The 142,269-nt window shown below is 47.6% G+C and overlaps 2 protein-coding genes and 1 long non-coding RNA gene across 6 annotated transcripts; 2 read left to right on the top strand and 1 right to left on the bottom strand.

Moving 5' to 3' along the window:
* Positions 1-9,758: 9,758 nt before the first annotated feature.
* Positions 9,759-15,550, bottom strand: LOC129784223 (uncharacterized). Its single transcript, XR_008746685.1, has 4 exons — positions 15,460-15,550; positions 11,756-11,993; positions 10,770-10,914; positions 9,759-9,794 (listed from the first exon to the last, which is right to left on the bottom strand). It is a non-coding gene; the product is annotated as an uncharacterized LOC129784223 (long non-coding RNA).
* Positions 15,551-54,966: 39,416 nt separating this feature from the next.
* LOC129784010 (heat shock factor protein 5-like) lies at positions 54,967-57,005 on the top strand. The gene is made up of 3 exons (XM_055798663.1): positions 54,967-55,100; positions 55,471-56,096; positions 56,896-57,005. The coding sequence occupies exons 1-3, from the start codon at positions 54,967-54,969 to the stop codon at positions 57,003-57,005; spliced, it is 870 nt and encodes a 289-aa protein (XP_055654638.1).
* A 1,334-nt stretch (positions 57,006-58,339) lies between these two features.
* Positions 58,340-81,930, top strand: LOC129784177 (heat shock factor protein 5-like). Of its 4 annotated transcripts, none has more exons than XM_055800359.1 (6): positions 58,896-59,215; positions 62,458-62,555; positions 67,569-68,086; positions 72,800-72,959; positions 78,868-79,045; positions 79,796-81,930. In XM_055800359.1, exons 3-6 carry the CDS (start codon positions 67,829-67,831, stop codon positions 79,809-79,811), a joined length of 612 nt encoding a protein of 203 aa, XP_055656334.1. In that variant the 5' UTR covers positions 58,896-59,215; positions 62,458-62,555; positions 67,569-67,828; the 3' UTR covers positions 79,812-81,930. The 4 variants fall into 4 exon arrangements, with proteins under 4 accessions (XP_055656333.1, XP_055656334.1, XP_055656335.1 ...); XM_055800360.1 differs by having other exon boundaries at positions 62,458-62,614; XM_055800361.1 differs by lacking the exon at positions 62,458-62,555.
* The last annotated feature ends 60,339 nt before the right edge of the window (positions 81,931-142,269 follow it).

The raw sequence follows: 142,269 nt of genomic DNA, 5'->3' as shown, positions 1-142,269 counted from the left end.
AGAGGCCCAAGGCGTGGGCTCTGCTTGGCATGGAGAAGAAGGAGCACAGGGGCTCTCCAGCTCTGCCTGCCGGCATGGGCCTTGCCCGCACACGTCTTTCTCCCAGGATGGACCACGCACAGGCAACCACTGGCGGAACGTGCTCAGCTTTTATTGCTCTCAGAATGTGCCCAGGGTGGAGCAGAGTCTGGCACCACAATGTCCTCATGGCAGCTGAACGTGTTGGGCGCCGTCCATGCACCCATGCCTCGCGTGCCTCCCTGTGCCACACCCTCTGGGTACCGCACAGGATCAGGGCCAGCTGCCATCTCTGGGGACCCCTCTGCCAGCACGGCGCTGCTGCTCTTGCTGTGGCCTGATGCAAGTAGGGCAGAAAGCCTTGCGCAGAGCCCTGAGTGCCCTGCGGAGGAGGGAGGGCCGTCGCCGTCGAGCTGGGGCATGCGGGAGGGCAGCCATGCCTGTGGAAGGAAGACAAGTGTAGGCAGGGGGCTGGGCAGGTACCGGGCAAGATCCTGCCTGCTCCCCGCCACCGAGAGCTTTCCCCAGGGAGTGGTGGCCAGGGAACGGCCAGCCCCCATGCACGCAGTCCTTCTGCTTTGGCCTAGCCCCCATGCACGCAGTCCTTCTGCTTTGCCTGGGTGCACATTGCCGGGACGGCTGGGCTAAGCCTTCCCTTGCCGGGCCAGCGCTACACTCGGGGATGTACCTGGCTCATCCTCGGGCTCATCCCTAGGCTTGGAGCAGGGCCACGTGTTATCGCTCTGCTCAGGGGCTGGCTGCCCCTCCTGGAAACCACCACGGGGGTCCTGGAACAGCTCCAGGCATGAGGGGTGGGCCATAAGGCTGTGGATGGCGATGCCTTCCCCTTGGCACAGCTCTTTGCCACTGTCGTCGTCTTCCCGCTTGTCCTCCTCTATGGCTGAGTGCCCTGGCTGCTCCTATAAAAACATTAACAGCCAAAGGAGATCCAAGCATCCGTTATTGGCTACCGGGGGAAACACAGGGGCTTAGGGACATGCTTTAGTGGTAGACTACGCAGTGCCGTGTGTCAGGTTGGTTAGGTTTATGGTCCCTGCAGCCAGAGGAGGGCTGTGCGTCACCTCTGTGCTGGGAGGCCACTTGCATGGGGAGAAGAAGAGCACAGGCAGGAGATGGAGGGGATGTCAGCGGGCTGACACGGACAGCACCAGCCATCTCCCTGCCGCACACACCCTGGACACTATACGTGCCTACAGGACCTTGTGATGGTCCGTGCCGGACACGCACTCCAGGCTCACCTGGTGCCAAGACTCTGCAGACAAGGTAGAATCCATGTAACCTCTTGTATCTTCCCCTGCTCGGTCAAGGTGGGGTATGGCAGCATCATCCAGAGAGATCAGAAACAGCAATGAAGCCAGATCTTCCTCGTGCGCTGCCGGGGAGAAAATGGCTGTGCTGGCCTCTCCTAGATGCTCTCCAGACATGGCAGAAGCCATGTGTTCCCCATCCTCACATTCCCCTTGCACGAGAGAGGCTGTGCTGGGCTCTCCTTGATGCTCTCCAGACATGGCAGAAGCCATGTGTTCCCCATCCTCACATTCCTCTTGCACTAGAGTGGCTGAGTTGGGCTCTCTCTGATGCTCTCCAGGCAAGGAAGACTCACTGTCCTGAGATGCTGCAGGTGTTGTTGCTGCAGTCACCACATGCATGGTTTGTGCTGGGTCCCGCTGTTCTACCAGCTGCCTGTTGGGTCCCTGAATCGCAGTCACAGCCTTGTGCAGGATCTCACTCACGTCCCACTGGTCTGTGTCCTGCAGAGGTGCGGCGCAGGCTGCGGGGCTGTGTGGAGCAGCCGCCTGGCTCTCTGCCTGGGCTGCTGTGGGCTGCTCACTGAGGAGAGGAGATTCCTGTGCCTTTGCCACCTCTTTTCCTATGAGAGTTAGAGGTGCACAGTGCTCCTCTTCCTCAGGAGCGGTTGCCAGGGAAACAGCTGCTGGCTCAGCATCCATGGGTTCCTCTGGGACAGGGGACATGCTCTGCAGGTCTCTAGCTGTGTCTCCTGCTGCCCCTCTGCCTACACTGCTCAGCCAGCAGGGTCCATCCTGGGGAACAGCCACCACGAGGGTCCTGGAAGAACTCCAGGAATGAGGGGTTGACCCAGATGGTGTGGTAGATGATGTTCTTATCTTGGGACAGCTCTTTATCATCGTCATCTTCCCAATTGTCCTCCTCAGACATGAACCCTGGCGCATCCTATAAAAACATTAACAGCCAAAGGAGATCTAAGTATCTGTTATTGGGTACCGGGGAAAGACAGGGGCTTAGGGACATGCTTTAGTGGTAGACTACGCAGTGCCGTGTGTCAGGTTGGTTAGGTTTATGGTCCCTGCAGCCAGAGGAGGGCTGTGCGTCACCTCTGTGCTGGGAGGCCACTTGCATGGGGAGAGCAAGAGCACAGGCAGGGGATGGAGGGGATGTCAGCGGGCTGACACGGACAGCACCAGCCATCTCCCTGCTGCACATGGCCTGGACACTGCACCTGCCGGCAGTAGCTCGTGGTGCTCAGTGCTGGTCACGTGCCCCTGGCTCACCTGGTGCCAAGAGTCCCAGGACAAGGGAGACCCCGTGGCATCTGTTTCATCTTCTACTGCACGGTCAAGGTGGGGTGCGGCAGCATCATCCAGAGAGATCTGAGGCAGCAATGAAGCCAGATCTTCCTCGTGCGCTGCTGGGGAGAAAATGGCTGTGCTGGCCTCTCCTTGATGCTCTCCAGACATGGCAGAAGCCATGTGTTCCCCATCCTCACATTCCTCTTGCACGAGAGAGGCTGTGCTGGGCTCTCCTGGAGGCTTTCCAGGCAAGGAAGACTCGCTGTCCTGAGTTGCTGAAGGTGGTCTTGGTGCCATCACCACATGCACGTTTTGTGCTGGGTCCCAGTGTTCTGCCAGTTGCTGACCGAGTCCCTGGATCGCTGCCACAGCCTCGTTCAGGACCCCACTCATTTTACACTGGTCTGTGTCCTGCAGAGCCATGTTGTAGGCTGCGGGGCTGTGTGGGGCAGCCGCCTGGCTCTCTGCCTGGGCTGCTGTGGGCTGCTCACTGAGGAGAGGAGATTCCTGTGCCTTTGCCACCTCTTTTCCTATGCGAGTTAGATGCGCGCAGTGCCCCTCTTCCTCAGAAGGTGTGGCCAGGGCAGCAGCTGCTGGCTCAACTTCCACGGGTTCCCCTTGCATAGCTGAAATGCTCTGTAGGTTGCCAGCTGCGTCTGCTGCTGCCCCTCTGCCTACACTGCTCAGCCAGCAGGGCCCATCCTGGGGACCAGCCTCTTCTTGGGGCAGCTCATTGTCTCTGTCTTCTCCCCAGTCTTTTTCCTTTGGCAGGGACCCTGGGCTGTTCCGTGGCCTTGCTGCCCTTGCCCAGTTCTTCTTGGGGACACGAGCCGCTGCGCTTGCATGACTGCCTGTCCTGCTGTGCTGGGCTTTCTGATCCTCCGTCTTCACTGACGGCATGGCCACATGCTCCTGAAGAGCCTTGTGGTGCTCCGGCAGCGATTTGCCTTTGCACTTGTTTTTGGTGAGCGTCACCTGTGTTTTGAGATCGCGCTCTTCCACTTGCCCCTGCTGCCCTGAAGCCACATCCCTCCTGCCCAGGGAAGCTGGCACAGAAACCCTGCCAGCAGCACCAGTGCTTTTACGTGCATGAGGATCAGGCACGTGCTGACCTGCAGGGGCCTTGCCACTGTGGGCCACCCGGGCCTCCTCTGATTTTGCCATCTTCGCCGCACCCAGCCTGTGTTCCCAGTGCCACTGTGCCGCTGTCTGCTGGCTGGGTCGGTGGCTCCCAGTGAAAACCTTGTCCGGGTCCGTACTCAAAAGGTACCTCTTTGTCTCCTTCCCAGCTGTGGCATTGGCTGCAGGGCTGTGTGGGGCATGCCTCCTGCTCTGCACACTGGTGGCTTTCCCCTGCTCACCAGGGATGCCCCGAGTAGATGGGACAAGCTGTCGGTGTCTGCTGGTTGCAGTGCTGCTGGCCTTTCCCCTGCCCTGGGCAGAAGCTGCAGAGGCTGCTGCTGGCAGAGGCGGGAGCTTGCAGCAAGTGCTGGCAGCTCCTGGTGCCCGAGCTGCGTGCACCTTCTGTGGTGCTGCTGCCTGCCTTGCTGGCAGACGGGCTGTCTCCTCCCGCCTCACCCTGATGGAGGGCATTGCCACCCTGCACGCTGGGCTGTCCGTCTGCAAGAGAAGGCGAGGAGAGAGGCTGCATGACTGTGGCCCTTCGCCCGTGCCCCCGTGTCCCAGCTGGAAAAGCCCCTGTGCCGGCTCCCCTGCCAGCCCCCAGGGCAGCACGCGGCGCCACAGGGAGTTGCCGCTCGGCTCCCAGAGCTGGCTGGGGAGCGCACTGCTCCGGCCATGGCCCACAGTGACTCCTGGGAGCATCCCCAGCATGCCCGGGCAGCCTGCAGGCACGGTTAGGTGGGCTCAGCTTGCTATGTGACCGGGCCCTCCCGTCCCCTCCTGCAGCTCCCGCCTGCCTGTCGGCAGCTCCTGGACTCGGGAAGACGTTTGTCCCGGGCTCCCTCGGGCTCCCTACCTGTGCGCGTCGGCTCCCAGCGGCCTGCGAGCTCTGTGGGCAGGGGAGCGGTGGCAGCTTGTTCCTATGGGGTGACGAAGCCTGTCCCTGGCTGTCCTGCGGCGCTGCCAGCGGCCGCCTGTGGCCCATCTGCGGGCAGGAGGAGGAGAAGTCAAGGAAGGGAGGCGGCTGCCTTGGCACAGCGGCCCCCACAGTGGCGGCAAGCCCGGCCCTGGCACTAAGGCAGCTCCGCGTGGCCCCGTCCCACCACCGGCCTCCTCGTCCTGCCCCGTCCCTCAGCTGGTGCCGGGTCTGCAGGCCTTGCAGCCTGCTGTTGGGCCGGGGGTGGGCGTTTGCCTCCTCATGCGTGGGAATCTTCGGCAGCGCCTGCCGACGACCGGCCATGGTCACCCAGGGGAGATGCTGCCTCCTGAGGGAGTGGCTCTCCTGGGAGTGGGCACCCCAGGGCTCTGGCTCCTTAAATACCCGCGGGGTCACCGTGGGGACCCGCATCACAATGACCTCTGGGCACGGTGCGCCGCCTGCATCACAAAGCCCTGGCGATGCTGTGGAGCCTGGCGGGGACTGGCTGTGCCCGGCTGTGCCCGGCGTGGGGCAGCCCCTGCTTGCCCCTCACAGAGGCCCCAGCAGGCCCGAGCCCGCACCTCCCACATCCCCCCGGTGCCAGCAGCCTCTGCAGAGCTCAGTCCTGTGTGCGTGCAGCAGCTCTGGGTGCCACCGCCCGGGGCCTTGTCCCCAGGCATGGCTCCCACGCAGGGCGCCCAGGCCTGGGGACGCTCCGGTGCCCACCTACAGAACGCAGGGGAGGCCTGCAGGCCCGTGCCCAGAGGCCACTGGCCACGCCGAGCTGCTCCCGGCAGTCGCCATGGGCCGCGGGGTGACCAGCCCTCTCCCCAGCCGGCTCTGGGAGGCCCCTCCCAGGCTGCTCTTCTTCAGTGCCTTTCCTCCAGAGATGGAGCGTGCACGGGCTCACACCCACAGCCAGGACGAGGGAGCAGGGCTGCCTCCCTGGGGCTGACGCTCTGTGCTCCCTTTCCAGCTGGAATGAAAAGAAAAGCTGCCTTTGTTCCCAGTTACAACACAGAGAAACACCTGTGTCTCATGCACATGCCTGCACCTTCTCTGACAGAAAATGGCTTTGGGGCACAATGGAAACTGCTGGGGAGAACAAAAAAACCCATTAAAATAAACGCTGCTCAGCTGATGTTGGAGACCTTGATATTAGGCACCCAGACTTGTTCTCCTCCCTGCAGTTGTCACTCCTGGACCAGGAATTGCTTGCTAGTGGGTGAATCTGACAGCAGCAGCTCCCAGGCAGAGCTGGGAGCAGCCCCTGGAGACACCTTTAGGCTTTACAGCAGTGTTTGCTGCCCCAGCACGGGTCCCCTGCCCCCTGCAGAGACCAGGCGGGAGGCTGGAGGGAAGAGTCCCACCAACAGCTTTGGCCTCCAGGCTGGAGAACCCTGTCCCAGGCTCAGGCACCGCTGCCTCCGGGCTCCCCTACCCCATCCTGGGGCAATAAGGCAACTCTCTTCCTTCTACAGAACAACACTCAAAGCTTAAGGGGAGGAGGAAATGCCTATTTCCTCCCTAATGCAGGTTTCCCCCAGGCCTAGAGGTTGCTGCTGTCTTCTGCTCGGCTGGGAGAGGGGTTGGAGCCTTTCTCCACCTCTCCTTGACTGCCTTTCTCCTGGGCTGGGCTGGAGGGTGGGGAGTCCAAGTGCCTCCAGTGCCGAGTGCCTGCCAAGGAGCAGACGCTCTCAGCAAAGCAGACGGCAACCACAGGTGCTGTTTCCCAGAGGACCTCTTGAAAGGAGCCTGCAGCAGGACCTGGCAGCCGGGAGACCCAGCACTGCGTGCCTCTTATCACGGCCGATTTTGTCGCTTGCATCCTGCTGCCACTCTCTCCCTCACGAGCCTGAGCAGGCAAACCCCTGCCCTGCAGCCGGATGTCTGTCCTGCTCCCCCGCTCTGGAGACCTGCCGCCCTGGGTGCCCCGAAGGAGAGGGTCGCTGCTGCTCTCAGCGGTGTCAATCGCTGCCCGTACCTGGGGTTGCTGTCGGTCCTTCCCCGCAGACCAGGCTCCCCACGCCGCCCACTCTGCCTTTGCTTGCTCGAGCTGCTCTTGCCACTTGGGCCTCACTTGCTCCCACTCTGCAGGCAGCTGCCAGACCTCCTGGAGGGGATGGCAAGGCAGCAGAAGGCAGGATTAGTCTCAGCGCCTGGAACGGGTGTCCTTCGGGTCTGACCCGTGTTGCCGCCCCTTGCCTCAGCTGGTCGGTTGGCAGGGCTTTGCCCCTAACACATCGGGGGCTCTGGGGTCATTCTAGGCTCCTGGCAAACACAGCTGCGACCAAAGCCCTCCACTGTGAACAGCCGAGAAAGGACTTGGGCATCTCCCATAGCCCCTGGGCCAGGAGAAAGTGTTTTGTGACAATGCAGGGGGCAAGGAAGATCTGAAGGAGGTGACAGACAGCTGACAAGGAGCGCACGTCCAGGGGTCCTTTCAGGCTGGCTCTCTGCACAAAGAGGCTTCTGCCGAGTCCCCAGCAGCACGGTAGCTACAGCAAGGCACACACCTGCAGCGCTTTCTGGCAGTCGTCTGAGGATGGGAGTGTAGAGGTGGGTTTGGCTGGAGAAGCCGGCTCCTGCCTGCCTGCCTCCTTCATCCTGGGGGAGCTGCCTGGACGTGGGGGGAGCGCACTGCAAAGAGGCACCGGGAGCAGTCGGCATGAGCACGGGGCAGTTTGCTCTCCCACTTTCGCCTGGCACCAAAGCTCCCCAGGCTGGCAGAAGCAGCACGCGAGGTGGGGCCATCTCTGCTGGCAGCGGGGAGCCTTTCCTGAGCCCCCTCAGATGGACGGGGGAGGACTGCACCTCAGCTCTTGCGTGAGGGAACCACAGGGACGTGGGGTGCACTCAGCATCCACCACCTTCCCCAGGGAGGGGCCCACAACAGGGGAAACAAGCACATAAGAGCCATGCGGCACGTGTCAGGGACCTTGCCGCGTCCCTGCAGCCGGAGTGTCCGGAGGGGATGTCTCTCCTCCATGGGTGCAGGATCCCTTTCATCCCTTCCCACCAGGGTCTCACCTCTCAGAAGTCTTCTTGCCCAAGTCTTTCTGCCTTGTGCCTGGCCCCTGACTTGGCAGTGCAGCAAGGGAAAGCTTCCTCCGTCTCTGCAGCAGCTTGCCAGGATGGCGCCTCTGCACCTGGCAAAGGAGGAAACTCAGCAGAGCAGCCCCCTGGGGAGTGCCTTTTGACGGAGCTGTGGTCACCCAGCGCGGGGCAGGGCCTCAGCTGGGCAGCAGAGACCTGTTCCCATACCTTGTCTGAGCCTGGACTTTGCTGCAGCCTTCTTGGCCCAGGCGGACAAAGCCTTGGCCACTGCTCTGCTGACCACCGTAAAGCGAAACCTGGGCAGTAAATGATGACACAGGCTTGAAGAAGGGTGACCCCTACCCTCTTGCAGCTTCCCAGCACTAATCCTCACGACTCTCGTGTGAGGCACGGCACCTCTCTTCCTTGTGGCCATGCAGCCATGCATGGGTTTTATTAGCAATCTCCCCCCAACACCGGGCGGCGTAGCTTAAAGCCCTCCCTGTGTGCAGATGGCTCTCTCTGACGGGAGTGACAGGCAGGCTGGGCATGAGAAACGCAGTGACGCTGCCCGGCCACTCCAGGAGAACACACGTGTAACCCCAACTCATCGTAAGTTAACCAGAAACCAGCCCCTTCAGGTCAGGCCCCCTCCCAGACTCAACGTGCAACGCCGAGCCCCGGCAAGGCGCACTCCTGATCAGGAGCTGGGAATCCGCCCGCTCGGTCAGTCGAGGGCTGCAGAGGAAACGCACTCACCTGGGGAAGGCGTGGGCAGGAGCAGCCTGCATCCCCCGAGTGCTGGTTGCTCCAGCGGAGACGGCTGCACCGGGCATCCTCAGCCTCTGTAAAGTGACACAGAGCTGCTAGAAGGTTTCCGAGGCACTTTGCTCTTGGCTCCCAAAGGAAGCAGACCTGTCTCCTGCTCCAAAAGGAAGCCACTTTTCCAAACCCCTCCTCCAAATATTCCGCCGTGAACATGAGCCCTTGCTCTGCTCTGGAGAAGCTGCACTCCGTGTCCCAGCTGGAAAAGCCCCTGTGCCGGCTCCCCTGCCAGCCCCCAGGGCAGCACTCGGCCCCACAGGGAGTTGCCGCTCGGCTCCCAGAGCTGGCTGGGGAGCGCACTGCTCCGGCCATGGACCATCCTGTGTTTTAACCATCATTATTTCAAAAACACCAGCCGCCTTCTTAGGGTCGTCTCGGTAATTTCCTGCGGTTGCTTTTGCAATTCTTCAACTCTGTTATTGAAAACGGGACCGTCACCGTAATGGGTCCTTCATTTCCCACAGCCTGGCGCAGGGGAGCCTGTATCACTTCCCCTGGTTTGGCCCGCTCCCACCCTGCGGCTGGGCTAAAACCTTCTGCCCCACTAAATCGCTCTCCCTCTTCACAGCCACTTTCCCTGTGTGAAATGTGTTCATTTGATTCGTGTCGATATAGAACAATGCTAGGACCGCAGGATGAAATGTAACCTTCTCTCTTACATACCCTTGTATAACCACACGCTTAAGAAAAACAGAGTGATCAATGTCTATAGTTCCTGTATCTTGCAAAGAACATCTGGCTACATACCTCATTTCTGTATCTTAAAAAGGACATCTGGTTACACACCCTGATATGCAGGCTGAGCTGCTAACAGCAGAGTGTTAAGTAAGAGAAGTTTACAGGGCGCATGCGTAAAATCTAGGGTCATCCTAAGGGTGAGCCGAGGAAGACTGCTGACTTCATCCACCGACCGCCAGACAGGGGTTAAGAAGACCCTCGGAGATAGAAAGAGCATGCGCCACGAAGTACACGCCTGTTCCAAGGACCCATTTACATAAACCGACCCTTTCTTAGAAATAGCTAGGAATATGTCTTAGTTTAGGAAACATAAACCAAAAATAAACTTTGTACAGCGCGCGTCTTGGTGGAGCGGAGGCTCCCGACGCACCCAGCGCTGTTTGCTTGCCTCTATTTGCTTAATAAATTGCAAACTTTGATTGCAATCCTATTTTGGGACTAAGTTCTTTATCACAACAACATAAACACAGTTCCCATTTAAGTGATTAAAAACTGATAGAAACCGTTTATCAAGAAACCAGTTTTACAGTACCTTGTTCTTTTCACTCCCGGTTGTTGCTGCAGGTCTAGAAAACAGAAATATATTTCAGTACTGAAATGCTTACATTGATTATGAATAACACTACAGTTGCTTTGAAAACTTCACTGCAGAAATGAATTAAACTAAAATCTAGTATAACAACTTTGTTAGATGTAGTTGAAGACTGAAACAGTTACTGTCTACCATTATGTCTATTGGAAGGCTATTTCTCCTGCAAGATATTAAGCAAGTAGTTGAAATAACTATTCTCTCAGCTTCACACAAAGTGACAGAAATCTTACAGCTACAGACATGTAGCTATACGGTTACGTGCATTCCCTGTTTAATACCAGGGGTTTAGCTCTCTTCAGTACTGAGAATCCTTCTCCTACAGGTCAAAGAACTGTAATTTTGGATTCTCTGGTGTCCTGCGTCTGGCTGGGATGCAGTTTATTTTCTTCACAGCAGCCCACACAGCGCTGTGTGTTAGATTTCTGACCAAAACAGCGGTGATAACACACCAGATTTTTAGCTAGTGCTGAACAGTGTCAACAACTTCTCTTTCTCACTTTGCCACAACCCACACAGGTAAGTTCAGGGTGGGCAAGAAGTCAGGAGGGTACGCAGCTGCAAGAGAAAAGGTGGAGCGGGGAGCAGGGCAAAAAATCCTGAGATACCTGCAGTGAAAGAGGAATTTTGCTTTTCTGTAAGTCTCTCCTCGCCCTTTTTAAACACATGTAATACTTCTACGCCTGTGCACACACTCATGTAATTAATCAGAATTTGTGCACGTGACCTCGTTGTTGACTCGGCCAGCATGTTCAAGGCACTCTAAACAAAAAAGAAATGTGTGTCAACACAAAGCGCATCAGGTAGTGTGGTCACGCGAAAGAGTAAGAATCTTCATATGCATCAGATTTGCCAAAAAACCCCAAATACAACAAAAACCCCAAACTTGCCTCCAGCTCTCAGGTCAGTTTTTATCAGTAAGTTTTATTTTCAACATTCCTTATATGCATACCTTCCTTCATCCTGAGACGTTTCACTGGAAGTGCTATCGTCCGGTACTTGACCATGATTGCCACTGGAAGAGCTCATCTGCTGATGAGCCTTCTGCTTTGAAGGCTGTCTTTTACTTTCCTTTGCACCTTTGGCATTCAGGGCAACTTTAGTGCATTACACGGAAAGAAAGAAAAAAATCACCGAGTGAGTAGGTTTGCAAAAAGTATTTCTGTGAAACAGACATACTTAAGATGATGTCCAGAAACAACTGAGACGACAAATATCTATGATAAAACCACAGACTTGACTGCAAAGATCATGGAAGATACCCAAGTGCTTAAAAAACCTGCCCCTAGGAGTGAGGGGGACACATGGAATCTGAGCTAGATCCAGGTTAAGCTGGACTATATCCAAATAGCCACGGTACAGAAAGCATCTAGAGCAGAGATTCCTTGAAGGACAGACAGGAAAAAACTCCTGCTTAGGTTTACATAAAAATATGTGTGCCTGCTTTAGACTTTTGAGACCGGTTCGGTAATATCATCTTCTCCTGACAAAGGGCATATTAACTTAATGAAAACACCAACTGCACGGAGATCACTAAAATCACCTAGAAAAGGGAGTAGTAGCAAACCCCAATTTCCTACTTTTCTTTTCTAGGTGGCCGTTTCCTACAAAAGTAACTGCTTTTTCCAGTCTGCTTTTCTTTCTGGTTTTGAAGATGCATTTTGCCTCAGTATTAACATGTAAATCACAGGAATTTGGGTGGGGTTTGTTTTCTTTTTTTGTCCACTTTTCTTTTTTTAGAGCAGGCAATAAAATTGAACCTCCATCGTGAGCTTCGTGTTTTCTAAAAAGAAATTTTCTTCGCTTTTTGAGAAGCAGTGGACTACTCACTAGGGCTTTCACCCCTGGGGAAACTACTTCAACTACTACAGTATTAGAAAACCTAAGACACTTACATAGCACTACAAATAAGAATTAGAGATTATTTCCTTAGCTTACCCTTTCATTGGCATTTTAATCAATTTTGAGCTCTCCCCAGATGAAAAACTCTTTTTGTTTTTTTCTTCTATAGTGTTTTCATTCTCCATTTTCAAACAGGCGTTCTTCCTTAGAGTAATCTTTTGCTTCATTTGCCAATTAGTCATGTTGCCTGGTGGTGTATTTAATTTATCCAGACATTCCTGTTTTGCCACCGCCTGTGCTCTTGAACATCTTTCTTTGCTTTTTTCTTCTCAACCTATAAAAACAAAGTTAAGCTTCGTGTATTTCTTAGTATTTCTAGAAGACAGAAACACCACATCCAAGATGGATTGATTCAGGGTTTACCTTTGAAATAATACAAAATGAAATCTTTTTTTTAATCCATAGAGAAGCATTTTCACAAAATTACACCACAAAGTGTATTATGTCATTGAGAGTTCTTCAAATTCACTCATCATGAAAGACATAACAAAAATACAGCCCTTAGAAAGAAAACAATAGTGTATCTTAAAACATGAACAACAAAAAAGTGAAAGCATTACAGATGGACAGTTAGAAGGACTGCAGCGTTAGTTGTAACACCACCAGAAAAAAATCAAGTGGAACTGTGCTGGGCTACTGCTCCCTGAACAAGGGGAGGAAAGAAAAAAAAGATCCCAAACCCACAAACACAAATGGTTTCACAGGAAAGAGGAATTTTCACAAAAGACAATGAAGACACACCATGCAGATATCACAGCACATGAATTAATAGTCAAGACCCTGTTCAGAAGCTATTTTCATTCTTTGATTCAGAATCAGAACCGACATATTTATATGGATTTCTGTTTATGGCAATGAAGTGATAACTACTTGCACTGGAACCGAGTGCCACCTGCTGTTAAACTGGAACAATAATGCATTCCGTTTTCCAAAAATGGGGAAAAAGACAACTCTCCACTGCCCTCTTTATTCACCAGTCACCTATTTCCATTAGAACACAACCCAATTTGTAGGAAGCATCTTCCCTTCGTGACAAATAGCTGAAGTGAACAGGACCATTGATCCGGAGCGAGATTAAAGAATAAAGGAGTAGCAGGTGAACTACCTCTTTTGGCAGCTGTACCTTCTCTTTCTCCAAAGCCAGGACTACTATTTGCAGCATTCCTACCTTACCCTTAAATCTTCCCGTATCTTGTTTTAGTTCTTCATCAAGATTCCTTTTCAGCATGGCACATGATTGCTGAGCATTTGCAAAAAGACTTTCCATTTCTGTTTCTCCTATTTTGTTGTCGATAAAGCAGTCCCTGGGAAAATCGTCACTAAATCCAGAGTCTTTTCCAGGTTCCCTCTCTGTTACAAAAAGTGCATTTTCATCACGTGTAGAAACTGGTCTTATTTTAGGAATCATATTAGAAACGTCATCCAAAAGACTTGGGTTTTAAGCTGTATCTCAGGAAGTATTCACAACCTCCCACTGCATTTCTGCTACTTCCATCTTCATTCTCTTCCATTTCCATAAGAGGCTTTTTTTTTCTCTCTCTCCATTTGCTAGAGGCACCTTTGTATCATTGATATTATTTGTGCAATCTTCTTCATCCGTACTCCAGGTATCTTCCGTGTTTGCATTTCAGTTATCTTGATCAGAAAGGACACCAAGACTCGGATTACAGTTTCCATTTTGGGTACTTTCCCACCTAGCATAAGTTTAATATCTCCAAATTCACCTTTACTTTCTAAGTTGTTACTTGACTCTGTTGCATGAGATGAAACAACATGAGAACTCTTCAATTCATCGCTGAAGCCATCTTCTGACACTTCTTCCACAGGGGAAGCAGTTTTCCCAGCTTCATTAATTTCACCAAACAGCTGCTTTAGTTCTGCTGTAACATTTTGAAAACTTGTTTTCAACTCCCTTTTCTCATTTTCAACCCACATTCTTGCATACCTTTCTTCCCAAGGTTTTGAACGTAACTGCTTGTCAGCACTGTGCAATTCCTCATTTTCCGATGTAAAATTGCTGCCTTATCAGTGGGATTTTCATGTGCTGTTTTTTTCTATCAAGTTGGTAGTTTCTAAAATATATTTATCCTTAAGTAAACAGCTACAGACAGAAAGATTATCAAGAAAAAACAATACAGTTAATCTATGCAATTCCTGTTGCAAACTCATCCTATAATAGAAATAAGGCATTTTGAAAGCCATTTTTATAATAAAAATCAAGGGATACTAAATGAAAGGTTCACTGCGTCACCATCTTCTTAACAAGAGAAGGACTCGGAAACAACAGTTTCTTGGGTTAGATTTGCCTAGGCATTAGGGTTGCTTTTACCTTCTCGCCTGCTCGCTTTCTGTAACTGCCAGCATTTGTCACAGAGCATGTTTATTTTTCACGCTTTATTGCTTTAATACCATTTTTCATTAAGACTGCCAACATTTTTCTCACCCACCCTCCTCCCTCCATCGCGCTCTACTGTCTGGCATTTTACAGTCCCCGGCCGTCTAAGCTAACCCAAGGGGAATGAACGTGACAAGCTTTTTACCGTTCACCACACAGAGAACTGGCTAAGGGAGGATTATTTCTTCACCCAAGCTTCAGAAATAATAAATTCCATTCCAAGGTGCAAAGGAAAGGATTTATTAGGGAAACCTGCCTGCTCCTGCCCTCACCCCAGGAATCAGGAACCCAAGCTTGCAGGAAAACCGCACCATGCCTTAACCCTACCCAGCCCCCTCAAGCCCCTGTCCCCACGCTGTTTCTCAACAGCTCCGACTGCTTCTGCCCCGTGTCACAGTCCTGCCCACACGCTCCCTCCCCACATGCCTCCTCGGCTCGTGGTGCCTTCTGAACAGGGCCTGCAGCCCTGGTGTCCCAGCAGGCTGAGACCCTCACGCTCCTCGCGCTCCCCTCTTGTCAGCCAGGCCCTGTTCTCCCGCGGCAAAGACCCCTCTGCTCACAAGAGGGAAGGAGCACCTCAGCCAGACACCACCTGTCTCACCCTCCCCCTTCCCAAGCTCACTGGCCAACTACTACCACCTTGCAACAGGCTTAATAAGTCCTGCGCTTTGCCTGCTAGAATTAGGCACGTCCCTCTCTCGTGATGCCCGGTGGGGTGGAAATCATTTGCTACGCTGTCCCTTCGGGTGTTCCAGAGGACGCCAGACCCCTCTGTGCAGCCCTGCCCCGCACGCCCGCCACAAGCAGGACACCTGCCTTATTCCCCTCTAGGATACCCTCTGAGAAAACCCTTTTCAAACACTTCACGTGGCCAAACAAGAGCGTATTTTGCAGAGGCCGGGGCAGCATCAGAAAGGTCACCACATTTCAAGGCGTTCTCTTTGATCTTTGTCTTACAAAGAGGAAGACCGGCATGTTTAATCAATCAGATCAGCGTATTATAGACAAATCTCCCTCTTCACTTGAACGTGCGTTTTGCACAGGCAAAAAAACCCGCATTTGCCCGCACTGTTTCTCAGCAGTGCACAAGAGGAAAAACACCGCTCAAAATTTAAGCAAACCAACTGAAAACAAATCAGTGTAACAGCAAGCATCTGGCATAGTGACAAGGATTTTACCCCACCGTAAGAAGACTGTATCCAACTTTACTTCAGACTGGGATACAGCCTTCACCTACAGGACTCTCCCTTCAGCATTATTCACTGACTGGTAAGTTTTCTTTACCTTAGTGTATAGTACAACTTACTGAATCAGGCTGTAATCCAAAATACTTGGGTTTACACACCCACACCCCATAATATTCAATGGCATCCTTCACGTCTTCTTTCTCAGCTGATGATGACGTATGAAAGGTAGATCCCGAGTTCTCACGTGCAGTGAAAAACCACACATTTTTATAACCAGCATGACTTAATACTACTTATTTACACCTAGAGTGCATCTTGAATCATCCTACTTGTGACAAAAATCTTAACAAAATAAAACATCCCCTCAAATTTGTGCACTCCCAGAGAGAAAATTATCATAATACAGACTGAAGATGCATCTGTGTGAAATCCTTTCTTCCAGGGCATTATACCTTTTAACGTATACGGGAAATTGGCTGAAAATCACTATATATGGTCACAAATAGGCCATTCCTGTTTCTTAAACATGCACAACCTCTCTCTCTCTCATACGTAGATATACACCTCTGTACCTCTGACACACAGTGCGCCACACAGTATTCCTCCAGCAATTTCCGTTTCCCTGTGTGTTGTGCACAGAAAATCACGAACAACAAAGTCACAGGCTTGAAATCTTCAAGACCCCAGCTTTATTCCTTGCACGACACAAATGTGTCTCTAGACATGGATCTAGACAGAGTATTTCAGTCAAACTGCTGCCCTGACAATAGATGCCTGAGCAGAAGACCCACTGATGTTGCTGGAAAACTGAATTGTACTTCCAGACATTGCGGTACGGATCCTGTAGAAAAGAAAAAAAAAAATCACTACGAAAAGTTATATAAATGTATTACTGACATGGAACAAGACAAACAGAGCGCAAGTGCTATCGGCTGCTCTCCAGAAGAGTTACACCCTGGGTTTCTTCTCCCTTCTCTATCGGTATTTCAGCTGCTGCTCACAGACTGGAGTGACGCTGACATAACATGGCACATCCCAGGGTGACAGCGGGTGGGTTACATGAGAGCAGCTGCCATTGCTTCCCCGCTCCCCCAGCACCCAGCGGTTTTTACAGCGCGCAACAGACGAGCAAAACCCGTTTCAGGCCGGGCTGGGAAGGCGAGGGGCAGGGAGAGGTCACTCACGGACTGACACAAACGCCCACACAGCCCCAGCCCAGCCTTCCCGGCCCTGGCACTTTGCGTTCAGGGGGGCAACTCTCACGGGAACCGGGGGGCTGGTGTCACGTGGCCTCACACAGGGACCATCTGCTTCTGACATGACAAACGGGCTCTTCCCCGTCAGGCTCTCCTCTCCCTCCTGACCCTTGCCCACAGGTTCACAGACAAACCACAGCCGCCCCACTCGGGCTAAGGATCCTCTCACTAGGAAGCACACCCGGGAGGAGGTGGCACACGGGCTTGGGCTCCCAGGCTCCCAGGAGCACAGGTAATGCAGATTGTAAACTTGACATCTGGTCGTCTTCAGCTCACCTAGGTTTTTGTGCATCTTCATACCTCCTCCCAACTCACTTCACACGCCATTTGTCTGACAGCAGAGGAGCAGGTAATCCTGACACTTAATTTCCACCAGTTCAAAGGGAAACAGCTGGTGCTGAAACCCCTTTTATTCCAGGAGTCCTAGCGCTGCAGCTGAAAAGTGCTTATAGGTATAATTTATAATGATGGGTGTCTTGAACATAGAATGATTGCTTGCCACGTTTTTCTAGCCTCGGTATCTCTGGCAAAACACATGTGCAAATCTTACTGCATAAAGTACCAAGTCCCTCAGCATTTCTAGAGGCCACATTCCTCCTCAGGGCGGGGAAGGGAGAATCACTTCCCTATTTCCCTGCCTGCTGGTTTCAGATGAGGTGCGACACTTCACAGCAGTGCTGGGGTAAAGCTGGACGGCGTTATGCAAACCTAAATATTCTGCTTGGCTCCAGAAGGCTGCGGGTCTCCCCAGGCTCTTTTACACACGCTCCATCGCTGCTATTGCTTCAGCAGCGGTTTTACCTACCAACAGAGACTTCCTTAAAAACGTGTTCTGACTATCCTGAACAGTGGATTGTATCTCACAGTTTCATTGATTTGCACAGCAGAATCCTGCAGTTTCCGTTGAAGCTAACAAAGACCGTGTGCTTTCAAAACCAAGCACATCCAGCGCCTCCATCATAACTCTGAATTAGAGCTATTGCCTAAACAACTACATGCTGCACACGCTGCCCGTGCCAGCCCTGGCTAGCCCAGCCCTGTTTTACCGATTCATCCAGGCACTTCCATCAGTGCCTCTGACTTGGTGCATTTACACATGAGAAACCAGGCATTTCTGACCAACACCCATGCACTGGTTATTTTTAAATTAATGACACATTACTAATAGTCAAAATCACTTGCGCCGCAGATTTTCCCTGAATTTCTTCACAGCATCACCTATGATTGCTGTTGTCAAATACATGACTGCTGCTTTCTTTACCTGCACAAAGCTTGGCACAACACGTACAATACTGCACAACATACAGCTCCATCTGACAGTCAGACCAGAATGACCTTCCTGCAGTGCAGGCGGGCTGCATATCTCCAGTAGCACCCACAGCCCCAGCCTGCACTGCTTTAGAGACAGCAAAGATCCGCGCTGACGAGAAACGCTCTCACGCACATGGCATTTCACCTTGTCCACGGATTTCAAACACGGGTTGCTTTGCAAAATTTAATTTTATGGTTTCGTTCCAAGGCAAAACAGACTGTCCAACAACTTTTGACTTACACTAAAAACCATAAATATCCACCTTCCATATGAACGGATACATGAAGGATATGTACTGCTGATGAATTTTTTCGCATGTTGCTGGGAAGCAATACCTGCACGTGTTCATCTTTTTGTCCATCTCTGCTGGGATTCCTTCTAGCTGGGTACGTTGCATCTCAGGGTTGTATGGAGGGGATTACCTCCAAGCAGCGGGACAGATCACCAGCCACCCCTGTCGCTCCTAAACTGCCTCTGCTGAGCATCTCAGTGCCTCCCACAGTGGTGGCTTGCTCAAGAAGAGGTGGCCTGTGATGGCTCCTCTCCAGTACACATGCCCACAGGACCACCGAGCAAAGGACTATCCCACACCATCCTCCCCCTCTCTGAGAAAGAAAGCACGTACGCATCTATGGCTAATCTCCCTTCTGAAGCAGTACAGCTCAGCTGAGACCTCAGACTGCTTTTCTGCAGCACCTGGGATTCTTACCAAAACTGTCTCCGTGGACTCTACCCGGACTCAGTTTTGTGCAGAGGTATTTACTGCCGCATGCGCAACAGCAACGGCAAGGGCAGGCAGCGCAGCGATCTCCTGTTACCGAACGTGCTGCTCTGGGACTCCCAAACAGGGGGTCAGTTAGATCCCTGGCAAAGTTCTCCAGCAAAGCCACCCGTGATTTGTACCCACCTCAGCTGTACAAACACGGTGTAAACAGACGCAGAGCGGCTCTTTACCTCCAGCACTGTATGTCCCTTTCCTTCCCATGTCACCAGCACCTGCAAAAGCGCTCACGGAAATGAGCAAACGCCACCCGCCAGAAAGAGGCAGGGCTTTCAAAGGGAAGGAGGGTATTCAATGGAAGCTGCAGATGTGCCCTGCCTGGAGAAGGTATCACTGGCAACCCCTCCTCTGTGAGAGCTGGGGAGATGCAGAGGGGGAGGAAGGCAGGCGTCCGGGAGTAACTAGAAGCCCTGGTTTGCTATTGCTGCAGTAGCCCTGGCTGGGGGGACAATAGAGCTCTCCATGAAATGACGATCAACCAAACCATTTCAGAGGGGCACAGCAGGGAGCACTAGCTGCTGGGTGTCAGCAAAGGGCTGTGCTCAGCTTCTCTGCGGCAGGTTGCCATAGGCAAGGTGAACACGAAGCACAGGGAGGATCTGCAGTTCTACCTGCCTTGCAGGGGCTTGGCCTGAGCTCCCCCTTTGCAAACCAAGTCACCCTCCCACCACACGGCACAATCTCTGCTTCATGTATGTCCCAGCAACTGGGGTACCCCATGCAGAGAAATCTGAGAGGTCCCCCCTGGTCACAGCTCTAGTCATCACTGGTTCCAACAACTTCTGGTGCTCAGGGTGTCCCCTGCGCCAGGGGTCCTCCCTCCAGGCGCCCCTCCTCCTCTCCATTTGCCCCGGAGTAGACGAACTCAACATCACACCCATTCTGGGGAGATTTAAGCCCCAAAGAGCTCAGAACTGCCTGAAGCCAGCACAAAAGCCTATCTTCTTGAGAGAGAGAGTTGCAATGTCCTTACACCCTCCCTGTCCTTCCCGTCTAGATCAGAAACCAAACAGGGGAAGCGGTGCATGCAGATACACCGAGAATACTGAATGGGACACACTGGCTCCTCTTCCAACTCCTTTATTGTCTCAAAGGTGTTTTCATTCTGTTGGAGGAAAAAGAGAGAAATATGTAGAGTCCCCAGGTTTATCCCTGGTAAGCACTTTCACATGTTCATTTAGTAAAGCAGATTAGATTGATTCTTCAGAGATTTTTTTTTTTGGGGGGGGGGGGGGAGGGGGGACTATAATGAACTCATTCAGATTTTAAATCAGGCTTAGGAGCCACGACTCACTGGCTATGAATACATGTACACACATGCGTGCACAGGACAGCACAGAATACTCTATTTACTCATATGGGTCTGAAAAGACATTTTTTTTTCTATCATTTTTTGTTCTGTGCATCATTTACGGCTGGACTGCATGGACAAGGTGGTTTTCTTAATTCTGTGAAAACACTTGCATCTATTGATGCCTGCACCTCTAAACATAGTGACATGGTCATACAGCCAAATCTGCAAAGCGGATTACTGTTCTTACACCATTCTGGGCATAGCAGACACACCCACAGAAACACCCCTAACGGCCTAATGGTCATGCCTATTTACACATTTATTTCTGCTATTTTATCGTCTGTAAAGAACAAGTGCTCCTTTCCTCGACCTGTCTCAGAAGAAACCTGAATACTTAAGGAATTAAAACAGGTAAGTCGGCCAAAGGAAAATTTAAACATACTTACTTTAACAATGCCAAGGTGTTATTACTAAAATGCAAGCACTTTGACAGTAGGTATCTTACCAGTGCTGTGCAAAGCGACACAGAAAAGCCTCAAGAAAAATCTACTAGAGTTTGCATCAATCCACTAAATCCCAGCACAATGGTTCAAGGGTAAGGGCACTTTAAAACAGAATGTGTCCTGAATCCTGTTAGCAAGAAGACAGAGAACATATCCTGCTGGGAAGATCATTCATGATTAGGAAAACTTGATCAGGCTACTATAAATTTGTCCCAGGTTAGAAAAGGCCAAGAATCTTTCAAAGGACGCTACAAAAAAATAACATTTAAGACAAAAGGCAAGTGGAGTAGCAAATGGAATTAAAAGGAGTCCTCGAAAGTAAGTCTTTCCGTAATAAGCAAGGCTAATAACAAGCTAGGGCATAGAAAAGATTAGTTCAGCAGCAGGATGCACAGCAGATAGGAGAGCAAATTAGTTCTGTCTTACCAAAATGTAAATGGGGGGGGGGAAATTCAGAACTTAAAGTGTTTCTCTTTATTTTTCCTGCATCTAATTTTTAACTGTTAAGAGAAATAACACAAGAGCTTTATTTTTGCTAATGCCAGGCAACCGGAATCTGGAATTTAAATTAATCCTTTACACACTGCCATTTGGGGATCATTTCTACCAGATCCAACAAGGATACAAGGGATAGGACAAGAGGAAATGGCCCCAAGTTGCCCCAGGGGAGGTTTTCAGTGGACATTAGGAAAAAATTCTTCACTGAAAGGGTTGTCAAGGACTGGAACCAGCTGCCTAGGGAAGTTTCAGGGTGGCCTCACCATCCCTGGAGGCACTTCAAAGATATGTGGTGCTCAGGGACACAGTTTAGTGGTGGGCTTGGCAGTGTTGGGTTAACGGTTGGACTCAATGATCTTAAAGGGCTTTTCCAACCTAAATGATTCTATGATTCTATGCTGTTCAAAATGACCTACCGCCTTCCTTCAAAAAAGAGGGGGTATACTGCTGTTCCAATTGTACTGGTTATCGGGTAATCCAGCCTCGTAGCACTCTTTAAATTAAAGTTTACAAGCACCAAGATATCCCCCAGTGTCTGCACTTTAGCTAGTTTGATACTAAGCTATACATTTTTCTTAACGTGATGAGCAGCATATCTCAAGCTATGTTTGAACATATTCTTAGGTGAATATGTTCACCTAAGACCAGACGGGGGGCGAGCCCCGGGAAGGGACGCTGTCGCACCGGGACGTCGCGCAGCCCCTCTGAGCGCCGAGGCCGGCCGGGGCTGGCAGCGACCGTCTCCTCGGGACCTGATGCTGCCGTCCAACGGCCGGATCCCATCGCCCGCCGTGCAACGGATCGAGCACCCGCACGGCCGAGGGACCAGGTACGCGTCTCTGCGGGGACGGGAGCTGGGGGGCAAACCCACAAAGCTAGCACAGCTCTTTGCAACAGGAAGATGCTTTATACACCTGGAAAAACCGTTTACGATGACCTTTAGTCACACTTGATCCTCACTGGGTCTTAGGAGCCTCGTCCCCATTTAAAGGCACAGCGGTCTTTACTTTCACTCAAGTGTTCATGCACAGTTCAAGTAATTTCTGTTTGGTCCCATTAACCAACTGGTTCTCCCTGAGCTTACCTTATGCCCCAGCTTGACCCATGGCGTCTGTTCCCTCTCCCGAGGCCGTGTGCTGCCAAGCGCCTGCAACACGCTCTGTCCTCCGGACCCTCTGCTGTGCTTCGCTGCAGGCCCTCACATCTTTCCTCTACGCTGCCACTTAAGGCGCAGAGCTGCCTTCTGCTGACCACCTACGTGCAAGCCGTCGGTCCGCAACGCTTCCCGGGGCGCCGGGGGCTGCCTGCGGCGCGGCGCGGTGCGGGGCCGGGGGCGGCTCTGCGGGGGCTGCCGGCGGCTGAGGCGGAGCCGCGAGTGCGGAGCCGCGGCGCAGCCCCCGGGTTCGCCCCCTGCGCAGGGCTGCCCGCTCCCTTCCCTGCGCGCTCCCCGGCGCTCGCCGCCTCGCTCCGGCCTCTCCCGGAGAAGGGGTCCGCTCTCCGGCTGGCAAACGGCTCCCCCGAGCCGGGCACGGCCAGCGCCGCCGTCGCAGGAGCGTGTCGGGCCGAGGGGCGGCGGCGAAACGTCTCGAACCTCGGCAGCGACAGCCCCGACCGCGCGGAGACCCGGCAGCGAGCCCGGGCCCCCCGCGGGAGGCGGCTCCGGCTGACCGGCACCTTCACGCCGCACTCGCGGCCTCTGCCGCGGTCGTGCCCGTCCTCCGCAGCCGCTCGGGGGGCGCCCGTCACCCGCAGCTCCCCCGGCTCGCCCGCGCCGCTCCCGCAGCCGGCCCCGGGCAGGGCGGGGGGGGACGGCGGAGCCCTCCCCGGCTGCCGTGCGGGCTCTGCGGCCCGGGCACAGCGGCCCCGCCGGCGCACCCCGCAGCGAGCGCACCGCGGCGCCGGGGGGCGGCGACCGGGCTCCAGCCGCCGGCTGTCCCCGACGGAGGGGCGGGCGGGGTCGCTCCAGCCCGCGGCACCGCCTGCCGGACCGCCCGCCGGCCGGGAGGGGTGTCCCCCCGCCCCGGGTGGCCCCCCGCCCCCGAGCCGCCCCCCTCTCGCAGCCCGGGCTGCTGCCGAGCTCCGCTGCCGAGAGCCCGAGCGAGATCGCTGCCCCCCGGGCCCCGGTGCCCACCCGGCGCTGGAAAAGCGCAGCCCCCTGCGGCGTGCTTACAGGCACCAGGGGCTGGGGGCTGCCTCTGCCTGCCTGTGCGGGTGTGTACACCGCATAACCCAGCGCTGACCCTACCTGCATGCACACGTGTGTGTGGCGGGCATGCCCGCTCGGCACGCGTGTGCCCACTGGAACACACTTCCTTGGCCGGAGCCGGGGGGGGGCTGCAGCAGCCTCCCCTCTCTCCTGGGCTGGTACCTCTGGCACGACAGATTTCCCTCCAACAACGAACATTAAAGGTAATGCTGCGGAGAGGCAAAACAGTTCGCTGACTTACACCCAAGCTGGTATTTCTCCTGCAAATGCCTACTCTGTTTAAATCATGATTTCCTTACATCATACCTCAAAAGCATCATTTTCCTGGAGCCAAATCACGACCAAACACACGCAAAAACTACGCTGACCTTAACGCCGAGCGGCTCTGCCTTCCGGCAGGCAAGCTGTAGCGCTCAGGGCCGTGCCCCCCCGACCCGAGACAGTGCGGTGCCCCCCGAAAGCCGGGCTGCAGGCAGGAGCCGCCCCGGGGCCAGCAGCCGTCGGCAGGCGGGCAGGAGCCTCCCTGCCTGCAGAGAAGGGCTGGGGCTCGGCCCGCTCAGCGCCTCGGGGGGCAGCCAGGGCAGGGGGAGCTGAGCCCCACCGGCGTGGGAATACGGAGCCTGCTGGCAAGGGCCTGCTAGCTGCTGAAAGAAAACAGGCTGCTGAAGGGGTAAGGCTCAAGGACACCAGGGTACAATCACTGTGGTAGGGGGAGATCCCGACCTCCTACTCAAATGGCCCCCCCGAAGAGAGTGAGTCCCCCCGCTCGGGGAGCACGGGGAGTAAATTTAAAATGAACTCTACCTTTAAACTGAAGCGAGAATGCAACTAACCGATAATTAGCTCCTAGGTGTAGACTTTGGGCAGAACTAACCAACTTCACTGTGTAAATATGTATCGTGAGTAAAACTACGTGTGCAAGCCAGGAGGAGCGACCCCCCTTGCACCCGGCACCGCAATAAACACACCCGCTTTATAACTTACCCCGAGTTACGGAGTTTAATTCCACACGTCAGACGGAATAAGCAGCCTTTTTACTAAGCAGTTGGCTCTTCACCTACCATTTCCCCAGCCACTCTCTCACCTGAATGCGCTCAAACATCGACCTGCAGTAAAACTCTCCTGCAGAGCCTCTGTGCCTGCTCTGCAGCCTCAGGATTTCAGGCAGGGAGAGCAGTTTGCTGCCGCTCCTCTCCTGCCCCTCCAGATGCCTTTGCTCCTGCTGCTCACTGCCTGCTGCCCGGGGGGGATGGGGGCGGTGGGGGGGTGGTGGTGATGGCTCACTCCCACCCATTGCCCTGCAGGACAGAGACATCCACCGCATTACAGACAGGGTCGGCCCGGCAAGTCTCTCCCTCCTCTGTGTATTGCTTTCCTGATCCTGCTTCCCACCTCAGCCGTATGGCCACGAGGCACCAGCCTGGAGCAGGGGTACCCAGCCAGGCCTGGGGGAAGGGGTGCATCTCAGAGGCAGAGGGGCTCTAATTGCCCCGTTTGCAGTGAGGAAATAGCTTGTGCAAGTGAGTCCACATCACAGAGCAAAATCCTGCCACAGGACCTGGGCTACCCAGGAGCACACAGCTAAAATGTACGGAGAGTGGGATACTGCACTGCCTGGTCCTACTCCCACCTCACACAGTGCCCGCCTCAGGAGCCCTCAGTGGGGAATTCCCCTGTTTTCTCGCAATACCCGGTATCCCCATCATCACCTCCACTCCAGCCAGTTCACACCCCCATGCCCCTTCGATGGGTGTGCAATTGCATCCGCAGCCCAGCAGCAGCACAGTGAAGCGGTGCAGTACCCAGGTGGGTGGATGCCCCCTCCGTGGGGCAGATCTGTCACACAGCTACAGCACGAGGTAGAGCACAGCACTCCCACTGTGCCCGGTGAACAGGCATGTCAGTACTCATTTCTGAATTTGCTGATCTTTTTAATGCATTCTGTAGCCCAAGGCCTTATTTATCACCCATGCTATCCTCTGCACTGACAGCAGTGCTGATCTTCCTCGCAGGCTGTTGTTTTCTCATCTCACCCCTGACATCAGAGTGCATCAGAAGTAACAATTTTTTTCCTCTGTGGCCTCTTAATGTGAGGGCAGTTCCCTGGCATCCCTGTCTAACAGCTAGGCACTGAGGCACAGGGCAATTACAAACATTCCTTAGATCCTGGGCCAGGTGAGCCGTGGGTTTTGCTGGCAGACCCGAAGTGCACAGTCCAGTGAGTATCTGGCTCTGCAGCCACAGCAGCAGAGCGCTGAGCACCAAGAGGTGCTGTGCCAGTGGAAAATGAGGGACACACCCTGGCACGGCGGTGGAGAGACTGGATGAAATGATCTTCCTGTAGGCCCTGTGTAGCCTCCGCCAATAACATTACCCAGAGTGATTTAAAGAGTCAGTCACCAATATTCGAGTGAGCGGAGGAGGTTATCTTTATTCACCAGCGCTGGGTGCATGGGGGATCGCTCCACCAAAGTCATGCACACCGAGGGGATTTTTCAGTCCCCTCTTTATACAAGCAACTCAGACCTATTCATTAACTTTCCAGGAAATCGTTTACATATTCATTACAATGCCAGGAACTCATTTACACATCTCACTAAACTAGTGACCATGATTTAAGTCCTTGTCTTTGCCACCTTTCATAAACAACAGGAACTTAGGACCAGATAGCCTTTTTAAAGATGACAAATCCAAGGACTTTGCAATTAGTACATCCGTCATGTTAGCAATAAGGGTCCTTGCATGTTTCCCAGCTTTTAGATAAACATAAGTACATCATCCTATAGATAAGTGGTGCATCATTCATCATTCAGCACTTCGTTGTCAATGCAGTTTCATCTGCGCATCCCGTAACAAGTCTGTGTCGTGGTAAAACACACAGATTTACATTGGTTGTAGAACTACTACACAGTGCGTTTTATTTCAGTTTTTATGCCAATATCCCCCACAGCCCTGCTGACCAAGGGATATTGTTTTACCTGAACTAGGCAGGCCTCCTGCTTATCATTTTTACTGTAACAGGTAAAGCATTTTTTGCCTTACCTGGAATTTACTCCCAGATATACCTGGTTAAAGATTTCTTTTACTTCAGGGATATCCTCTTTTCCACTTTTCTGTTGAATTAAAGATAAGCTCAAGATTTCAATTAATTGATTATTTTTAAATTTTGGGTTCATTTCTCCTTCTTTAAACATCTAGATGTTCTAATAAATCTCATCCCAACAAAGATTTTGGTGAATTTGGCATTCTTATTTGTTTTCTTAATTTGTACTTTAAAGGTTTCAGGATGTTTTCCTGGTGGCCAGCAGCTCCCACAACTGTAACAAATTCTGTTCACTGAAGTTTAACACCAGGTAAGTTGGTTTTGTATTCACTAAAAATTCCACCTCATTTTTCCTAGTCCCTAGTTCACCAGAACCCCTTGTTGGTTCTTTAGCTTAGGGCAATCTCGCTTCCAGTGTCCACTTTCCCTACAATATGCACAGTGATCCGATCCCATAGGAGAGGGATTCACTTTTCACTTCTGCCTGACATTCCTCCTGTCTCTGCCTCGTCTCCTCTACCAGTTCAGCACGACCCAGCTCTTCTCTTACCTTCTGTACAGGTTCCCTGTTCCTTCTATCAACTTTTCTACATCACAATTACCTAATAACAATCAACTCGAACCTTTATCTAGTCCTATTAGATCATCCTGATAAGTCTTTCACAACCAACTTTCAAACATCTAAATTTCCCCATCAAAGACTCACCTTTATTCTCCTCAGACCCACCGCCTGCCCTAGAGGGGCCGTTACCGGTCCCGTTGTACTGCAAATGCTGCAGCAATCGGGGTGACATTGTCAGGTCCTTCTGCTCAATCGTCAGCAACAGCAACCCCCTCCTCCTCACCATCAGAAGGATTGGGGGCAGGAGATGCTCTTCCTGCTCTGCAGGTTACACAGGCCTGCCTCTGCAACAGCACTTCTGTTTTAACTCTTTCTTACCCTGAATGCAAATCTGCTCCTTGTTGCTCTGTGTTCTTACATATCACGCCTTCGCAGGCAAACAGCAAACACCCTGCCATGCGTCCAGCATGCACCTTCGAGGGGGTATGGGGGTTTGTACAAACTCACCCCAATACTTTAACACTTTCACAGGGTCTTTGACTCTCCACACCCCGCTTTAGGTCTTACATACGTTAGTGCAAGTTTTTATCTTACAACGTGCTTCATTCTGGTTGCTCCACAGAAGGAACCACAACCTCAGCTCTTCTCTCTCTTCCCACCCCCCCCCACCCCCAAAAAAAAAAAATTCAACAAAAATATCTTTCTAGTTTAGGTCTCAGTTTTTCCCTTATCCTTTTCTAGAGCCATAATCAAAGATCAGGTGGTGTTAATTCCACTTTTGTTCTCTATGAAGAAACAGCATAAGGTGTAAAATTGTGTTGTAATATAAGACTTCCTTCGAGTGGCCATCTTTCACCATCACCTAATGTATACAAAGGCCACCAATTCTGACAATATTTTAAATATGTCTTTTTGTTCAAATTTCCACTGGGAATTCTGCCAAATTCTTTCCAATGCTTCAAAATACATCCCAGGGGTGTTTTGGTATTTATTTCTTGGCTCGGTCTGCCCCCCATCGTCCTAATAAGTCTGGCATTTTTCTACAATGTGTTAGTTATTACTGGAGGTACCATACTTATCTCAGAACACACACCACAGTTCCAGACCTCTATTTAGCCTTATTTCTTGGTCTCATAATTTTTCTTCTTATTATTATTATTGGGGTTTTTTTGCGAGGAGATAATATATCTTAGACACTTGCAACCTTTTGCTCGAGTATACAGACAGCACCTACGACACTAAGGGCAGAGGCTAGTTCGTGCTTTTTCCAATGATGTTAGTTCTAATGTTTTGTCCACAGTCTCCCGCTATAATGTCTAATTATGCATTCCAACACTTCATAAACTGATTTTGCAATCGCTCCGTCCGTCTCTGGCCGGCCCCTCGCGGGGAACACAGACACACAGATTGGGACTCCCCACTCGCTTCGCAGTGACACCGCGTCTCTCACACACGTCACACTCTCTGGGCAGCCCTCAGTCACACAGGCAGTATGTTACACGGTACCGTGCACTTACATACAACTCTAGGAATGCTGACAGTTCACATTATCACACAAAGTACGCATTTCAATGAACAATTGCCAAAAAACAGATTCTCATTTTTTTCTGGCCTTAAGCAGAGTGTTAAGTTTTCAGCTATTTGCCTAGAATTACCAGAATTTTTTTTTTTTCAACATACATTTCATAACTCCAATTTTGAACATGTAACAAGACAATACATAGAACAAACAAGACACAGAGCGCTATTTCAGTTGTTATATTCTAGGAATTCCTCAAATCTTAAGACAACCTAAAGGAAGTTTTTAGCTTCCCAAATCTTAAGATAATCAAATAGGGCTATTACCCTTTTCAGAAGGCGTCCCTTCTTCTCAACCCTGCAAGACGGCGCCCTGTCTTTTGTCTTATGGGGTAAAAACAAATCTTAAGACAATCAAATATTCAAAACAAAGAATAAATATAAATACCTTTTATGTTGTGCAGAAGTCCTTGTCCACCTGTGTGAGAAGCCGAGAGGCAGGGGAGTCTTGCCGACAGAAGATGCAGTCGGGGGCCCTGAGGGTCCCCAGGCCCCTGGATTCCAGCACTGGTGGAGAGCTCTCCTGGCTGGCTCGCCAAATCGATGCCAAAACAGCACAGAGTAACTGCTCAGAGACAAATTTTGTCTTTAAGCAGCAACTCCCACCATATACTCACTAATTCTTTACACTATATGCGCTTTAAAACATATAGAGGTTTACACTCACCCCTCGGATGTTCAAGACAATAACCACATGTCAACATTCATAATATACCTAATACAGAAATGTTCTCACATTTCCAGCATAAAATGAGTATAACAATTATTATTAGTAACCCTATAATTATTAATCCTATATACACAGATTGACTTCAAATCATCAAACGTGTCAGTCTTCCAACCAAAACAGAAACAGAGTTCCAATATTACCTTAATACCGGAACAAATACCAGAACAGAATCAGAGTTCCGATATTACCTTAATACCGGAATGAATACCAGAACAGAATCAGATGTATACCTGCGGTGCTAGCTACCCGGCATACGCCATCCTGCATAAGCATACAATGATCTTATGTCTTACGGACAGCTTTACAGATGGACCAGTCCCAGAACAGAAATATCCAAAACAGTACTGTTCAAAATATAATATTAATATAATATTTACAATTAATATAATATTTGAATAAAGATAGTACCTTTGCTCCGCAAGATGGAGTCCTTGTCTGCTCCTGCAGTGATCCAGATGAGACGAGGAGCCCCTCCGGGAAAATCCCCGGGGGTACCCTAGGGAGTCCCCGCTCACTCTCAATGGGTCCCGCAGCCGAGCAGAGGAGGTCCCATCTGGGTCGCCAAATTGATTTAAAGAATCAGACACCAATATTTAAGTGAGTGGAGGAGGTTATCTTTATTCACCAGCGCTGGGTGCATGGGGGATCACTCCACCAAAGTCATGCACACCGAGGGGATTTTTCAGTCCCCTCTTTATACAAGCAACTCAGACCTATTCATTAACTTTCCAGGAAATCGTTTACATATTCATTACAATGCCAGGAACTCATTTACACATCTCACTAAACTAGTGACCATGATTTAAGTCCTTGTCTTTGCCACCTTTCATAAACAACAGGAACTTAGGACCAGATAGCCTTTTTAAAGATGACAAATCCAAGGACTTTGCAATTAGTACATCCGTCATGTTAGCAATAAGGGTCCTTGCATGTTTCCCAGCTTTTAGATAAACATAAGTACATCATCCTATAGATAAGCAGTACATCATTCATCATTCAAGAGCATGAGGAGGGGAAAGATATTCAGCTGCTTTAAGGTTTCTATTCTACAGCACCTTATCTTCTCTCTGCCTGTCATCTAGCACCCACAGCAAATAAGCAGGGCACCCGCAGAAGGCACCTTCCTTCAGTTTACAAACCCTGACCCACTCCTTGGGCAGTTCGAGCATGAATCAGTGTCCCTGAGTCCCAGAGCAGCTGCATTATAGAGCCTTCACTGCAATGCTTGCAAGGAAAGGAGCACCCCTCAATTCCTACTGCACTGTTTTACCATAACTAGTTGTCCCCAGCACCAAATCTTGTGCGTTTCTACTTGAAACGCAGTTTAGAAAGCCCTAAATGATGACAAAGTTTCTTTCTAATTTTTTGCTCCCAAGTAAACAAAGTGTTTTGTTTGTCTTGCAATAAAATGTTTTTGATTCATATCCCAAAACTGTCAGGGCTTGGTGAATCCAAAATGGATTTCTTCCAGGATACAGAATGAAAAGATTGAGTTGTTCTCACTGCTCTGGTCTCCAGGAGGAGCAAAGAAAAGACCGAACTTGCTCCATACAGGAAATCTGGCCCAGCTGTAATAATGATGAGGGAGAAGTGGAGCGGCACTTTCCTAACAGCTATTCTTGGGCTAAATTCTAATATATTTTGCAAATGCTGGGAAAGTAGTACCCCTGAAAGCCAGAAGGTCAGTCTTTCTGATGAGTGCTGGCTTCTTACCACTGTGCCACCACCAGGCACAAACAATACATATATTTCTCCTAAACTAACTCTCAGAGGCAGCTGTGGAAATAAACCATTGTCAGCCCAGCCTGAGATGAGCACTTGAAATGTTATCCCAAATTACTGTTTCGGAGGCAATGGTGGGAAGCACCAAGTGACTTGGAACTAGTGCAACCAGTTCTGCCTCTTACACAAGAGGTCATTAGCATTTGAACAAGGTAGTGACATGACACTTCACAGGCAGAAACCTTGCTTTGAAGAATACACAAAAGCACACACATATCTCAGTTATTTGAATGGGGGAAAAGGTTTCTCTTGTCCATCCCAGATTTTCCAGGACACCGCTATGTGTGTTTACTTGTCTGGAAGATGTGCCTTGTATACCCACCCAAAAGTAACTCACACTCTGGTGTGGAGACAAACACACACACGGGTTACCGGTGACAGGTCTTTCCCAGTGTTGGTAGACACAAACTGTTGGGATGCTGTCAGGTACTGCAGTGCTGTCCCTGCTTGCCGCAACTGAGAGACGGGACGCAGCTTGATGCAAGCAAACATCACTTTAATTAGCCGAATATCATGATTATATACACACAAGCAATTGTTACATCTAATTCTGATCGGTTCAAAAACTTGCTTATTCAATAACTATGTGGCAACTCCTGCGAGGATCTCACACTAGCTATTTAGCAATTCAGCAATAAAGACAACAATGTCTGCAGCTCTTGCACCACGTCTTTGAGCAAGCTGACAAACTGACCGCCTTATTCCTTGTATAGTCTCAACTTGATGATTAGTCCCTGTTTCTATACCCTTCAGAAATTTCTCATGTCCCTTTCACCAGGGCTTGTGACCCACAAGCTCGAGCACATTCCTTTCAACTAACTGATTGTTACTTGTGGTACTGCTTCCCAGGCCCCCTCCTGCACCTGCTCTCGTCCAGCACATCTGTGTGGTTCCTCCATTCCCAGCTGATCTGCTCGCGCCCACATGCCAGGACCTGTCCAGAGCAGTTTTTCCCCTGTGATGGAAAGTGCAACACAAGGCTGTGCCGCAAGTCTGGAAACCCCTCCGTGCCCCAGCAGAGTACGGGACAGACTACCACAGCACAGCGCCTTCCCTTACCTCCTCCCACCCTTGGGGTCTGCAGCTCAGAAACGATTCCTTCCCCTCACGTGCCCTGCAGCTCTGGAGTCCTCATTTGAAATTTCAGGGGCAGAACTTATGAGCGGGGCTCCAACAGTCCAGCTGCTTGGGCATGCTGGACTGGCAGAAAGGCATCAGTCCAGTTTCCAGGGCCTTGGTGCAGTTTGGTGCCTCACAGCACAAGGGTTGTATTGGCATGATGAACATCCGACGTTAGGGGCAAACTCCATCTGCTCCTCTTCAGGAGAAGTTTAAAGTGGTTCCCAAAGTCAATAGGAGTCACGTGTGCATATCTGAGGGTCTTCACTAATCCATCTGCTAATAAAATAATAATTAAAAGCCATGCTGTCCACATGCACTGCAATCATTACTTCTCATAATTAGCTAAACGTGTAAGTCAGAACCACTGCTTCAATTTTTTTTTTGTCCACTGCCTCAGCCATCGCTTGCTTTGACTGCCTAGGCTCTTCACCAAGGCAGAAAATTGGTTTAGCTGCATTTAATGGGTCTGTGCTAAGTACCACTACATGCTGTGAACTCCTTGATGCCTATTTAATGACTCTTGCCTATTACAACTGAGAAAAAGAGATGATTTCAGGATGATGTTCAGCAGTGGTCTGGAACAGCAATTGAACAAATCCAACGAAACCCAAAGAAAATGGTCATGCCGCCTTAAGGTTGCTACAGCAGGTGCTTACAATTAGAAAGCACTCAAAGAAACCCTGGGTGTGGGCCAACACTGTTTACTACGTATTGACATGCTCTTTCTTCAGCTAAACACGTCTGTTGGACCACTTGCATTGGTGTTTCCCCAGCTTTGGAGAGAGAACAGAAACGGTGTGAGCAAGACAAGAGAGCCACGGGCACAGGGAGGCTCCCACCTGTGTGCAAAACACTGGCCCTTGGGCTGCTTTTAAGACTCATCCCAGTCCTCACTGCCTGGAGCACATTTTCCAACAGAATTCTACTCCAGTTCAGATAAAAGCCTATGTTTTGGGCATTATTTTGATGTGGTGTAAGGAGAGAGAGACACACAGAGTAAAATTAGGCTATGGCTGGTTATCAGCCCAAGGAGGCTCCCTAGCACCAAAGTAGGGTTGGGTCCTCTGCTAAGCAGAGCAGAACTGCCAGTTGGACAACTCAAGCTCAAACTTCTCTGGAATAAGGCCCCACCTTTTTCCTGCATGAGTATTATTCCCTTGCCAAACTGCAGTTCTACTCAGACCTCAACATTCTGCCTGCAGGCTTCTCGGGAACAAACATAAGTATTATTTTTATAATGGGGAATGTTTCTTTTTTCATGCTGCCCTAACTCAAAGTCAGCCAATGCAATTTTGCTCAAGCTTTCAAACAATAATGCCATCTCAGAAAATGTCTATAGATTGTATTTTTGAATGACTCCAAAACTTGGAAGCCTGTGTCTATGTTGCAGGAGAACAGACTGCCCAGTTATACGATTGCTTGAATACTCCCAGATCATCCCATCACATGTAGGCTCTCAACTTCAGCATTGAATTTAAAAGTGCAGCAGCTTTAGGCATCCCTGGAGGCCACAGTACAGGCAAGTACCTCAAGCAGAAATTCAGATCTTTGGTGCTGAAAATGGTCTCCTGGAAGTGCTCACCTGCCTCCATTCCCTAAAAATGGAGCCTAAAGCAACCATACTCCTAATGTAGGTACCACACCTAAGTGACTAATGGGCAACTGTTGGGCTCACACTGACTGTGCAGCTCACCACCTGGGGAAGCCGGGGGTCTCTTTGCCTGGGAGGGGTCCGTGTTACATGGCTCCCAGCAGCGAGCGGCAAGATACAGGTGTCTGGCACTGCACTGGATGATGATGTGCACATATATATCTCCAGGGCGACCAGGCAAGCCCAGAAGAAACTGACGCTCAGGCTGAACACAGGTAAACGAGCCCAGCCGTGGATCTGGAAAAAATCTACACCTAATCCTGCCCAAGCCTGAAGGTGCTTAAATTCCAGAAGTATATTCTTTTTCACCTGCAAGAGCCCCAGGCATTCAGAGGAGTGTCACTGCAAACCCCCAGCCGGCCTGGTGGTGCAGGGGAGCTGGAAACACGAGCCCGGCAGGACTTGGAGAGGACTCTGTTAAATAAAGTTCCCTGAGGTGTTCAGTTCAGTAGGCATTCTCAGGACAGATCTAACATGCGCCAACTGGATAAGAGTCATCTGAAAGCTCAGCTGCAGCAGCCGTTCTCACTGAAAACGTATCCAGAGGAGACACAGGAGGTATGCCCAAGCTTCCAGAATTCCTTCAGCAAGTTGTGAATGAGGCATGAGATGAAAAATCTCTCCCCAGTGGACAACACACAGACAAAGCTCAGCATACACTGCCCTTCCCTTTTTTGTTTCCCTCTGCTTTAATCAAGGACACTCCGCAGTCAGCTCGAATGAAACAAAAAAAAACCAAAAGGAAAAAAAAAGCCCTTTACAAATGCCCATCAAGCCCAAAAGTGTCAAGACTATAGAAAAATGGATGGGGAAAACCCCTTGAGAAGGTATTTAAAATACTCAGTACGTATTAAAAATTTCCCTTTTTTTAAGTTCACTGAAGCTCCCCCTAGCAAGATCAGCTCCTGCTTAGGGAAAAGTGTGAACTGTGGTTATTTGTTCAAAGGTAACCTTTCCCACTAATATAAAAAAAAATAACTGAACCAAGTATTTCAGAAGTTGTAAAGACTGTTTGAATCTGTGCTTTGGGTTTTGTTGGTTTCTTTCATCCTAGTTAACACTGAAAGTTTACTCTTACCTCTTCCAGAAGTAGCCAAACAGGCAATCAGGGATATTCTCCAGACCTTGGGTCCTACTGCTGGTGACGGTCTGCCTGTTTTACAAAGTACTTGGAACACCAGGTTAACCCAGGACGGTACAAAATACATGGGCATCAGGTGAACCAGGTCTGGACCTCAGAGCCCAGCCAGATTTCCCAGATCAGTAAATGGCTTTTGAAACAAGCACTACCTACAAGTCCTTCAGGGTTGTCTTAAAATTTGCTCATTTTGTCTCAGGTTTAGTGAATAAATAAGCTTCTCTAATTAGTGGCAACATTTCCTTTAACGTTCTCTATACCTGCTGAATGTAATCTAAATGCTGAGATAATGTTATTCTAACGTCTTCAGGAACTGGCACCTCTGTAACAGGGACACTGACTGATCTGTGGTGAACAGCAGGAGTAGGTAATCACTGTGAGAAAGCAAATCTCTTCCTTCATCCAACACCTTTGGTTGACTAAATGCATGGATTGTTTTTGCATTTGGTCACAAGTATCAAGATCTCAGCTATACTTTCCATTCCAGCTGTAGCAGTCAGGGACTTGTACTTCTAAGTTTGTGCATCTGCTTTACTCCTAAAAACATCCTGAAACCCCTCCATGAGAAATACTTCAGTCACAATTCTTCCTCTTCCAAGTTCCTGAACCTTGATTTTCAAATACATGGCATCAAATTACGATTCCCTCATCATAATAACTGTTGCAAAGAAATTACATGCTTTTCTCCCAAGAGCAAAGTTTCAACAACTGTGGAATAAATCTGGGCAAGTGGCTGGTGTAAAGGCAAAGTATCTTTCCAATGGTAGAAAATACTCATCACACCTACCTGCCTGAAAAAGTGCTGTGTTGTTATAGCAAAGGCATCAAAGCCACAGCTGGCCCTTTTAAGGTCACCTTGAATATTGCTTAATTGCTGGGACTGCTCATCACACTCTTCCTTCAGTCTCTGAATGAACTGCTTTTCAGCATCTCGACTCTCTCCCGGTTTGGGGGAGAATCCCCTCTTTGGGGTGGTTGGCCTTTGCTTGGGATGTCCTACAAAGGAGAGAAGAAAAGACCATCAGGGTCCCTTTATATGTATGGATATGACCTTCCTGTGTTTCTAAGGCCCTTGGGACTCAGCCCTATAAAAGAAAAAAAGGTCTGTAGCATTCACACAGATCTGTAATGACTTTCAAAAAAAGCAAGAGCACAGCGCAATATGTTTCTGTAGGGGCCAAAGCTCAAACCTTTGTAACAGTCATCTCACCGCAGGCTCTGAGCCTGAAGGTCTGCTATGAGCCGGGGAGAGCTCTCCTAAGAACGTCTTACTGAGAACTGAGGTTGTTAGAGGAAGGTTCCCTCTCACCTATGTTAGACATCGACAGCAACAGAGGTCTGCATCTTGATGCGTGATGCTGGACTCCCTTGGATAACAGTGAGAGAAATGGGCACGTCCGGACTGAGATTCAGCTTATCCTGTTGTGGATGTGGGAAACAGTAGGATGATGTCTACACTCTACACATGATTTCTTTGGCCACCTCAACCCCAAGTCTGGTGACTTGACAGAGGTCCCAGATGGCCTTTGTAGATTTCCTTTTGCCTCCAAATAGGGCAATGTGGGACTGGAGTTGTCCTTCCCTGAATGCAAACACAGCATGGGTTGCTTGCTATTGGGATTCGCGACTTCTTTTTCTCAGCAATACTGCAGTCTACCTTGCCAGTCCCCCTTGCTCTGCCCTTTGTAACACTTCTAAAGTTGCAGCACAAAACAGATCTGTACAGAAATGCCACCAGGTGCCACACGGTGCTGACTGTTACACCACTGACCCTGCATGGCTGCTCTCTCTGCACCGTTGGTCACAGCAGCAGCGCTGTACGGTTTGCCCGCAGAAATGGGCCCCGACCGACTCTGGCTCCTCTGACGTGCTCCAGGTTGGCTTGAAGCAAGTCTGATCCTGTATAAAGATGTGGAACCACTGGTGTAGCTTGTGTTCAGGATATCAGCTCAAACACGGTGTCATATTCACGTGAATGGCTCAGGAACTAAAGCTCGCTCATGATAAGCCACTTCGGGGAAGTGAGGCTTTTATCCTAATTTAAGTTCATATCCTGCCTGGGTCAGCTACTCCTTTCTCTGGAGATACTCGGGAGGATGAAGCAAGAAAGGGCAGTGTTCTGGTAGTGCCAGGTTGCTCAAGCCACTGCTTGGACCATCTGTTTTGTCTTTATCTTCTCAGCTTCCTGAGAACTCTCTGCAAACATCACGCTGGGGCAACACCTTTGATTTAATGATTCTTGTTGCTACCCTTGTGTCTCCTCAGTTGTTGCTTTCTAGCTCATTCCTGAATACTGGCCAGGAATTCCTGGTTCACTTCTTGAGCTCCTCCCACTAGTATCAAGCTTTTAGCCGAGGAGCTCGAGTCAGTAAGAAAGAGGCAGAAAACAGCCAGACACCTTGTTTCCATGCGTTACTAGAAATGGAGGACATTGGTCTGGATGGATGAAAAACGAACACTGCTGTGCTGGCAGCAAGGGTTGGGTACGGAAGAATCTGGGAAAAAAGAAAAGGAAGAAAAAAAAAAGAGTATCTTGTGGTCTTACAGTCTTGTAGCACGCAGTTCCTGCAAAACAACACAGGAACAATGTCTCCAACTAGTTGTCAGTAATGAAGGTAACAGGGGACAGTCTTCCACTGTGGATGCTACCTACCCCTTTCCCAAAACCCAGAAGAATCTTTCCACAGAGATGCATCTAATGGTATGAGCTAGAACCAATTTACGAAGCCGAGCATTGTTCCAGAGGTAATTTTGTTAGATGTGCTTTAGATATTTTAGATTTTTAAGACGGTGGCCTGGGTGTGCAAACAGACCCTTAGGGCAATTTTACAACATCAGGCAGGGAAGCAGCATAGCTTTTCCAGAACAATACACCAGGAGCATATTCCTACTTTTTTAGATCCCTGACTTGCGTGGAGCCACTGGGAGCATGTCTTCCAATTTGCTGGACTGTGTCCTGGCTCCAGGCTAAGCTTACAGGGAACTAGCTCCAGAGATGCTCCCTCATGACCCCAAGTATCTCGTGCTGCAACCGCAGAGAGCCACGAGTGCAAAACAGCCTTTGACACAATTTGTGCCCATGACTGGCATTTGTAAGGAGGAATACCAGGTTTCCCAACATGTCAAAACTAACTTTACGATGTTGCAAGTCCTAAATACTACAATACCGGATGAGAGAGAGAGAGGACTTTCTGTCATTAAGAGAGTTCAACCAGCACAGCCATTGCCCTCTATCCATTTTCATGTCAGTTTAAGCCTGTACACCTTTTTGTTCAGGAATGCTATTTTCTTACAGATTCTTCCATTCATGTAAAGGGGCTCTTAGCTGGGCAGCAGGCAGTAGGTATTATCACAAAATAAGAGATTCATAGGAGCAACGGCCACAAATATCTGTCTTTCTAGTGTAAAAATCTTGGGTTGTTGAGGCAGCGTGGTGATGTTACAACAAAAGGCATAGGGAGAAGTGTAAAGGGAAGCTCTTGAAATCAGTCCAGTTTTAATGAAAACAGAAACCCATCAGGTTGCTTTGTCTTATATCTTTCTAGCTTTCCTGTTCACTGGAACACTTGAAGCACACATCTCTGTGTTGTCCTCGTCAGTGTTATAAGCTGTCCTTGCAAATGAAATTGTGCTATTCTCCTCAGGGATGAATCTGAACTTCTCAGTTCATTTGGGTCTGAAAAGCAGCTTACTAAGCTTACTCTGCCATTCGTGTCTCCCTTCTGTTGCTCTGCACAAAACAGGGTATGTATTAATGATGCTGGCCCTGATCCTGAATGTCCTTTTTGCTGATGGTGGGACCAGGGGGGAGACCTTGTGTATGCTGAAATAATCACCAAACCCCTTTGATCCACTTCAAAACTCCCAGGTCTTTTTTATCTACTTGTGTTTGAACTAGGAGACATGACAAGTATATACTCACAATTAATACAGTCCATGAGGATTTAGATGGGGAATGTAATTTATTTGCCCTTTAACTGTCCAATTTTGGACATTTTCATAAGGAAAATGAGAAAATTACTTTCAGAGGACTGATAACAAGCAATTTGTAGAGTGACAGATGTCAGAAACAGACGGCACCATCCTAAAATGGAGTGGATGCAGAGCACCTGCATCTATGTACAGCTGTTCCTATACACATATTTCAGGAATGGGATTGCATCAATAGATAAAATAGATATCGCTATGAGACTCTGCATCTCAAAACTCCTTGCAAGTCTGCAGGAGGACTGACCAAAAGTCTAAAGATTAGACTCAAGGCTAAAAAAAATTTCCATGACAGTCAAAGACCAGCACTGATTTAAAAGAATTGTACGTGAGGAGGCCAGTAACAGGGAACACAACCTAGAGACAGCACTCAAAGTTTTACAGCCTGTTTCATGGCCACATGTAGGTGTGGCAGTTACCTGGAGGACACGTGCTCTCCTATCACAAAGAGTAAATGCCTCACAGGTTTGTGATCCTGATGGAGGAAAGGCTGTGCTACTGCCCCTTAGCCCCAGCTACACTCACGCCTTGTCCTGTTTAATGGCTGCTTTGACTGTTTTTTGGAACTGTTAAATAGGTGAAAACATTGTCTGTTTGTTATTTCTGTTATTGCTGTTGTCATTTCATAGAGTGCTAAAGGCTACTCTCAAAAAATAAAGATGAGGTTTACCTTCCTATTTGATCCTTACAGTGATAAACAATTTTAGGTTGTCATAATTTCAGACAACCAAGCTTAAGAAATCCTAAATCAGTCTGTGCAGTGGGAGAGAGGGCACTTACTCAACCTGTCATGACAATGAAGCAACATTTGAGGACTTACAAATTGGATATGCCAAAAATTTCAGCCTTGAAAACCATTAAGTGACCTGTGGAAATGCAGGCCTCCTTAGGACAACAGAAATACGCAGTACAAATACGCCTATGTTTCATTTTGCTTTCCAGTTCTAGTGGAAGCAAATCAGCTGTTCTGTAACATGCTGCTACCACCACAATCAGTTCTGGTGCTTAAACTGGAGTCCCACGGTTATAAATGCTGGTGAGCTGCTGGTCAGGCACTCTGCACAACAAATTTTTCTTTGGATCTCTCTTGGTGATCTCACCAGTTGCAAAACAGCCTAAAAATTGTATGATTCAGAAGAGAGTGGTAAGTTCATGTTTTTACCCTAGTAGCTTCATGAGGAGAATTCTGAATCCTGTCGGTGCCTGGGAAGATTAAATTTAACCTCCCATTTTCTGGATTTTGTTGGGCGTGAAGGAGGAAGAAGAGTTTGAGTTTAGTAAACATGAAGAGACTCTTGATGAATGTTCTAGAAGCCAAAGAGCTGTTCTACATTTTTTTTACTTTACCATCAAATGAAGAAACATGGGGTTCTGCCCCCCATAATAATAACAACTCAAGCATCGTATAGCTGTAGAGATGACATTTGAAGTATTTAAGTAGAGTCTAAAAAGTGAGGCAACAGAACAGGAGATAAACTGCAAGCACAGAGAAATCATTGGGACCATGCCCACGCATTTCAGAAGCGTTATCAGCCAAAGGCCAGCCTTAGAAAAGCCTTTAGGTACCTTATACATCTGTTGATGTACACTTAGGAAACATAAATAGAAAGAAATTCCCTTCATTTTAGTAAATAAGCAAAGGTATTCTTCAGAAATGCTAAACCCATGTGTTTGTACGCAATGTTGAGGGCTAAGCTGACAATGCCCCAATAGCACTCCGAAGGTTAATTCTATAGATAACCCCTTTTCCAGTCTTGCACAGAAACAGCCCAGGAAATTCAGCGCCTCTGCAAACAGTAAGAGTAGATCCCAGGCAATATACAGTATACTCTCATTCCAGGTATCTGAGGTGTCTTTTATTTCACTATACCTATCTGTTCTCTTGTTAGATAAGAAAATTGTAATGATAAACATAAATGTTCCCGTGACCTTAAAGATGTAATAGCAACAAGTCTTTGTTTTGACGGAGAGATGACTTCGTGGTTGTAACAAAGAAAACAAAAGTCTGTTCAGCTCATGCGTTGGTATGATAAAGCCTGCTGTACTCAGAGCCAGCTTAATGAACCTTGGACACAATCAGTCCTCACTTAATAGCAGGTCTCCGTTTAGTGTGTTGACAAGAGATGCAAAGTCAACAAGTTTAAATCTTCCCTGAGCAGTGGGTTTTGGTTCATAATTACCTGGTGAATGGAGCCTGGTGGTTGTTACTGCTGAGCTCTTAGGGGATGAGACAACAGGCCTGTTAGCATCCTGACCTTTTTGTACTTCTTTCTTCACACCTTTAGGGAAAAAAAAAAAAAAAAGAAAAAGGTAGAAAGAAACCTGCAGGAGCGGGCTGGAAACTAGGACCATGCGTGGCAATCAGTTAGCTGAGGGGAATGTGCTCGAGCTGGTCTAGACAACAATTAACATGATGAGACGTGTTTACAGAGCACAGGGGAGTGGGAGACGGATGGCGCCAAGGTTGGCGCCAAGGAAAGGTAACACCTTGCTGTTAATTGATGGCAGTTAACCACCAATCAGGGATTGCCTAGTATGCAATGCTTAGCTTCAAGAACCAATCTGTTTAAAACGCGCAGCTTCTGAAAGTGTATATAAACTCGTGCTTCTGTACAATAAATTGACATTTGCTTGCATCAAGCTGCGTCCCGTCTCTTCATTCGCCGCAAATTGGTGACCCCGACGTGATGCGTTTAAGGATCTAACGTGAAGGGCTTTCGAATCGCCTATCTGAGCGACATGCAGTGAATCCCACAGAACTTTGAATGATCTGCTGAAAGGAAGCAGGAGCCGGCCTGAAATCCCCCCGGAGTTGAGAGTCAGATCCGGGAGTCTGTGCCTCAATCTCCTCAAATGGTGACCCCTATGGTGGTGTTCCGAAGCCTTGGAAGAATAAGGATGGAAAAAAGACAGCTCATGGAAGAGGGCCGTGTTCCGGAGGAGACGGCTTGGCTGAACGATCGTCTTGCTGTCTGGACCAGGCGGACAACCTAAACCCTGAGGATAACGCCTGTATGCATCGAGACAGGTGCGCAGCCAAGAAACTTTAGAGACTTTGAAAGAATGAAAGTGTGTACATACAGCAGCCAATTGTATGATGCTGCCGCGGAGGGGAACTCCGTGTCGGGAATGCATTTAACATCTTGGTGGCAAATTCTGACTCCTCTTTGCCAAGTGTGGACTAATTCTACTAACGGTGCTAAACCAGAGGAAGCTGTAAATTCCACCGACAGCGCGACTCTTCTCAAGACACCGTCAGTGATGGCGATTCTGTCCACACCTCCTCTGCCCCCAAAGCTTCTGTCACTGATTGCAGCAACCCTCACAACACAGGACCAAGCACAGGAACAGGACAACTCGGACAATGATTTTATTGACACTGATAAACCTTTTGATTCAGGTCCTATAGATCTGGAAAAGGAGCTAGACCTTTCCCCCACCCCCTTGTCTCTCCTGATGCATTGATTGTATTTTGGGGGAGGGTGAAAGGGAGTCTGAGGGATTGGTGACAGGAATGCAAGTGGGAAACACTTCAGTGATGGGTTTTGGGAGTCGCTATGGCATGTTCAGTATTTTGTCAGACAAATCAAACTGCAGAGTGGCAGCCTGTGCAATACGAGGCTGTTAAAGAGTTAAGCAAAGCAGTGCGGGAAGGGAGGATTCATAATACATTTGCTATGTCCCTTCTTGAAGTGATGGCAGAGCCTTATACACTCACACTGCATGATTGGAAGTCATTGCTTTGTATGGTACTAACTGATACAGTATATGATGTGGTTATCTGATTTTTGTGAGCTATGTGTAGTGGCCTTGACTGAAAACCTTAATCGGGGAATTGCTGTTAACTATGAGCAGTTGGCTGGAGCAATTAACTGTGCTGATTCTGTGAGTCAGGCAAGGTATCCCAGGGACAGCTGTTTGCAAATGAAGGAATGGCTATTAAGGCAGTCAGGATGCGGGAGTCTTGCCACAGTCTTGCAGGGTCCTAGAGAGTCACTAACTTTAATACTAACTTGATTGATTGGCTTCAGAATATTTTGCAACAAGTCGAACATCAGGAAGCTCAAGGGTTGCTTTTAAAACAACTAGCTGTGACAATGCCAATGAAAATTGTAAACGGGCAACTTTCACAATCGCAACCCCAACATGTGTCAAATGATTGTAACGCAGAACTCACAGCAGACTGTAATTCTCAGGCTGAGTTCTGGAATGCAGCATAACACATTTTTGCTTCTCTAATCTCTTCTGTAAGAATAGTACACGCTCTTAACTTGCTTAGTAAATTAGGCTGCTAGCTTGCTAAACAAAGTAATACTACAAATACTGTTCTTTTTTTTCTGGCTCATTAACAGATGTTGATTCTGTCCATCATATGTTGCTACAGAACCGAGTTGCTATTGATTTTTATTATTAGCACAGGGACACAAGTGTGAAGAACTTGATAGGATGTGTTACGTGAATCTGAGTGACCACTGTGAATTAATTTACAAAAGTATACAAAACTCAAAAGCCTTAAAACAAAGATCTGCAACCGAGCCAGGGGCGGGATACCTTTGGTCTCTTCTCACAGCTGGGAAACTTTGGGCCCTGACTCAAAAGTATTACAGGATTTATTATCATTATCTTTAACCACCTTAGTGATGTTTGCCTTATGTCTCCCATGCCTTTTTTTTCCTGTATTCAGTGTTTAGTTGATTGTAACATAAATCAGGTCATGGTCACCCAGCTACACACACGCTTTGCCTCGTCGCAATTAACAAGCAAAAAAGAGGATAGAGAATGTCTGAAGAGAGAGATAGGAGAGGAAACTGGAGAATATTTGACCTAACAAGAGATGAGAGAACAGCTGGGTATTGTGAAGGAGACTAGGAAAGATAAACATGGTTATCTAGTGTCTAATAGGTGTCTGCATGCTTGTAGTGATACATAGCTATGTAACTGCATGAACGATTTCTGCCCTGAGCCTGGTGGAGCATACAGCTGCGGTTTGTGTCCGGGCTCAGAGATGTAAATAGGGGCTTCTCTGTTATGGTAAAAGTGTTTCTCTTTGCATAAAAAAGAGAAGTAATGAAGGGAATGACCCCAGAGGTATGTTCAGAGAAGGCATGCTATGTTTCGAACTTTTTAACTGAACCAGTTCTTGTTTGGTGTGCCCTTCCACCTATGTATAATGTTAATCCAAAAGAAGCTGATATTGTTTACACTTTGAATGTCGATAATTGTCTTTCTGTAGATGCTAATGTAGTAGGAGGCTATGATGGGAACATGTCGCAGCGGTTCTTCTCTTACCCAGAGTAACAGCAGGGAAAGCATTAAAGAGTTAAATCACCTTGTTTGGTAGGCAGTTAAGAATGTGAGTCAAAATTGCCACTGCTTTTTATTGTTGGTTCAAGGACATGGCTGTGAGGATTTTGATGGTATGTGCTGCGTGGATTTTAGGCGCCCCATTGCAGCAACATGTTAACAAAATCTGAGAAAATTTCAGCCTTTTTGGCATCCATTCACTCAACTGGCAGTATTGTTTGTTTGCTATTACCTTGGTTGCTGTCATGTTTGCAAGGGCCCTGCAGAACATGGCAAACCTGGTACTAGCTGTTCAAAAACAAAAAGGGGAAATTGTAAAATTGTACGGAACAGAGACAGTGGGTTATTTTGACACTGATAATATGTCTTAGTTGCTTTTTTTATTTGTTCTATTACTTATACCTTGCTTTTACTCGTTCGGTTTCAAAGGTTCTTTTTGTGCAACAGGAAGGGGGAGATGCAGGAGCGGGCTGGAAACTAAGACCATGCGTGGCAATCAGTTAGCTGAGGGGAAGGTGCTCGAGCTTGTCTAGACAACAATTAACATGAAGAGGCATGTTTACAGAGCACAGGGGAGTGGGGGATGGATGGCGCCAAGGAAAGGTAACATGTTGCAGAATGGACGAAAGAGAACGGCCACGGTTCCATAGAAGGACTGTGTGATACAGCTTTTTGACATAAGTCTGGAGTGAACCAAGCTAGGCCGCAGCGAGAAATTACCAGACTTGCTAAAAATGGAAAATTACCAGGCTTGCTAAAAATGGAAAATTACCAGGCTTGCTAATAAGGGAAGAGAGATAAGGTTATGCTGACCTTGTAAATAACTTTGAGGAATTCACATAGATAAGAGAGAAAAAAAAAATATATGTAGTTAGCTATCCGCAGAAACCGCAAATAGGAGGACGTATGAAAGTGTAATCCTTTAGAGCTTAGCCAATCAGCAGATGATTTGTAGGCATAATTAACTGGAACTGTATATAAGACATAATCGCGCCGTAATAAATTGAAGCTTGCTCTATCACTCACATTGAGTCGGCCGCATGCTTCCCCTTGCTCGTCGCAGTAACACCTTGCTGTTAATTGATGGCAGTTAACCACCAATCAGGGATTGCCTAGTATGCAATGCTTAGCTTCAAGAACCAATCTGTTTAAAACGCGCAGCTTCTGAAAGTGTATATAACCTCGTGCTTCTGTACAATAAATTGACATTTGCTTGCATCAAGCTGCGTCCCGTCTCTTCATTCGCTGCAGAAACCCGTTTTATAATTCTGTTTGCAACTGTGCAGAACTATGTCACTAAGATACATACCGGAATGGCAAAATACCAGTATTTCACCCATGGGCTTTGCACAGAATGATACTACACAGTACTTCTGTGTTGGATGTCAACCTGTCACTATTGCAAGCATGACTGTGTGCATGTGGCTGAGCTGACACGCACAGCACTAAAGAAGGTCAGAAGGTGCCTTACACACTATCTGGGTTCTCCAGCCACCTGCACGGTGACAAATGCCATTAAGGCACAAACAGCTACATAGGTAGCCCATCCTATCTGTTCTGAGCTCTGTGTTCTCTCTCTTTACCTTGCTGTGCATCCTCACCCTGGGCTGGAGGAGAAGCTGAGTAGGACTATGCAAAGCTGACTGAAGCTACCTGCAGGTCCCTGCTCTATCAGCTTCTTCCCCAGGTTAGGAAACTGCCTTTTCTGGTGGCCAGCTTTCCCAAGAGGGTCTCACACAGGCAAGAGACGGGCTTCTGCAGAACCAGAAACAGGCAGGCTGTGTCCGGGCTGTGCTGGATGTGGTGTGCCAGACAGGAGAGGGGGTCTCTGCCTGTGCACTAACTCAGCCAGGGCCAGAGAGGTGCAGCACAGGCAACACACAAAACCGACAACACGCTGTGCAGGATACAACAGGGCCACATCATTTTCTTGATGTCCACAAGGCCAAACCAAAACCTGGTTCATGCTCATCTATGACCCAGGCACGTTCCAGGCTGTCTGCCCTCCCTCCTCTCCCCTCTGTGTGTGTAGCTCTCCACATTACTCTTGACCTCTGCATTGATCCTTTTTTTCTGCAGCCACTAATTCTTCCCACTGACAGCAGGATGCCCCAGATTATGACCTCCAGAAACTTTGCGCTAGCCTTTCCTCTTCCTTTAGTTTTCCAGAGGGAGGCAACTGGGTGTCTGTTATTATCCCTCCCATGGCTGGAGCTCTCTGGTTAGGGGCTTAGGGTGGTCTGTCAGTTGTCCAGGCTCTGCAGCCACCGACTGCCTCTTGTACCAGGGAGATCCAGCTTCATCTGGAAGCCAGAGTGGCCACCCAGGCTCAGCCCACCCCTCCCGCCCACCCATCAAAATAGCTTTGGGGACCATGCTGAGTGCAGGAACGCGAAAGACCGGCCCTGCTTGTTTGCCCATGGTGTGACAGTGAAGCCACAGGATTTCATGTGGAAAACACCGAGGAAGTAAGAAGAAAGAGCAAGGAAAAGCAAATCTCTGAGATGGTAAGGGATTTTTCTGTTTGCTTTCCTTTTTTATCGTTAGTGTTTGTTGGGGGTTGCATTTTAGTCTGCAGGACTGTGTCACAGCCCCCGGACACACAGGAGAAACAGACACTTAAGGCAAACAATGTTTGCCTCATTAGCTTGCCCTTCTCTTGAGTAAGTTCACAGATGGCTTGTAAGAAAATGTCAACGTCCCACAGAATCTGTAGTATCTGAATCAGGAAAACAAACTCCTCTTTTCTTGCTGGTGCTTAAAGACAGTGACAGTCCAAAAACTAATGCTCTCTTCCATTTGGCTTAATGCGTATGTGGTACGTCTATTTCAATAGTGGAGAAAAGTGATAATTTTATAGGGAGATCAAAGCTTCAGGGACACTTACTGCATGACTAGTTTTCTGCTCTTTCCAAAGCCACAGCTAGTCACAGTTGCAGTATCAGGTGCATCATTCACCCTTCCACTTCCGTCTGCATCGGGACTTGCAAGCAGTGAGCTGCAGACACAGCATTTGCCGTGCACCGAGCTTCATGTTTTTTAGCACCACATCTCAGCATTCCCTTGCAGAGTTCTGCGAAGAACACGTGCACACCCACCAGCCCCGAGCCCAGCCATCTGCAGGAGGATAGCACAAGAGAAAGTCTAAGACCCTCTCTGACTCCCTTCCACCACTCAGAGGCAAATCACACCATCAGTCATCAGGGGCTGGTAAAGACTGAACTTTTCTTCATACCTATACTTTGGTCCGTCTCCATTTTCTCTGCTGTTTATAAATTTGACATGTTGAGGCTACCGCTCATTTGTGATCAATACCTTTCACAGTGAAGTGACTAAGAATATAAATTTCTTGTGTCTGCCACCTACTACACTGTGCTTTACTACAGAGCAGGACATAAAACAAGTTTATGGTGCCATTTTATCACTAAGGACCAAGTGAAAGCAACCTGAGATGGGAGCTGTGAGAGAAAAGCAGAGCTTGTTTTATAAAGTATAGTTCATATTCTTACAGATTTGAGCATTACTTTTTCATGGCAATGAGGCTTTGGGTTTCTTGTGTTTCCAAATTAAAAATATGATGCACAAATGGGCCATACAACAAACTCCTCTGTAAATTTTGCTATGGCAAATGTCAAACAGGGACAATGGTAGGGAAAGTGTGTTTTCCTTTCGCTTTCAGGAGTAACAAGGGGCATATAAATACTTAACTACTTTTGGGTTTGGGACATTTTCAATAAGGAACACCTGGGGAACTAGTTCAGCTTCTTAACCTTAAGCACAAAGCAAGGAACAATTCCACGGTTAGAGCTCAGGCAGAAGAAAACAGAGCAGAGGCAAAGAAGCCCAGCAAGCCCCACTGTTCCGCAGGGGGCAAGGTGAGGTCTGCGGAGAGCAGCAGGAGCCACAGGCAGGTGCAGGCAGTGGTGCCTGGCAGGGGCGGCTGCATGGGCGACATCGGCCCTGGAAGGTGGGAGATCAGCAGGGCGAAGGTGGAAATAGTATCTCGACAAGGACAGAGGAGTAGGATTAATAGCAAGAGTGGGAAATGAGGATAGCCACCCTCCTTCAGTTTACAACATCAGGAGAGCTCCCAAGATCTGGTAGGGGCAGCAATGCAGCAACTGGGGAAGCGAGGAGGGGCTGCGTAGCAAGGGAAGAGCCAGCGCACCTGCTGGGAAGGGTACGGAGAGAGGGGCACATGCAGCTAACAATTACTCAACTTCTCCTTCACAACTAGAAGGGTCCTGGTGGCCTCTCTGTGGCCCTCATTAGCAGGGAGGGATTTGGGAAGCATGCAGCTAGCAAAAGAAAGGACAGTCCGCAGGAGCAAACCGTTCCCGTTCTGCTGAGCTCAGCAGCCACAGGGAAATCTTAGCTGCTTCCAAAGCTTTCAGTGAGCAGGAGCGTGCTGCGGCTGGACTAAGGCTTCCAAACAGAAATGACCTTACGTGTTTAAAACCTGTGTCTCAGCCTGAACTTTCTTGGCCTCAGTATACAGCTGACGGGTCTTTTTGTAACTTTGCTGACTGGGATATCATCAGTTAGGCACAACATCTGCTGTCGCTTAAGAAGAGAAGCTGTTCCAAGTGTCCTGAGGGGAGCAGACCATAAGAAATGGCTGCACGGTGTCTAACCCTGTGTCCTGTCACCAGTTGTGGCCACCAGCAGGTGCCTGGGGATGCAAAGCCTCCAGTGACACGTCCTGGTATGCACTCTTGCCAAGAATGTGCAGCTTATGGACCTCTCCAGAGGGATTCAGGAAAATATTTGCATTTATTAGCTCAACAGAATTTCCTGTCCATGCTTTTACACAGTGTCCTCTTGAGATCGTGTAAATGGCCATCATTCATAGCATCCTACAGCAAGGCTTTCCACCAGTTTAACTACATATTGTATAAAGATTCACCCTGTTTTGTTCAGTGTGAACTTGCCTCCTGCGAGCTTCATTGGCTGAACCCTAATTGTCCCACAGGGAAAGAAAATAAACAATAAACTTCTCTGGCTATTTATGCTTTTATATGCCTCTGTCACATATTGGAGCTTTTCTGGGCTGAAGAGTCCTGGTCTGCACAGTCTTCCTTCACATGGAAGATACTCCATACCCCTGATCTTTGCTGTTCTCCTATGAGCTTTTTCCCACTCTGTCTTTATGAGATGAGGCAAATAAAGCAACACATTTAATAACTGGGTGCAAAATACATCTAAACAGTTTCTCAGTTTTGTTAGCAGCTTCTGCAGTCCTTGACAGTTGTTCCATCCTGAATAACTTCATATTATTTGTAAAGATCGATACCTCATCTGTCATTGATACCTACTCCTAAGTTGCTCGTGAAGGCGAAAAACAGCCTTCTGACCATTTATTGAACATTTACCCTTATCTTCTGTTCCCTGTCTTTTACCCAGTTATTTAACCATGCAACTGCCTTCCTCCTTATAATGTCTGAATTTCCTTAAGAGCCTTTGGTGAAGGACCTTGCCAAAAGCCTTCTGGAAAACCAGCAGTCAAGCCCCTATTAATATGCTTGTCAACTCCTAGAACCTGCAGGTTGGTGAGACAAGACTGCTCATCACAAAAGCCACACGAGTCTGGCTCAGTATCTATATAATGGTCCAAATCTGCATTAGATACAAATTAAATTTCTAATACAAAACCAAAAAGTCCCAGACATTTGATGTGCGGAAGGAAGAAGACAGAAACAGGGCAGTCAGTAATACTGTTGGAGAAGAGTGCTTCAGCAGAGATGGTGAAAAATTATGGAGGATTAAGAAATATTTCAGAGGGAAATAGAAGTAGCAGTGAGTGATGAAATTTAACTTGGAGTAAGTAAACACACATTAGCCTAAAATAATCCCATACTTCAATTACTGAGCACAATTACTGTGCTCTGAGTAGGCAGAACCTCTCCATAGGAGCAAACATAGATAGCAATATCGATTTCTGCCCAGCCTCCACCAGAAGTTAACAATACAGATAACGTATTTTTTAAATGAGCAGAGGAAAATCAAACATATGACATCTCTATATTCTTCAGTGTTACTGTTGTATTTGAAATTATTTGCTAAAGCAAAGATTTTAAGACAAAGGGACTAGCTGAAATGGTAGCAGGAAAAATAAGCTTTAGAGGTTCTTTTACTGTAATATTTAGCAGTGTCAATGGAGAGAAAGAAAAGGAAAGATGCAGCGTGTTTTACAGTTATTGGGAAATATATTTAACATGTGTAAGTAAACTGTGGGATTCACCGCTGCAGGAGGCAAAATATCTGTGATGACCTTGAATGATTAAATGACACATCCCAAAATATTGTGAAGGAAATCACATGGGCAAGGCCACAAACAGGAGTCAGAAAAAGATATTCCACATTAATCTGTAATATTAGAGAACTGACTAACAACAATAGGAATTATTGGCCCTTGAGGAACTTTTCACTGGATGGATCAGAACATGGTGTGTGGGGGGTGATTTTCCTTTTGAAAATTGCAAAGTAATAAATATGAAATGTAAAAAAATTTCTATTTTTCAAATGCTAACTTAATCCCCCCTAAATTATAGAAGCAGCTAAGCCAAGCAGTGTGTGATCAGCCAGCTAGCTGTCTGCAATATTTATGGGTGTCATGGGAATAACAGTAAATGTCAGAACTGAATGTATGCTGTCATGGCCACTAATGCAAAGCCACAGCAACTTAATTCTTCCGGTCTTGTTAGTGATACAAGGCTTAGAATGGTTTTAAATGCATTTGGAGAGTTCTTCGTTAAAAACCTTATGAATGTCCAAATGCTGGCATGTTTAAAAGATTTTTGGAATAACGTATCATGCTAAACTGTCTGAGAATGGCTACGCATCATTGTAAGTATCAGCCTGGCTTATTCATCTCCCAGACACTGTGAATTTGGACAATGAAGCCAAATCCAGAATTCTCATTGTGTTGTACCTGCCCTGACTTCAGTGGAGGACCTTCCTGAGCATGATCACAGGATTAACTGAATACAGGAAATTAAGAACACATTCTGCGTGATGGTGAACGCCTTAACTTGGATTGATTTCAGAGGAAATTAACTTTAGGAAGAGCTAAGAATCCTCTAGGGATGACCTCTTTAAAAAAACCAACCACCAAACCAACCACGACCCCCCACCCCCCCAAATACAAAATCAGACAAAATTCCTGACAATATGTGTGTAGAAGTCCTGATTTGGTCATTCTACAACCTTGGCGAAGAGTGAGCTACCAACTCTTCCTTGAAGATGATCATACTCTGATCTCATAGCCATTGATACATGAGAGTTTCAAAGATGTGTAAAGAGAGCAATGAATTTCACTGCAACAATGATGTAGCCAGGAGATAGCTTTTAAGGACCAGATTATATGAGCATGTAACAAAGCCACTGACTTCCCTATTGTCATATTTTGTTTGCCATTTTACATATAGTCATATTACAATAACGGTAATTTTTCATTTCTGTGATTGATTTGTGAGGAACAAAACTTTGGGTTTATCTTGCCTGAGGTAGTTCAGATATTTACCCACCTGGATCTGAAATATCTATGCTCTTACGATCCAGCCACTTGTCCTACATCTTGGGAACACTTCAAAATTTTGCCAAATTATTTCAAAAAAGATGATCTGTGTGAATGGATAATTACAAGAGACAGTCATGTAAGGCTTGTCCTACCCTTAAAACTTTTTGTATCAGAAGATGCTTATCTAGCCAAACTGCTTTGCAACTCAGGCTGACCAGAGCACACCCGTTGCTACCGTAGCTCAGCTGACAGTATCTTATGAAGCTGCATTAGCTTGGTGGATTAGGACCACCAACTAAATTCCTGCGCTCTGCACCCCAAAATCATGATAGTAGTGCATGAATTTTTGGGAGCATGAATTTATAGAGCACTCATCTTGATAAACATCAAAGTCATCAACCCTCTTTCCTCCACAGACAATGGAGTAGAGCCCTATGCTGGGAGCCCTCACCAGCATCTTCTGGTTCTCAAATGCTGACTTAGGGGGGCTGCCTGTCCTTGGAGCGAGTGTGCCCTGGGCTTGGGGGGTGTCACCTCAGTACCCTTCCTGCCTCCACCCCCACCCCCGCAGACGGCTCACCCAATCAGACCCCAATTCACAGCACAGAAGGGTGCTGTTTGCATCCTGCTGACCCCACACCAGGGAACAGCAGGGAGTGAAATGAAACCGGTTTTATAGAGGGTGCAATTAAAGGAAGCAAGGGGCAGAAGTTCATCATCCCCCTTTAACAGGTGGTGAGTTTAGGTAAGCTGCTCTGATGACAGAACTGCTGTGCAGTTGGATAGCCACAGACTTCTGAACTTTGTGGAAGATAGGTCTTTGGTTTACATTTTGGTCACAAAGGATTTTTCTTCCCACTGACATACAGTCCTTGCCCTGACATACAGCAGACAAGCTAACAATAACATTTTTGTTCAGCTCTGCAGAATCAGTTTGCAAAATGTATAATTTACATCGTTAAGTTGGTAGGGTTTTTTTGTACTATATATATGTATAAGCAAGAGAAATGTAGAAAACTAGGAGGTTATTACAAAAGGTTGGAATGGAGGTTAAGTACTGGCAGAAGAGGATTATGAATTTCTGGCAAAGGCCCACCTTCTCGTCTGTACAATGGACAGATCTCTGGTGTCCCGCAGCAGGGAAGGAGGAAGAAAGCTAGCTGCAGAGAAAGGCACAGCTGTGAGAGAGGCAGACACCAGAGAGTAACTGCCATGGTACATGGCAAATAGGGGCGTGCGGGCTAACAGCAATTTGAGTTCACATGGGTGAAAAAGAAGGAAAGCACTGAGTTCATATGTCAGTGACACAAATTAGTAATAAGCTATTTGTTCTTGCAGCTCCCATCACCTTTGGCTAATAACAATCTTTGACGATTAAAGTAACAATTTAAAGTCCTCAGGACCAAATTTAACCCACTGACCAAGAAGTGGCAAATGAATCCACTCTTGTGGCTGAAGTCAAGAATGGCCAGTGGTACGAAAGGGACCGCTGTTTCTTTGTGTTAGTTTTAGGGAATCATGCTCTGCATTTCAGTTATGGACTACGTATTGCTGGCTCTGCCCTGAGTTACAGATGATACACTAAAAACCTCACCTGTCCCACCATCAGGTAGTCATGGTCTTCTGGCACTCTTGCTGCACAAGGAGAGAGAAACCCAAATTCATTTCACTGAAGTAATGCAAAAGACAACCTCAGGAATGCCAAGAAGAATTTATTGTGAAATGGACATTTTTCTGGATTTTTCAGATTTGCTTTACTTAAGTTTTAGCTGTTTACACTGAGCAACATAATTCTTAATAAGTTATTACCGAGGGGAAAAAAATTGCAAAGCGTCTTGGGAAGATGACAGCATGAGCTTACTAGAATCGTAGGCCATTAATTCCTTGGGTAAAGCAGCATCCTTCTGTGGTGCTGGATTTCAGCTTTGATGACAACATTGACAAAATTTCTGCTTCTGGTTTAATTTGAAGTGTGAAACTCTGTTAAGCAACCCCACCCAAACATCATTTTCCTCACTTCAGCTATGCAGAAGAGCAGAGGGATTTTGCTTTCAGTTTAAAAATAGGAACAGTTTCCCATCAGTTTATTCAATTTTGTTCCCTTTCTGGAACTTACTGCGCTTTTACTTGCCTTGGTGGTTAGGGGCTGTGCTGTAAACCAAAGCAATAAGGACGACTTTAGTTAAAGAAGAGGTTTGGTTTTGTACCTTCTTGCTAAGAAATCTTACGACAACTCCAAGATAATATATTTGAGGTCAAGATAATATATTTGAGCTCACAAAACACACAGGTGCTCAGTCTTCTCACTGTCTTGCTTTGAGGGCAGCCAAGACAGAGGAATGTCATTTTCTTCTGCCACTGCTGGTGACCTGTGGGCAAGATGCAAGCAGAGAGAGAGATCACCGCACTCTTCCTTCCCTGGCTCCCTGCTCTTCTTTGCCTGTTGGTTCATAGCAGATTCCTGTTCTGCAGCGGTAAGGATGGTTCTGCTGGTTCCTGCAGTCTGCCTGCAGTCACAGCTGGCAGCACAAGGCTGAGAAGAGGGCAGATCTGCACCAGTGCAGCTCAGGCACTGCCTCAGAGCTGTGCCAGCGCACAGTGCAAGCACTCGCAGTGACAAAGGTGCCGCTTTAAGAGTTCTAGTCTTTGTGAATGTAGCTAATCTTGTTCTTTTTCCCTCTCTCTTTTCTTCACACACACGCACCCCCCCCAACACCCTCCCTTAGCCAAGTAACATTATGGTACCCAAAACATCCTGTGGCAATTAGTTCCCCGGTTTCCCCGTGATTAAGTACCTGATTTGATTTCTCCTGTTTGAAATCCTCCATGAGTCGTGCTTGCCTCCTTTACACTAACTACAACTTTACTACCTATATTTTTATATAACTGCCCCTCTGAAGATTCCTTCTTCAGTATTTCCTTCCGCTGAAGCTAGTTCTTACCCTTGCTGCTGATTTTCTCTGCCCCATTTTAACTCCACTTGATCTGTTCTGGCGTGGGGATCAGAACTGCACAGGTCTGGGGGGTTTTGGGGCAAATGTGACACAATTCCCGATTTGTTCCGTGTTCCTCTGCACTCCTTATAAATTCGCTTTTCCTTTTGTGAACTGCCAGTGGTTTTTAAGCCGACACTTTTGCTCTGCCGGCTGCATTCCTCCCGGAGGGGTACGCACCAGCCCGGGGTGCCCCCGGCACATGGAGCAGCTCCCGAGCCCCCGCCGCCCGCGCCCCTCTCCGTCCCTGCCGCCCGCACCCCGCGGCAGCCGCGGCGCCCGGGCAGGTCCGGCTGCTCAGCAGAACCCGCCCCCGCCCCGCCCCTCCCTGGGATTCGATGTTATGTCACGTGGCCCTGCGGCCCCGCCCCCTTTCCCGCGCGCGGTCCCGGGGCGCCGGGCAGCCATGGCGGGGTGCGGGGCCGCGGAGCGCGTGTTCCCCGCTCTGCCCCGCCTGCAGCCGCTTTCCACGGCCCGGCGCCCACCCGCGCCGTGGTTCAAGGACGTCCAGGCTGCCCCCGGGACGGCTGTGGGCTGGCAGTGGGGCCGCCCCGAGCGGCAGCTTTCGGCCCCGGGCCTCAGCCGCCCGGTCGCTCACGGAAGCTACGGCAGATGCTGGTGGCAGCGGAGCTGAGGGGCCGGCGGGATGAGAGGACCGGCGGGGCGGAGGGGGTGGCCGAGGGGACCGGCGGGGCGGAGGGGGATGGCGGGGCTGAGGGACATGGCCCGGCTGAGGGGACTTGGGGAGCTGAATGGACGGGGGGGAGCTGAGGGGATGGCGGGGCTGAGGGGGGGCTGAGGGGAGGCCGGGCTGCGGCCGTGCCGTGCCGAGGGACCGGGGCGCTGCGCGGACCAGCGCCGCGGCGGGGCTGAGGGCCGGGGGCCGCGCGCGGCGGGCAGCGCCTCGCAGGCGGGGCACGTGCCGGAGGCCGCGCGGGCGGCGGTTGAGCGCGCGGCGGTTGGTGCCACCTACCGACACGGACGCGTCGCAGCAGCCCGTCCCCGTCAGTGCCGACACCTTCCCCGCCAGGCTGCGGCGGCTGGTCAACAGCCCGCGCTGCCGCTCCGTTCGCTGGGGTGCCTCCGGCCGGGGGCTGGTCATCAACCAGCCGCGCTGTGAGTGCGAGCTGCTGGGCGCCGGGCCGGCCGTCGCCGCGCAGCCGGGTGGCCGTGGGGCAGCGGCAGCCGCCGGTTTCTTCAAGAACTTCAGCAGCTTCATCCGGCAGCTCAGTCTCTATGGCTTCCGCAAGGTGGGGATGTTGCCGGGGAGCAGTGTGGTGGGGGGGCCGGGCCCAGAGGGTGGACAAGGCAACGGTGGCAACTGCACTGGGCCCCTGCATCACTTCCGCAGCCCCCACTTTTGCCGCGACCACCCCGACCTCCTTGTCCACCTGAAGCGCCTGACGACGGGCAACAAGGCGAAGATGGCAGCGGGCCTGGATGTGACCAGCCGCCCACCCAACCGCTTCCAGCGCTTGCCTGGCACGCCACTGAACGGGCAGCCGCTGCCTCCACCCTCGACGCTTAGCAGGCCTGGTGAGTCAGAGTGGGCCATGTGGGGCCTTGGTGGGTTTTTGAGAAGCACTGGGTGGCATGGGATTTGAAAATCAACGCTCTCCTGAGGGAGAAGGGTTACCTGTCCTTGCCGGTGGCATCTCAGTTCACCTGGTGTAGGGAAGCTGTTGTTGTTTATGCAGGTAGATCTGCTGCCAGTAAGCATGAGTAGCATGGTTCACATGTATTTCAGGCTGCCTGTAGACTACAGTACAGTCTCCATTGCGTGCTACACTAAGAACACCCTTGCTCGATCTCTGTGGAGCTGGCACAGCTCTACCAGATGAACGTTACTGCTTCTTGCCCGTCAGTAAGGATGCCCATCAGTAGGGGTGCTTAATAAGCTGTCATTACATGTGTGTGAAGCAGTGAGTTGTGTGAAGTGATAACTAGAGCATCCTGTTAGTTTTGTGCAAAGGAGACAAGACCTGGTAGTAAGATTTTTGTCAGTTGTCTCCTGAAAAAGAATTCACAAGCTACGTAGTTTTTAAAACGGATTGAATGAGTAGGTGAGAGCTAATTAGAAAATAATACTGCTGAAAAGCCCTAAAACGTGTTTTCTTTCTTTCTAACCCTCTTTGAGAGGATCTGGGTTTTCCCAAGACAAGTGTGAGCCCTCAGGATTATTCCACACATTTTGTATCGGCCCTAAAGCTTTGTAGTTGGTGCTGTGTAAGGAAGATGTGAATATCTTGCTTTGCAGTGCTCTTGGGCTGCTGCCAGAAGAGCACTCCGGCTTCCCATTCCCTTGGTGGCATGTTAACTGTCATCTTCCTTGCAGCTGATACAGCAACGTGTTGGTTCAGTGCAGTGATCGGAGGAGACTTTAATAGCCTTTTTGTGGCTGGCTCTTGGACCCGGGTGATGCACCCCATGGGTGCAGAGCTGTAAGGCGCGGTGTAGGAGAAGCGGCAGGACTGTGCGAGCAGGAGAAGGGGAGAAGCAGTTGTCGGTACTGCTGTCTGCAGCACCGGCTGGCCTTTAGAGCAGAGTAGGGTATCCCCATACTCTTGGTTACTGTGTCAGGGTAGGAACTGTCATCTAATTCAAGTGGTGTTTTCCGTGATGTGTGTGGAACTGCACGTGCAATACCAAGAAGACAAAATGAAGCATCTGAGAAGGGATGGAACTTATTTCAGTAGGGAGGCTAGGAAACATTTAAACTAATGATTTGATGTTAACCTTGTTAAGGCTAAGATGAGTCATTGCAGACTTCAGTGACGTGGTTTGTCTGATGTAATGCAGACCACTGGTAAAGGAAATTATGAGAAAGAGATGACTTTTTCATTTTTTGTCCTCTGTTTTTATGGCTGCAGTTTCAGAGTTTTTGCTCTAGGAGTCTCATTTTCTAGAAAGACAGAACAAGGAAAACATTGGGGTTTCTATGCAGTCAAGTTCTGACAGGCTGACAATGTACTGTGCGCTCTGTACTGACTGTTTAGGGGCACATCTGTTCCCAGTGTCTTGCAGGGTGTAACGCTCTGTTAAACATTCAGGAACAAGTCCTGGACAGCAACTGGAGGTTGGTAACTTGGCATCCTGTGGTGTCTTGTTTACGTGTTAGAGCTAGATAATCTTCATGTCCCTATCCAAAGGTAAAATATAAACAAAAGAATTTTCATACCCCTGTTCCTTCTCTGTTTATAAATGGTGAAAGTACTGAACAGGAAGTAAACGGTCCTATACATTAAGTCTTAGCAAATCTTCAGGGTCAGCTGGTATTTATTTAGTGATTCTTAATGGTTAAATGTGAACTTGCAGAATAATGACTGTATGTTACTGATTTCATCAGAGGAGTGCAAGAGGTAAATGTGAGGCTATTTTTAAAAAAAGTCTTTTTGGGTGAGAATTGGAAACTACAGGTCTGAGAAAGCCTGGCTTCTAGATAAACCCTATTGACGTGAACCATCCTGAAACTTGTAATTCTCATGGCTAAATGCAATCCTGCAGGGGAGTCACAAATGCAGTAGTTCTTGCAGAAATCAATGAGCACAGGCGTTTGCGGTGTTACTGTCAGTGTTTCCACAAAGTCACCAAAACAGAAATTGAGCTGTCATGGTATAAAAGCAAATACCATTTCATGAAACAGTAACTGTCTGAGAGAGGAAACTATAAAATAATAGAGAAGAATAAAAGGACTGTCTAAGAAATAATAAAATGGCAAAGACTGGGATATTTTAGTCTGCACTGAACTAGTTGAGCTGAGAAAAAATTGGCTTTGAAATTTTTTTCTTGACCAAATAAATGACTTGTCATAAAGTACTTGCAAAGTCCATTGGAGGATTTTGACATTGCCCTTCCCTTAGCTGTTTGTGAGCTGTCAGTAGTGGAGTTTGGTCAAATCTTGCTTTATGATGTCCCTTTTTTAGAATGTATTGTCTGATTTAACACACCGTACTTTCAAAATTGCTTTTGTTTGGTTTAGTAAGTTACTACACATTTTGATTTATAGCACATTTCTAAATATGGGTAACTCGTTACTGCCAGTTTAAGGAGATTGAATGCTACGCAGACACCTCTGTGTTGGCGCTTCACTCGTGTGCCACACAGCAGTTAGTGCATGCTCGGGTCTAAGAGTACAGTCTCCTTTCTGGATTAAGTACGCTGGAGCAAAGGTAGTCTTCCCAAATCATGTTGTAGAGCCTTGGCTCCTCCTATTGCCTTTCTTTGCCTGTGAAAACTCCTTTCCTTAACACTTGTTTCACTTTATTTTGTACCCACTGCAGGACTGCTGACTGTAGGACAGTTTCATCAACTTTACGGTCAAGGTGTTTTCCCTCCTTACTCTTACATGGCAACCTCGTGCCAAGCCCCTAGCACTTCACCAGCACAAAGATTAGATCCGACTCCAGTCCCTTCCACTTGGATCCAGCAGGGACCACTTGGGTTGCTGCCAGGGCAAGGGGCTTCCCCAGCTTTTCCAGATAAAGGGGCTGCCTTTCCTGTACTCCAGACACTTCCAACAGGAGCCACGTACACACTCCAGCCTGTGGCTTCTCTTCCGCCACTTCAGCAAGGGACTCAAAGCGTTGCCGCATCCATTGCAAATTGCAGCAGCTCTGCATCTTCAGTGCCCTACTCACAAGCCTGCTATCCAACAGGTATGAAAAAAAATTTCTGCATTTGCTTTTCAAAAATAGATTTTAAAGTGAGACTTTCAAATATTTTTCTACAATACTCCGCCATGTGTATATCTCAAGTGAGAATTAGAAAGTGTCAAGTCTAAAAGGAAGATGGACCTAAAGCAAAAGGAGTTTCTGTTTGGTATTCGTGCCCTTCCTCCAGATTTTGTGTGTCCCCTGGTGATTTTCTGGATAGCCTTTCTGTTGAGGTGAAAGGGCGAGGAGAAGAATATTTGTCCAATACTAGTCGGTGTGAGGCTAACTTTCATTTTTGTTTTTTTAATTAAGCAAAACTTGGACAATGATATTAAAGCACTGAGACCTTGTTAAGAAGTAGTATCCTAGGCCTTGGTCTCATGTTTTTCCAGGTTAAGGTTTTAAACTCAAAGATCAGTCAAAAGTATTGTGCAGAACAGGGGTCCTCAAACTTTATAAACAGGGGGCCGGCGCGCAGATTAGATGGCCGGCAGTCATCTGCGTCTGCTTGGTTTCCCCCTCCAACCCCCGGTGCGGGTGGGGGTGGTGTGGGTGTTCTGTAAATAGGGGGGGCTGGATTGAGGACCCTGGGGGGCCATATCCGGCCCGTGGGCCGTAGTTTGAGGACTCCTGGTGTAGAATATTTCATTCTGCTCATACTATTTTTGTATCTAAATTTTTTTTCTTGCTTAGCTTCTTTATGTTGTATTTTTTTATGCACTGAAAACTAGAAAGTACAAAAGTCTTGGCTCCTTTCTTTTTTCTAAATTATTTCTGCCACAATTGTCAGTCTCACTTAATCACTCAATTGCAAAGTAAATCAGTCTCACTGAAGTGTTTTTATTCTTCAGAAGAGGAGTTGAAGCAAATTACTGTTCTTTTCCTTGCCCTTACCTTGAATGGGAAAAATCACATGATAGGATATTTTCTGGGGAGTGGTGGTGTATTTGTTGTGGGTTTGTGGTGTTTTTTTTCAGTTTCCCTAAAACTTCTGAAATTCAGAACAGTGACTCTTTCCTTGAACAAACTAAAGCTCAGTTGTTATTCTTTCCTTCTGCCTGCTCCTCCTTTGGCAGCCGCACCTTCACAAAGACAGCTATCTATCCCTGTTTAGAAATCCTACACAGTGAAATCATTACATCTTTTGTGCATGTCTTCTGAGACCTCTGCTGAGAACATTTCGGACAATAATCAACAGTTTCCGTAACGTCATTTTTGTCAAGGAAGGGTTCTGAGGAGCTGGGCATTTCTTGTAGACACACTTAAATGTTTAAGAGACAGGCAACTTCTGCCACGTGCCCCTTGCCTTGTGCTCCTTATGCAAAGATTTCTGTGGTGGCCAGAGTGTGGAGCCTGCCTTACCAGCTGCTAACTATCAAGTCTTCTCCCAGGAGCAGGTGTCCTGAGAGTCATAGAATGGTTTGGGTTGGAAGGGACCTTAAAGATCAGCAAGTTCCCACCCCCCTGCCATGGGCAGGGACACCTTCTATTAGACCAGGTAGCTCCAAGCCTCATCCAGAATACTTGCTTAATTAAGGTGGGAGGTGGGAGGTGGTCCCTGCTTTGCGTTTCTATTGGTTACAGAGCATAGGCTGAAACTCATCATGATGAATTGTAGTTGTCTCTGTCTCAGCTAAGGCCCCAGCCCTCTTCCGTAGTCAAGGGAAGGAAAGGGGCGTCTCGGGTGCGATTTCACGTAGCTCAGTTTAGAGTTTGTCTTGGGGTAAGATTACTGGTGTCCTGGAAGTGCCTGTTTTGAAGTACTGCCTGTAGGGGAGCTGAGGGAGACCAGCGTAGATTTATACATGAATATGGAGATCTCTCTCACTGGATGACGCTCGTTGCTTTAAGTTTAAAGGATAACTTGGCTATGTTGCTCAGGTAGAACCTTCTGGGGTGGGAGGTGGGTGTGAGAACGCAGTGAAAACATACCAAATTTTGCAAGGTGTAATCAAAACTAAAATACAGAAACTTAGGGAATCTGAGGCGTTTGAAACCTCCAGTGAATTAATTAGCGTTTCTGAGAGTGTAAGTGACGTTTCACTGGAGTATGATAAATCTTTTAATTTTCACTGTCACTCTAGGACTGTCTCAGCGGTTTTACTTCTGTGCCTGTGTATCTCTTAATCTCTCCGCTACCCTTTCTTCTATATATTATAACATACAGAATGCTGAAAGCGTGTTCCTTCAAATGTCCACATGAAAAAGTCTGGTTTCCTTCATCATGAAAGCACAGCAGCAAGATTAGTTTGTTTGGAAAGTGATAGTTAACCTTAAGATATGTATTTAGTAAGTGAGAGAACTAAAGAATGTATGTTCAATCTTATTCTTGACTCTCTTCATTTCACTTTTAAAGTCCCATTAAATGAAATCAAAGTAGAACTTTGTCAAAAGATTTCTTTTTGTGTGTATTCAAACTTGTTTGTTAACTTCCGTGACAAAAAGATTTCCCTGGATTTTCATTATGATTCTTATTGAAAAGTCAGTAACATAAAATACGCTCATCTAAGTCTTTTTTTCCCCACTAGCCTTAGACCATAATTAGTTTAAAGATTTAGTTCTGTTTACTTTCAACTATCTGCAAAACCTTTGACAGTAGTAGAATCGTGTCAAAGAAATGCGTTGAAGCTTTATTATCCGAGAGTGTCTAATAATGAAAAATCAGTCATGGAGACCATGTGAGAAATATTAGTTATTGGTGCCACCTGACAGTGCAAGTCCAGTCGCGCCTTTTGAATGCATCTGTGGCTGTAGGGTTCATTTACCTATGAAGACCTTTCTGGTGAGTGGTAGTTTAGGAGTAGTCATGATATTCTTTGGAATGATACACTCTTGGTTAAGATAATTCATTTTCTTTGTAAGTCTTAAAATTCACATGGTCACAAGTGTGTATGAACACCTAGGCTCAGCTATGTGAATACGCTTTCTGTGGTGTATTGTGACAAGAAACTCAAGCAGCCAAATCAGAGAGGTGATACTAAGACACAAAAGACTCTGATTATGAGGTTTCTGCATGTATGTGTGTGTGTTACCAATTTTACAATATATATTTTTAATATATCTATACATATCTTAAATATTTTTAAGGTTAAGAAATTGGTCTTAAAATGACTTGGGAGGTAACAATAAATTTCTGGAATGTCGTTTACTGTGTGATTATTGAAATGTTTAATCAAAGTAAGCAATAGAACTGCACACCAGACACAAGTTCCGGCAGTCTGATAGCTGTGTTTGAATTCTTGCAGCCACACCACAGAGCTGTTCAGCAGCAGCCCACACAGATCCTCTGACTGGCTGTGCTGGTCCTGCTGCTTCAGCGTGCACCCACGACAGCTTTCTCCAGGTGAGCGTAGCCTACTGAAAGGAGGTGAAAGAGAAGGAGACTGTATGAATGAACTGCAGGTTTATACACTTGTGAAATTAAGGATATAAATTTGAAAATTGATCTGCTTGATAAAGTGAAAGTGATGTGGTTTACAAATACTTATTTCAAAGAACCACTGAATGTTAAACGGGTAGTTTTGTAATTCAGGTTAGGTTTCAGGGTAGCAGCATAGTGGGTGTCCTCATCAGTGGAGTGTTTTTGCTTGACTTCACCAGAATCACTTTTAGTTAATGAGCCTGCATTTGTATTTGAAGAATGTTCTTGCCTGGACAAAAAGAGATTCTTTAATATTATGAAAATACTGAGAAGCAGCTCCACTTCTTTGTCCCGGACAGCTTCCTGCAGTCCTGAGTTTGATTTGATGAACGAGGAAAACTAAGGTGACTTTGTGGAATGGGCCCCACCTCGGAGATCTCTTATTAAAGATAACTCCAGTACTTCCTGTAAATGCTTTATGTAATTTTAGTGGAAACTGCGCCTTATTTGGAGGGCCTGGCTTATCAGATATCAGAAGATCTGAAGTAAAAATGCAAGAGCTTCCTTTTCTATTACAGCATAACGCATATACTTTTTTCCCCCTCACAGAGGACAAGCGAAGCAAGTTATGCTTATGCATGTTGAAAAAGGGTTGACCTACCCAAGCTTGATCATCCAGTTTCCTGTCTTGCAAATATCAACCTTTGTCTTTTATTTGTGACTTTTTTAAATATAAGCTTATCCAAGATGGGCAGGTTATGGCCAGGGTAACACGTTAGTGTAAGGCTATAAATAGCCAATAGCCAGTCATGCCGTCGATATTGTAGTATTTATTTTTCGCACAGTGCATCTTTGTCCTCTCACTTTCATTGTGAGCTGCTTTTTTCCTCCAGGACATGAGGATCCGTCTGAGCGATGGGCAGTCACAATTAAATAGCTTATCTCGGAAGGCCGAGATCCATGGGATAGTAAATCATTCCAAAGGAGGTGTCAGAGGTGGTGTTGTGGCTAGGTTGAAGGATAATATACAGTGTCCGAAGGGTCTAGTAAAAATCAGTTGTTTGGAGAAGCGAGTCCATGGGCAGTGTGTGGAGTCAGAAGAGCTTTAGGCCACTTGCTAGTGGTTGCTTTGTTTCCTGGAAACCCCCAGCAAAAAGCTGCCGAGCATCTGGGCAGACTGCGGGAAGGCGATCCTCTGCGTGAGAAGGCCAAAGGCGAGCAGTGCCCTGTATCAGTTCCACCAGGTCAGTAACTGGCTGTCTCTGAGCAGGGTAACACAACTATCGTACCGCGTGGATCAACGGGACTTCTAGAGATTTCTGAGTCTTAGCATAGCCTAGGTCATTTCTCCTGGAACGTGGTGACAGGCTGTGCAGGTGGTACAGAAGACAGCAGTTTGCCTGCGGTTCTTGCTGAGCTGTGGGGAATAATCAGTTTGCCTTTTGTGTGTTCTGGGGCATATACTTCCCCAAACTTCTGCTGGGGGATGTGGCAAGCTGCAGTATTGAGCATCCTGCCCGGCTGGTGTATTGATCATCCATCAGTAACCACTTGCACAAATCCTCAAAAGCGGTAAAATTCATCAGCCCTGGCTGACTAAGCATTTTTATTGTTCTTCACAAAAAATAGAACTATTGCATGGTATATTTCCTATCGTTCCACTCAATACCTTCTACCAGTTGCAGGAATTCAGTGCGATGCTGTTGAAGCGTGGTTTGCGGGGCGTTTTAGGCTGTTTGGTCCCGCTGTGTGCTGCTAGGTAGGAGTGGCAAAGCCTATACGAAACTGCTGGACCAGTCCCGAAGACAGCGAACCGTATCGGCACACTAGCAGTCAGCAAGCTGGTTACCAGCCCCGTTTCTGTTGGATCCAGCCGGTGCTTTGTGGTCTCAGAAGGAAAAGCAGGCACTCTCGGACAAGGAAGCCTAAACCTTGTGCTGTTCTTACTGGGTCTTGCAGAGAGCATCACTTTTAAGTTTAGGAGAGATTAAGACAGGTGGAGTTTCTGGGTCTTGGGGGCCAGCTGCTGGGCTTGTACAGTACGCACCTGAGCTGCTGAAAGTGTTAGGTGACCCTGACTGGAACATGGGCAGACCAGGCCGGTAACTAACTGGTTGGTTGGCTGCAGTTTGCTCTCCAGGAAAAGCTACAGAGAATTACTGCGTGGAATGGCAAGGGGACATAGGTGGTTATACCCAGACATGGTGGCTGATGATGGTGTATCTCACCAGGTTTCTGAAATCGGGGTTTCAGAGGTTTGTATTACACTCTCATCACGGTTGGTTACAAAACAGGGAGCTCAGGTACAACTTCTTACCCATTTTTTCATTTGGGTTCTCTTAAGTGGGGTTTGGATTAGTGTGATGAATCAGTATCCTTGGGTAGGACTGAGTCTTTTGAGAGACCTCCTGCTATCTTCTGCAACAGCAGTGCTGGCAGCTCACAACCATTAGCTCAATACTTCCCCGCTGCTTTATCATAGATGTGAACTGAGGCTACATATGGGATTTCAGCGATTTTTTTTTTTTTTTCCCTGCCCCCACCTCGTTTTGTTTTTTTTTTTAATAGCAGCCCTGCTGTTTGATTATTGCTATTACCATGGTTATTAAGCTGTCGGTATTTCCTTGTGGAACTGAAGCAAGAGGTAACGGGAAATGGAAGTAATAAACGTGCAAGAAAAAAGAAGAACTTTCTGACCTTAAAAGCAGTCCTAAGTAGTTTGCTTTTATTTGTAATAAGGAATGATAATCAGCCATGTTATTTCAAAAAGAAATCAAGTCTGAACTAATTCCGATTGCCCAAGCACTCAAGCCAGATTTGTGTAGTCCTAGCGGTCCCTGAAAAGGTGTGGTTGTGCTTTAATTCCTGCACACGCTACGCTAATCTTGTAAGTGAAATGCCCGTCTTCTCTTTCACCACTTCTGCTAAGTTAGACCATTTTTCCTCTTGAGCTTGAATGACCAGCAAGCTATTAGTCTTTCAGGCCCTGACTTCTCAATCTTTTATCAGTTTTCCTTGTTTCATTGCTGCCTCCCCCCATCCTTCTCCAGGTGAACTAAAAGGATTTAAATTGTACCTTTGCGTGGCCCCTTTCTCCTGTTGGAAATACACACGAGATCCTGTAGTGCATCCAAGAGGACAATATGTGCTGTAACAGCTTCAAGCTGAGGTCCCCTAAGAAGAGGCAGAAAAAGCTTCAGTATGGGTGGGTTGGTTGGTTGGTTTTTGGCAGGGATGATCTTATTCCTGGATGGTTTGGTAATCCAGATCTTACTTAGAATCCTGACTACTTATGACACTAAACAAGCAATGCAACAGAAATGAAACACCTTATTAACATTTTAAAAAAATAGAACTGAAAAAAAATCAAATGAGAGGAATAATGTTTGAACCTATCTCATAAAAACATAAAGGTGGCTTAGCCTTTAATGAAAAGATTTTGCTTAACTAAACCTAAATTTCTCAAATTCCAGGTTTTATTTCCCCCTCCGTTTCCCCCACCCTCCACAGTTTGTGGCTATCTGCAAACTGGCACATCTACACGAATCCACACTAGGACTTGCCTTCACACACCCAGGAGACGGGATCTCATCTCTTTGTGGTATCTCCATCAGGGAGAGACCAAGTCCTTCACTGGCATTTGATCTGATACGGCTTTCCTAGTAGGTGATCCTGTAGCTTCCTGTTCTCCAATTTACTCGTCTCTGGAAGTAGCTTTTCATTAACCATGACCTCAGCTTAAAGGTCTAAGGATAGTCAGGCACTAAGGACTGCTCCTTCATACTGGATCTCTTCCAAAAGAAGGCTGTATTTTAAATAGACCTGAGTTTCTGTTCAACATCATTGTATGACTTGTATTTGTCAGAAGAAATGACCCCTCTAGTGTCCTTTGACTGAGTCACCTCCAGAAGAAGTAGCAGTACAGACACTGGCTGTTAAAATGTCATCTATCATTTCACTTCGGTAGGACTTGCTGCTTTGGAAAAACTCTTTCATTGTCTTCATTCTGTTTTAAAGGTTATTCGATATATAGGAATGCTACTAAAAAAATCATCACTGGATTGCTGATTGTGTCCTGTCGTCCTGTGATGTCATTACAGTGAAAAATTTTAGTAGTGTTCAGACCTGATCTGTGATGGCAAAGGCAGTCTCTGTAGATTCTACAAGAAGTGTTTCTGACCTGAAATTCTGTCGGGTTTTTATGCAGATCGATGCAGACTTTGGGTTGTGCCTCTGTGGGACATTGTCATGACTGGAGAGTCCAGATGTGAGGCTGTGACAGGCAGGGCAGTTTTGCAGTATTTGCTTTCACCGGTATTTGAACTCCCACTCATCCTGGGACTGGGGCGTTCCTGGGGGGCACCCCTTGTGTAGATGTGCCTATGGACAATCACTTGAGGAGGAAAATGGTATTATTGGTTAAGAAGCGGTGAGTTCCTCAAGTTGTGTTGTCCATATGCACATTTACAGCATGTGGACCTTTTTCTTTTGCTTAAAAATGATGTGGTTTATACTGATTTTTTTATACTACAACAACAGGAATGCTTGAGTTTTAGAAGGAACTGAAGGCGGGTGGATTTTCTCTCTCATTTTCTATTACGTATGTGGCACGTGAAGAGGGTGGTTCTAGTGTACCCCCACAGGTCCTACTAAGACCAGAAGTCTCTGATTTGAATGCTTGGGTATATTTAACACCTGCGGTGCAAAGGGTGTGCAGACAATGCATCTGCAGGCATACACCAGCTCCTACTAAGTAACCTTCTCTCCAGGATAGACCATGAATAGAAGAAAGGAAGCGTGCCAAGGGCAAGGTGGTTAATGAAAACCAAGACAAAGCAGTAGCTTTTTTCTTTTTTCTTCTGGTTAAACTTGCTATTAAACTGAGAATAACGGACAATCTTTCAAGCTTTTGGATAAATGGATAAACAGAATCAATACACATCCTGTCATGGTAATTTTTTGATACACAAGTTCACTGTATTTTGTTTTTTCCAGAATCCTCCAATGCAGTCATCTTATGAAGCTGAACTGATGCCGTCTGACTGGCTATGTAATATATCTGAAGAAAACAAGAAGGCAGAAGTCAGTCTTGAAGCCACGTTTCAGGTTGCCGCTGAGGTGCATTCATCATGCAAAGCTGAAAAGGTGGGAGTGGCACCTGTAGAGAGCCAGAATTCAATCCTGGAGTTTAATGGAAATCAGGCACCGCCTGTTAATAGTTACGCACCACCTTCAACTGAGGAAAGCCAGCTGGAATGTCTCACTCTGTAACTTCAGACACATCATTTCTGGTGGAAGCAGATGGAGCACTGAATTTGTCTCCATTACAGCCTTCTGACATTCTTTGTGCTGCCGATACCACTCTGTCTATAGAAACTGCTGCTGCTGCTAAAATACTACAAGAACTTCTGACCACACAGGAAGCAGATGAAAAACGGAGCAAAGAACCAGATCACCGCCCAGCTGAGTTCTCCCTCATGTTTTTTCAGGAAGAATTGTTCAGTCCAGAGCAGGTAAGGGGTAAGGGGAGGTAAACCAACATCTTTCTTGAGCTAACTATATTTGATAGTAATGCTAGGGTCTGGACCGGTAGCTTTTCAATATTCTTGCCTGCTTAAGAACTGAAGGCTTCTTTAATTAAGCTTTTAATGTACAGTGAAGGGTTTGCTTGGTAAAACAAGATATAAAAAAGAAGACGGAATGAAAAAGTATCCCATGTTTCCCATGTTAATGAGCATGACATGTGTCAGCCTGTTGGCCAAGTTAGGGTGCTCATTTGCATGGGAAACATGCGTAGTGCAGGTGTATTCGTGGTGATGAAGTGGATGCTTTTTTAGGTTGTAACATACCATCTTTAATCTCCAACAAAGAAGAGTATTTTGAGAATTGCTGCTGGAGGCAGATTTTTGCTTAAATTTAGATAAACGGTTAGATTGTTTCTGATAAATAGTTGTAAGTTCTGTTTTCTGTGGAAAGTATAGTTTATTGACATTTGACTGGTATAAAGCATCTTCATTGGTTTATACTTTGTGGTGTACAACAAGTTGTAATTGTACTTCGGTCTACCTGTACCTGGTCTTCCCGGTATGTAAAATTGTAAGTCTCATGAGGGGTGAGGGGCATTCTAGATGTTACTCTGTTAAGGCAGCAAATGCGTGCTCTGCTTTTTGTTTTGTTTTGTTTTGAAAACAAGGTAAGCTCAGGAGATTGACTGCATCTGTTCCTGCTGCATGAGACCTACCTTGCATATAGGCACTCAATCTCATTTTTGTGTGTGCATTGAAGCTACTGTCTTATTGTTCTGTCGGTAGCTTGACGCCTTCACTGAAGTTTCTAGATCGGAAATCATCAGCTGGCGCAAACCTCCCGTTGTTGCTTTCAGCGTTATAAAGATTAGTATCTTCCTCTTGGGTATCTTTCTAGAAAGGGGTGTGTATCCTGATCAAGCCTCTGCATAGCTCAAGCCTAGACTAGACCGTTCTGCTCAGTACCGTGTAGGGAAGAGCACATCCCTGTGCTAGTGCATAGAGTTGGCAGCACTCCTTAATTGGTGCCCACTCATTATATTAAGTGTTGACCGCACTTTAAATGTTGTCAGTTTTAGAATTTTGGAACTGCATTTTTAGAATGATAGGTTGTCCCTTGTTGAAGGCCTTTGGAGTCCGTGACCCGAACTTCCTTGTCAAGAACTGGGGGAATTAAGCACACGAACCACGTAGTTGTTTGGGAGGGAGGTTTTGTATATTTGTGAGAATCCTGATGTTGGTCCTGGACTGTAACAGGTTAAATAACTGGCCTCATTTTTTGAGCAATTGAAAAGCAATTCAGGGACTGTTCAGCGTTTTGTTTGACAGATTCCCTCTTTCTGTTAGAACTACTCTTCAACTAGTCTCCTCCTCCCAAAGTCGGGAGAGGGAAGGTTAACTTTAACACTCTACTTGTCCAGAGCCTGGGGTCATGGCAGGTGCAGAACTCTCCAGAGGAGGCTTCGGTGCCTGTACTCCTCACATCAGGCTCCAGCACAGTTTTCTTCCTCATCCCGGAATCTGGAAGCACTCAGGCTTTCAGTGGCTGTTGGTACCATGTGTTTTAGAGCAAGCTTATGACAGAATAGTGGGCGTGCACAGAAGACCGCTCTATTCCTCTCTACACAAGCAGAGGGGGAGCAAATTCCTCCACTGTTCATACAAGAGCATCAGAACAGCTCTGCTGGGTCAGATCAAAGGTTTGTCTTGCCCAGCGTCAAGTCTCAAAACAACAACTGTAACCTGATGTGTAGGGAAGAGCAAGAACAAGGAGCGCAAACAGAGCAGGGCATTCCTGCTTACACATTCCAGCTACTTTCAGCCGGAAGACTTGCGATGATGCTGTGTACTTCATCTTGGGTTTCTGCTCTGTGGACTGAAGTCAGCCCTTGAAACTGTTGGTTTTAGCATACGGGACCTTTTGACCAAGCTGGTACTGTTTTGTTTTCTGTTTCGTTCACAGTATTTCCCAGCATTTAATTACTCTTGTGACCAGCACTGAGCCTTGAACTGTCTTCCTTGTAGAAGTAACAGTTTAGTAGAAACCTGCTTTATTCTGTTTTCCCGATTTCCTAAAAGACAGCAAATTAAAGAGCAGCTCTTTACATGAAAAGAGTTAGTACATTCAACAGGTCAGATCCAGCGTTGTCCTCTCAGCCTCAGTGAATTTCTGTCCTAGACTTTTAGAGGCTTTGGCCTTCAATGGGCACCTCTTATTCCACTCCTACTCCTAAGAAATGTTTTATTTTCTTCTTAAAGTGGAAATAGAACATTTCTGTAATGCTTGATCAAGAGGAATTTGCCTCTGATTTCGTTCAGTCTCCTTGGCAGCATACCTATGTGAAGGCTGAAACGCTTGCTTTCTTTGGGGAAGGTGAATCCAGCAAACCCTGTTCATGCGAGTTGCTAATTTTAGTACCTCAGCTTCCCATCATGGTTCCAGCTGGGTATAGGTATAGTCCAGTCAGTGTCTCGTAAGTCGTGTAAGTAGTGAGATGCAGCAGTTTTGGCGTTTTTCAGTAACTGAAGTGAAAAGGCAAAACTTTCACGTCTGTCAGCTTTGGTAGCTTTGCTTGATTCTCTGCCAAACAATGTTTTGGACTCTGAAGTTGCAGAAGTATTAGACCTGAGTGGAGGGTCTGTCCACAGGTGCAGTGAATCCATGGTCAGAAACATGTTCGCTTAAAAGACCGAACAATAAAAAAAAGGGATAGCTTGGGAACCAGACTTGTGTGGGCTAGGCTGATGCTGTTAGGATGAAAATGGTATTATTACCTATTACATTAGATTACTGAAGAGTTGGTGTGTAAGATTCTATAAACACAGTGATAAGAAGAAATCTGAAAGGGGTGCTGTGCAGTATGACTGCTCTTCAGTTTCCACACACGCAGCTGTAAGGGTTAAAATTGGACACAGCATTGGAAGTACAGGTTCACCAGTGAGGGGGAATGAAATTTCCTCAGTTTGCTGGCCACGCTCGTCCCGGTGTAGCCCAAGGTGTCGTTAGCCTTACTGGGCACTGCAGCATCCCCAGGTCCTTTGCAGAACTGCTAGTTAGAGTGTCTAGACTACTTTCACCACGTGTGCTAGTAACAGTTTCTTAATAATGGTTATCCCAATATGCATGTTACTTGTTTTTTCTTTATCAAACACTGCAATTTGGTATCTACATCCCCTGCCTGGTATTGCTTTTCATTAGTCTCTTCTTTTTAAATAATGAAGTTTGCAGAATTGTTTCTAGAGCAGTTGTCCGGTGGAATATCCGGTTTAGAATGCTTACCTGAGAAATCTTCCCTTCTCTCACTACTTGATGAAGGCTGCTCACTGATTTTTCTAGAACTTGCTATTATGGAAATGTCACCAGGAATAGAGAAGTCATCATCACTCGTGAGACTTGGATTCTAGCTGGTGAAGGTAGTGACCTACAGCCTGCCTGCCTTCTTTGTTTTTGTGCCTGGGAAGGAGTTGTGGTTCAGACATCAGACAAAAGGCACTGCTAGCCACGTGTTTTTCACGTGGCCTTGTTAACAGTACTAAAGCAATACATCCAGACAGCACATTTCAAAGAGGAAAAACCGAGTCAAATGGGTATCCAGCAAGTGCAGGAGGTGTGTGGGAGGGAACTAGTTCTCCCTGGAGTACTCCATTACTGTATTTGCACAGGCCTTTTTGAATGTTATTATACAACTTTGTCAAGCAATGTATGTGTGTTTCTATTGATACGTATACACATAGCCTGTTATATACTCAACATTGAGTAATGACAGACTCAAGGTGGTGAGCATGATTTTTGGAAAGACTATCTTATTACCAGGTGTGACCTCTTGTCTTCTGTAAACTCACACATAATGGTTTTCAAAAGCTTTTTTTCCCCTTAATAGAAGGAAACATTGCAGGCTCTGAGCAGTCATTCATCTTTAGGTTATTGATGCATAAGATATTTGCAGAAGAGATGACTATTCTAGAACAGGTGATACTGTGAAAATTTTTCTGTCTAAAGGTAGATTCCAGGTGCTTAACTTTGGGCCTGTACTGCCTCAGTGAAAATGAAACAGAACTTGGTTGTCCGGGTCTTTTTTTTTTTTTTTTTTTTAAGCTACAGGTTTTTGCCACATGTTCATGGAAATGTACCAGTTTGCCAAATGGTTGCCTGCAAAATACATGTAGAGCAGCAGCAGAGGGCTCTAAAAAGCAAGCAACACGTTGTAACTTAATGTCTTAACGACTGGATGGGGTGGGGTGAGATTCCCAACCAGAAATGTGTGGTTCACGTGTGGTTCTGCATCACACAGCTCTGTCAAGTTGAGCTAGATCTGTCGTTATTATTACACGTGCTGGTAAGAATGAGTGCACCTATATTTCTTCTAGCTTATTTCTTCTAGCTATTTTAATAACTGAGGGAAAAGTTCAGACTGTGGGGACATGTACCCTAACTTTGTGTATTCTAGTTTTCTGATCTCATATTTTGCTTAATATGATGTTTTGTAAGAGGTTGTTTCAATTTAGCAACCTTAATTCTGAGTTAAAAACACTTACTATGTCAACTGTCTAGGCAGTGTTCACCACCTGTTAGATGCCCTTTTGGAGTGGAGAAGAATAGCTTTTATTTTGTTTTATTGGTTTTATATTAGTTTTATTATAAGATAACATTGAGTGATCTTTGGTTTTATTTCTTTTGGTGTTGTGTTGTGTTTTTTTAAGGAGAATACTAGTGTTAAAAGTGAATCCAGGACATCGGAGACAGAAGAGAGACAATTCACTTCAGGAGCTGAGCCTGTGAACGAATCTGTAGAACAGACAGATTCATCTGTAAAATCTTTCTCCCGGAAAAGACGCAGTTCAGACACAGGCAACTCTCTCGGTAAGAAAGATTCTACGTTTTCTCAGAGATTACGGTGACAGCTACTCTGAAACTAACTATTACAGAAAGGGGAGAGTAGAAGAATTGTTGTCTGCCATGTAGATACCTCATTGTTCCTTCAGTTAAAATACTAAACTTGTACAACCTCTTAGTGTACTTATCAACACACTTCAATAGAGACACGTATGCTAATTACTCTGATGTGGGAAAGGGTATAAATTATGTAAGTAAATAAAACTTGAAGTTCTGGGAGTTGTGCCAGAAACCTGGATGTCACAATATTGAGATTTAAGTCCATAGACGTGTTCGCTGGAGGGCAACAGTGCTGTGAAGGAAACACTGAGTAATGAGGTAACTATGGAAGTTCCAGGGGCAAAACCCACCAAACTGATGAAGCTAGTGTAGAAGTCTGAACTCTTTGTCTCAGATCACTGAACACATTGTACCAGTCTGGTAGTGTCCTGAAGCACATGAGAAAAACAAGCCACAGAGTATCTGAGGCTAAAAACTTCACAAATCTAGTAACTGAAGGGAAAACCTAAATGTCCACAGAATTAGAGAGACGTAAGAGGACACAAAAAGTACTTGGGATCCATTCTAGAGGGGAATTTGGTTCAGCCTGCAAGTCTCTAAGAAGCTGTTTCCCTCACAGCTGTTCATCAAAGAGCCGATGGTGGGGTTTGAAGAGCTGTTGCTCACTTCAAAGGGTGGTTTCTAGATTCCAGATCATGATGCTAGTTAATAGTTCAGCTCATAATGCCCATCAGTTTCAAACATTTAAGTAAGGAATAAAGTCTTTCTGTCAGGAAGCTGAGAAAAAAGGTGGGATGCCACCTTGAAAAAAGACAAGCTTTTGTTTAAAACACATAATCGAGAGTTCTTGTTCAATTACTTCCTGGTATCACAGATAACTAGCAAACTTCTCAGCTTTCATATCTGAAGCAAAACATTTGCTTAACGTGCCAGTTGTAAAGTTATGTACAGGAACATGTTGGAAAGCATTCCCATGGGATTGTTCCACAGGGATGAAACACTGTTATGCTAATGCTAATTAGCAACGATTGGCATAGTCTACTCTCTGGGAAATGTGACGGTCATCCAGGTCTGCAATTCCACTGTTGTACCTTTGGGGCTTGGTGTGCGTGTTAAGGGTAGAGATAGACAGCACACCTGAGCCAAACGTGATCAGGCTCAAGCTAGCCCAAAGTCAGTTGGGTGCATGATAGAAGCCTCCAAGCTGGCATAGCCTGTCGGCTGCATGTCAGCTGTAAGCCTGAAGCAGGCAGGCTCAAGTGCAAGCTGACTTGTGCTGCTCTGACTACACCTTTGTCTGTCAGCACCTCCTGTCCTCTGTGAGACTCTGGAAACAACTTCTTTTTTAATCTCTCTGTGCTAAAATGCATCACGATGATTTCCAGGTGTTTCTTGGCAACTTGCCCTCTGAGTGTGTTGGAGTCCTCTCTGTTTTCCTGTTTTCCTTTGGGCACTCCTTTGCAAGTTTTCTGAGCCTGCAGTTTGATACATGCACCCTGCTGTGAAAAAGGCTCTTCTTCCATCTATTTCAGTAGGCTGTTTTTTTCTATGTTAATGTCACTTTTCTTTAACATCACTTTTCTTTGTTACGTGGTGACACCAAGTTCTAGATACCACACAGCGAGAGCCAATATAATGTGGTACATTTCAGTGACTGGGAGCAGCTCTGAGCCCAACCCGAGGTGTTAATCTGTAAAAACGCACCAAGAATCAAACCCGCCTTTGTGGAGAGGGCATTGCTTCCCTCCAAAGAGTGGACTGGACTTCTTTGCATTTCACAGCTGTTCTGTAGCAAGAAAAGACAAGCGTCCTTTCCCTAAAACACCGTCCCCAGGGTTTCCCTCCGTAGCTGCCAGCCCATCTCTGCAGCACCATAAATCACTGAGATGGGTTATCTGCTTCCTTCAAATGGAAAACCAATGTATTTAACCAGCCTTCTCAGCTAAATTCTAGTTTACCAGTTTTAAGAACATTCTGCCCAGCAGAATCTAGATGAAAGGTGTCTCTAGTTCATTGTCCTGTCTCCAACAGTGTCTTCGGCATTTCTGTACCATTAAGCAGAAAAGGCCTCAGTAACCTTCAGTTGATTTTTAGAGTCCCTTTTTGAAGCTGTGCAAACATTTAGCATCCACTGTGGTTTTTGTAAGTTAATGTCATTAATGCAGATTAACTACACAGCGGGTGAAGAACCCTCCTCTTCAACTACTTCTGAGTCCTCCCGGGAGCCAGAGTCTGCTACAAAGGGTGCAGAACTTAACTCGGCGCTAAGATACATCATTGCAAATGATTACGGGCTGTGTCATCTGTTCCCTTCCCACTCTTTTTCTTGAGAGGCGATGGGTATGGTGCTCTAGCTCCTGCCGTGTTTATCACACGGAGGTGCAAGGAATAGTTCACCTTTCAGGGACTGCTTTTTTTCAGCCCCAAGCTCACTCTTAGGACATAGATTTGAAGGTGCTGATGATGCATCTGCTTTTCCCACTACTTTCTAGCTGAGCTTGTCTGTTAAAATGGGAGTTTTGAAATAAATCTGTCCGCTTTTGTTGGCAGCATACACACTTGCAACAGGAGTCCTTTTGGACTTCACAAAGGATTGAGAGGAACTCTGTAAATACTTTGAGTCTCCTTCCCCATCTCCTCTGCATTGTGCTCCACAGGCACACTCAGCTAGTGAGCACAGCTGTACTGGACCTAATATCTGTGGCTTGTGCTTCCTCTTCTAAAAGAGCACGGGAGAAGGACCAGATTCTGATGGGAGGAATTTTTGTTTGCAGCCCGTCTTTCTGGAAATAGGCATCTCAGAATGGAGCAGGGGGCATTTGTTACTTGTGGATTGAAGCATTTAAGCTGATGCTGAGACATCAAGCAAAAAATCTTTCTTTCTCGATGGCTGACCATATATTTTCTGTGAGTCGTCTAGTCCTGCAAATAATCTGATGACTTTCTCTGACTTTTTTTCTTTTTTATGCTGCAAGGTGCCCTAGACATTTACCACCCACTCCCATGCCGCTGCAGTTGTGTCACTGTGTGTTCTCTCTCATTCCCTCCAAGGTAAATAGATTTCTAGGTGCAATTGCTAAGGGCAAATCTTCATTCAGGCAAGGTCTCCCATGCTGTCATCTGTTCCCTTGAACTGTTTCCTGCACCTTCCAGCCAAAAATACTGTTAATGTTCATTTAGTTTTCCTATCCGGTCACAGTGAGATCTCTTCCTACAAAGGTGTTAAGAGTTAATGTGGGGACAGGCCTGGCCCTGAGCTCTTGAACATCTGTGTGAAGCCCAAAGCGAAGTTGCTCTCGGGAGTCCGAGCGGCAGCTGCTTGCTCCAGCTCAGTTGCCATTACCTTGACGTCATTATATATTCATTGAAGGCATTTCAAATTGCCTGTCCTGGCAGTCTGCTCTTTGGGATGAGTGGGTGTCATACCCTGTGTCTTAACTTGCCATAATTTAGAGGTGCATTGTTACAAGCCCCCTCATTTCTCCATCCCTATGCGTTTTCAAGATGTGTTCCCAACAGAGTCTGCTTTGGCAGGAGGCAGGTGTCAGAAAGTGCAAAAGTGGTGCCTATTGGGCAGGAACTTTGTAGTACAGAGAACGAACAGAGGCTGGAAGATGTGAATGTGTTTGTTTAGAGGTTAAATTTCTTGTGGGTGATGTTTGCAGTGGTAGCGCTGTTGTGACTTTATCGGGGTACTTGTTCACTTTCTTGACCTGCAAGATCTGGCCATACGTGGGAAGTATCTCTGTGTTGCTGTGGATCGAGGTAACTGTCAAAAAAGGAGCCTCTTGTCTGTCCTCTCTGTGACGCCACGAGTTTTTTTCTGGGATCCTGGTGCTGGCTGTGGTGTGCTTTGAGGCAGTTGTGCCTTTTCTGGGTAAACAAAGGGATATGGCACAAGCAGGTCAGGCCTTTCTGTAGATACTGCCAGGGGCTTATAGTAATTAATGTTTGGCTTTTGGTATCCATGGTGGCAAAGGCATTTCTAAATAATACATACTGAAGAATGGGAGCACTTTTCTTATAATCTGCTTTGGGGTTTTATATTTAAATTTTTGAAAAATTGGAAGAATTCCTGTTTCTTTAAACAGTAGGCCTCAGGTGATCAGGTTATAGTCTGACATTGAAAGCATATTTTATAGTACCTGATAGAAATGCAATTGCTCTGTATGCTGCCAAGGGAAACATATCCAAGCACTGATACGTACTCAGTGTTCCCTTTTCTTCCTAGATCTCCGTCTACCGGTGGATGTACCTCGGAAGCGGGGGTGCTTTCTGGAGGATGAAATAAGAGAGTGAGAAGTGGGTGACAAATGTGCAGCAGCTGCCAGCTGGATTCCCCTGTCAGACTCCAGCAGCTGTGGAGCTTTGCCCACAACAGCCACTTTGGATCATTTCAGCTGTGTTTAAAAAAAAAAAAAAAACAAACCCCAACAAAACACCAAAGACCACACACAAAAAAGCCCCAAACAAAACAACAAAAAACCAGCAAAAAAACCAGCCCCACACCACTCTATTTTTTGCTTTCTTTTTAACTTGGTAGGGTATTGTTCAGTAGGCCTCTTTCATTACATTTTCTACCTGTCAAGTTATAAAGCACCGAGTGGTCAGAGTAATTAATATGAAGTAATTCCTTAGCTGTTTGTATTCTTTAGATTTGGAAAGTCTGAACTTTACAGGAACCCTTAAACACTTTCTTGAGACATCCTTACTGGGAAGCAGATGGGTTTTAGTGCTCTGTTAGGAATCTGTTTCACTTATTTATTTATCTATTTAACGTTGTTGGGAGCTACAGTATGCTCGGCATAGGTGGTGGTTGGTGCTCTCGCTGTCTTTGCTTGCAGTCGTACCGTGGCCCTTTACTGGGGATCGTGTATGAAACAAAAGCATTGGAAAGTCGCAAGATTCTGGGTCTGAATGGGTCTGAGATTTCAGGAGAGCAGCTAAAGGAAAGATGAGCTAATTTTCTAAGTGATTAACCAGGAAACCTTCTTCCTTCCTGAACCAGCTCTCTGTTTCACCAGCAAGTGTATGTATGTCACAGCTGCTGATCTTTTACGTTCCTGGGGAATTCTTCTGGTTTAATAATTTCCTTTTGATGCTAATGGTATCTGTAATGATAAGTTATTTATTATTCTAGTACTCTGTTCTAATTATGTCTTGAAAATATTTTTTAAACTTTTAGAGGAAGATTGTACTTATGTTGATAGCAGATCTTAAGTTTTTAATAGCTATACATTTGTGTTCATGTTAAAATACTGTTTGAAGGATAAAGGGGGCACATCCTCTACTTGTGTTCAGGAGATCCATGTGGAAGAGCACCTAAACCATCCATGTAATGGCTTCATGCGTGTTCATACGAGCCAGCCCTGAGCAAAACGCACGAGAAGGGAGCAGAGAAGCTGTCAGGACCGCCTCGGCTTGTGTAGCTCCCAGCTGTGGCCGGGATGTGCTAAGGGAGCACCGGGCAGTAAGATGAACTGAGGCGAAACCTTTCCTTACAGCTTCTGTAATAAGATCTTTCTTAACCAGTAGTAACTTCTGTAATAAGATGGTTTGTAACAATATACTACTTTTTTAAAAATAACTTTTGTAATAAGATGTTTTGTAATAAGGTATTTTAAATAAGTAGCACCTTCTGTAATAAAGATGTTTTTACCGATAGTCTTGTTACCGGGAGCAGGGTGGGATGTGGTTTCCCGTGTGTGCCCTGTTGTACCCCTGCCCAGGCAGGGTCGGCCTCAGGTGATCAGGTTCTAGTCTGCCGTTGGAAGCGTATTTTGTAGTGCCCGACAGAAATGCGGTTGCTCTGTACGCTGCCGAGGGAAACATACCCGAGCCCTGCTGTGTACTCAGCGTTCCCTTTTCTTCCTAGATCTCCGTCTGCTGGTGGACGCCCCTTGGAAGCGGGGGTGCTTTCTGGCGGTGACAGATGTGCAGCAGCTGCCAGCTGGCTTCCCTTGTCAGACGTGTAGCGATGTTGCAAGAAATGGAGCTTTGGCACGGCAACGGGTGTCGCATCGGTGTTCTCTCCGTGTTCTCGATGACCAGGGGTGAGCGTGTCACAGCTGGAAGAAACAGCTGCTTCCTGTTCCAGCGGTTCTCGCTGACACGTGTATCACCCAGCGGCCGCTGCCCGGCGGAGCAGTTCCCAGGCCGGCGGCCGCTCTTCCTTTGCACCCTGTCCCAGTTCCTGCGGGGCGGCTGCGGCAGCGAGGGGGGCGGTGCGCGGGGCTTGCGCTGCTGCGGACACTCCGCTCTGCTTGGCCGCGCTGCCTGCGGCGGTGGGTGCTGCCCTTGATGCTGCTGGGGGCTCTGGGCTCCGCTGGCACCTGCCTGCCTGCTGCCTGCGCGCCACCGCGGGGACTGCCTGCTGGCTTTTAACCCTTTGTTATTAGAAATACCGACTGGGGGGGGGTGTGGGTTTAAAAACAGCGACCAGACATCACCAGACCCACGCAGTTTTCTTAAGCTGCAGGAAATAACTCTGGCCCAGGATTTACAGCCCAGTTTCCACCCGCCCCGGCCCTGGGCTTCCCGGGCTGCAAGCACACGTTGCTGGGCCAAGTTGAGCTTCTCATCCACCAACACCCCACAGTCCTTCTCCTCAGGGCTGCTCTCCATCCGTTCTCTGCCCAGCCTGGTGTTGCCCCAGCCCACATGCAGAACCTTGCACTTGGTGCTTCTTTCCTACTTTCCATTAGATCTAAAGATGTGGGTGACCTCCCTTCTACGGAACATGCAGCAAGAGCACTATGTCAAATCAAGGTTCTCTCTCTTTGAGTTTCAGATTTTTTTCACAGATTGGTACTTGCGTAATGGCTGCTTAGAAAAGAAATCTTTGCCCAGAGGAGCCTGCTGTGTGGCCCAGCCCTCAACGAGGTGTTCAGGCCTGGACATAACTTTTAATACCAAAGTGCAAACCAGTTCTGTTTTGATGGAGTTCTGAGAGTTCTGACACCGTTTAGGTAACAGCATGAAATGTTGGCATGTGGCTGAACTTTGTTGATTCCATAGCTGGTAAATATTCCCTGGTCAGCCTTCCAAAAGTAATCTGCCCAGGGGGATGCAGGAGGCTCGGCAGCAAGTAAAGCAGGGCTTTGCAGGGTGGGGGGTGGTTTCTCATTGAACGTGTCCTCAGGGAGACTGACATGTTTGAAGCAAACGGGAGGCTGGTGGAATAGGTGCACACAGCCAGTGTGCGTGTTGTAAATAGATGTTATGATTGCTAGCCTTAGACTCTGTGTTAGCGATTACTATATCCAAATATAAAAAAATTGGAAAATATCAGAGCTGCACAACAAAGGACAGCCCTGGGAAGCACAAAAGCCGGGAAACAAAACCAGTGCATTTACAGGTACCTTAACTCTGCATCTTCGTGTTATATGGTTTGCTGTTAGATGCTGGCAAAACAGAGTGTATTACTTCTGGAAGAACTAAATTCTGCAGCAGAGTAATAATGGGTGCTGCTTATCGTATGGAGCCTTTCCCTCTTTGTAGACAAGTCAGCTAAGAAGTTAACTGTATTTGTGATTGCTTTTGCTAAAAATGGTCTGGCGCTGGAGGCTGTCCCAGTGTGCCTCCCCAGCCGAGGGCAGAGCCGTGTCTTTTTGCTACTCTAACGTTGTTCCTTACTTGATAATACCGCTGTAAGGGTACCCAGTAATTCACAAGTGGAGCTGCGACCCTTTGCAGCCTGGGATCAGATGAGAAGATGCCAACAAGTGATGTTGCAAGGTGGGACAAGTGCTTGCCCCTGTGTCTCTCTCACTTTCATGCACTCTTCAGCCTTTGCCCTCAAGATCGAAGTCTTTTGGCCAGGAGGCTCGATGAGGCCGTGGCTGCTTCTGGAGTGCCTTGTGCTGCATGAAAGGGGAAGAGATGAGAAGCCCTACGCTCAGTTCCTCCTCCTCCTTGCTCATAGTTCAGGAGAGAGCGCAGAACCCAGCTGGAGTGTGTGCATCCCTGTAGGGACTCTGTAACCGTAAGGCTGGTAGACTTCAGAGCTTTGGGAGAGCAACTCTGAATTCATTGGGTCACAGATCTATACAACTTGCCACCAAAGGTACCACGTGATCAGTTTTCTATACAAAGTGTAATTTAGCTGTTAGGCAAAGCAGAAGTTCAGGTCTCCATCTCTGGGTCCTCAGTGGAGATGTACAGCAGAGATGCAGGAGCCTCCAGGCACAACAGTGAATTGTGTAAAACAACGCCAAGGATGCAATTAACTATTCAGCTGACTGCAGAGGCAGACGGGCACTGTATGCCAGCCGCTCCTCGTTATTACTCTCTGTCTGCACAGCCACCTTGAGAAGACCTTGGGACTATGTTAGCGAGAGAGCTCCTCACAGACGCTCAGCATCACCTTGCCTTGTTCATGCTGCAGTGGCTGTCGGGGCAGCAGCGGGAAACCAGCGGGCGTTGCTCCAGCACCATGGCTGAGCGCTCAGTCTCGGGCTCTTCAGATCACGCCAGAGTGAGCCAGGAGTTTAGTTGAGACTTGAGAAACGAAAGCACCTGTAGACGTGCCTCTCAGCTGGGAACCTTTAGGTGACAGCTGTGTAAACCCTCTCTCGGCTTTTTCTTGTTTCAGGCTAAGCTGTTTGGCTTTGCGTTGTGGATGAGCACTTTTACAGCCAGAAAATAAGAGAGGTTACTTGATGCTTTCTGGATGATTGCTGTGGGCTAAATGGCATGTACTGATGGTATCAGATGCACTTTAGCCTTGTGCTCCAAACGAATCTGGGAGTAAAAACTCAACTGATAAACTACAAATGCACCGCATACTCTGGCTTTGGGTTCTTGAGTCATTAAAAGTAAACTGAGGCTCTCTAAAGAATAATTTTGTCCACATATGTTAAAACACGATGGCACCTTCTGCCATTCCAGTTTCAAGAAAGGAGCTTTTTCCTTTCCCCCCCCCTCCTCCTCCTCCTCCTCCTCCCCCTCCTCCTCCTCCTCCTCTGCGGTGCGCGGCGGGCAAGAGGCGCGGGCATCTCCTCTGCCGGGCAAGCTCAGCCGGCAGCCTCTGCACTTGCGAGGCCCAGCCAACTCGGGCGAGTCGCCAGAGCCCCGGCGCGGCAAAGTCCCTTCAGTCCCTTCTGGCCACCCTGTCCGGACTGCGCGGCCGGGCTGAGGAGGGGGGCGGCTCCCCCATCTCTCCCTCTCTCCAGCTCCCGGGCAGGACGAGCAAGCCAGCACCAGTGGGAAGCGCGCGCACCATCATGTCAAAAAAAAAAGAAAAATGGACTCCGAGTGCGGGGTGTTCCAAGACAAGTGGACTTCTGATTATTTTTTCAGGGAGTACAAAGAGCGAGCTGTTTGTCTGATATGCCAGAATTCAGTGTCTGCGTTCAAGGAATACAATTTGCGTCAACACTACGAAACTCAACATAAAGATAAATATGATTCTTTGGTCGGACAAGTGAGAAAAGTTAAAATATTAAGACCGAAACATGGGTTGACAACTCAGCAAAATACTTTTGTGAAGCAAAAGCAGCTCAATATATCATCACTTTGAGCAAGCGATCAAGTTGCCAAGCTTATAGCATGCGCTGGCAGAGCATTCATAGAGGGAGAATTTGTTACGTGTTTTGGTAAAGCATTTAGAAGAAGAATTAAATTATTTAAACTAACCCTGGTACTGAATTGGAAATTATAATTGAAAACCATACCTGCATTGTGGCAAAATACGTAGATACACTATTCATGGTGGGTGGGTGGGGTTTTTTTGTTTCGAATGATCTACGCAAGTGAGTAAAGTGCTTCATATGTGAAACTGTATTAGGAGTCATCTGAAAATACTGAGGAAAAATAAAATATTGTGGAGGCAATATTGAGGCAAAACCCATCACTCGGATGCCTGGAAAAGGCAAGAGCACGCCTGCAGTCCAGGCAGTGAGGCTATAAAGAGGCTGTGTAAGGACACTGGTGATGACTAATACGTTGTCCTCTCTAGATGCAGACTTGTGTGGTTTGCAGCAAAACAAAATAGCACGTCAGCACAGGATACGGATGCATTTCCACAAGTCATGACAAAACAAGCTGGTTTGCCTTTACAATTCATTTATCAAAGCCGCGGGGGTCCCGGTCCCGGTCCGAGCCCCGTGGTTCCCGGCCCGGTCCGAGCCGCAAGGGTCACTATCCCGGGGTTCCCGGTCCCAGTCTAGGTCTCGAGCCCTAGTCCGGTGAGTCCCGGTCCGAGCCCGGGGGTCCTTGTCCCGCTCCCGGTCCCGAGCCGCAGGGGTCCCGGTCCTGGGGGTTGCGGTCCTGGTCCGAGCCGCAGGGGTCCCGGTCCCGGTCGTCCAAATCCCGAGCCATGGGTGTCCCGGTCCCAGTTCCAGTCCCGAGCTGCGGGGGTCCCGGTCCTGGTCCCGACCTCAGAGCCTCGTCCCGGTCACGGTCCCGAGCCGTGGGGGCGCCGGTCCCGGCGATCCCGGTCCCTGTCCCGGTCCCCAGCCGCGGGGGTCCCAGTCCCTGTCCCAAGCCGCGGGGGTCCTGGTCCCGGTCATCCCGGTCCCGGCGGTCCTGGTTTCAGGCCCGGCCTGAGCTACGGGGGCGCCTGTCCTGGCTGTCCCGGTCCCTGTCCCGGTCCGAGCCGCGGGGGTCCCGGGCCCAGACATCTCGGTCCAGGTCCCGAGCCGCGGGGGCGCCAGACCCGGCTGTCCCGGTCCCTGTCCCTATCCGAGCCGCGGGGGTCCTGGTGGTCCTGGTTTCGGAACCAGCCTGAGCCGCGGGGGGTGCCGGTCCCGGACCCGGTCCCGAGCCGCATGGGTCACGGTTCCGGGGGTCCCGGTCCAGGTCACAAGCCGCAGGGGTCCCGGCCACGGGGGTTTCGGTCCCGGTTCGAGCCGTCAGCCGCAGGGGTCACGGTCCCAGGGCTCCAGGTCTTGGTCTCGCTGCGAGACGCAGAGGGTCCTGAGCCGCAGGGGGGTCCCAGTCCTGGTCCCTGATCCAAGCTGCGGGGGTCCCTGTTCCGGCCGTCCCAGTCCTGGTCCCCGTTCGAGCCGCGGGGGTCCCAGTCCTGGTCCCTGATCCAAGCCGTGGGGGTCCTGGCCCAGGGATCCCGGTCCTGGTCCCAAGCTGCGGGGGTCCTGGCCCCGGAGATCTTAGACCTGGTCCCGGTCCGAGCTGCGGGGGGTCCCGGTCCCGAGGGTCCCGGTGCCGGTCTCTAGCCGCGGGGGTCAAGGTCCCGGGGGTGCCGGTCCCAGTCTTGAACCGCTAGGGTCCGTTTCCCCGGGGTCCCGGTCCCGAGCCACGGGGGTCCGGGACCCGGTTCAGTCCTCAGCCGCCAGGGTCACGGGTCCCAGTGGTCCAAGTCCCAGTCCTGAGCTGCGAGAATCCCGGTCCCAGTCCCGGTCCCGGTCCCTGTCCGAACCGCGGGGGTCCCAGTCCCGGGGGTCCGGGTCCCGGTCTCGGTCCCCAGCTGCGGGGGTCCCGGTCCCGGGGTCTTGGCCCCAGTCCCGGTCTGAGCCGCGGGGATAACTGTCCCTGTCCCGGTCCCGAGCCGCGAGGGTCTCGGTCCCGGGTGTGGCGAATGAAGAGACGGGACGCCGCTTGATGCAAGCAAGTGTCCATTTATTAGTGATTTTCTTACAATTATATATGTTTCTACCTTCTACATATTACACACTGATTGGTTAAATCTTAAGCGTAAAAAACACTGATTGGTTAATATTTAAGGCACACCGTTAGAACAATAGGTACTTACTAGTTTATCTTGACATAGCAATAATTTCTATTCCAAGGTTAGGGAGTTTCTTTCTACGCGGCTTTCTTGATTACATATTGGCGCCATCCGTTCCCTTATCTGGCTACTTGTTTCTCTGTCCGTCTGGTTGCCTCCTCAACTGTGACGGCTCAGGGGTCTGCAGTTAGCTTGTTCCTTTGCTCCCAGGGCTTGTGCCCTACAAGTTCTAACAAGTCTCTGTTCATCAGGCTATCAGTACTTGGACTCTTGTCCTTGAGGCCTTGTCCTACATCTCCCCCTTCCTGTTGCACAAAAAGAACCCCTGAAATCGAACAAAAACAAGGCACAAGTAATAGAACAAATAAAAAAACAACTAAGACATATTATCAATGTCAAAATAACCCACTGTCTTTGTTCCGTACAATTTTACAATTTCCCCTTTTTGTTTTTGAACAGCTAGTACCAGGTTTGCCATGTTCTGCAGGGCCCTTGCAAACATGACAGCAACCAAGGTAATAGCAAACAAACAATACTGCCAATTGAGTGAATGGATGCCAAAAAAGGCTGAAATTTTCTCAGATTTTGTTAACATGTTGCTGCAATGGGGCGCCTAAAATCCACGCAGCACATACCATCAAAATCCTCACAGCCATGTCCTTGAACCAACAACAAAAAGCAGTGGCAATTTTGACTCACATTCTTAACTGCCTACCAAACAAGGTGATTTAACTCTTTAATGCTTTCCCTGCTGTTACTCTGGATAAGACAAGAACCGTGCGACACGTTCCCATCATAGCCTCCTACTACATTAGCATCTACAGAAAGACAATTATCGACATTCAAAGTGTAAACAGTATCAGCTTCTTTTGGATTAACATTATACATAGGTGGAAGGGCACACCAAACAAGAACTGGTTCAGTCAAAAAGTTCGAAACATCGCATGCCTTCTCTGAACATACCTCGGGGTCATTCCCTTCATTCCTTCTCTTTTTTTATGCAAAGAGAAACACTTTTACCATAACAGAGAAGCCCCTATTTACATCTCTGAGCCCGGACACAAACCGCAGCTGTATGCTCCACCAGGCTCAGGGCAGAAATCGTTCATGTAGTTACATAGCTATATATCTCTACAAGCATGCAGACACCTATTAGACACTAGATAACCATGTTTATCTTTCCTAGTCTCCTTCACAATACCCAGCTGTTCTCTCATCTCTTGTTAGGTCAAATATTCTCCAGCTTCCTCTCCTACATCTCTCTTCAGACATTCTCTATCCTCCTCTTTTTTGCTTGTTAATTGTGACAAGGCAAAGGGTGTGTGTAGCTGGGTGACCATGACCTGCTTTAAGTTACAATCAACTAAACACTGAATACAGAAGAAAAAAGCATGGGAGACATAAGGCAAACATCAATAAGGTGGTTAAAGATAATTATAACAAATCCTGTAATACTTTTGAGTCAGGGCCCAAAGTTTCCCAGCCGTGAGAAGAGACCAAAGGCCTCCCGCCCCTGGCTCTGCTGCAGATCTTTGTTTTAAGGCTTTTGAGTTTTGTATACTTTTGTGAATTAATTCACAGTGGTCACTCAGATTCACGTAACACATCCTATCAAAGTCTTCACACTTGTGTCCCTGTGCTAATAATAAAAATCAATAGCAACTCGGTTCTGTAGCAACATATGATGGACAGAATCAACATCTGTTAATAAGCCAGGAAAAAAAATAGTATTTGTAGTATTACTTTGTTTAGCAAGCTAGCAGCCTAATTTACTAAGCAAGTTAAGAGCGTGTACTATTCTTACAGAAGAGATTAGAGAAGCAAAAATCTGTTATGCTGCATTCCAGAACTCAGCCTGAGAATTACAGTCCGCTGTGAGTTCTGCGTTACAATCATTTGACACATGTTGGGGTTGCGATTGTGAAAGTTGCCCGTTTACAATTTTCATTGACATTATCACAGCTAGTTGTTTTAAAAGCAACCCTTGAGCTTCCTGATGTTCGACTTGTTGCAAAATATTCTGAAGCCAATCAATCAAGTTAGTATTAAAGTTAGTGACTCTCTAGGACCCTGCAAGACTGTGGCAAGACTCCCGCATCCTGACTGCCTTAATAGCCATCTCATTCATTTGCAAACAGCTGTCCCTGGGATACCTTGCCTGACTCACAGAATCAGCACAGTTAATTGCTCCAGCCAACTGCTCATAGTTAACAGCAATTCCCCGATTAAGGTTTTCAGTCAAGGCCACTACACATAGCTCACAAAAATCAGATAACCACATCATATACTGTATCAGTTAGTACCATACAAAGCAATGACTTCCAATCATGCAGTGTGAGTGTATAAGGCTCTGCCATCGCTTCAAGAAGGGACATAGCAAATGTATTATGAATCCTCCCTTCCCGCACTGCTTTGCTTAACTCTTTAACAGCCTCGTATTGCACAGGCTGCCACTCTGCAGGTTGATTTGTCTGACAAAATACTGAACATGCCATAGCGACTCCCAAAACCCATCACTGAAGTGTTTCCCACTTGCATTCCTGCCACCAATCCCTCAGACCCCCTTTCACCCTCCCCAAAAATACAATCAATGCATCAGGAGAGACAAGGGGGTGGGGGAAAGGTCTAGCTCCTTTTCCAGATCTACAGGACCTGGATCAAAAGGTTTATCAGTGTCAATAAAATCATTGTCCGAGTTGTCCTGTTCCCGTGCTTGGTCCTGTGTTGTGAGGGTCGCTGCAATCAGTGACAGAAGCTTTGGGGGCAGAGGAGGTGTGGACGGAATCGCCATCGCTGACAGTGTCTTGAGAAGAGTCGCGCTGTCGGTGGAATTTACAGCTTCCTCTGGTTTAGCACCGTTAGTAGAATTAGTCCACACTTGGCAAAGAGTGCGATGAGCGAGGGGAAGCATGTGGCCGACTCAATGTGAGTGATAGAGCAAGCTTCAATTTATTATGGCGCGATTATGTCTTATATACAGTTCCAGTTAATTATGCCTCCAAATCATCTGCTGATTGGCTAAGCTCTAAAGGATTACACTTTCATACATCCTCCTATTTGCAGTTTCTGCGGATAGCTAACTACATATATTTTTTTTTCTCTCTTATCTATGTGAATTCCTCAAAGTTATTTACAAGGTCAGCATAACCTTATCTCTCTTCCCTTATTAGCAAGCCTGGTAATTCTCCATTTTTAGCAAGCCTGGTAATTTTCCATTTCTAGCAAGTATGGTAATTTCTCGCTGCGGCCTAGCTTGGTTCACTCCAGACTTATGTCAAAAAGCTGTATCACACAGTCCTTCTATGGAACCGTGGCCGTTCTCTTTCGTCCATTCTGCAACAATTCCCCCTTTTTCTTTTTGGACAAGGAAAACTGGTCCAGTTACACGCTCAAATAATTTTTGAATACAAGAGAGAGCACAGCTTAAACATATAAATCCAATGATAACAATTATTACTATAAGCAACACACTTTGCAACAGTCTTTTTAACCAGCCTCCTATCCCAAGCCAGTTTGTTAAGCTTTCAAGGCCAAAAAATCCAACATCTTGTTGAATTTTTTGAGAATGTTCCATCAATTGTTTGATTTCTTTATGTATGGAGCTTGAATTATCTTCAAGGTCCATACAACACATGCCTTCAAAATCATCACAGCCATGTCCACGTGCTAATAGTAAAAAGTCAATGGCCATGCGGTTTTGCAAAACAGCATGTTGAGCAAAAGTTAAACTATCAGCTAGGTCTGATAAAACTCTGCTGGTGAGGTTGGCTTGTTTAACCACCCAACAAGACAGCTTTTCTAAATTTTTGTGGGCCCGAGCAGCGGCAGCACCTGGGATAAATAACGAAGCAAAAAATACCTCCCATTTGTTCCAAAGTTGAACGTTATCATCACAGGTGTTACCAAGGATCTGGGAAGTGTCTCTTCTCCATCTCACTGGATTTGATTTGTTAGGATGAATATGTGGTAAGGCTAAACTCAGACGACCGATGGTACATGGACCACCTACAGGCATTGAGGGTATTCCATTCCATGCTCTATTACCACAAATAAAAAACAAACCAGGGGGTAATTTCCTAGGATATAATACTCCAGGTGCAGGATTAGACAGATTTCGACTGGTATGGTTACACCAAACACTCCGATTAAACTGATTCTTAATTGGATATACGGGAGTGATAGCAGGTGTACTACAAGGCATGTTAGAGGCTTCACCAGCACAAGGGTACCGGGAAGAATTCAAATATACACAATAACAGGCATTTAGTGAATCGACTAGTTCGATTTCTTGAGGGCTAGGACCAATAGGGAGTTTGTCATCTCAGTTATCAAATTTTTCAAAAAAGCTGCTCATATCATTACCTCGAGCCAATATGGTAACTTTTGGCATCTGGTTAAGAGACTGGTTAAGGGTGATCCAATCTGAGTCATTTAACGGCACACCTACTAAACAAGTTAAAAAGGGTACGCTAGGGGTTGACAAACTTGCACAAAACGTGGTTGTGTTAATAGCTCTACTTAAAGTTACCCATACATTTTCTCGCAAATCAAACAATGATTTAGGCACAAAAGCTACAACTACGACAACAAAATTAATTAACACAACAATTCTCAACATTATGCTTAAAATATAGCTAAAACAATATTAATAAATCAATCACAAGTTGACATTGGTTACTGGAGCATCAGTCACTGCTGCTTTGGTCCATTTTGCTGGGATCCACTGCGGCCCTGTGGGGGTAAGTACACACATATAACCTCTTCCAGCATACTTTACTTCTGCTGGCCCTTTCCACAAACCAGTTGAAGGATCCCTGTACATAACAAACATTGGAACATCATCTTTACATGTTTTAAGATACCCATGTAACCATGCAGGTGATTCTTGCTGTTCTGCAAATATACATAGATGATTCAACACAAAAAGAACTTTAGCAAGTCTCTCTTGTACATCTGTAATCTTCTCAAACTTTTGTAAATATTGCTTTAATGTCTGATGTGTTCTTTCAGTGATTGCTTGTCCCGTGGGAGAGTGAGAAATACCTGTAATATGTCGCACTCCCCATGCTTGACAAAAACGTCTCATTTTTTCACTGACATAAGCAGGGCCATTATCAGTCTTTATTGTCTGTGGCACCCCCATGACAGCAAAACAACTTGTTAAATGCCTTATTACATGGAGTGCTCGTTCCCCTGTTTGTGCTGTAGCCCATACAAATTTACTGTATGTATCAATTGTAACGTGTACATATTTTAATCTGCCAAATTCAGCAACGTGAGTGACATCCATTTGCCACAACTCTCTGGCTTTAAGTCCTCTGGGGTTCACTCCGATACCTAGTCCCGGTCCATGATGACTGCATGTAGGACAAGCTCGTACAATTCCTCTAGCTTCTTCCATTGTAATGTCAAATTGTCGATGCAGTCCCCGCGCGTTTTGGTGAAATGTGTTGTGTGATTCTTGTGCTTTAACAAACTCGCTTAGTGGAGCTGCTACAGACACGAGCTGGTCAGCGCGCACATTCCCTTCCCCCAAACCTTCAGACCATTTATGACTTCTAATATGTATAACGCAGTAGGGTTACGTGCGCTGCTGTATCGCTGACAACAGTTGCCTAAGGAGTTCAAACAGCCGTTGACTTTGCACTTCTTTAAGGCGAGCATCTTCAATTCGGCTTACGATTCCAGCAACATACATCGAGTCCGTTACAATGTTTAACCTCGCATGTATCCATTGGGTACATACCCATACAACAGCAGCTAGCTCTAAAGTTTGTAACGAATCTCCTGCTTTCGCAGGAAGGATTTGGTGGTGCCATTGATTGTTCTCGTGCCATGCTGCTGCTGCTTTTCTTGAGCGTTTCCCTGCATCCGTATAAACTGTGATAGCATCCGCTAAGGGTCGCTCACTTCGTTTCGGACGCTTTAACCAGTCATAATTACTAATCCATTTTAATATAGGTGCTTTTAAAGGCTCAACTTTAATCTCCAGAGCTTCACTTAATAAACTTAACTGTAAAGCTGATGAATTCTGCAACCACCACTCCAAGTCTTCTCTGCGTATTGGTAGATACACGACATTTGGCTCCATTCCGGTAATTTGTAAAATTCGCGTTCTTCCTTTTCGAATGATTTCTGCCAATTTTTGCGTTTTTTCTTGGATGGTAGTCTTTGGTTGCATTTTGGTAAAGATCCACTCTAATACTCTCACAGTCTCCCCCTTTTTCTGTTTGCACCGTGTAAGTGCACCAGTAAAGTGTGAGGGACCATTTAACACAGTGAGGTCTACAGGAAGATTAGCGTCAATTCGATCTACTGCACGCTCTACAACCCGCTCACTGAGTTGTTGAATCATAACTTGTTGATCCTTAGAAACAATAACAGGATTAGATGGATCTGTTCCTTTTAATAAAGGTCGTAACACGTCTAGTTCATCATTGGTGATGCCTGCTACTGGGCGTAGCCATTGGAGGTCACCCAATAACTTTTGAGCATCATTGAGGTTATGCAGATCTTTACAAATGGTTAATTTTTGTGGACTCACTTGTGACTGAGTAATATTCCAGCCAAGATATTTCCATGCGGGTGAACGCTGGACCTTTTCAGTTGCTATGACGAGATTTTGCGTCTCTAACTGTCACTGTAAAAAGGTCTCCTGTTGTTCAGTGAAAGGCTGTTTTTGAGCAAATAGAATATCATCCATATAATGGTAAATAATAACATGAGGCCATGCTTTTCGAATAGGTTGGAGAGCAGCATCAACAAATAGCTGACACAGGGTAGGGCTATTTTTCATGCCTTGTGGTAACACAGTCCATTCAAATCGCTGGTCAGGTCCCTCTCTGTTAACCGATGGCAATGTAAATGCAAATCGTTGAGTGTCATTGGGGTGTAGCTGAATTGTAAAAAAGCAGTCTTTTAAGTCAATTATTAATAAATGCCATTCGGTGGGCAACATAGCAGGATTAGGAAGACCCGGTTGTAAGGCTCCCATTGCTTGCCTTTGTTGATTCACTGCTCGTAGATCATGTAAAAGCCGATATTTTCCTGATTTTTTCTGGATTACAAATATCGGTGTATTCCAAGGACTGGTTGACGGTTTAAGATGACCTTGTGTTAACTGGTGTTGAACTAGCAAATGTGCTTGTTGCAGACTTTCCTTTTTCAACGGCCACTGTCTGATCCAAACAGGCTCTTCTGTTAGCCATTTCATGGAATCGGGAAAGTCCAATTGACAGTGACCGTTCCTAAAAAGGTGAATTTGTAGTAAGTAGTACTCCTAATTGATTCAACACATCTCTTCCGATGAGTACATTCACTCCACTAGGTAAGGGCATAACAGTAACATGTAGTATCGCTGTTTTTCCACCTATGATGATTTGTATTCTTTGTTGACTGCGCTGAACAGGCGCTATTCCCCCTACTCGATCAACTCCTCCAGGGACGTGTTGCAGTGGCAAATAAGAAGGCCACTGACCACGTGCGATGATTGTGATATCGGCACCAGTGTCCAAAAGTGCTGTCATGTGTTTTTTATCAGTCCCATGTACAAGAATAATTTGGGCGAGTGGTCGTCGGTTCATAGGTACAGTCAACATCGCTAAGCCTCCTGTGGATGCAAAACCATCTGTCCCACGATCGTGACTGGAGACTGCAGACATTTGGTGAGTTAAGTGTTGGAGTGGTATTGAGCAATGCGACTACCTTTAGGAATATATATAGGTAGAAAACTTGTTTGAACAATTATAAAAATTTCTCCTTTATAGTCACAATCAATAAGTCCTGGTAAAACAAAGAGTCCCTTGAGGCCACTGGAAGAACGACCCAGCAGCAAAGCTCCATGAGGTTGTCCGTTTATCATTATAGGTCCTTTGATTCCTGTGGCAACTTTCTGTGGACGATTATCAAGTAGAGTAATGTCTATTGCTGTTGCCAGATCCAATCCGAGGCTCCCTCGGGTTGCTGGTCGTAAATTTGTGGCTGGTTGAAGGCGGGAGGTGTTGGTTGTTGGTTGGGGATCTGGCTGGGGACAGTCATCGGCATGCAGGTTGCTGGAGCCGCTATTGGGGTCGGTGCGCCGCGACTCCTGGCGCTCCACTTCCCGTTTCCCGAACGCCGGCAAGCTGCAGTGTTATGATTATTTATTTGACAGTTTTGGCACCATACTTGGCGTTCTCGACACTGCCAGTGCGTATGACCCGAACGTCCACAACGAAAACATATATAGTCCCTTCGATGGTGTATTCTGTCTCGACGTTCATCCGGAGGTTTCAGTGGAGCGAGGGCTGCAAATGCTTGCTGCTGAGCCTTAACTAAATTGTCCCCTTCCTCTCTAAGCGCCTCAACTAACAGAGCTTGGGGTCCTACAGGAACTCTGCTCATTCGCTCTAACATGGTTTCAATAGAGGCATCCAGAGGAAGAGTAACTAAAATGCCTTTTGTATAAGAGTTACAATTTTCCAGCAAACATTGTCTTAACAAAGGTCCTTTCATAAAGTCAGCCATATCTGCACGATTAATAGCATCTGTAACCCTATCTACAAAAGAGGCAAAAGATTCATCCCTTCCTTGTTTGACTGACATATATGAGGGCGTAGCTGGTGTAGTTTTTAAACGATCATTCGGTGCACGAGGCATATGTACAGACAGTTCACAAACTTTCTGCCAATGGGCTTGCCATAACAACTGTTGTGATTGTTTCAAAATGAGTCTCATTATTAATGTCTTCTGGACAAAGCATTCCGCTACTCCAAAAATAGTTTAACATTTGCCTTGCAGGTTCGCCATGTAAACCTGACTCATTAACTGTACTCCGTAACTGATTTAATATTTTCCAAAGTATAATGTTCTCCTGTCATTACTCCTGCATTATCAACAGTGTAAATTACTGGATAGGCTTGATGATTAATTTGAGCTACGACATCAAAGTCTTTTTGTTCCATCGCTTCTCGGACTATTTTGTCCCAACCTACTCGAATTAGTCGTGGCTGCGGGTGAAGGCAAGGCGGTTTAAAAGTTTTATTAGCTGAATCAGTTTTTAACTTCCCATCGTCTGCCCCCTCATTTTTGTCACTTGTCTCCTCCTCAGTTTCACTTTCTTGTGATTCTCCCTGCACATCCTCTTGAGGTGGTGCCGAGGGACAAGCTTTTTCTTCCGGAGGAGGAGGGGGAGGAGGATGGTCTGAGGGTCGGCGAACAACAGGAACAGGGATTCCCGAGGCGGGGGGGGTAGAATAATCACCTCCTGCCGTAAGACACCCAGCAGCCGGGTCAGACCGTTCGAGTCGGCTGGAAGCAGCTGCTGCCATTTGTTTTTCAACTTTATATCTTTTTAAACAATTAATAACTTCTCTCCAAGGTTTCATTAATTTCTTAGCAGCTTTATCATCATCAATTACTGAATCCCATAAACAATCCCCATAATTACGCCATTCTTCTACTTCAAACATATGCTCAGGATCTGCAAAATATGCTTTTGCTCTACCTAATGCAATTAACGCGGCCAGATCTTTTAAAAGGCCTACTCCCCGCTTTTCTAAAAAGCATTGTAAAAGAGCGAGTGCTACCTCTTTTTCCATAGCGCGCTTTAAACAGTTCTTTTCCTTGATTAAGATGCAGCCTTTTCCCTGGGTAGTCACTCACGGACGGCGAACCTTTCCTTGATTAACGTTTGTTCAAGCACGGATCGGGTACGATGCCAGCATCAGTCGATCTTTGCTCCCTGGTCGCTGCTACCAGTGCTTCTCCGTCCTCGCTGTCCGGTGAAGAACAGGGATTGGGGGTCCCTGTTCGGGCGCCACTTGCGACGAGCGAGGGGAAACATGCGGCTGACTCAATGTGAGTGATAGAGCAAGCTTCAATTTATTACGGCGCGATTATGTCTTATATAGAGTTCCAGTTAATTATGCCTCCAAATCATCTGCTGATTGGCTAAGCTCTAAAGGATTACACTTTCATACGTCCTCCTATTTGCAGTTTCTGCGGATAGCTAACTACATATATTTTTTTTTCTCTCTTATCTATGTGAATTCCTCAAAGTTATTTACAAGGTCAGCATAACCTTATCTCTCTTCCCTTATTAGCAAGCCTGGTAATTCTCCATTTTTAGCAAGCCTGGTAATTTTCCATTTCTAGCAAGTCTGGTAATTTCTCGCTGCGGCCTAGCTTGGTTCACTCCAGACTTAAGTCAAAAAGCTGTATCACACAGTCCTTCTATGGAACCGTGGCCGTTCTCTTTCGTCCATTCTGCAACAAAAGAGTAGTCAGAATTTGCCACCAAGGTGCTAAATGCATTCCCGACACGGAGTTCCCCTCTGCGGCAGCATCATACAATTGTCTGCTGACCGCTTTAATTTCTTTCAAAGTCTCTAAAGTTTCTTGACTGCTCGCCTGTCTCAATGAGTACAGGTTTCTAAAGCTTCTTAAAATTTCTGCAAATATTTAAAATCTCTAAGGTTTCTTGGCTGCTCACCTGTCTCGATGCATACAGCCGTTATCCTCGGGGTTTAGGTTGTCCGCCTGGTCCAGACAGCAAGACGATCCTTCAGCCAAGCCGTCTCCTCCGGAACGCAGCCCTATTCCACGAGCTGTCTTTTTTCCGTCCTTATTCTTCCAAGGCTTCGGAACACCACCATAGGGGTCACCATTTGAGGAGACTGAGGCACGGACTCCCTGATCTGACTAGAAGACCCTTTATGAGTCCATATACGTCTCTTTCTGGGGACGAACCCTGATTCCCCGTTACAGATTTCCCACAGCTCACCTCTCAACTCCGGAGGGATTTATGGCCAGCCGGCTCCTGCTTCCTTTCAGCAGATCATTCAAAGTTCTGTGGGATTCGCTGCATGTCGCTCAGATAGGCGATTCGAGAGCCCTTCACGTTAGATCCTTAAACGTATCACGTCGGGGTCACCAATATGCGGCGAATGAAGAGATGCAAACAAGTGTCCATTTATTAGTGATTTTCTCACAATTATATATGTTTCTACCTTCTACATATTACACACTGATTGGTTAAATCTTAAGCGTAAAAAACACTGATTGGTTAATATTTAAGGCACACCGTTAGAACAATAGGTACTTACTAGTTTATCTTGACATAGCAATAATTTCTATTCCAAGGTTAGGGAGTTTCTTTCTACGCGGCTTTCTTGATTACATATTGGCGCCATCCGTTCCCTTATCTGGCTACTTGTTTCTCTGTCCGTCTGGTTGCCTCCTCAACTGTGACGGCTCAGGGGTCTGCAGTTAGCTTGTTCCTTTGCTCCCAGGGCTTGTGCCCTACAAGTTCTAACAAGTCTCTGTTCATCAGGCTATCAGTACTTGGACTCTTGTCCTTGAGGCCTTGTCCTACACCCAGGAGTCCCGGTCCCGGTCCCTGGTCCGAGCTGCAGGGTTTCCGATCCCGGGAGTCTTGGTCCCTGTTCCGGTCCCAAGCCGCGAGCTTCACGGTCCGGGGGGTCCTTGTCCCGGTCCAGGTCCCGAGCCGCGGGGGTTCCGGTCCTTGGGGTCCCGGTCCAGGTCCCGAGCAGCAGGGGTCCCGGTCCGCGGGGTCTGGAGGTCCCTCTTCTGAGCCACGGGGGTCCCAGTCCTCGGGGTCCCCGTCCCAGCCCGAGCCGCAGGGGTCCTGGGCCCAGCCATCTCGGTCCCGGTCCTGAGCCGTAGGGGTGCCAGTCCCGGCTGTCCCGATCGTCTCCATCCCGGTCCGAGCAGCAGGAGTCCTGGTCCGCAGCCGCGGTGGACACGGCCCCTGTCATCCCGGTCCCAGCGGTCCTGGTTTTGGGCCCGGCCTGAGCCACGGGGGTCCCGGTCCCGGGAGTCGCTGTCCCGGTCCCTGGTCCGAGCCGCGGTATTTCCGGTCACCGGGAGTCTCTGTTCCAGGACCGAGCCGCGGGGGTCTCGGTTCCGTGGGTCCTGGTCTCGGTCCCTAGCTGCGAGCGTCACCGTCCTGGTGGTCCCTGTCCCGGTCCCGAGCTGTAGGGGTCCCGAGACCCGGGGTCCGGGTCGTGGTCCCGAGCTGCGGGGGTCCCGAGCCCCGGAGGTCTTAGTTCCTGGTCCTGGTCCGAGCTGCGGGGGTCCCGGTCCCGAGGGTCCCGGTGCCGGTCTGTAGCCGTGGGCGTCAAGGTCCTGGAGGTGCCGGTCCCGGTCTCGAACCGCTAGGGTCCGTGTCCCCGGGGTCCCAGTCCCGAGCTGCGGGGTTCCGGGGCCCAGTTCGGTCCCGAGCTGCGAGGCTCACGTGTCCCAGTGGTCCAAGTCCCAGTCCTGAGCTGCGAGAATCCCAGTCCCGGTCCGAGCCGCGGGGGTCCCAGTCCCGGGGTCCGGGTCCCGGTCTCGGTCCCCAGCCGCGCGGGTCCCGTTCGCGGTCCCGAGCCACGGGGGTCCCAGTCCCCTGGGTCCCGGTCCCGGTCCCGAGCCACGTGGGTCCCGGTCGCGGTCCCGAGCCGCGGGGGTCCTGGTCCCTGGGGTCTAGGTCCCGGGCGGGTGCAGTACCCACCTTTGGTCAGGAGGTGGCAGCAGGTCCCCACCAGCCCTGTGCTGAGCACCGGCCGGGCGAGCACTGGGCCGGGTCTCAGCCCAGTTTACACCACCGGGCCCCGGGAGCGCTCGCTGCGGCTGCGGGGTTCCCTGCGCTCTGCCCTTTGCCCACTCGCAGCCCGGCATTCACACTCATTGCCTCCGTATGCAAAAGCATTTCAGTCCTTTGCGTATGATGCGCTCTGTTTCGCTGTGGGAAACGGGTGCATTTGCTCTGTTTACATTTGGAAGCAGCTGTTACTAAGAGCACGTTTAAATTAATTTTTCAAAAATAGCAGAGACTTTGCAAAACTGCACTTTCTGAGTAGGGAAAACAAGTGGTGTAAATATGTGGCTTAGGAAAAGCTCACACTAGGTTTCCCCTTGCACAACTAAGCATTAACGAGCACTTGTGTTCATAGCCCCTCCCTGTGATGGGAAAGACAGTTGTTACCTCAAGAATTCCTTCGAGTCTCATTGCGCGGTGAAGTTGTGCATGGGGTGTGCCTTGGAACAGTTTGGCTCCTGCTGTTCCCCATCTCAGCCCAGAAAGCAGGTAGAACACCTTTTATGGCGAATTTCTAATGCCTACCATAGTAACGTAAAAAGGACCAACAGAATTCCTTTCTGGCACCTTCCCCGGTGGAGTTGTGCATGGGGTGTGTTTGGAACTTTTTGTCTCCAGCCGAGGCCAAAATTCAGCGGTTCCCCATCTCTAGCCCAGAAAACAGTTAGAACAACTTTTGTGGTGCCTTTCAGCCGCGTACCGGAGCAATGTAAAAACTACCAAAAGAACTCCTGTCTGGCACCTTCCGCCGTGGAGTTGTGCATGGGATGTCTTTGGAACATTTTGTCTCCAGCCGAGGCCAAAATTCAGCGGTTTCCCATCTCTAGCCCAGAAAGCTGGTAGAACAACTTTTGTGGTGCCTTTCAGCTGCCTACAGAAGCAATTTAAAAACTACCAACAAAACTCCTGTCTGGCACCTTCCCCGGTGGAGTTGTGCATGCGGTGTTTTTGGAACTTTTTGTCGCCAGCCGAGTCCAAAATTCATGGATTCCCCATCTCAGTCCAGAAAGCCTGTAGAACAACTTTTGTGGTGCCTTTCAGCCGCGTACCGGAGCAATGTAAAAACTACCCGAAGAACTCCTGTCTGGCACCTTTCGCCGTGGAGTTGTGCATGGGATGTCTTTGGAACTTTTTGTCTCCAGCCGAGGCCAAAATTCAGCGGTTCCCCATCTCTAGCCCAGAAAGCAGGTAGAAAAACTTTTGTGGTGCCTTTCAGATGCCTACCAGAGCAATGTAAGAAATACTAAATAATTCCTTTCTGGCACCTTCCCACGTGAAGTTGTGCATGGGCTGTGTTTGGAACATTTTGTCGCCAGCCGAGTCCTAAATTCATGGATTCCCCACCTCAGCCCAGAAAGCAGGTAGAACAAGTTTTGTGGTGCCTTTCAGATGCCTACCAGAGCAATGTAAGAAATACTAAATTATTCCTTTCTGGCACCTTCTCTAGTGGAGTTGTGCATGGGCTGTGTTTGGAACTTTTTGTCGCCAGCCGAGTCCAAAATTCATGGATTCCCCATCTCAGTCCAGAAAGCCTGTAGAACAACTTTTGTGGTGCCTTTCAGCCGCGTACCGGAGCAATGTAAAAACTACCCGAAGAACTCCTGTCTGGCACCTTTCGCCGTGGAGTTGTGCATGGGATGTCTTTGGAACTTTTTGTCTCCAGCCGAGGCCAAAATTCAGCGGTTCCCCATCTCTAGCCCAGAAAGCAGGTAGAAAAACTTTTGTGGTGCCTTTCAGATGCCTACCAGAGCAATGTAAGAAATACTAAATAATTCCTTTCTGGCACCTTCTCTAGTGGAGGTGTGCATGGGCTGTGTTTGGTACATTTTGTCGCCAGCCGAGTCCTAAATTCATGGATTCCCCACCTCAGCCCAGAAAGCAGGTAAAACAAGTTTTATGCTGCCTTTCTGCTGCCTACCGGGGTAGTGTAAAAACTACCAACAGAACTCCTTTCTGGCACCTTCCCACGTGAAGTTGTGCATGGGGTGTGTTTGGGACATTCTGTCACCAGCCGACTCCAAAATTCAGCATTTCCTAACCACATCCCAGAAATCAGGTAGAACAACTTTTGTGGTGCCTTTCAGCTGCCTCCAGAAGCAATTTAACAACTACAAACAGAAGTCGTCTCTGGCGCCTTCCCCGGTGGAGTTGTGCATGGGATGTGTTTGGAACTTTTTGCCACCATCCGAGGCCAAAGGTCAGCGGATCCCCATCTCAGCCCAGAAAGCAGGTACAACAAATTTTTTGGTGCCTGTCAGATGCCTACCAGAGCAATGTAAGAAATACCAAAAAATTCCTCTCTGGCACCTTCCCACGTGAAGTTGTGCATGGGGTGTTTTTGGGACATTCTGTCACCAGCCGACTCCACAATTCAGCATTTCCTAATCACATCCCAGAAATCAGGTAGAACAACTTTTGTGGCGAATTTCTAATGCCTACCATAGTAACGTAAAAACGACCAACATAACTCCTGTCTGGCTCCTTCCCCGGTGGAGTTGTGCATGGGGTGTGTTTGGAACATTTTGTCACCAGCCGAGTCCAAAATTCAGCGCTTCCCCACCTCAGCCCAGAAAGCAGGTAGAACAAGTTTTGTGGTGTCTTTCAGCTTCCTACCAGGGTAGTGTAAAAACTACCAAAAGAACTCCTTTCTGGCACCTTCCCACGTGAAGTTGTGAATGGGATGTGTTTGGAACTTTTTGACACCAGACGAGTCCGAAATCAGCATTTCCTAATCACATCCCAGAAATCAGGTAGAACAACTTTTGTGGTGCCTTTCAGATGCCTCCAGAAGCATTTTAAAAACTACCAACAGAAGTCATTTCTGGCACCTTCCCCGGTGGAGTTGTGCATGGGGTGTGTTTGGAACTTTTTGTACACCAGCCGAGACCAAAATTCAGCTGTTCCCCATCTCTAGCCCAGAAAACAGTTAGAACAACTTTTGTGGTGCCTTTCAGCCGCGTACCGGAGCAATGTAAAAACTACCAAAAGAACTCCTGTCTGGCACCTTCCGCCGTGGAGTTGTGCATGGGATGTCTTTGGAACATTTTGTCTCCAGCCGAGGCCAAAATTCAGCTGTTTCCCATCTCTAGGCCAGAAAGCAGGTAGAACAACTTTTGTGGTGCCTTTCAGCTGCCTACAGAAGCAATTTAAAAACTACCAACAAAACTCCTGTCTGGCACCTTCCCCGGTGGAGTTGTGCATGCGGTGTTTTTGGAACTTTTTGCCACCAGCCGAGGCCAAAATTCAGCGGTTCCCCATCTCTAGCCCAGAAAGCAGGTAGAAAAACTTTTGTGGTGCCTTTCAGATGCCTACCAGAGCAATGTAAGAAATACTAAATAATTCCTTTCTGGCACCTTCTCTAGTGGAGGTGTGCATGGGCTGTGTTTGGTACATTTTGTCGCCAGCCGAGTCCTAAATTCATGGATTCCCCACCTCAGCCCAGAAAGCAGGTAAAACAAGTTTTATGCTGCCTTTCTGCTGCCTACCGGGGTAGTGTAAAAACTACCAACAGAACTCCTTTCTGGCACCTTCCCACGTGAAGTTGTGCATGGGGTGTGTTTGGGACATTCTGTCACCAGCCGACTCCAAAATTCAGCATTTCCTAACCACATCCCAGAAATCAGGTAGAACAACTTTTGTGGTGCCTTTCAGCTGCCTCCAGAAGCAATTTAACAACTACAAACAGAAGTCGTCTCTGGCGCCTTCCCCGGTGGAGTTGTGCATGGGATGTGTTTGGAACTTTTTGCCACCATCCGAGGCCAAAGGTCAGCGGATCCCCATCTCAGCCCAGAAAGCAGGTACAACAAATTTTTTGGTGCCTGTCAGATGCCTACCAGAGCAATGTAAGAAATACCAAAAAATTCCTCTCTGGCACCTTCCCACGTGAAGTTGTGCATGGGGTGTTTTTGGGACATTCTGTCACCAGCCGACTCCACAATTCAGCATTTCCTAATCACATCCCAGAAATCAGGTAGAACAACTTTTGTGGCGAATTTCTAATGCCTACCATAGTAACGTAAAAACGACCAACATAACTCCTGTCTGGCTCCTTCCCCGGTGGAGTTGTGCATGGGGTGTGTTTGGAACATTTTGTCACCAGCCGAGTCCAAAATTCAGCGCTTCCCCACCTCAGCCCAGAAAGCAGGTAGAACAAGTTTTGTGGTGTCTTTCAGCTTCCTACCAGGGTAGTGTAAAAACTACCAAAAGAACTCCTTTCTGGCACCTTCCCACGTGAAGTTGTGAATGGGATGTGTTTGGAACTTTTTGACACCAGACGAGTCCGAAATCAGCATTTCCTAATCACATCCCAGAAATCAGGTAGAACAACTTTTGTGGTGCCTTTCAGATGCCTCCAGAAGCATTTTAAAAACTACCAACAGAAGTCATTTCTGGCACCTTCCCCGGTGGAGTTGTGCATGGGGTGTGTTTGGAACTTTTTGTACACCAGCCGAGACCAAAATTCAGCTGTTCCCCATCTCTAGCCCAGAAAACAGTTAGAACAACTTTTGTGGTGCCTTTCAGCCGCGTACCGGAGCAATGTAAAAACTACCAAAAGAACTCCTGTCTGGCACCTTCCGCCGTGGAGTTGTGCATGGGATGTCTTTGGAACATTTTGTCTCCAGCCGAGGCCAAAATTCAGCTGTTTCCCATCTCTAGGCCAGAAAGCAGGTAGAACAACTTTTGTGGTGCCTTTCAGCTGCCTACAGAAGCAATTTAAAAACTACCAACAAAACTCCTGTCTGGCACCTTCCCCGGTGGAGTTGTGCATGCGGTGTTTTTGGAACTTTTTGCCACCAGCCGAGGCCAAAATTCAGCGGTTTCCCATCTCTAGCCCAGAAAGCAGGTAGAACAACTTTTGTGGTGCCTTTCAGATGCCTACCAGAGCAATGTAAGAAATACTAAATTATTCCTTTCTGGCACCTTCTCTAGTGGAGTTGTGCATGGGCTGTGTTTGGAACTTTTTGTCGCCGGCCGAGTCCAAATTTCATGGATTCCCCACCTCAGCCCAGAAAGCAGGTAGAACATCTTTTGTGGTGCCTATCAGCTTCCTACCGGGGTAGTGTAAAAACTACCAACAGAACTCCTTTCTGGCACCTTCCCACGTGAAGTTGTGCATGGGGTGTGTTTGGGACATTCTGTCACCAGCCGACTCCAAAATTCAGCATTTCCTAACCACATCCCAGAAATCAGGTAGAACAACTTTTGTCGTGCCTTTCAGCTGCCTCCAGAAGCAATTTAAAAACTACCAACAGAAGTCGTCTCTGGCGCCTTCCCCGGTGGAGTTGTGCGTGGGGTGTGTTTGGAACATTTTGTCACCATCCGAGTCCAAAATTCAGGGATTCCCCATCTCTAGCCCAGAAAGCAGGTAGAACACCTTTTGTGGCGAATTTCTAATGCCTACCATAGTAACGTAAAAGCGACCAAGAGAATTCCTTTCTGGCACCATCCCCGCTGGAGTTGGGCATGGGGTGTGTTGGAACTTTTTCCACCAGCCGAGTCCAAATTCAGCATTTCCTAACCACATCCCAGAAATCAGGTAGAACAACTTTTGTGGTGCCTTTCAGCCGCGTACCGGAGCAATGTAAAAACTACCAAAAGAACTCCTGTCTGGCACCTTCCGCCGTGGAGTTGTGCATGGGATGTCTTTGGAACATTTTGTCTCCAGCCGAGGCAAAAATTCAGCGGATTCCCATCTCTAGCCCAGAAAGCAGGTAGAAAAACTTTTGTGGTGCCTTTCACATGCCTACCAGACCAAAGTAAGAAATACTAAATTATTCCTTTCTGGCACCTTCTCTAGTGGTGCTGTGCATGGGCTGTTTGGAACTTTTTGTCACCAGCCGAGTCCAAAATTCAGCTGTTCCCCACCTCAGCCCAGAAAGCAGGTAGAACAAGTTTTGTGGTGCCTTTCAGCTTCCTACCGGGGTAGTGTAAAATCTACCAAAAGAACTCCTTTCTGGCACCTTCCCATGTAGAGTTGTGCCTGGGGTGTGTTTGGAACATTTTGTCACCAGCCGAGTCCAAAATTCAGCGATTCCCCATCTCAGCCCAGAAAGCAGGTAAAACAAATTTTATGCTGCCTTTCTGCTGCCTACCGATGTAATGTAAGAAATACCAAAAGAACTCCCCTCTGGCATCTTACCACGTGGAGTTGTGCATGGGGTTTCTTTGGAACTTTTAGCCACCAGCCGAGGCCAAAGGTCAGCTGTTCCCCATCTCAGCCCAGAAAGCAGGTAAACAACTTTTGTGGTGCCTTTCAGCCGCGTACCGGAGCAATGTAAAAACAACCAAAAGAACTCCTGTCTGGCACCTTCCGCCGTGGAGTTGTGCATGGGGTGTGTTTGGGACAGTCTGTCACCAGCCGACTCCAAAATTCAGCATTTCCTAATCACATCCCAGAAATCAGGTAGAACAACTTTTGTGGTGCCTTTCAGATGCCTACCAGAGCAATGTAAGAAATACCAAATAATTCCTCTCTGGCACCTTCCCCGGTGGAGTTGTGCGTGGGGTGTGTTTGGAACTTTTTGTCTCCAGCTGAGGCCGAAATTCAGCTCTTCCCCATCTCTAGCCCAGAAAGCAGGTACAACAACATTTGTCGTGCCTTTCGGCTGCCTACAGAAGCAATTTAAAAACTACCAACAAAACTCCTGTCTGGCTCCTTCCCCGGTGGAGTTGTGCGTGGGGTGTGTTTGGAACTTTTTGTCTCCAGCCGAGGCCAAAATTCAGCGGTTTCCCATCTCTAGCCCAGAAAGCAGGTAGAACAACTTTTGTGGTGCCTTTCAGATGCCTACCAGAGCAATGTAAGAAATACTAAATTATTCCTTTCTGGCACCTTCTCTAGTGGAGTTGTGCATGGGCTGTGTTTGGAACTTTTTGTCGCCAGCCGAGTCCAAAATTCATGGATTCCCCATCTCAGTCCAGAAAGCCTGTAGAACAACTTTTGTGGTGCCTTTCAGCCGCGTACCGGAGCAATGTAAAAACTACCCGAAGAACTCCTGTCTGGCACCTTTCGCCGTGGAGTTGTGCATGGGATGTCTTTGGAACTTTTTGTCTCCAGCCGAGGCCAAAATTCAGCGGTTCCCCATCTCTAGCCCAGAAAGCAGGTAGAAAAACTTTTGTGGTGCCTTTCAGATGCCTAACAGAGCAATGTAAGAAATACTAAATAATTCCTTTCTGGCACCTTCTCTAGTGGAGTTGTGCATGGGCTGTGTTTGGAACATTTTGTCGCCAGCCGAGTCCTAAATTCATGGATTCCCCACCTCAGCCCAGAAAGCAGGTAAAACAAGTTTTATGCTGCCTTTCTGCTGCCTACCGGGGTAGTGTAAAAACTACCAACAGAACTCCTTTCTGGCACCTTCCCACGTGAAGTTGTGCATGGGGTGTGTTTGGGACATTCTGTCACCAGCCGACTCCAAAATTCAGCATTTCCTAACCACATCCCAGAAATCAGGTAGAACAACTTTTGTGGTGCCTTTCAGCTGCCTCCAGAAGCAATTTAACAACTACCAACAGAAGTCGTCTCTGGCGCCTTCCCCGGTGGAGTTGGGCATGGGGTGTGTTTGGAACTTTTTGTACACCACCCGAGACCAAAATTCAGCTGTTCCCTATCTCTAGCCCAGAAAACAGAACAACTTTTGTGGTGCCTTTCAGTCGCGTACCGGAGCAATGTAAAAACTACCAAAAGAACTCCTGTCTGGCACCTTCCGCCGTGGAGTTGTGCATGGGATGTTTTTGGAACATTTTGTCTCCAGCCGAGGCCAAAATTCAGCGGTTTCCCATCTCTAGCCCAGAAAGCAGGTAGAACAACTTTTGTGGTGCCTTTCAGCTGCCTACAGAAGCAATTTAAAAACTACCAACAAAACTCCTGTCTGGCACCTTCCCCGGTGGAGTTGTGCATGCGGTGTGTTTGGAACTTTTTGCCACCAGCCGAGGCCAAAATTCAGCGGTTCCCCATCTCTAGCCCAGAAATCAGGTAGAACAATTTTTGTGGTTCCTTTCAGATGCCTACCAGAGCAATGTAAGAAATACTAAATAATTCCTTTCTGGCACCTTCTCTAGTGGAGTTGTGCATGGGCTGTGTTTGGAACTTTTTGTCACCAGCCGAGTCCAAAATTCAGCGGTTCCCCACCTCAGCCGGGAAAGCAGGTACAACAACATTTGTGGTGCCTTTCTGCTGCCTACCGGGGCAATTTAAAAACTACCGAGAGAACTCGTTTCTAGCACCTTCCCATGTGGAGTTGTGCATGGGGTGTGTTTGGAACATTTTGTCACCAGCCGAGTCCAATATTCAGCGATTCCCCATCTCAGCCCAGAAAGCAGGTAAACAACTTTTATGGCGAATTTCTAATGCCTACCATAGTAACGTAAAAACGACCAACAGAACTCCTGTCTGGCTCCTTCCCCGGTGGAGTTGTGCATGGGATGTGTTTGGAACTTTTTGACACCAGACGCGTCCAAAATCAGCATTTCCTAATCACATCCCAGAAATCAGGTAGAACAACTTTTGTGGTGCCTTTCAGATGCCTCCAGAAGCATTTTAAAAACTACCAACAGAAGTCATTTCTGGCACCTTCCCCGGTGGAGTTGTGCATGGGGTGTGTTTGGAACTTTTTGTACACCAGCCGAGACCAAAATTCAGCTGTTCCCCATCTCTAGCCCAGAAAACAGTTAGAACAACTTTTGTGGTGCCTTTCAGCCGCGTACCGGAGCAATGTAAAAACTACCAAAAGAACTCCTGTCTGGCACCTTCCGCCGTGGAGTTGTGCATGGGATGTCTTTGGAACATTTTGTCTCCAGCCGAGGCCAAAATTCAGCTGTTTCCCATCTCTAGGCCAGAAAGCTGGTAGAACAACTTTTGTGGTGCCTTTCAGCTGCCTACAGAAGCAATTTAAAAACTACCAACAAAACTCCTGTCTGGCACCTTCCCCGGTGGAGTTGTGCATGCGGTGTTTTTGGAACTTTTTGCCACCAGCCGAGGCCAAAATTCAGCGGTTTCCCATCTCTAGCCCAGAAAGCAGGTAGAACAACTTTTGTGGTGCCTTTCAGATGCCTACCAGAGCAATGTAAGAAATACTAAATAATTCCTTTCTGGCACCTTCTCTAGTGGAGTTGTGCATGGGCTGTGTTTGGAACATTTTGTCGCCAGCCGAGTCCTAAATTCATGGATTCCCCACCTCAGCCCAGAAAGCAGGTAAAACAAGTTTTATGCTGCCTTTCTGCTGCCTACCGGGGTAGTGTAAAAACTACCAACAGAACTCCTTTCTGGCACCTTCCCACGTGAAGTTGTGCATGGGGTGTGTTTGGGACATTCTGTCACCAGCCGACTCCAAAATTCAGCATTTCCTAACCACATCCCAGAAATCAGGTAGAACAACTTTTGTGGTGCCTTTCAGATGCCTACCAGAGCAATGTAAGAAATACTAAATAATTCCTTTCTGGCACCTTCTCTAGTGGAGTTGTGCATGGGCTGTGTTTGGAACTTTTTGTCACCAGCCGAGTCCAAAATTCAGCGGTTCCCCACCTCAGCCGGGAAAGCAGGTACAACAACATTTGTGGTGCCTTTCTGCTGCCTACCGGGGCAATTTAAAAACTACCGAGAGAACTCGTTTCTAGCACCTTCCCATGTGGAGTTGTGCATGGGGTGTGTTTGGAACATTTTGTCACCAGCCGAGTCCAATATTCAGCGATTCCCCATCTCAGCCCAGAAAGCAGGTAAACAACTTTTATGGCGAATTTCTAATGCCTACCATAGTAACGTAAAAACGACCAACAGAACTCCTGTCTGGCTCCTTCCCCGGTGGAGTTGTGCATGGGATGTGTTTGGAACTTTTTGACACCAGACGCGTCCAAAATCAGCATTTCCTAATCACATCCCAGAAATCAGGTAGAACAACTTTTGTGGTGCCTTTCAGATGCCTCCAGAAGCATTTTAAAAACTACCAACAGAAGTCATTTCTGGCACCTTCCCCGGTGGAGTTGTGCATGGGGTGTGTTTGGAACTTTTTGTACACCAGCCGAGACCAAAATTCAGCTGTTCCCCATCTCTAGCCCAGAAAACAGTTAGAACAACTTTTGTGGTGCCTTTCAGCCGCGTACCGGAGCAATGTAAAAACTACCAAAAGAACTCCTGTCTGGCACCTTCCGCCGTGGAGTTGTGCATGGGATGTCTTTGGAACATTTTGTCTCCAGCCGAGGCCAAAATTCAGCTGTTTCCCATCTCTAGGCCAGAAAGCTGGTAGAACAACTTTTGTGGTGCCTTTCAGCTGCCTACAGAAGCAATTTAAAAACTACCAACAAAACTCCTGTCTGGCACCTTCCCCGGTGGAGTTGTGCATGCGGTGTTTTTGGAACTTTTTGCCACCAGCCGAGGCCAAAATTCAGCGGTTTCCCATCTCTAGCCCAGAAAGCAGGTAGAACAACTTTTGTGGTGCCTTTCAGATGCCTACCAGAGCAATGTAAGAAATACTAAATAATTCCTTTCTGGCACCTTCTCTAGTGGAGTTGTGCATGGGCTGTGTTTGGAACATTTTGTCGCCAGCCGAGTCCTAAATTCATGGATTCCCCACCTCAGCCCAGAAAGCAGGTAAAACAAGTTTTATGCTGCCTTTCTGCTGCCTACCGGGGTAGTGTAAAAACTACCAACAGAACTCCTTTCTGGCACCTTCCCACGTGAAGTTGTGCATGGGGTGTGTTTGGGACATTCTGTCACCAGCCGACTCCAAAATTCAGCATTTCCTAACCACATCCCAGAAATCAGGTAGAACAACTTTTGTGGTGCCTTTCAGATGCCTACCAGAGCAATGTAAGAAATACTAAATAATTCCTGTCTGGCTCCTTCCCCGGTGGAGTTGTGCATGGGCTGTGTTTGGAACTTTTTGTCACCAGCCGAGTCCAAAATTCAGCGGTTCCCCACCTCAGCCGGGAAAGCAGGTACAACAACATTTGTGGTGCCTTTCTGCTGCCTACCGGGGCAATTTAAAAACTACCGAGAGAACTCGTTTCTAGCACCTTCCCATGTGGAGTTGTGCATGGGGTGTGTTTGGAACATTTTGTCACCAGCCGAGTCCAATATTCAGCGATTCCCCATCTCAGCCCAGAAAGCAGGTAAACAACTTTTATGGCGAATTTCTAATGCCTACCATAGTAACGTAAAAACGACCAACAGAACTCCTGTCTGGCTCCTTCCCCGGTGGAGTTGTGCATGGGATGTGTTTGGAACTTTTTGACACCAGACGCGTCCAAAATCAGCATTTCCTAATCACATCCCAGAAATCAGGTAGAACAACTTTTGTGGTGCCTTTCAGATGCCTCCAGAAGCATTTTAAAAACTACCAACAGAAGTCATTTCTGGCACCTTCCCCGGTGGAGTTGTGCATGGGGTGTGTTTGGAACTTTTTGTACACCAGCCGAGACCAAAATTCAGCTGTTCCCCATCTCTAGCCCAGAAAACAGTTAGAACAACTTTTGTGGTGCCTTTCAGCCGCGTACCGGAGCAATGTAAAAACTACCAAAAGAACTCCTGTCTGGCACCTTCCGCCGTGGAGTTGTGCATGGGATGTCTTTGGAACATTTTGTCTCCAGCCGAGGCCAAAATTCAGCTGTTTCCCATCTCTAGGCCAGAAAGCTGGTAGAACAACTTTTGTGGTGCCTTTCAGCTGCCTACAGAAGCAATTTAAAAACTACCAACAAAACTCCTGTCTGGCACCTTCCCCGGTGGAGTTGTGCATGCGGTGTTTTTGGAACTTTTTGCCACCAGCCGAGGCCAAAATTCAGCGGTTTCCCATCTCTAGCCCAGAAAGCAGGTAGAACAACTTTTGTGGTGCCTTTCAGATGCCTACCAGAGCAATGTAAGAAATACTAAATTATTCCTTTCTGGCACCTTCTCTAGTGGAGTTGTGCATGGGCTGTGTTTGGAACTTTTTGTCGCCGGCCGAGTCCAAATTTCATGGATTCCCCACCTCAGCCCAGAAAGCAGGTAGAACAAGTTTTATGCTGCCTATCAGCTTCCTACCGGGGTAGTGTAAAAACTACCAACAGAACTCCTTTCTGGCACCTTCCCACGTGAAGTTGTGCATGGGGTGTGTTTGGGACATTCTGTCACCAGCCGACTCCAAAATTCAGCATTTCCTAACCACATCCCAGAAATCAGGTAGAACAACTTTTGTCGTGCCTTTCAGCTGCCTCCAGAAGCAATTTAAAAACTACCAACAGAAGTCGTCTCTGGCGCCTTCCCCGGTGGAGTTGTGCGTGGGGTGTGTTTGGAACATTTTGTCACCATCCGAGTCCAAAATTCAGGGATTCCCCATCTCTAGCCCAGAAAGCAGGTAGAACACCTTTTGTGGCGAATTTCTAATGCCTACCATAGTAACGTAAAAGCGACCAAGAGAATTCCTTTCTGGCACCATCCCCGCTGGAGTTGGGCATGGGGTGTGTTGGAACTTTTTCCACCAGCCGAGTCCAAATTCAGCATTTCCTAACCACATCCCAGAAATCAGGTAGAACAACTTTTGTGGTGCCTTTCAGCCGCGTACCGGAGCAATGTAAAAACTACCAAAAGAACTCCTGTCTGGCACCTTCCGCCGTGGAGTTGTGCATGGGATGTCTTTGGAACATTTTGTCTCCAGCCGAGGCAAAAATTCAGCGGATTCCCATCTCTAGCCCAGAAAGCAGGTAGAAAAACTTTTGTGGTGCCTTTCACATGCCTACCAGACCAAAGTAAGAAATACTAAATTATTCCTTTCTGGCACCTTCTCTAGTGGTGCTGTGCATGGGCTGTTTGGAACTTTTTGTCACCAGCCGAGTCCAAAATTCAGCTGTTCCCCACCTCAGCCCAGAAAGCAGGTAGAACAAATTTTGTGGTGCCTTTCAGCTTCCTACCGGGGTAGTGTAAAATCTACCAAAAGAACTCCTTTCTGGCACCTTCCCATGTAGAGTTGTGCCTGGGGTGTGTTTGGAACATTTTGTCACCAGCCGAGTCCAAAATTCAGCGATTCCCCATCTCAGCCCAGAAAGCAGGTAAAACAAATTTTATGCTGCCTTTCTGCTGCCTACCGATGTAATGTAAGAAATACCAAAAGAACTCCCCTCTGGCATCTTACCACGTGGAGTTGTGCATGGGGTTTCTTTGGAACTTTTAGCCACCAGCCGAGGCCAAAGGTCAGCTGTTCCCCATCTCAGCCCAGAAAGCAGGTAAACAACTTTTGTGGTGCCTTTCAGCCGCGTACCGGAGCAATGTAAAAACAACCAAAAGAACTCCTGTCTGGCACCTTCCGCCGTGGAGTTGTGCATGGGGTGTGTTTGGGACAGTCTGTCACCAGCCGACTCCAAAATTCAGCATTTCCTAATCACATCCCAGAAATCAGGTAGAACAACTTTTGTGGTGCCTTTCAGATGCCTACCAGAGCAATGTAAGAAATACCAAATAATTCCTCTCTGGCACCTTCCCCGGTGGAGTTGTGCGTGGGGTGTGTTTGGAACTTTTTGTCTCCAGCTGAGGCCGAAATTCAGCTCTTCCCCATCTCTAGCCCAGAAAGCAGGTACAACAACATTTGTCGTGCCTTTCGGCTGCCTACAGAAGCAATTTAAAAACTACCAACAAAACTCCTGTCTGGCTCCTTCCCCGGTGGAGTTGTGCGTGCGGTGTGTTTGGAACTTTTTGTCTCCAGCCGAGGCCAAAATTCAGCGGTTTCCCATCTCTAGCCCAGAAAGCAGGTAGAACAACTTTTGTGGTGCCTTTCAGATGCCTACCAGAGCAATGTAAGAAATACTAAATTATTCCTTTCTGGCACCTTCTCTAGTGGAGTTGTGCATGGGCTGTGTTTGGAACTTTTTGTCGCCAGCCGAGTCCAAAATTCATGGATTCCCCATCTCAGTCCAGAAAGCCTGTAGAACAACTTTTGTGGTGCCTTTCAGCCGCGTACCGGAGCAATGTAAAAACTACCCGAAGAACTCCTGTCTGGCACCTTTCGCCGTGGAGTTGTGCATGGGATGTCTTTGGAACTTTTTGTCTCCAGCCGAGGCCAAAATTCAGCGGTTCCCCATCTCTAGCCCAGAAAGCAGGTAGAAAAACTTTTGTGGTGCCTTTCAGATGCCTAACAGAGCAATGTAAGAAATACTAAATAATTCCTTTCTGGCACCTTCTCTAGTGGAGTTGTGCATGGGCTGTGTTTGGAACATTTTGTCGCCAGCCGAGTCCTAAATTCATGGATTCCCCACCTCAGCCCAGAAAGCAGGTAAAACAAGTTTTATGCTGCCTTTCTGCTGCCTACCGGGGTAGTGTAAAAACTACCAACAGAACTCCTTTCTGGCACCTTCCCACGTGAAGTTGTGCATGGGGTGTGTTTGGGACATTCTGTCACCAGCCGACTCCAAAATTCAGCATTTCCTAACCACATCCCAGAAATCAGGTAGAACAACTTTTGTGGTGCCTTTCAGCTGCCTCCAGAAGCAATTTAACAACTACCAACAGAAGTCGTCTCTGGCGCCTTCCCCGGTGGAGTTGGGCATGGGGTGTGTTTGGAACTTTTTGTACACCACCCGAGACCAAAATTCAGCTGTTCCCTATCTCTAGCCCAGAAAACAGAACAACTTTTGTGGTGCCTTTCAGTCGCGTACCGGAGCAATGTAAAAACTACCAAAAGAACTCCTGTCTGGCACCTTCCGCCGTGGAGTTGTGCATGGGATGTTTTTGGAACATTTTGTCTCCAGCCGAGGCCAAAATTCAGCGGTTTCCCATCTCTAGCCCAGAAAGCAGGTAGAACAACTTTTGTGGTGCCTTTCAGCTGCCTACAGAAGCAATTTAAAAACTACCAACAAAACTCCTGTCTGGCACCTTCCCCGGTGGAGTTGTGCATGCGGTGTGTTTGGAACTTTTTGCCACCAGCCGAGGCCAAAATTCAGCGGTTCCCCATCTCTAGCCCAGAAATCAGGTAGAACAATTTTTGTGGTTCCTTTCAGATGCCTACCAGAGCAATGTAAGAAATACTAAATAATTCCTTTCTGGCACCTTCTCTAGTGGAGTTGTGCATGGGCTGTGTTTGGAACTTTTTGTCACCAGCCGAGTCCAAAATTCAGCGGTTCCCCACCTCAGCCGGGAAAGCAGGTACAACAACATTTGTGGTGCCTTTCTGCTGCCTACCGGGGCAATTTAAAAACTACCGAGAGAACTCGTTTCTAGCACCTTCCCATGTGGAGTTGTGCATGGGGTGTGTTTGGAACATTTTGTCACCAGCCGAGTCCAATATTCAGCGATTCCCCATCTCAGCCCAGAAAGCAGGTAAACAACTTTTATGGCGAATTTCTAATGCCTACCATAGTAACGTAAAAACGACCAACAGAACTCCTGTCTGGCTCCTTCCCCGGTGGAGTTGTGCATGGGATGTGTTTGGAACTTTTTGACACCAGACGCGTCCAAAATCAGCATTTCCTAATCACATCCCAGAAATCAGGTAGAACAACTTTTGTGGTGCCTTTCAGATGCCTCCAGAAGCATTTTAAAAACTACCAACAGAAGTCATTTCTGGCACCTTCCCCGGTGGAGTTGTGCATGGGGTGTGTTTGGAACTTTTTGTACACCAGCCGAGACCAAAATTCAGCTGTTCCCCATCTCTAGCCCAGAAAACAGTTAGAACAACTTTTGTGGTGCCTTTCAGCCGCGTACCGGAGCAATGTAAAAACTACCAAAAGAACTCCTGTCTGGCACCTTCCGCCGTGGAGTTGTGCATGGGATGTCTTTGGAACATTTTGTCTCCAGCCGAGGCCAAAATTCAGCTGTTTCCCATCTCTAGGCCAGAAAGCTGGTAGAACAACTTTTGTGGTGCCTTTCAGCTGCCTACAGAAGCAATTTAAAAACTACCAACAAAACTCCTGTCTGGCACCTTCCCCGGTGGAGTTGTGCATGCGGTGTTTTTGGAACTTTTTGCCACCAGCCGAGGCCAAAATTCAGCGGTTTCCCATCTCTAGCCCAGAAAGCAGGTAGAACAACTTTTGTGGTGCCTTTCAGATGCCTACCAGAGCAATGTAAGAAATACTAAATAATTCCTTTCTGGCACCTTCTCTAGTGGAGTTGTGCATGGGCTGTGTTTGGAACATTTTGTCGCCAGCCGAGTCCTAAATTCATGGATTCCCCACCTCAGCCCAGAAAGCAGGTAAAACAAGTTTTATGCTGCCTTTCTGCTGCCTACCGGGGTAGTGTAAAAACTACCAACAGAACTCCTTTCTGGCACCTTCCCACGTGAAGTTGTGCATGGGGTGTGTTTGGGACATTCTGTCACCAGCCGACTCCAAAATTCAGCATTTCCTAACCACATCCCAGAAATCAGGTAGAACAACTTTTGTGGTGCCTTTCAGATGCCTACCAGAGCAATGTAAGAAATACTAAATAATTCCTTTCTGGCACCTTCTCTAGTGGAGTTGTGCATGGGCTGTGTTTGGAACTTTTTGTCACCAGCCGAGTCCAAAATTCAGCGGTTCCCCACCTCAGCCGGGAAAGCAGGTACAACAACATTTGTGGTGCCTTTCTGCTGCCTACCGGGGCAATTTAAAAACTACCGAGAGAACTCGTTTCTAGCACCTTCCCATGTGGAGTTGTGCATGGGGTGTGTTTGGAACATTTTGTCACCAGCCGAGTCCAATATTCAGCGATTCCCCATCTCAGCCCAGAAAGCAGGTAAACAACTTTTATGGCGAATTTCTAATGCCTACCATAGTAACGTAAAAACGACCAACAGAACTCCTGTCTGGCTCCTTCCCCGGTGGAGTTGTGCATGGGATGTGTTTGGAACTTTTTGACACCAGACGCGTCCAAAATCAGCATTTCCTAATCACATCCCAGAAATCAGGTAGAACAACTTTTGTGGTGCCTTTCAGATGCCTCCAGAAGCATTTTAAAAACTACCAACAGAAGTCATTTCTGGCACCTTCCCCGGTGGAGTTGTGCATGGGGTGTGTTTGGAACTTTTTGTACACCAGCCGAGACCAAAATTCAGCTGTTCCCCATCTCTAGCCCAGAAAACAGTTAGAACAACTTTTGTGGTGCCTTTCAGCCGCGTACCGGAGCAATGTAAAAACTACCAAAAGAACTCCTGTCTGGCACCTTCCGCCGTGGAGTTGTGCATGGGATGTCTTTGGAACATTTTGTCTCCAGCCGAGGCCAAAATTCAGCTGTTTCCCATCTCTAGGCCAGAAAGCTGGTAGAACAACTTTTGTGGTGCCTTTCAGCTGCCTACAGAAGCAATTTAAAAACTACCAACAAAACTCCTGTCTGGCACCTTCCCCGGTGGAGTTGTGCATGCGGTGTTTTTGGAACTTTTTGCCACCAGCCGAGGCCAAAATTCAGCGGTTTCCCATCTCTAGCCCAGAAAGCAGGTAGAACAACTTTTGTGGTGCCTTTCAGATGCCTACCAGAGCAATGTAAGAAATACTAAATTATTCCTTTCTGGCACCTTCTCTAGTGGAGTTGTGCATGGGCTGTGTTTGGAACTTTTTGTCGCCGGCCGAGTCCAAATTTCATGGATTCCCCACCTCAGCCCAGAAAGCAGGTAGAACAAGTTTTATGCTGCCTATCAGCTTCCTACCGGGGTAGTGTAAAAACTACCAACAGAACTCCTTTCTGGCACCTTCCCACGTGAAGTTGTGCATGGGGTGTGTTTGGGACATTCTGTCACCAGCCGACTCCAAAATTCAGCATTTCCTAACCACATCCCAGAAATCAGGTAGAACAACTTTTGTGGTGCCTTTCAGATGCCTACCAGAGCAATGTAAGAAATACTAAATAATTCCTTTCTGGCACCTTCTCTAGTGGAGTTGTGCATGGGCTGTGTTTGGAACTTTTTGTCACCAGCCGAGTCCAAAATTCAGCGGTTCCCCACCTCAGCCGGGAAAGCAGGTACAACAACATTTGTGGTGCCTTTCTGCTGCCTACCGGGGCAATTTAAAAACTACCGAGAGAACTCGTTTCTAGCACCTTCCCATGTGGAGTTGTGCATGGGGTGTGTTTGGAACATTTTGTCACCAGCCGAGTCCAATATTCAGCGATTCCCCATCTCAGCCCAGAAAGCAGGTAAACAACTTTTATGGCGAATTTCTAATGCCTACCATAGTAACGTAAAAACGACCAACAGAACTCCTGTCTGGCTCCTTCCCCGGTGGAGTTGTGCATGGGATGTGTTTGGAACTTTTTGACACCAGACGCGTCCAAAATCAGCATTTCCTAATCACATCCCAGAAATCAGGTAGAACAACTTTTGTGGTGCCTTTCAGATGCCTCCAGAAGCATTTTAAAAACTACCAACAGAAGTCATTTCTGGCACCTTCCCCGGTGGAGTTGTGCATGGGGTGTGTTTGGAACTTTTTGTACACCAGCCGAGACCAAAATTCAGCTGTTCCCCATCTCTAGCCCAGAAAACAGTTAGAACAACTTTTGTGGTGCCTTTCAGCCGCGTACCGGAGCAATGTAAAAACTACCAAAAGAACTCCTGTCTGGCACCTTCCGCCGTGGAGTTGTGCATGGGATGTCTTTGGAACATTTTGTCTCCAGCCGAGGCCAAAATTCAGCTGTTTCCCATCTCTAGGCCAGAAAGCTGGTAGAACAACTTTTGTGGTGCCTTTCAGCTGCCTACAGAAGCAATTTAAAAACTACCAACAAAACTCCTGTCTGGCACCTTCCCCGGTGGAGTTGTGCATGCGGTGTTTTTGGAACTTTTTGCCACCAGCCGAGGCCAAAATTCAGCGGTTTCCCATCTCTAGCCCAGAAAGCAGGTAGAACAACTTTTGTGGTGCCTTTCAGATGCCTACCAGAGCAATGTAAGAAATACTAAATTATTCCTTTCTGGCACCTTCTCTAGTGGAGTTGTGCATGGGCTGTGTTTGGAACTTTTTGTCGCCGGCCGAGTCCAAATTTCATGGATTCCCCACCTCAGCCCAGAAAGCAGGTAGAACAAGTTTTATGCTGCCTATCAGCTTCCTACCGGGGTAGTGTAAAAACTACCAACAGAACTCCTTTCTGGCACCTTCCCACGTGAAGTTGTGCATGGGGTGTGTTTGGGACATTCTGTCACCAGCCGACTCCAAAATTCAGCATTTCCTAACCACATCCCAGAAATCAGGTAGAACAACTTTTGTCGTGCCTTTCAGCTGCCTCCAGAAGCAATTTAAAAACTACCAACAGAAGTCGTCTCTGGCGCCTTCCCCGGTGGAGTTGTGCGTGGGGTGTGTTTGGAACATTTTGTCACCATCCGAGTCCAAAATTCAGGGATTCCCCATCTCTAGCCCAGAAAGCAGGTAGAACACCTTTTGTGGCGAATTTCTAATGCCTACCATAGTAACGTAAAAGCGACCAAGAGAATTCCTTTCTGGCACCATCCCCGCTGGAGTTGGGCATGGGGTGTGTTGGAACTTTTTCCACCAGCCGAGTCCAAATTCAGCATTTCCTAACCACATCCCAGAAATCAGGTAGAACAACTTTTGTGGTGCCTTTCAGCCGCGTACCGGAGCAATGTAAAAACTACCAAAAGAACTCCTGTCTGGCACCTTCCGCCGTGGAGTTGTGCATGGGATGTCTTTGGAACATTTTGTCTCCAGCCGAGGCAAAAATTCAGCGGATTCCCATCTCTAGCCCAGAAAGCAGGTAGAAAAACTTTTGTGGTGCCTTTCACATGCCTACCAGACCAAAGTAAGAAATACTAAATTATTCCTTTCTGGCACCTTCTCTAGTGGTGCTGTGCATGGGCTGTTTGGAACTTTTTGTCACCAGCCGAGTCCAAAATTCAGCTGTTCCCCACCTCAGCCCAGAAAGCAGGTAGAACAAATTTTGTGGTGCCTTTCAGCTTCCTACCGGGGTAGTGTAAAATCTACCAAAAGAACTCCTTTCTGGCACCTTCCCATGTAGAGTTGTGCCTGGGGTGTGTTTGGAACATTTTGTCACCAGCCGAGTCCAAAATTCAGCGATTCCCCATCTCAGCCCAGAAAGCAGGTAAAACAAATTTTATGCTGCCTTTCTGCTGCCTACCGATGTAATGTAAGAAATACCAAAAGAACTCCCCTCTGGCATCTTACCACGTGGAGTTGTGCATGGGGTTTCTTTGGAACTTTTAGCCACCAGCCGAGGCCAAAGGTCAGCTGTTCCCCATCTCAGCCCAGAAAGCAGGTAAACAACTTTTGTGGTGCCTTTCAGCCGCGTACCGGAGCAATGTAAAAACAACCAAAAGAACTCCTGTCTGGCACCTTCCGCCGTGGAGTTGTGCATGGGGTGTGTTTGGGACAGTCTGTCACCAGCCGACTCCAAAATTCAGCATTTCCTAATCACATCCCAGAAATCAGGTAGAACAACTTTTGTGGTGCCTTTCAGATGCCTACCAGAGCAATGTAAGAAATACCAAATAATTCCTCTCTGGCACCTTCCCCGGTGGAGTTGTGCGTGGGGTGTGTTTGGAACTTTTTGTCTCCAGCTGAGGCCGAAATTCAGCTCTTCCCCATCTCTAGCCCAGAAAGCAGGTACAACAACATTTGTCGTGCCTTTCGGCTGCCTACAGAAGCAATTTAAAAACTACCAACAAAACTCCTGTCTGGCTCCTTCCCCGGTGGAGTTGTGCGTGCGGTGTGTTTGGAACTTTTTGTCTCCAGCCGAGGCCAAAATTCAGCGGTTTCCCATCTCTAGCCCAGAAAGCAGGTAGAACAACTTTTGTGGTGCCTTTCAGATGCCTACCAGAGCAATGTAAGAAATACTAAATTATTCCTTTCTGGCACCTTCTCTAGTGGAGTTGTGCATGGGCTGTGTTTGGAACTTTTTGTCGCCAGCCGAGTCCAAAATTCATGGATTCCCCATCTCAGTCCAGAAAGCCTGTAGAACAACTTTTGTGGTGCCTTTCAGCCGCGTACCGGAGCAATGTAAAAACTACCCGAAGAACTCCTGTCTGGCACCTTTCGCCGTGGAGTTGTGCATGGGATGTCTTTGGAACTTTTTGTCTCCAGCCGAGGCCAAAATTCAGCGGTTCCCCATCTCTAGCCCAGAAAGCAGGTAGAAAAACTTTTGTGGTGCCTTTCAGATGCCTAACAGAGCAATGTAAGAAATACTAAATAATTCCTTTCTGGCACCTTCTCTAGTGGAGTTGTGCATGGGCTGTGTTTGGAACATTTTGTCGCCAGCCGAGTCCTAAATTCATGGATTCCCCACCTCAGCCCAGAAAGCAGGTAAAACAAGTTTTATGCTGCCTTTCTGCTGCCTACCGGGGTAGTGTAAAAACTACCAACAGAACTCCTTTCTGGCACCTTCCCACGTGAAGTTGTGCATGGGGTGTGTTTGGGACATTCTGTCACCAGCCGACTCCAAAATTCAGCATTTCCTAACCACATCCCAGAAATCAGGTAGAACAACTTTTGTGGTGCCTTTCAGCTGCCTCCAGAAGCAATTTAACAACTACCAACAGAAGTCGTCTCTGGCGCCTTCCCCGGTGGAGTTGGGCATGGGGTGTGTTTGGAACTTTTTGTACACCACCCGAGACCAAAATTCAGCTGTTCCCTATCTCTAGCCCAGAAAACAGAACAACTTTTGTGGTGCCTTTCAGTCGCGTACCGGAGCAATGTAAAAACTACCAAAAGAACTCCTGTCTGGCACCTTCCGCCGTGGAGTTGTGCATGGGATGTTTTTGGAACATTTTGTCTCCAGCCGAGGCCAAAATTCAGCGGTTTCCCATCTCTAGCCCAGAAAGCAGGTAGAACAACTTTTGTGGTGCCTTTCAGCTGCCTACAGAAGCAATTTAAAAACTACCAACAAAACTCCTGTCTGGCACCTTCCCCGGTGGAGTTGTGCATGCGGTGTGTTTGGAACTTTTTGCCACCAGCCGAGGCCAAAATTCAGCGGTTCCCCATCTCTAGCCCAGAAATCAGGTAGAACAATTTTTGTGGTTCCTTTCAGATGCCTACCAGAGCAATGTAAGAAATACTAAATAATTCCTTTCTGGCACCTTCTCTAGTGGAGTTGTGCATGGGCTGTGTTTGGAACTTTTTGTCACCAGCCGAGTCCAAAATTCAGCGGTTCCCCACCTCAGCCGGGAAAGCAGGTACAACAACATTTGTGGTGCCTTTCTGCTGCCTACCGGGGCAATTTAAAAACTACCGAGAGAACTCGTTTCTAGCACCTTCCCATGTGGAGTTGTGCATGGGGTGTGTTTGGAACATTTTGTCACCAGCCGAGTCCAATATTCAGCGATTCCCCATCTCAGCCCAGAAAGCAGGTAAACAACTTTTATGGCGAATTTCTAATGCCTACCATAGTAACGTAAAAACGACCAACAGAACTCCTGTCTGGCTCCTTCCCCGGTGGAGTTGTGCATGGGATGTGTTTGGAACTTTTTGACACCAGACGCGTCTAAAATCAGCATTTCCTAATCACATCCCAGAAATCAGGTAGAACAACTTTTGTGGTGCCTTTCAGATGCCTCCAGAAGCATTTTAAAAACTACCAACAGAAGTCATTTCTGGCACCTTCCCCGGTGGAGTTGTGCATGGGGTGTGTTTGGAACTTTTTGTACACCAGCCGAGACCAAAATTCAGCTGTTCCCCATCTCTAGCCCAGAAAACAGTTAGAACAACTTTTGTGGTGCCTTTCAGCCGCGTACCGGAGCAATGTAAAAACTACCAAAAGAACTCCTGTCTGGCACCTTCCGCCGTGGAGTTGTGCATGGGATGTCTTTGGAACATTTTGTCTCCAGCCGAGGCCAAAATTCAGCTGTTTCCCATCTCTAGGCCAGAAAGCTGGTAGAACAACTTTTGTGGTGCCTTTCAGCTGCCTACAGAAGCAATTTAAAAACTACCAACAAAACTCCTGTCTGGCACCTTCCCCGGTGGAGTTGTGCATGCGGTGTTTTTGGAACTTTTTGCCACCAGCCGAGGCCAAAATTCAGCGGTTTCCCATCTCTAGCCCAGAAAGCAGGTAGAACAACTTTTGTGGTGCCTTTCAGATGCCTACCAGAGCAATGTAAGAAATACTAAATAATTCCTTTCTGGCACCTTCTCTAGTGGAGTTGTGCATGGGCTGTGTTTGGAACATTTTGTCGCCAGCCGAGTCCTAAATTCATGGATTCCCCACCTCAGCCCAGAAAGCAGGTAAAACAAGTTTTATGCTGCCTTTCTGCTGCCTACCGGGGTAGTGTAAAAACTACCAACAGAACTCCTTTCTGGCACCTTCCCACGTGAAGTTGTGCATGGGGTGTGTTTGGGACATTCTGTCACCAGCCGACTCCAAAATTCAGCATTTCCTAACCACATCCCAGAAATCAGGTAGAACAACTTTTGTGGTGCCTTTCAGATGCCTACCAGAGCAATGTAAGAAATACTAAATAATTCCTTTCTGGCACCTTCTCTAGTGGAGTTGTGCATGGGCTGTGTTTGGAACTTTTTGTCACCAGCCGAGTCCAAAATTCAGCGGTTCCCCACCTCAGCCGGGAAAGCAGGTACAACAACATTTGTGGTGCCTTTCTGCTGCCTACCGGGGCAATTTAAAAACTACTGAGAGAACTCGTTTCTAGCACCTTCCCATGTGGAGTTGTGCATGGGGTGTGTTTGGAACATTTTGTCACCAGCCGAGTCCAATATTCAGCGATTCCCCATCTCAGCCCAGAAAGCAGGTAAACAACTTTTATGGCGAATTTCTAATGCCTACCATAGTAACGTAAAAACGACCAACAGAACTCCTGTCTGGCTCCTTCCCCGGTGGAGTTGTGCATGGGATGTGTTTGGAACTTTTTGACACCAGACGCGTCCAAAATCAGCATTTCCTAATCACATCCCAGAAATCAGGTAGAACAACTTTTGTGGTGCCTTTCAGATGCCTCCAGAAGCATTTTAAAAACTACCAACAGAAGTCATTTCTGGCACCTTCCCCGGTGGAGTTGTGCATGGGGTGTGTTTGGAACTTTTTGTACACCAGCCGAGACCAAAATTCAGCTGTTCCCCATCTCTAGCCCAGAAAACAGTTAGAACAACTTTTGTGGTGCCTTTCAGCCGCGTACCGGAGCAATGTAAAAACTACCAAAAGAACTCCTGTCTGGCACCTTCCGCCGTGGAGTTGTGCATGGGATGTCTTTGGAACATTTTGTCTCCAGCCGAGGCCAAAATTCAGCTGTTTCCCATCTCTAGGCCAGAAAGCTGGTAGAACAACTTTTGTGGTGCCTTTCAGCTGCCTACAGAAGCAATTTAAAAACTACCAACAAAACTCCTGTCTGGCACCTTCCCCGGTGGAGTTGTGCATGCGGTGTTTTTGGAACTTTTTGCCACCAGCCGAGGCCAAAATTCAGCGGTTTCCCATCTCTAGCCCAGAAAGCAGGTAGAACAACTTTTGTGGTGCCTTTCAGATGCCTACCAGAGCAATGTAAGAAATACTAAATTATTCCTTTCTGGCACCTTCTCTAGTGGAGTTGTGCATGGGCTGTGTTTGGAACTTTTTGTCGCCGGCCGAGTCCAAATTTCATGGATTCCCCACCTCAGCCCAGAAAGCAGGTAGAACAAGTTTTATGCTGCCTATCAGCTTCCTACCGGGGTAGTGTAAAAACTACCAACAGAACTCCTGTCTGGCACCTTCCGCCGTGGAGTTGTGCATGGGGTGTGTTTGGGACATTCTGTCACCAGCCGACTCCAAAATTCAGCATTTCCTAACCACATCCCAGAAATCAGGTAGAACAACTTTTGTCGTGCCTTTCAGCTGCCTCCAGAAGCAATTTAAAAACTACCAACAGAAGTCGTCTCTGGCGCCTTCCCCGGTGGAGTTGTGCGTGGGGTGTGTTTGGAACATTTTGTCACCATCCGAGTCCAAAATTCAGGGATTCCCCATCTCTAGCCCAGAAAGCAGGTAGAACACCTTTTGTGGCGAATTTCTAATGCCTACCATAGTAACGTAAAAGCGACCAAGAGAATTCCTTTCTGGCACCATCCCCGCTGGAGTTGGGCATGGGGTGTGTTGGAACTTTTTCCACCAGCCGAGTCCAAATTCAGCATTTCCTAACCACATCCCAGAAATCAGGTAGAACAACTTTTGTTGTGCCTTTCAGCCGCGTACCGGAGCAATGTAAAAACTACCAAAAGAACTCCTGTCTGGCACCTTCCGCCGTGGAGTTGTGCATGGGATGTCTTTGGAACATTTTGTCTCCAGCCGAGGCAAAAATTCAGCGGATTCCCATCTCTAGCCCAGAAAGCAGGTAGAAAAACTTTTGTGGTGCCTTTCACATGCCTACCAGACCAAAGTAAGAAATACTAAATTATTCCTTTCTGGCACCTTCTCTAGTGGTGTTGTGCATGGGCTGTTTGGAACTTTTTGTCACCAGCCGAGTCCAAAATTCAGCTGTTCCCCACCTCAGCCCAGAAAGCAGGTAGAACAAGTTTTGTGGTGCCTTTCAGCTTCCTACCGGGGTAGTGTAAAATCTACCAAAAGAACTCCTTTCTGGCACCTTCCCATGTAGAGTTGTGCCTGGGGTGTGTTTGGAACATTTTGTCACCAGCCGAGTCCAAAATTCAGCGATTCCCCATCTCAGCCCAGAAAGCAGGTAAAACAAGTTTTATGCTGCCTTTCTGCTGCCTACCGATGTAATGTAAGAAATACCAAAAGAACTCCCCTCTGGCATCTTACCACGTGGAGTTGTGCATGGGGTTTCTTTGGAACTTTTAGCCACCAGCCGAGGCCAAAGGTCAGCTGTTCCCCATCTCAGCCCAGAAAGCAGGTAAACAACCTTTGTGGTGCCTTTCAGCCGCGTACCGGAGCAATGTAAAAACAACCAACAGAACTCCTGTCTGGCACCTTCCGCCGTGGAGTTGTGCATGGGGTGTGTTTGGGACAGTCTGTCACCAGCCGACTCCAAAATTCAGCATTTCCTAATCACATCCCAGAAATCAGGTAGAACAACTTTTGTGGTGCCTTTCAGATGCCTACCAGAGCAATGTAAGAAATACCAAATAATTCCTCTCTGGCACCTTCCCCGGTGGAGTTGTGCGTGGGGTGTGTTTGGAACTTTTTGTCTCCAGCTGAGGCCGAAATTCAGCTCTTCCCCATCTCTAGCCCAGAAAGCAGGTACAACAACATTTGTCGTGCCTTTCGGCTGCCTACAGAAGCAATTTAAAAACTACCAACAAAACTCCTGTCTGGCTCCTTCCCCGGTGGAGTTGTGCGTGGGGTGTTTTTGGAACTTTTTGTCTCCAGCCGAGGCCAAAATTCAGCGGTTTCCCATCTCTAGCCCAGAAAGCAGGTAGAACAACTTTTGTGGTGCCTTTCAGATGCCTACCAGAGCAATGTAAGAAATACTAAATTATTCCTTTCTGGCACCTTCTCTAGTGGAGTTGTGCATGGGCTGTGTTTGGAACTTTTTGTCGCCAGCCGAGTCCAAAATTCATGGATTCCCCATCTCAGTCCAGAAAGCCTGTAGAACAACTTTTGTGGTGCCTTTCAGCCGCGTACCGGAGCAATGTAAAAACTACCCGAAGAACTCCTGTCTGGCACCTTTCGCCGTGGAGTTGTGCATGGGATGTCTTTGGAACTTTTTGTCTCCAGCCGAGGCCAAAATTCAGCGGTTCCCCATCTCTAGCCCAGAAAGCAGGTAGAAAAACTTTTGTGGTGCCTTTCAGATGCCTACCAGAGTAATGTAAGAAATACTAAATAATTCCTTTCTGGCACCTTCTCTAGTGGAGTTGTGCATGGGCTGTGTTTGGAACATTTTGTCGCCAGCCGAGTCCTAAATTCATGGATTCCCCACCTCAGCCCAGAAAGCAGGTAAAACAAGTTTTATGCTGCCTTTCTGCTGCCTACCGGGGTAGTGTAAAAACTACCAACAGAACTCCTTTCTGGCACCTTCCCACGTGAAGTTGTGCATGGGGTGTGTTTGGGACATTCTGTCACCAGCCGACTCCAAAATTCAGCATTTCCTAACCACATCCCAGAAATCAGGTAGAACAACTTTTGTGGTGCCTTTCAGATGCCTACCAGAGCAATGTAAGAAATACTAAATAATTCCTTTCTGGCACCTTCTCTAGTGGAGTTGTGCATGGGCTGTGTTTGGAACTTTTTGTCACCAGCCGAGTCCAAAATTCAGCGGTTCCCCACCTCAGCCGGGAAAGCAGGTACAACAACATTTGTGGTGCCTTTCTGCTGCCTACCGGGGCAATTTAAAAACTACCGAGAGAACTCGTTTCTAGCACCTTCCCATGTGGAGTTGTGCATGGGGTGTGTTTGGAACATTTTGTCACCAGCCGAGTCCAATATTCAGCGATTCCCCATCTCAGCCCAGAAAGCAGGTAAACAACTTTTATGGCGAATTTCTAATGCCTACCATAGTAACGTAAAAACGACCAACAGAACTCCTGTCTGGCTCCTTCCCCGGTGGAGTTGTGCATGGGATGTGTTTGGAACTTTTTGACACCAGACGCGTCCAAAATCAGCATTTCCTAATCACATCCCAGAAATCAGGTAGAACAACTTTTGTGGTGCCTTTCAGATGCCTCCAGAAGCATTTTAAAAACTACCAACAGAAGTCATTTCTGGCACCTTCCCCGGTGGAGTTGTGCATGGGGTGTGTTTGGAACTTTTTGTACACCAGCCGAGACCAAAATTCAGCTGTTCCCCATCTCTAGCCCAGAAAACAGTTAGAACAACTTTTGTGGTGCCTTTCAGCCGCGTACCGGAGCAATGTAAAAACTACCAAAAGAACTCCTGTCTGGCACCTTCCGCCGTGGAGTTGTGCATGGGATGTCTTTGGAACATTTTGTCTCCAGCCGAGGCCAAAATTCAGCTGTTTCCCATCTCTAGGCCAGAAAGCTGGTAGAACAACTTTTGTGGTGCCTTTCAGCTGCCTACAGAAGCAATTTAAAAACTACCAACAAAACTCCTGTCTGGCACCTTCCCCGGTGGAGTTGTGCATGCGGTGTTTTTGGAACTTTTTGCCACCAGCCGAGGCCAAAATTCAGCGGTTTCCCATCTCTAGCCCAGAAAGCAGGTAGAACAACTTTTGTGGTGCCTTTCAGATGCCTACCAGAGCAATGTAAGAAATACTAAATTATTCCTTTCTGGCACCTTCTCTAGTGGAGTTGTGCATGGGCTGTGTTTGGAACTTTTTGTCGCCGGCCGAGTCCAAATTTCATGGATTCCCCACCTCAGCCCAGAAAGCAGGTAGAACAAGTTTTATGCTGCCTATCAGCTTCCTACCGGGGTAGTGTAAAAACTACCAACAGAATTCCTTTCTGGCACCTTCCCACGTGAAGTTGTGCATGGGGTGTGTTTGGGACATTCTGTCACCAGCCGACTCCAAAATTCAGCATTTCCTAACCACATCCCAGAAATCAGGTAGAACAACTTTTGTCGTGCCTTTCAGCTGCCTCCAGAAGCAATTTAAAAACTACCAACAGAAGTCGTCTCTGGCGCCTTCCCCGGTGGAGTTGTGCGTGGGGTGTGTTTGGAACATTTTGTCACCATCCGAGTCCAAAATTCAGGGATTCCCCATCTCTAGCCCAGAAAGCAGGTAGAACACCTTTTGTGGCGAATTTCTAATGCCTACCATAGTAACGTAAAAGCGACCAAGAGAATTCCTTTCTGGCACCATCCCCGCTGGAGTTGGGCATGGGGTGTGTTGGAACTTTTTCCACCAGCCGAGTCCAAATTCAGCATTTCCTAACCACATCCCAGAAATCAGGTAGAACAACTTTTGTTGTGCCTTTCAGCCGCGTACCGGAGCAATGTAAAAACTACCAAAAGAACTCCTGTCTGGCACCTTCCGCCGTGGAGTTGTGCATGGGATGTCTTTGGAACATTTTGTCTCCAGCCGAGGCAAAAATTCAGCGGATTCCCATCTGTAGCCCAGAAAGCAGGTAGAAAAACTTTTGTGGTGCCTTTCACATGCCTACCAGACCAAAGTAAGAAATACTAAATTATTCCTTTCTGGCACCTTCTCTAGTGGTGTTGTGCATGGGCTGTTTGGAACTTTTTGTCACCAGCCGAGTCCAAAATTCAGCTGTTCCCCACCTCAGCCCAGAAAGCAGGTAGAACAAGTTTTGTGGTGCCTTTCAGCTTCCTACCGGGGTAGTGTAAAATCTACCAAAAGAACTCCTTTCTGGCACCTTCCCATGTAGAGTTGTGCCTGGGGTGTGTTTGGAACATTTTGTCACCAGCCGAGTCCAAAATTCAGCGATTCCCCATCTCAGCCCAGAAAGCAGGTAAAACAAGTTTTATGCTGCCTTTCTGCTGCCTACCGATGTAATGTAAGAAATACCAAAAGAACTCCCCTCTGGCATCTTACCACGTGGAGTTGTGCATGGGGTTTCTTTGGAACTTTTAGCCACCAGCCGAGGCCAAAGGTCAGCTGTTCCCCATCTCAGCCCAGAAAGCAGGTAAACAACCTTTGTGGTGCCTTTCAGCCGCGTACCGGAGCAATGTAAAAACAACCAACAGAACTCCTGTCTGGCACCTTCCGCCGTGGAGTTGTGCATGGGGTGTGTTTGGGACAGTCTGTCACCAGCCGACTCCAAAATTCAGCATTTCCTAATCACATCCCAGAAATCAGGTAGAACAACTTTTGTGGTGCCTTTCAGATGCCTACCAGAGCAATGTAAGAAATACCAAATAATTCCTCTCTGGCACCTTCCCCGGTGGAGTTGTGCGTGGGGTGTGTTTGGAACTTTTTGTCTCCAGCTGAGGCCGAAATTCAGCTCTTCCCCATCTCTAGCCCAGAAAGCAGGTACAACAACATTTGTCGTGCCTTTCGGCTGCCTACAGAAGCAATTTAAAAACTACCAACAAAACTCCTGTCTGGCTCCTTCCCCGGTGGAGTTGTGCGTGGGGTGTTTTTGGAACTTTTTGTCTCCAGCCGAGGCCAAAATTCAGCGGTTTCCCATCTCTAGCCCAGAAAGCAGGTAGAACAACTTTTGTGGTGCCTTTCAGATGCCTACCAGAGCAATGTAAGAAATACTAAATTATTCCTTTCTGGCACCTTCTCTAGTGGAGTTGTGCATGGGCTGTGTTTGGAACTTTTTGTCGCCAGCCGAGTCCAAAATTCATGGATTCCCCATCTCAGTCCAGAAAGCCTGTAGAACAACTTTTGTGGTGCCTTTCAGCCGCGTACCGGAGCAATGTAAAAACTATCCGAAGAACTCCTGTCTGGCACCTTTCGCCGTGGAGTTGTGCATGGGATGTCTTTGGAACTTTTTGTCTCCAGCCGAGGCCAAAATTCAGCGGTTCCCCATCTCTAGCCCAGAAAGCAGGTAGAAAAACTTTTGTGGTGCCTTTCAGATGCCTACCAGAGTAATGTAAGAAATACTAAATAATTCCTTTCTGGCACCTTCTCTAGTGGAGTTGTGCATGGGCTGTGTTTGGAACATTTTGTCGCCAGCCGAGTCCTAAATTCATGGATTCCCCACCTCAGCCCAGAAAGCAGGTAAAACAAGTTTTATGCTGCCTTTCTGCTGCCTACCGGGGTAGTGTAAAAACTACCAACAGAACTCCTTTCTGGCACCTTCCCACGTGAAGTTGTGCATGGGGTGTGTTTGGGACATTCTGTCACCAGCCGACTCCAAAATTCAGCATTTCCTAACCACATCCCAGAAATCAGGTAGAACAACTTTTGTGGTGCCTTTCAGATGCCTACCAGAGCAATGTAAGAAATACTAAATAATTCCTTTCTGGCACCTTCTCTAGTGGAGTTGTGCATGGGCTGTGTTTGGAACTTTTTGTCACCAGCCGAGTCCAAAATTCAGCGGTTCCCCACCTCAGCCGGGAAAGCAGGTACAACAACATTTGTGGTGCCTTTCTGCTGCCTACCGGGGCAATTTAAAAACTACCGAGAGAACTCGTTTCTAGCACCTTCCCATGTGGAGTTGTGCATGGGGTGTGTTTGGAACATTTTGTCACCAGCCGAGTCCAATATTCAGCGATTCCCCATCTCAGCCCAGAAAGCAGGTAAACAACTTTTATGGCGAATTTCTAATGCCTACCATAGTAACGTAAAAACGACCAACAGAACTCCTGTCTGGCTCCTTCCCCGGTGGAGTTGTGCATGGGATGTGTTTGGAACTTTTTGACACCAGACGCGTCCAAAATCAGCATTTCCTAATCACATCCCAGAAATCAGGTAGAACAACTTTTGTGGTGCCTTTCAGATGCCTCCAGAAGCATTTTAAAAACTACCAACAGAAGTCATTTCTGGCACCTTCCCCGGTGGAGTTGTGCATGGGGTGTGTTTGGAACTTTTTGTACACCAGCCGAGACCAAAATTCAGCTGTTCCCCATCTCTAGCCCAGAAAACAGTTAGAACAACTTTTGTGGTGCCTTTCAGCCGCGTACCGGAGCAATGTAAAAACTACCAAAAGAACTCCTGTCTGGCACCTTCCGCCGTGGAGTTGTGCATGGGATGTCTTTGGAACATTTTGTCTCCAGCCGAGGCCAAAATTCAGCTGTTTCCCATCTCTAGGCCAGAAAGCTGGTAGAACAACTTTTGTGGTGCCTTTCAGCTGCCTACAGAAGCAATTTAAAAACTACCAACAAAACTCCTGTCTGGCACCTTCCCCGGTGGAGTTGTGCATGCGGTGTTTTTGGAACTTTTTGCCACCAGCCGAGGCCAAAATTCAGCGGTTTCCCATCTCTAGCCCAGAAAGCAGGTAGAACAACTTTTGTGGTGCCTTTCAGATGCCTACCAGAGCAATGTAAGAAATACTAAATTATTCCTTTCTGGCACCTTCTCTAGTGGAGTTGTGCATGGGCTGTGTTTGGAACTTTTTGTCGCCGGCCGAGTCCAAATTTCATGGATTCCCCACCTCAGCCCAGAAAGCAGGTAGAACAAGTTTTATGCTGCCTATCAGCTTCCTACCGGGGTAGTGTAAAAACTACCAACAGAACTCCTTTCTGGCACCTTCCCACGTGAAGTTGTGCATGGGGTGTGTTTGGGACATTCTGTCACCAGCCGACTCCAAAATTCAGCATTTCCTAACCACATCCCAGAAATCAGGTAGAACAACTTTTGTCGTGCCTTTCAGCTGCCTCCAGAAGCAATTTAAAAACTACCAACAGAAGTCGTCTCTGGCGCCTTCCCCGGTGGAGTTGTGCGTGGGGTGTGTTTGGAACATTTTGTCACCATCCGAGTCCAAAATTCAGGGATTCCCCATCTCTAGCCCAGAAAGCAGGTAGAACACCTTTTGTGGCGAATTTCTAATGCCTACCATAGTAACGTAAAAGCGACCAAGAGAATTCCTTTCTGGCACCATCCCCGCTGGAGTTGGGCATGGGGTGTGTTGGAACTTTTTCCACCAGCCGAGTCCAAATTCAGCATTTCCTAACCACATCCCAGAAATCAGGTAGAACAACTTTTGTTGTGCCTTTCAGCCGCGTACCGGAGCAATGTAAAAACTACCAAAAGAACTCCTGTCTGGCACCTTCCGCCGTGGAGTTGTGCATGGGATGTCTTTGGAACATTTTGTCTCCAGCCGAGGCAAAAATTCAGCGGATTCCCATCTGTAGCCCAGAAAGCAGGTAGAAAAACTTTTGTGGTGCCTTTCACATGCCTACCAGACCAAAGTAAGAAATACTAAATTATTCCTTTCTGGCACCTTCTCTAGTGGTGTTGTGCATGGGCTGTTTGGAACTTTTTGTCACCAGCCGAGTCCAAAATTCAGCTGTTCCCCACCTCAGCCCAGAAAGCAGGTAGAACAAGTTTTGTGGTGCCTTTCAGCTTCCTACCGGGGTAGTGTAAAATCTACCAAAAGAACTCCTTTCTGGCACCTTCCCATGTAGAGTTGTGCCTGGGGTGTGTTTGGAACATTTTGTCACCAGCCGAGTCCAAAATTCAGCGATTCCCCATCTCAGCCCAGAAAGCAGGTAAAACAAGTTTTATGCTGCCTTTCTGCTGCCTACCGATGTAATGTAAGAAATACCAAAAGAACTCCCCTCTGGCATCTTACCACGTGGAGTTGTGCATGGGGTTTCTTTGGAACTTTTAGCCACCAGCCGAGGCCAAAGGTCAGCTGTTCCCCATCTCAGCCCAGAAAGCAGGTAAACAACCTTTGTGGTGCCTTTCAGCCGCGTACCGGAGCAATGTAAAAACAACCAACAGAACTCCTGTCTGGCACCTTCCGCCGTGGAGTTGTGCATGGGGTGTGTTTGGGACAGTCTGTCACCAGCCGACTCCAAAATTCAGCATTTCCTAATCACATCCCAGAAATCAGGTAGAACAACTTTTGTGGTGCCTTTCAGATGCCTACCAGAGCAATGTAAGAAATACCAAATAATTCCTCTCTGGCACCTTCCCCGGTGGAGTTGTGCGTGGGGTGTGTTTGGAACTTTTTGTCTCCAGCTGAGGCCGAAATTCAGCTCTTCCCCATCTCTAGCCCAGAAAGCAGGTACAACAACATTTGTCGTGCCTTTCGGCTGCCTACAGAAGCAATTTAAAAACTACCAACAAAACTCCTGTCTGGCTCCTTCCCCGGTGGAGTTGTGCGTGGGGTGTTTTTGGAACTTTTTGTCTCCAGCCGAGGCCAAAATTCAGCGGTTTCCCATCTCTAGCCCAGAAAGCAGGTAGAACAACTTTTGTGGTGCCTTTCAGATGCCTACCAGAGCAATGTAAGAAATACTAAATTATTCCTTTCTGGCACCTTCTCTAGTGGAGTTGTGCATGGGCTGTGTTTGGAACTTTTTGTCGCCAGCCGAGTCCAAAATTCATGGATTCCCCATCTCAGTCCAGAAAGCCTGTAGAACAACTTTTGTGGTGCCTTTCAGCCGCGTACCGGAGCAATGTAAAAACTACCCGAAGAACTCCTGTCTGGCACCTTTCGCCGTGGAGTTGTGCATGGGATGTCTTTGGAACTTTTTGTCTCCAGCCGAGGCCAAAATTCAGCGGTTCCCCATCTCTAGCCCAGAAAGCAGGTAGAAAAACTTTTGTGGTGCCTTTCAGATGCCTACCAGAGTAATGTAAGAAATACTAAATAATTCCTTTCTGGCACCTTCTCTAGTGGAGTTGTGCATGGGCTGTGTTTGGAACATTTTGTCGCCAGCCGAGTCCTAAATTCATGGATTCCCCACCTCAGCCCAGAAAGCAGGTAAAACAAGTTTTATGCTGCCTTTCTGCTGCCTACCGGGGTAGTGTAAAAACTACCAACAGAACTCCTTTCTGGCACCTTCCCACGTGAAGTTGTGCATGGGGTGTGTTTGGGACATTCTGTCACCAGCCGACTCCAAAATTCAGCATTTCCTAACCACATCCCAGAAATCAGGTAGAACAACTTTTGTGGTGCCTTTCAGATGCCTACCAGAGCAATGTAAGAAATACTAAATAATTCCTTTCTGGCACCTTCTCTAGTGGAGTTGTGCATGGGCTGTGTTTGGAACTTTTTGTCACCAGCCGAGTCCAAAATTCAGCGGTTCCCCACCTCAGCCGGGAAAGCAGGTACAACAACATTTGTGGTGCCTTTCTGCTGCCTACCGGGGCAATTTAAAAACTACCAACAGAACTCGTTTCTAGCACCTTCCCATGTGGAGTTGTGCATGGGGTGTGTTTGGAACATTTTGTCACCAGCCGAGTCCAATATTCAGCGATTCCCCATCTCAGCCCAGAAAGCAGGTAAACAACTTTTATGGCGAATTTCTAATGCCTACCATAGTAACGTAAAAACGACCAACAGAACTCCTGTCTGGCTCCTTCCCCGGTGGAGTTGTGCATGGGATGTGTTTGGAACTTTTTGACACCAGACGCGTCCAAAATCAGCATTTCCTAATCACATCCCAGAAATCAGGTAGAACAACTTTTGTGGTGCCTTTCAGATGCCTCCAGAAGCATTTTAAAAACTACCAACAGAAGTCATTTCTGGCACCTTCCCCGGTGGAGTTGTGCATGGGGTGTGTTTGGAACTTTTTGTACACCAGCCGAGACCAAAATTCAGCTGTTCCCCATCTCTAGCCCAGAAAACAGTTAGAACAACTTTTGTGGTGCCTTTCAGCCGCGTACTGGAGCAATGTAAAAACTACCAAAAGAACTCCTGTCTGGCACCTTCCGCCGTGGAGTTGTGCATGGGATGTCTTTGGAACATTTTGTCTCCAGCCGAGGCCAAAATTCAGCTGTTTCCCATCTCTAGGCCAGAAAGCTGGTAGAACAACTTTTGTGGTGCCTTTCAGCTGCCTACAGAAGCAATTTAAAAACTACCAACAAAACTCCTGTCTGGCACCTTCCCCGGTGGAGTTGTGCATGCGGTGTTTTTGGAACTTTTTGCCACCAGCCGAGGCCAAAATTCAGCGGTTTCCCATCTCTAGCCCAGAAAGCAGGTAGAACAACTTTTGTGGTGCCTTTCAGATGCCTACCAGAGCAATGTAAGAAATACTAAATTATTCCTTTCTGGCACCTTCTCTAGTGGAGTTGTGCATGGGCTGTGTTTGGAACTTTTTGTCGCCGGCCGAGTCCAAATTTCATGGATTCCCCACCTCAGCCCAGAAAGCAGGTAGAACAAGTTTTATGCTGCCTATCAGCTTCCTACCGGGGTAGTGTAAAAACTACCAACAGAACTCCTTTCTGGCACCTTCCCACGTGAAGTTGTGCATGGGGTGTGTTTGGGACATTCTGTCACCAGCCGACTCCAAAATTCAGCATTTCCTAACCACATCCCAGAAATCAGGTAGAACAACTTTTGTCGTGCCTTTCAGCTGCCTCCAGAAGCAATTTAAAAACTACCAACAGAAGTCGTCTCTGGCGCCTTCCCCGGTGGAGTTGTGCGTGGGGTGTGTTTGGAACATTTTGTCACCATCCGAGTCCAAAATTCAGGGATTCCCCATCTCTAGCCCAGAAAGCAGGTAGAACACCTTTTGTGGCGAATTTCTAATGCCTACCATAGTAACGTAAAAGCGACCAAGAGAATTCCTTTCTGGCACCATTCCCGCTGGAGTTGGGCATGGGGTGTGTTGGAACTTTTTCCACCAGCCGAGTCCAAATTCAGCATTTCCTAACCACATCCCAGAAAGCCTGTAGAACAACTTTTGTGGTCCCTTTCAGCCGCGTACCGGAGCAATGTAAAAACTACCCGAAGAACTCCTGTCTGGCACCTTTCGCCGTGGAGTTGTGCATGGGATGTCTTTGGAACTTTTTGTCTCCAGCCGAGGCCAAAATTCAGCGGTTCCCCATCTCTAGCCCAGAAAGCAGGTAGAAAAACTTTTGTGGTGCCTTTCAGATGCCTACCAGAGCAATGTAAGAAATACTAAATAATTCCTTTCTGGCACCTTCTCTAGTGGAGTTGTGCATGGGCTGTGTTTGGAACATTTTGTCGCCAGCCGAGTCCTAAATTCATGGATTCCCCACCTCAGCCCAGAAAGCAGGTAAAACAAGTTTTATGCTGCCTTTCTGCTGCCTACCGGGGTAGTGTAAAAACTACCAACAGAACTCCTTTCTGGCACCTTCCCACGTGAAGTTGTGCATGGGGTGTGTTTGGGACATTCTGTCACCAGCCGACTCCAAAATTCAGCATTTCCTAACCACATCCCAGAAATCAGGTAGAACAACTTTTGTGGTGCCTTTCAGCCGCGTACCGGAGCAATGTAAAAACTACCAAAAGAACTCCTGTCTGGCACCTTCCGCCGTGGAGTTGTGCATGGGATGTCTTTGGAACATTTTGTCTCCAGCCGAGGCCAAAATTCAGCTGTTTCCCATCTCTAGGCCAGAAAGCTGGTAGAACAACTTTTGTGGTGCCTTTCAGCTGCCTACAGAAGCAATTTAAAAACTACCAACAAAACTCCTGTCTGGCACCTTCCCCGGTGGAGTTGTGCATGCGGTGTTTTTGGAACTTTTTGCCACCAGCCGAGGCCAAAATTCAGCGGTTTCCCATCTCTAGCCCAGAAAGCAGGTAGAACAACTTTTGTGGTGCCTTTCAGATGCCTACCAGAGCAATGTAAGAAATACTAAATTATTCCTTTCTGGCACCTTCTCTAGTGGAGTTGTGCATGGGCTGTGTTTGGAACTTTTTGTCGCCAGCCGAGTCCAAATTTCATGGATTCCCCACCTCAGCCCAGAAAGCAGGTAGAACATCTTTTGTGGTGCCTATCAGCTTCCTACCGGGGTAGTGTAAAAACTACCAACAGAACTCCTTTCTGGCACCTTCCCACGTGAAGTTGTGCATGGGGTGTGTTTGGGACATTCTGTCACCAGCCGACTCCAAAATTCAGCATTTCCTAACCACATCCCAGAAATCAGGTAGAACAACTTTTGTGGTGCCTTTCAGCTGCCTCCAGAAGCAATTTAAAAACTACCAACAGAAGTCGTCTCTGGCGCCTTCCCCGGTGGAGTTGTGCGTGGGGTGTGTTTGGAACATTTTGTCACCATCCGAGTCCAAAATTCAGGGATTCCCCATCTCTAGCCCAGAAAGCAGGTAGAACACCTTTTGTGGCGAATTTCTAATGCCTACCATAGTAACGTAAAAGCGACCAAGAGAATTCCTTTCTGGCACCATCCCCGCTGGAGTTGGGCATGGGGTGTGTTGGAACTTTTTCCACCAGCCGAGTCCAAATTCAGCATTTCCTAACCACATCCCAGAAATCAGGTAGAACAACTTTTGTGGTGCCTTTCAGCCGCGTACCGGAGCAATGTAAAAACTACCAAAAGAACTCCTGTCTGGCACCTTCCGCCGTGGAGTTGTGCATGGGATGTCTTTGGAACATTTTGTCTCCAGCCGAGGCAAAAATTCAGCGGATTCCCATCTCTAGCCCAGAAAGCAGGTAGAAAAACTTTTGTGGTGCCTTTCACATGCCTACCAGACCAAAGTAAGAAATACTAAATTATTCCTTTCTGGCACCTTCTCTAGTGGTGTTGTGCATGGGCTGTTTGGAACTTTTTGTCACCAGCCGAGTCCAAAATTCAGCTGTTCCCCACCTCAGCCCAGAAAGCAGGTAGAACAAGTTTTGTGGTGCCTTTCAGCTTCCTACCGGCGTAGTGTAAAATCTACCAAAAGAACTCCCCTCTGGCATCTTACCACGTGGAGTTGTGCATGGGGTTTCTTTGGAACTTTTAGCCACCAGCCGAGGCCAAAGGTCAGCTGTTCCCCATCTCAGCCCAGAAAGCAGGTAAACAACTTTTGTGGTGCCTTTCAGCCGCGTACCGGAGCAATGTAAAAACAACCAAAAGAACTCCTGTCTGGCACCTTCCGCCGTGGAGTTGTGCATGGGGTGTGTTTGGGACAGTCTGTCACCAGCCGACTCCAAAATTCAGCATTTCCTAATCACATCCCAGAAATCAGGTAGAACAACTTTTGTGGTGCCTTTCAGATGCCTACCAGAGCAATGTAAGAAATACCAAATAATTCCTCTCTGGCACCTTCCGCCGTGGAGTTGTGCATGGGATGTCTTTGGAACATTTTGTCTCCAGCCGAGGCCAAAATTCAGCTGTTTCCCATCTCTAGGCCAGAAAGCTGGTAGAACAACTTTTGTGGTGCCTTTCAGCTGCCTACAGAAGCAATTTAAAAACTACCAACAAAACTCCTGTCTGGCACCTTCCCCGGTGGAGTTGTGCATGCGGTGTTTTTGGAACTTTTTGCCACCAGCCGAGGCCAAAATTCAGCGGTTTCCCATCTCTAGCCCAGAAAGCAGGTAGAACAACTTTTGTGGTGCCTTTCAGATGCCTACCAGAGCAATGTAAGAAATACTAAATTATTCCTTTCTGGCACCTTCTCTAGTGGAGTTGTGCATGGGCTGTGTTTGGAACTTTTTGTCGCCAGCCGAGTCCAAAATTCATGGATTCCCCATCTCAGTCCAGAAAGCCTGTAGAACAACTTTTGTGGTGCCTTTCAGCCGCGTACCGGAGCAATGTAAAAACTACCCGAAGAACTCCTGTCTGGCACCTTTCGCCGTGGAGTTGTGCATGGGATGTCTTTGGAACTTTTTGTCTCCAGCCGAGGCCAAAATTCAGCGGTTCCCCATCTCTAGCCCAGAAAGCAGGTAGAAAAACTTTTGTGGTGCCTTTCAGATGCCTACCAGAGCAATGTAAGAAATACTAAATAATTCCTTTCTGGCACCTTCTCTAGTGGAGTTGTGCATGGGCTGTGTTTGGAACATTTTGTCGCCAGCCGAGTCCTAAATTCATGGATTCCCCACCTCAGCCCAGAAAGCAGGTAAAACAAGTTTTATGCTGCCTTTCTGCTGCCTACCGGGGTAGTGTAAAAACTACCAACAGAACTCCATTCTGGCACCTTCCCACGTGAAGTTGTGCATGGGGTGTGTTTGGGACATTCTGTCACCAGCCGACTCCAAAATTCAGCATTTCCTAACCACATCCCAGAAATCAGGTAGGACAACTTTTGTGGTGCCTTTCAGCCGCGTACCGGAGCAATGTAAAAACTACCAAAAGAACTCCTGTCTGGCACCTTCCGCCGTGGAGTTGTGCATGGGATGTCTTTGGAACATTTTGTCTCCAGCCGAGGCCAAAATTCAGCTGTTTCCCATCTCTAGGCCAGAAAGCTGGTAGAACAACTTTTGTGGTGCCTTTCAGCTGCCTACAGAAGCAATTTAAAAACTACCAACAAAACTCCTGTCTGGCACCTTCCCCGGTGGAGTTGTGCATGCGGTGTTTTTGGAACTTTTTGCCACCAGCCGAGGCCAAAATTCAGCGGTTTCCCATCTCTAGCCCAGAAAGCAGGTAGAACAACTTTTGTGGTGCCTTTCAGATGCCTACCAGAGCAATGTAAGAAATACTAAATTATTCCTTTCTGGCACCTTCTCTAGTGGAGTTGTGCATGGGCTGTGTTTGGAACTTTTTGTCGCCGGCCGAGTCCAAATTTCATGGATTCCCCACCTCAGCCCAGAAAGCAGGTAGAACATCTTTTATGCTGCCTTTCTGCTGCCTACCGGGGTAGTGTAAAAACTACCAACAGAACTCCTTTCTGGCACCTTCCCACGTGAAGTTGTGCATGGGGTGTGTTTGGGACATTCTGTCACCATCCGAGTCCAAAATTCAGGGATTCCCCATCTCTAGCCCAGAAAGCAGGTAGAACACCTTTTGTGGCGAATTTCTAATGCCTACCATAGTAACGTAAAAGCGACCAAGAGAATTCCTTTCTGGCACCATCCCCGCTGGAGTTGGGCATGGGGTGTGTTGGAACTTTTTCCACCAGCCGAGTCCAAATTCAGCATTTCCTAACCACATCCCAGAAATCAGGTAGAACAACTTTTGTGGTGCCTTTCAGCCGCGTACCGGAGCAATGTAAAAACTACCAAAAGAACTCCTGTCTGGCACCTTCCGCCGTGGAGTTGTGCATGGGATGTCTTTGGAACATTTTGTCTCCAGCCGAGGCAAAAATTCAGCGGATTCCCATCTCTAGCCCAGAAAGCAGGTAGAAAAACTTTTGTGGTGCCTTTCACATGCCTACCAGACCAAAGTAAGAAATATTAAATTATTCCTTTCTGGCACCTTCTCTAGTGGTGTTGTGCATGGGCTGTTTGGAACTTTTTGTCACCAGCCGAGTCCAAAATTCAGCTGTTCCCCACCTCAGCCCAGAAAGCAGGTAGAACAAGTTTTGTGGTGCCTTTCAGCTTCCTACCGGGGTAGTGTAAAATCTACCAAAAGAACTCCTTTCTGGCACCTTCCCATGTAGAGTTGTGCCTGGGGTGTGTTTGGAACATTTTGTCACCAGCCGAGTCCAAAATTCAGCGATTCCCCATCTCAGCCCAGAAAGCAGGTAAAACAAGTTTTATGCTGCCTTTCTGCTGCCTACCGATGTAATGTAAGAAATACCAAAAGAACTCCCCTCTGGCATCTTACCACGTGGAGTTGTGCATGGGGTTTCTTTGGAACTTTTAGCCACCAGCCGAGGCCAAAGGTCAGCTGTTCCCCATCTCAGCCCAGAAAGCAGGTAAACAACTTTTGTGGTGCCTTTCAGCCGCGTACCGGAGCAATGTAAAAACAACCAAAAGAACTCCTGTCTGGCACCTTCCGCCGTGGAGTTGTGCATGGGGTGTGTTTGGGACAGTCTGTCACCAGCCGACTCCAAAATTCAGCATTTCCTAATCACATCCCAGAAATCAGGTAGAACAACTTTTGTGGTGCCTTTCAGATGCCTACCAGAGCAATGTAAGAAATACCAAATAATTCCTCTCTGGCACCTTCCCCGGTGGAGTTGTGCGTGGGGTGTGTTTGGAACTTTTTGTCTCCAGCTGAGGCCGAAATTCAGCTCTTCCCCATCTCTAGCCCAGAAAGCAGGTACAACAACATTTGTCGTGCCTTTCGGCTGCCTACAGAAGCAATTTAAAAACTACCAACAAAACTCCTGTCTGGCTCCTTCCCCGGTGGAGTTGTGCGTGGGGTGTGTTTGGAACTTTTTGTCTCCAGCCGAGGCCAAAATTCAGCGGTTTCCCATCTCTAGCCCAGAAAGCAGGTAGAACAACTTTTGTGGTGCCTTTCAGATGCCTACCAGAGCAATGTAAGAAATACTAAATTATTCCTTTCTGGCACCTTCTCTAGTGGAGTTGTGCATGGGCTGTGTTTGGAACTTTTTGTCGCCAGCCGAGTCCAAAATTCATGGATTCCCCATCTCAGTCCAGAAAGCCTGTAGAACAACTTTTGTGGTGCCTTTCAGCCGCGTACCGGAGCAATGTAAAAACTACCCGAAGAACTCCTGTCTGGCACCTTTCGCCGTGGAGTTGTGCATGGGATGTCTTTGGAACTTTTTGTCTCCAGCCGAGGCCAAAATTCAGCGGTTCCCCATCTCTAGCCCAGAAAGCAGGTAGAAAAACTTTTGTGGTGCCTTTCAGATGCCTACCAGAGCAATGTAAGAAATACTAAATAATTCCTTTCTGGCACCTTCTCTAGTGGAGTTGTGCATGGGCTGTGTTTGGAACATTTTGTCGCCAGCCGAGTCCTAAATTCATGGATTCCCCACCTCAGCCCAGAAAGCAGGTAAAACAAGTTTTATGCTGCCTTTCTGCTGCCTACCGGGGTAGTGTAAAAACTACCAACAGAACTCCTTTCTGGCACCTTCCCACGTGAAGTTGTGCATGGGGTGTGTTTGGGACATTCTGTCACCAGCCGACTCCAAAATTCAGCATTTCCTAACCACATCCCAGAAATCAGGTAGGACAACTTTTGTGGTGCCTTTCAGCCGCGTACCGGAGCAATGTAAAAACTACCAAAAGAACTCCTGTCTGGCACCTTCCGCCGTGGAGTTGTGCATGGGATGTCTTTGGAACATTTTGTCTCCAGCCGAGGCCAAAATTCAGCTGTTTCCCATCTCTAGGCCAGAAAGCTGGTAGAACAACTTTTGTGGTGCCTTTCAGCTGCCTACAGAAGCAATTTAAAAACTACCAACAAAACTCCTGTCTGGCACCTTCCCCGGTGGAGTTGTGCATGCGGTGTTTTTGGAACTTTTTGCCACCAGCCGAGGCCAAAATTCAGCGGTTTCCCATCTCTAGCCCAGAAAGCAGGTAGAACAACTTTTGTGGTGCCTTTCAGATGCCTACCAGAGCAATGTAAGAAATACTAAATTATTCCTTTCTGGCACCTTCTCTAGTGGAGTTGTGCATGGGCTGTGTTTGGAACTTTTTGTCGCCGGCCGAGTCCAAATTTCATGGATTCCCCACCTCAGCCCAGAAAGCAGGTAGAACATCTTTTATGCTGCCTTTCTGCTGCCTACCGGGGTAGTGTAAAAACTACCAACAGAACTCCTTTCTGGCACCTTCCCACGTGAAGTTGTGCATGGGGTGTGTTTGGGACATTCTGTCACCAGCCGACTCCAAAATTCAGCATTTCCTAACCACATCCCAGAAATCAGGTAGAACAACTTTTGTGGTGCCTTTCAGCTGCCTCCAGAAGCAATTTAAAAACTACCAACAGAAGTCGTCTCTGGCGCCTTCCCCGGTGGAGTTGTGCGTGGGGTGTGTTTGGAACATTTTGTCACCATCCGAGTCCAAAATACAGGGATTCCCCATCTCTAGCCCAGAAAGCAGGTAGAACACCTTTTGTGGCGAATTTCTAATGCCTACCATAATAACGTAAAAGCGACCAAGAGAATTCCTTTCTGGCACCATCCCCGGTGGAGTTGGGCATGGGGTGTGTTTGGAACTTTTTCCACCAGCCGAGTCCAAATTCAGCATTTCCTAACCACATCCCAGAAATCAGGTAGAACAACTTTTGTGGTGCCTTTCAGCCGCGTACCGGAGCAATGTAAAAACTACCAAAAGAACTCCTGTCTGGCACCTTCCGCCGTGGAGTTGTGCATGGGATGTCTTTGGAACATTTTGTCTCCAGCCGAGGCAAAAATTCAGCGGATTCCCATCTCTAGCCCAGAAAGCAGGTAGAAAAACTTTTGTGGTGCCTTTCACATGCCTACCAGACCAAAGTAAGAAATACTAAATTATTCCTTTCTGGCACCTTCTCTAGTGGTGTTGTGCATGGGCTGTTTGGAACTTTTTGTCACCAGCCGAGTCCAAAATTCAGCTGTTCCCCACCTCAGCCCAGAAAGCAGGTAGAACAAGTTTTGTGGTGCCTTTCAGCTTCCTACCGGGGTAGTGTAAAATCTACCAAAAGAACTCCTTTCTGGCACCTTCCCATGTAGAGTTGTGCCTGGGGTGTGTTTGGAACATTTTGTCACCAGCCGAGTCCAAAATTCAGCGATTCCCCATCTCAGCCCAGAAAGCAGGTAAAACAAGTTTTATGCTGCCTTTCTGCTGCCTACCGATGTAATGTAAGAAATACCAAAAGAACTCCCCTCTGGCATCTTACCACGTGGAGTTGTGCATGGGGTTTCTTTGGAACTTTTAGCCACCAGCCGAGGCCAAAGGTCAGCTGTTCCCCATCTCAGCCCAGAAAGCAGGTAAACAACCTTTGTGGTGCCTTTCAGCCGCGTACCGGAGCAATGTAAAAACAACCAACAGAACTCCTGTCTGGCACCTTCCGCCGTGGAGTTGTGCATGGGGTGTGTTTGGGACAGTCTGTCACCAGCCGACTCCAAAATTCAGCATTTCCTAATCACATCCCAGAAATCAGGTAGAACAACTTTTGTGGTGCCTTTCAGATGCCTACCAGAGCAATGTAAGAAATACCAAATAATTCCTCTCTGGCACCTTCCCCGGTGGAGTTGTGCGTGGGGTGTGTTTGGAACTTTTTGTCTCCAGCTGAGGCCGAAATTCAGCTCTTCCCCATCTCTAGCCCAGAAAGCAGGTACAACAACATTTGTCGTGCCTTTCGGCTGCCTACAGAAGCAATTTAAAAACTACCAACAAAACTCCTGTCTGGCTCCTTCCCCGGTGGAGTTGTGCGTGGGGTGTTTTTGGAACTTTTTGTCTCCAGCCGAGGCCAAAATTCAGCGGTTTCCCATCTCTAGCCCAGAAAGCAGGTAGAACAACTTTTGTGGTGCCTTTCAGATGCCTACCAGAGCAATGTAAGAAATACTAAATTATTCCTTTCTGGCACCTTCTCTAGTGGAGTTGTGCATGGGCTGTGTTTGGAACTTTTTGTCGCCAGCCGAGTCCAAAATTCATGGATTCCCCATCTCAGTCCAGAAAGCCTGTAGAACAACTTTTGTGGTGCCTTTCAGCCGCGTACCGGAGCAATGTAAAAACTACCCGAAGAACTCCTGTCTGGCACCTTTCGCCGTGGAGTTGTGCATGGGATGTCTTTGGAACTTTTTGTCTCCAGCCGAGGCCAAAATTCAGCGGTTCCCCATCTCTAGCCCAGAAAGCAGGTAGAAAAACTTTTGTGGTGCCTTTCAGATGCCTACCAGAGTAATGTAAGAAATACTAAATAATTCCTTTCTGGCACCTTCTCTAGTGGAGTTGTGCATGGGCTGTGTTTGGAACATTTTGTCGCCAGCCGAGTCCTAAATTCATGGATTCCCCACCTCAGCCCAGAAAGCAGGTAAAACAAGTTTTATGCTGCCTTTCTGCTGCCTACCGGGGTAGTGTAAAAACTACCAACAGAACTCCTTTCTGGCACCTTCCCACGTGAAGTTGTGCATGGGGTGTGTTTGGGACATTCTGTCACCAGCCGACTCCAAAATTCAGCATTTCCTAACCACATCCCAGAAATCAGGTAGAACAACTTTTGTGG

The sequence above is a fragment of the Falco peregrinus genome, chromosome 3 (assembly GCF_023634155.1).
Source record: "Falco peregrinus isolate bFalPer1 chromosome 3, bFalPer1.pri, whole genome shotgun sequence".
NCBI lineage: Eukaryota > Metazoa > Chordata > Aves > Falconiformes > Falconidae > Falco > Falco peregrinus.
Note: the sequence above shows the minus strand (reverse complement) of the source record. Positions and strands in the feature narration are given on the sequence as shown.

What these genes read in the sequence shown, in the direction of transcription:
- LOC129784010 (XM_055798663.1), top strand. Translation starts at nt 54,967, where the DNA reads ATGGCGGGGTGCGGGGCCGCGGAGCGCGTGTTCCCCGCTCTGCCCCGC. An exon ending in GGGACGGCTGTGGGCTGGCA is followed by an intron (nt 55,101 to 55,470) that starts GTGGGGCCGCCC and finishes AGCGCCTCGCAG; the next exon opens with GCGGGGCACGTGCCGGAGGC. An exon ending in CTCGACGCTTAGCAGGCCTG is followed by an intron (nt 56,097 to 56,895) that starts GTGAGTCAGAGT and finishes TCTTCCTTGCAG; the next exon opens with CTGATACAGCAACGTGTTGG.
- LOC129784177 (XM_055800358.1), top strand. Translation starts at nt 58,906, where the DNA reads ATGGCAACCTCGTGCCAAGCCCCTAGCACTTCACCAGCACAAAGATTA. An exon ending in ACAAGCCTGCTATCCAACAG is followed by an intron (nt 59,216 to 62,457) that starts GTATGAAAAAAA and finishes GAATTCTTGCAG; the next exon opens with CCACACCACAGAGCTGTTCA. An exon ending in CCCACGACAGCTTTCTCCAG is followed by an intron (nt 62,556 to 67,568) that starts GTGAGCGTAGCC and finishes TGTTTTTTCCAG; the next exon opens with AATCCTCCAATGCAGTCATC.